This window comes from Nicotiana sylvestris, chromosome 11 (genome assembly GCF_000393655.2).
Source record: "Nicotiana sylvestris chromosome 11, ASM39365v2, whole genome shotgun sequence".
In the NCBI taxonomy this organism is placed as follows: Eukaryota; Viridiplantae; Streptophyta; class Magnoliopsida; order Solanales; family Solanaceae; genus Nicotiana; species Nicotiana sylvestris.
The window spans coordinates 157467389-157611567 of NC_091067.1; the positions used below are offsets into that span (position 1 = coordinate 157467389).

The window sequence follows — 144179 nt, forward strand, 5'->3', positions numbered from 1 at the left end:
AATCACGGGTACATTGATTGTGACGTGGTTCGAGATGCGTGTCCATGATGTCGCAAAATTCCTTTTAAAAATAAAAATGAGACGAGCCTCGCCAAACAAAAGGGACAAATTGCGGGGCCCTCATAAAATATATGTATTAAATACTCAAAATCCGGGACAGGCCGTTTAGCAAATTTTACGGTCTTCCCCAAAATAACAATACGTTAGTCACTTTAGGCGCGTCTTAATAATTTATTCTCCTTAATTCGGGTGCACATTTATGTGACCCAAATCCAAATCTCAACCGAGTCGAGATATGTCAATAACCACGGGTGCATTGATGTAACGTGGTTCGAGATATATTTTCACGACGTTGCAAGTCCTATAAAATAGCAGTGAATAATAAAAGCGGTTAAAAGTTAAAATTTGCACATAAGTTCATATTTGTATAAAATCAGATAATCAAGCCGAATATAACAGTTGAGCGACCGTGCTAGAACCACGGAACTCGGGAATGCCTAACACCTTCTCCCGGGTTAACAGAATTCCTTATCCGGATTTCTGGTACGCAGACTGTAATATGGAGTCATTCTTTTCCTCGATTCGGGATTAAAATTGGTGACTTGGGACACCCTAAATCTCCCAAGTGGCGACTCTGAAATAATCCTGTTTCGATTGTCCTTTAATTGGAAAAAACTCCCTTGCACCCTTGCGGGTGCGGAAAAAGGAGGTGTGACAGCTCTGGCGACTCTGCTGGGGATCGAACCCAGAATCTCTGGTTCAGGGTTCAAGAATTCGAGCTTAAAATAACTGTTATAGTTGGCTTTATTTATTATCTGATTTTTACATGATATATGCTTAATGTGCTAAGTGATGCTTTTACCGCTTTAATATTATCTGAATTGTGTATATAAAACTGTTGCGAAACCCTTCTCCTTTCTAAGTCTTCTAAATTAATGGTGTACACGTGCGCGTGACCCACCTTTCTGTTAAAAGTCATACCAAATAAGACGAAGTTGGGACAAGTAACTAGGCCAGGTAGACTTTCGTGCTCCCGGTACGTTGCCCCCGCTTCGGCTCAAACTGTCCGTTTGGGTAAGCCAGGTTTAGAATAATATGCCTCAGGTTTTTACCTAGAATAACTCAACAATGTACCGGATCCCTAGTAGGAACGTATATTTGCATCATGTACATCTGACCTTGGAGACTCAACACAGGGGTTGGGTCTGTCTAGGACAGGTAAACCCGAAATAAAAAGACCATCCTGATGCATCCTACTTGCTACCTGTGCACTCATTTGCCTCGAACATGCTTGTTGACCAGCTTAAATGAAATCATGGTGAGAACTGAGGAATAAAATGGGTTGTTTTTTTAAAAAAAAAATTAAAAAAAAATAGTTTTAAATCTTGAAATAATGGTATTTAATCTTGAAAGGTATTTAATCTTGAAAATAGTTTGAAAAATTCCCAAAATAGTTTTAAATCTTGAAAATAGTTTTAACTGAAAATAATTTTTTTAGTGCATATTTTCAAAATGAGTCTTGACTTTATTAAATTAAATTTCAGATACAAAATTAGCACCACTCAAAACCCCCCATCCACGAATACAGAAGAGTTTCTATTTCAGCTTCAAATGTGGTGGTGTGAATTAGGCGCAGATGGTCAAAAATGGGTCGTCAAGCATTTGGGAAATCTCACGGATATTATGAAAGTTAAACCCCATGATGATCTGATTGCGGCATTAGTAACTTTTTGGGACCCTGTTCACAATGTCTTTCGTTTCTCTGACTTCGAGCTCACTCCTACATTAGAGGAGATAGCTGGATATGTTGGTTTTGACGGAAGTTTAAGGAATCAAAGCCTGATATTCACAAAGGCTCCCTCGGTACATCGATTCTTCGGTCTTCTGAACATCAGCAGTCAAATCAGGAAAAGCAATGTCATCAATGGATGTTGTTCTTTCAACTTTTTGTATTCAAGGTTCGGAAAGTCAGATGGGTTCGAAATTCATGAGAAAGGCCTTACTAATAAGCAAAACAAAGACACTTGGCAGATGCACCGTCGATTTGCTTTCATGGTGGTTTTTCTAGGAATCATGGTCTTCCCAAACAAAGAGCGAACAATCGATATTCGCACCGCAAAAGCTGTGCAAATCCTCACCACCAAAGAAAACCACACCCTTGTCCCCATCATTCTCTCAGACATTTATCGGGCTTTGACTTTATGTAAAGCAGGAGCGAAAGTCTTCGAAGGATGCAAAATTTTGTTGCAAATGTGGGTGATGGAACATCTCCAACAACAGCCCAAGATCATACAGTATGGGCCAAGCAACGATAATCGCATCGAGGGTTATGAGGAAAGAGTAAAAAATTATCAGGGTTCCAGAAGGGATAGAAGCATGGGTATCTCATCTAAGGGCTTTAACGGCAAATCAAATTGAATGGACTTTGGGATGGCTCCCGATGAGGGAAGTGATACACATGTCAACCTCAAATAGTTATCTGCTACTATTGGGATTGAGAAGCATCCAGCCGTATGCGCCACTAAGAGTCCTAAGACAACTAGGGAGATATCAAGTAGTTCCTGATGATGAAGATTTGAGTATGCAAGTAATCGAATTACACCCAGAAGCCACTATTCCTGAGGCTCTACTTCAGCAGATGTGGAATGGATGCCGATACTTGAAAAGTGATACTCAAGTCCCGGACACTACAAAGGGTGAGATAAATCCTGGATATGCATGGTGGTTCGAGAAACGGTCTCGCGTAGATGATGTACCAGAACCTAAGCTAAGAAGGCCAACCAAAAGACCCCATATTCAAAACTTTAATGATAAAATCCAAGAGCGGTTGATCTGGGGAGAAAAAGAAAAGGGGTACAAAGCAACTATCCACGCCCTAAAGGAAAATCTAAGGAACCTCAGTCTGGAGAAAGATTTGCAAGCACAAGAAGCTGAAGGCGAGAAGAAGAGTCTAGCTTGTGAGAATGAAAGTCTTCATGCTCGATTTCTGAGAATGAAAAAGGCTTCTGAAACGCCAATGAGGAATTGGAAGGATCAAAAAACCATCGCCAATCTTTTTGAAAAAATGCAAGATTATGATTCCGTTCTTGCTGCAAATGAAAGGGCGTTAAGCAGAGCAAAAGAAAGGATCCAACAATTAAACGAAGAAGCCAGATCTGATAAGGAACGCCAAGATAGGAAATCCAAGAAAGACAGGGCACAATTTAAGAAGGAAAAAGACCATTGGATACGATCAGAAGACCAACTTCGTGCACAACTCGAAGAGGCAAGAAGGTACAACAGAGAGCATCAACAAGCGGACATTGACAAAGAAAGAGCGCATGCAAGACTAGAGAAGGCCAGGCTCCGAGCTCTATTAGAGTCAGCCCTAGATCGTGAAGACCGTATCAGAGATATAGCCACCACTCGCCAGCAGCAATTGCAGAATCAAGGCCAACATCTCCAAGATTTCAGGGCACAGATCCACGACCTGGCGGTCTACACCTCTCAAAGTTATGTAAACTGCCAATGAAAGGTTTACAGAGCATGCACCCACTTTTGCCCGTCATCTAGCGATGGAGTTGGAAAGGATGTATCGTACGCTGGGAGGTCATCCAGGTCAAGCCCCGCCTTGAGCAAATGATCTAATAATTTACAACACAAGTGGAAAGTGGGGCACGTTGTGAGATGTTAAGAATTGTATCTTTTTATTTCGATTTAAATGTGTGTATTTCAAGACATTTTCTTACAAAGTTTTCAAATGTAATGTTTGTTCATCTTTTTATAAATGAAAATGTTAGCCTCATGGCAGAACTACGCCAAGTCTGATTCGCGCGGGGACGTGATACGTAGGCAATCCCCATAAGATTCGACCGCTCTTAATAAAAAAAAGAAAAAGAAAATACAAAAATAAAATAAAATAACAGAAAAGGGGACAAATGAGCAAACCGGGATGACGCATGTTGTTCGAAGCAAAGCATGTAGAAACGGTTAACTGCCTAGGAGCATTGCATCCTCTATGTGTTATGATCAAATCTGTTAAACTCTAACGCTAACAAAGTTTGTTGTTGTCTGATCCAGACAAGTTAGTTGTTAAAGAACTCTGGCAACACACTCCTATCAAACCAGATCCAAAGGACCGATAGCAACAAGCATGACTACTTCAGAGAATAGTAATGAGGAAGAGAGGCCGATGAGCCAGTTGTTAAAAGAAGCGATGGAAAAGATTGAAAGGATGGGACTAGAGATGAATGCAATGCAGCTAGCCATAGCCAAAACACAAAAGAGCCCTGAAACACTGGGACACATGCCAGAATACCCTCACTCCGGCCCTTCCACAAGCCGCCCAAATCCCCTTTATCATCAAGAAAGAAGCCCTCATGATTCCCAAGCTCCACCACCCCATCAACCTCTCCCAACACCCAATATTCCCATTTTTGTGGGACCAACATCAGCCCCTTTGCAAAGGACGACCAGTGAGCCATTGTTTCAGGCTCACGATACGCAATACTATCCCCCCGAGCCTACGTTTCATGCCCCCGAGCCACAGGCTTACAATCCACACTTGGAAGTGCCGGCAGAGATTGAAAAGCCGGTTAAATCCCCTGAACAGGATGAGGTATTGAGAAAGTTCAAAAGCCTGGAGCAGTCCTTCAGGAACTTGCACGGACTGGGCAACCAAGTCAGCGTGGCATACAAAGATCTATGCCCTTTCCCAGACGTCCAACTCCCGGCTGGGTTCAAGATGCCTAAGTTTGATTTATATGAAGGGCACGGTGATCCCATGGCACATTTGCGGGGATTCTGTAGCAAAATGAGAGGGGCAGGCGGCAAGGATGAGCTGCTGATAGCTTATTTCGGCCAAAGTCTGAGCGGATCTGCACTAGAATGGTATACCAGGCAGGATTCCAGCAGGTGGTACACGTGGGATGATCTGGCGCAGGCTTTTGCAGGTCATTTCCAGTACAATCTCGAGATAGTCCCTGACCGTCTCACATTATTGAGAACTGGGAAGAAACCCGGGGAAAGTTTTCGCGAGTTCGGGTTCCGCTGGAGAGAACAAGCAGCTAGAGTCGATCCTCCCATGAGAGAGGGAGAGATGGTGGACTATTTCTTGCAAACATTGGATCCAACCTACTTTGGTCACTTGGTGACAACAGTTGGAAAATCTTTCAACGAGGTGGTCAAGATAGGGGTCATGATAGAAGAGGGTCTGAGGTCTGACAAAATCTTGAACTACTCGGCACTCAAGGCCACAACCCAGGCTATTCAGAGCGGCACGGGAGGTGTGCTGAGAAGAAAGAAAGAAGAGGTTGTCACGATCGAGGCAGACAGTTGGTCCAGGGCTGGCAAGCCACACTACAACAAACCCAGACCTCACAGGTCCAACTACCCATACAACCCACCACAAAATTTCTATCCACCTCGAGAACCATATTGTTCCATACACCAGGCCCAGGCATACACTCCGCCTCCGGTTTGCCTGCAATGGCGCGCGCCGGCTCCCCAGAACATATATGCACCACCACAAAACACCTATCCTCTACCGAGGGCGTATAGAAACCCTTCAGGGGCAGGCTCTCGGGGAAATCCAGATGCTAGGAATGACAGGTTGCGGAAACAGAGAACTTTCACGGAGTTGGGAGAAACCTACATCGCTTTGTTCCACAAGCTGAGGCAATTGGGTTTGGTTAGTCTTGTCCAGACTCGAGAACCAAATCCCCCACCTCAGAATTTGGATCGATCAATAAGTTGTGAATACTACTCAGGGATGCTCGGGCATGATACCGAGAAGTGTTGAAAATTGAGGCATGCCATACAGGATCTTATTGACACCAATAAGATCGAGGTCCAGACACAGGAGGCTCCTAACATCAACCAAAACCCACTGCCAGCACACCACGAGACTCACATGATTGAGTTGGTGTATGAGGGTGGAGAGTTGAGAAAACCCTCACAAACAGTGATGATGATCCAGGCCGCCCCGAAAGAAGTCTCAACCAGTGGAGGAACAAGGGTACAGTTGCAGGGAGAAGGCGTCAAACCAATAGTGATATTGGGAAAGAGCTCGTCCGCCATAACAAGCAAACCCGAGCCAAACAAGTTGGTAATATCAGGGATTCCGCCCGCACCTGCAGTTGTGTTGAATGGGGCATATAGAGAACTGGTCACCATAAAGCCTGTAGTCCAGCTGCCGATGATTGATAGCAAGGCGGTGCCTTGGAAATATGAAAAGACGGTGGTGATGTACAAAGGAAAACAGGTGGAAGAAGTCAGTTGTGAAGTGTAAGGGCTGACTCGATCAGGTCGTTGTTTTGCTCCAGTGGAGCTAAGAAGAACCAACCCGGCTGCAACCAAGAAACCTGTGTCCGAAGAAGAGGCTGAGGAGTTCCCGAGGAAGATGAAAGTGCAGGACTTCTCCGTGGTCGAACAGCTGAGAAAAACACCGGCCCAGATCTCACTGCTATCATTGCTGATTCATTTTGAGGAGCATCGGCGGGCCCTAATGAAGATATTAAACGAAGCTCATGTACCCAATGAGATTTCTGTAAACTACCTAGAAACCATTGCCAACAAGATTTTCGAGGTGAACAGGGTAACACTCTCAGATGATGATCTGCCGGTGGAAGGTACGGAGCATAATAAAGCTCTATACCTAGCTGTCAAATGTGAAGACTCGGTGGTAACTCGAGTATTGATAGATAACGGCTCAAGTGCCAATATTTGTCCACTATCTACCCTGAGCCAGTTAAAGATCGACCACGGAAGAATCCACAAGAACAACATCTGTGTCCGAGGGTTCGACGGAAACGGAACAGCCACTGTGGGGGATGTTGTACTTGAATTGACCATCGGTCCAGTCCTGTTTACCATGGAGTTCCAGGTGTTAGATGCCACAGTATCTTATAACCTTCTGTTGGGACGACCGTGGATTCATGCAGCCAAAGCAGTGCCCTCCACCCTACATCAGATGGTAAAGTTCGAGTGGGAAAGACAAGAGGTCGTGCTACACGGCGAGGACCCGGCGTGCACCATGGGTGGCGCCATTGTACCTTTCATAGAGACCACTGACGACAAAGGTCCTTGGGTCTACCAGATTTTCGATACAGGGTCGGCCAACAAAATCTCTGAAGGAGAGATCATCCTGCACCCTAGGATAGTTGCCGCAACAGTCATGATGATCTCAGAAATGCTGGGTAATGGATTTGTACCGGGAAAAGGCCTGGGAATCGAGCTGCAGGGGATTGTCCAACCTGTCACCTTGCCTAAAAATCTGGAAACTTTCGGGTTGGGGTTCAAACCAACCACAGCAGATAGGAAGCAAGCGCGAAAAATGAAGAAGAAGGTTTGGTTTCTGCCTAAACCGGTGCCACGTCTCTCAAAGTCTTTTGTCAAAGCAAGTGCCAAGGGGTCACCGGTCCCAAAGATTCTAGGACCATTGATCGGTATAAATGAGGACCTGAATCAGAGTTTTGAGAGGCTATTCGCTGATGTCAGTGTGGTAGAAGCTGGAGAAGGTTCCAGCAGAACAGAGATACAGTTTGTGGGGCCTGAGGCCAAGACCAACAATTGGACAGTTACTCCTCTTCCTGTCCGAGGGGAGTCTTGGTAGTAGGCTTTGATTTATGTTTTGTTTGTTTGTTTGTTCGGATTATTCCAGGGTGTAATCCAAATTTTACTTTTGTTTTGTAAAAGTGTGAACCCTTTTATCCCGCAAGTTTAATAAAGTTCTCTTCTTTTGCCCATTTTAATTTTGTTTTGTTCTTTTTTTTCTTTCTGAACAGTTCTTTTTTTACTGGTTCTAATGACATGGCATGCACAGCGGATCTTCGACCTAGTCTAATAAATCAATCTGAATCCGACTCAATGATGCAAGAGGTCGTTTACGACGATGAATTTGAATATGACGAAGATAAGGCCTTCGAAGAGATAAACCGAGAACTGTGCCAATTTGAAGAGAAACCCAAGCCTAACCTAAATGACACCGAGGCTGTGAATCTAGGAGACGCTGATAACGTCCAAGAGACCAAAATTAGCATCCACATTGAGCCGAATGTCAGAGAAGAATTGATCAAAACCCTCATGGAATTCAAAGATGTTTTTGCATGGTCATATGACGATATGCCTGGATTAAGCACCAATTTAGTGGTTCACAAATTGCCCACTGACCCGGCATACCCTCCGGTCAAGCAAAAGCTAAGGAAGTTTAAAACAGAAATGAGTGTAAAGATCAAAGAAGAGGTGATTAAGCAGTTGCAGGCGAAGGTCATTCGGGTCACTCGATATCCCGAGTGGTTGGCTAATGTGGTACCAGTCCCAAAGAAGGATGGGAAAATCAGGGTGTGCGTCGACTACCGCAACCTCAACAAAGCAAGTCCCAAGGACAATTTTCCATTGCCCAACATCTATATCTTGATCGATAATTGCGCTGGGCGCGAGATCGGATCCTTTGTAGATTGCTATGCGGGTTATCATCAGATCCTAATGGACGAGGAGGATGCGGAAAAGACAACGTTTATTACGCCATGGGGAACCTACTGCTATCGGGTAATGCCGTTCGGATTGAAGAACGCCGGGGCAACGTACATGCGAGCAATGACTGTTGTGTTTCATGACATGATACACAAAGAAATCGAGGTATACGTCGATGATGTGATCATAAAGTCTTGGCGTCAGGAGAACCATGTAGCAGACCTAAGGAGATTTTTCCAAAGACTCCGAAGGTATGATATCAAGCTCAACCCGGCCAAATGCGCATTCGGGGTTCCATCAGGAAAGCTGCTAGGATTCATCGTCAGTCGACGGGGGATTGAGTTAGACCCATCCAAAATTGAATCCATCCGAGATTTGCCACCGCCAAGGAACAAAACAGAGGTAATGAGTTTGCTGGGTAGACTCAATTACATCAGCAGGTTCATCGCTCAACTCACAGCAACTTGTGAGCCCATATTTCGGCTGCTGAGAAAGGATGCTGCGGTAGGTTGGACGGCAGAGTGTCAGGAGGCTTTCGACCAAATCAAAGGGTATCTGTCTAATCCACCCGTATTGGTCCCGCCGAAGCCTGGGAAGCCCTTAATTCTTTACCTAACGGTCTTGGAAAATTCATTTGGTTGTGTATTGGGGCAACATGATGACACAGGAAGGAAGGAGCAGGCCATCTACTATCTTAGCAAGAAATTCACAGTACATGAGGTCAAGTACACTCAACTCGAGAAAACATGTTGCGCCCTAACTTGGGTAGCTCAGAAGTTGAAACACTACCTGTCTTCGTATACTACTTATCTCATATCCCGTTTGGACCCATTGAAGTATATCTTTCAGAAACCTATGCCCACGGGAAGGTTGGCAAAATGGCAAATTCTGCTCACAGAGTTTGATATCGTCTATGTAACGAGGACAGCCATGAAAGCCCAGGCGCTGGCCGACCATTTGGCAGAGAATCCCGTTGATGAAAAGTACGAGCCCTTAAGAACGTACTTTCCCGACGAAGAGGTAATGCATACAAATGAGATGGAATTAACTGAGGAACCGGGTTGGAAGCTTTTCTTCGACGGAGCTGCAAATGCAAAAGGGGTTGGAATAGGAGCAGTACTCATTTCTGAAACAGGACGCCATTATCCTGTTACGGCTCAACTACGCTTCTATTGCACCAATAATATGGCCGAGTATGAAGCTTGCATTCTGGGTCTGCGCTTGGCTGCTGACATGGATGTCCAAGACGTCTTGGTCTTGGGAGACTCGGACCTCTTGGTACATCAAATTCAGGGTGAATGGGAAACGCGAGATCTAAAGCTCATACCATATCGACAATGCTTACATGATCTGAGCAAGCGATTTCAATCGGTGAAGTTCAAACATATCCCGAGAGTTCACAATGAGGTTGTGGATGCCTTGGCCACCTTAGCATCAATGCTGCACCACCCTGACAAAATGTATGTTGATCCTCTACACATCCAGGTCCGTGATCAGCACGCTTATTGCAACACCGTAGAAGAGGAACCAGATGGCGAACCCTGGTTTCATGATATCAACGAATACCTCAGAATGGGGACATATCCAGAACAGGCCACTGGAGACCAAAAAGAGCCCTTCGGCGTTTGTCGAATGGTTTCTTCCTCAGCGGAGGAGTGTTGTACAAAAGAACCCCAGATTTGGGATTGTTGAGATGCATAGATGCCGGTCAAGCCACAACGGTTATGGCAGAGGTACATGCTGGAGTTTGTGGGCCACACATGAGCGGATATGTATTGGCAAGAAAGATCCTTCGAACAGGGTGTTATTGGCTCACCATGGAACGCGACTGTATCACTTTCGTGAGGAAATGCCATCTGTGCCAGATACATGGAGATCTGATCCATTCTCCGCCAACAGAGTTACATACGATGTCAGCACCCTGGCCGTTTGTGGCATGGGGCATGGATGTCATTGGACCTATTGAGCCGGCAGCATCCAACGGTCACAGGTTCGGGATCCCAAAAGTAATCATCACGGATAACGGTGCGAATCTTAATAGCAGCCTGATGAGAGAGGTATGCCAACAATTCAAGATTACACACCGCAATTCCACCCCATATCGTCCCAAGGCGAATGGAGCGGTCGAAGCAGCCAATAAGAATATCAAGAAGATACTGCGAAAGATGGTGGAAGGGTCCAGACAATGGCACGAGAGATTACCCTTTGCTTTGTTGGGTTACCGCACTACCGTCCGAACTTCCATAGGTACAACTACTTATTTGTTGGTGTACGGAACTGAGGCTGTAATACCAGTGGAGGTCGAAATTCCGTCCCTTCGGATTGTCGCTGAAGCCGAGATTGATGATGATGAATGGGTCAAAGCTCGATTGGAACAGTTGAGTTTGATAGACGAAAAAAGATTGGCAGCAGTATGCCATGGTCAGCTGTATCAGAAGAGAATGGCGAGAACATATAATAAGAAGGTGCGCCCCAGGAAGTTTGAAGTAGGGCAGCAGGTATTGAAGAAGATCCTCCCACATCAGGTCGAGGCAAAAGGCAAATTCGCCCCAAATTGGCAAGGGCCTTATATCGTGACCAGAGTATTGTCCAATGGTGCTTTGTGTTTGACAGATATCGAGGGGAGATGTGTCGACATGGCTATCAATTCTGATGCAGTCAAGAGATATTATGCGTAATTTCTTTAATTATGGCAATTTTTGGTTCGTTTGTTTGTATCTGGTATTTATTGGATAATGAGATGACGGAGGCAATCCTTTCTTCTATCCAAACACTTTTAACCCTTGCTTCCCCCTTTTGAGCCTTAAGTTATTCTTTCATACCCCTCTTTTGGAATCACTAATGGAAAAGACATGAAAAAAAATGAAAAAAAAAAGAAAAGAAAAGAAAAAGAAAAAAATGAAAAGAAGGAGAAAGAAAAGAAAAGAAGGAGAAAGAAAAGAAGATAAAATCATAAGAAATACAAAACCGTGGGAACTATGTTTGACCTGATTCCTCAAAGAGGATACGTAGGCGCCTCACGGCTCGGTCATAGTGTGCATAATAGGCCCAGTGTGCGTAACGCACGTAGCTCAACATAAATGTAAAAAAAATAAAATTCCCCAAGCAAGAAAACTGGGGCAGAGGTTATGTTTTAAGTTCCGACAAAGGTTTGATTCCAAAAGTTGTAGCAGATCACCCGTCGAAATTATTTCGTTTTTGATAAGCCTTTCTTCTAGCCCCACACCAAAAACAACATCGACGTCCAAAATACCTCCCGATCAATATCCAAGAGATGCCAAGTCAGGCAAATAAAGCCGAGAATAATGCACCGATCCCCAGCAAAAAAGAGGATCATAAGACTGGGAATGAATTGATGGTCAAAGGAATCGCCAGAAGAGAGGGTCGTATCGACAACACCCCGATTCCTCGATGAAGAAATAAAATGAGAGAGACTTATCGGTGAAAACCTTCACAGGCACCGAAAGGCGACATAAGATGAGAGATATAAAATGAGAGAGTCTTATTGGTGAAAACCTTCACAGGCACCATAAGGCGCTGGGAGCTGAGAGAAAAGAGAGAGTCTCATTAGTGAAAATCCCTCGAAGGGCACTATGAGACGACAAGACAGATCAACAAAAAAGCGACCACATTCGCAACGAAATGGACACTCATTTATCATCCCCAGCAAGTCAGACCATCGGGCAAATCGATTGATACAACTAGACTGGGTCGGGAATCTATGGTGCACGTCATGATCACGGGGACCAGTCATGTCCTCCAGATAAGTTCTTCTGAATTTCTTCTCCCACCAAATAATTGGTTCAGAAAGATTTTCTCCTTTTTCTACCTTTTATTTCTCTTCCTAAAATTTGTCTTGAAAAGGATTTTTCAAAGCTTACTACCAGAGACCGAAGGGGGATTCATCCAATGCAGGATAACCCCAACAGTCCTAAAGGCTGGCCCCAGGCAATGCAATGTTGTGCCCCGCGGTTTTGGAGGAAGTAAACTCCTAAAGGGAGTGGTTTCGGGAGTAAGAGCAGACTCCCATAGCATGTACTGTAAAGAGAAAGCAGAAAAGGGGATAAATTGAAAACCAATCCCCAGCAGGCCGAATACCCCCAGCAAGCAATTTTGTCCACCAACCAATTATGGAGGCATAGAGCAAGAAAAGGGGAAGAGAGAAAAATCATCCGCCAGAAAGGCACCTCCTCCCACCACGATTAAAACTAACTAAATTCTTTTGTCTGCTGCAGGAAAACGAAGGATTGATAATGGCAGCAAGACGCAACGCCAGGGAAATCACCAAAAAACCGGGGCAGAAAATTTTATGCCAATTGTCAAAAAATTTCTCGGAAGAACGGGGAAACTATTGGAATACATTTAAGTTCTAGGTCGCCCACCAGTAAAATGCGGGAATATATTTAAGTTCTAGGTCGCCCACCAGTAAAATGCGGGAATACATTTAAGTTCTAGGTCGCCCACCAGTAAAATGCGGGAATACATTTAAGTTCTAGGTCGCCCACCAGTAAAATGCGGGAATACATTTAAGTTCTAGGTCGCCCACCAGTAAAATGCGGGAATACTTTTAAGTTCTAGGTCGCCCACCAGTAAAATGCGGGAATACATTTAAGTTCTAGGTCGCCCACCAGTAAAATGCGGGAATACATTCAAGTTTTAGGTCGCCCACCAGTAAAATGCGGGAATACATTTAAGTTCTAGGTCGTCCACCAGTAAAATGCGGGAATACTTTAAGTTCTAGGTCGCCCACCAGTATAATGCGTGAATACATTTAAGTTCTAGGTCGCCCACCAGTATAATGCGGGAATACATTTAAGTTCTAGGTCGCCCACCAGTATAATGCGGGAATACATTTAAGTTCTAGGTCGCCCACCAGTATAATGCGGGAATACTTTAAGTTCTAGGTCGCCCACCAGTATAATGCGGGAATACTTTTAAGTTCTAGGTCGCCCACCAGTATAATGCGGGAATACATTTAAGTTCTAGGTCGCCCACCAGTATAATGCGGGAATACATTTAAGTTCTAGGTCGCCCACCAGTAAAATGCGGGAATACATTTAAGTTCTAGGTCGCCCACCAGTAAAATGCGGGAATACATTTAAGTTCTAGGTCGCCCACCAGTAAAATGCGGGAATACTTTTAAGTTCTAGGTCGCCCACCAGTAAAATGCGGGAATACATTTAAGTTCTAGGTCGTCCACCAGTAAAATGCGGGAATACTTTAAGTTCTAGGTCGCCCACCAGTATAATGCGTGAATACATTTAAGTTCTAGGTCGCCCACCAGTATAATGCGGGAATACATTTAAGTTCTAGGTCGCCCACCAGTATAATGCGGGAATACATTTAAGTTCTAGGTCGTCCACCAGTAAAATGCGGGAATACTTTAAGTTCTAGGTCGCCCACCAGTATAATGCGTGAATACATTTAAGTTCTAGGTCGCCCACCAGTATAATGCGGGAATACATTTAAGTTCTAGGTCGCCCACCAGTAAAATGCGGGAATACATTTAAGTTCTAGGTCGTCCACCAGTAAAATGCGGGAATACTTTAAGTTCTAGGTCCCCCACCAGTAAAACGCGGGAATACTTTTAAGTTCTAAGTCGTCCACCAGTAAAATGCGGGAATACATTTAGGTTCTAGGTCGCCCACCAGTAAAATGCGGGAATACATTTAAGTTCTAGGTCGCCCACCAGTAAAATGCGGGAATACATTTAAGTTCTAGGTCGCCCACCAGTAAAATGCGGGAATACATTCAAGTTCTAGGTCGCCCACCAGTAAAATGCGGGAATACATTTAAGTTCTAGGTCGCCCACCAGTAAAATGCGGGAATACATTTAAGTTCTAGGTCCCCCACCAGTAAAACGCGGGAATACTTTTAAGTTCTAAGTCGCCCACCAGTAAAATGCGGGAATACATTTAGGTTCTAGGTCGCCCACCAGTAAAATGCGGGAATACATTTAAGTTCTAGGTCGCCCACCAGTAAAATGCGGGAATACATTTAAGTTCTAGGTCGCCCACCAGTAAAATGCGGGAATACTTTTATGTTCTAGGTCGCCCACCAGTAAAATGCGGGAATACTTTTAAGTTCTAGGTCGCCCACCAGTAAAATGCGGGAATACATTTAAGTTCTAGGTCGCCCACCAGTAAAATGCGGGAATACATTTAAGTTCTAGGTCGCCCACCAGTAAAATGCGGGAATACATTTAAGTTCTAGGTCGCCCACCAGTAAAATGCGGGAATACATTTAAGTTCTAGGTCGCCCACCAGTAAAATGCGGGAATACATTTAAGTTCTAGGTCGCCCACCAGTAAAATACGGGAATACATTTAAGTTCTAGGTCGCCCACCAGTAAAATGCGGGAATACATTTAAGTTCTAGGTCGCCCACCAGTAAAATGCGGGAATACATTTAAGTTCTAGGTTGCCCACCAGTAAAATGCGGGAATACTTTTAAGTTCTAGGTCGCCCACCAGTAAAATGCGGGAATACTTTTAAGTTCTAGGTCGCCCACCTGTAAAATGCAGGAATACATTTAAGTTCTAGGTCGCCCACCAGTAAAATGCGGGAATACATTTAAGTTCTAGGTTGCCCACCAGTAAAATGCGGGAATACTTTTAAGATCTAGGTTGCCCACCAGTAAAATGCGGGCATGCATTTCATAATTTTGCATTTAAGCAACTTTTGGTTTTATATTACAGATTTTTGGAATCAGTAACCCCACCTGGAAGAAGAAGGTTACAACAGAGATCCCCCGGCAGGAAACAATAAAATCCCCAGCACCAAGAAGCAGAAGGCTGCAAAGGCAAGCGCGCGATTCAAAAGGAAGAAGGAACGCGTCTCAAAAGAAACAGTTTGGGAACGTTATAGCATGGCCAACATAACAATTTTGATGAGGAAAGCTATACCACTGAAGAAACCATTGAAAGGCTTAAAGAAGAGGGCCATGTTCCCAGCAGATCTAGCGGAGTGATGAAAACTGGCATTCAGAAAAGGCGAAGGACCAGTATCATCCCCTGAGTTCACAAAATAAAGGCATCGGAGGAAAGCACTAGCCGACAAGAAAGCAAGGCAACAAGAACAAGTTGAAGATAGATGAGATCTCATGATCCATACTCTAGCTTAGCTTCTTGTTTTTCCTTTCAGAAAATGTAACAAGGAGATAGGTGAGCGGTAGCATCCTACGGCAGCATGCAACAGCGCACAGCAGCAGCTAACACTACAGTCACGCGGTAGTCCCAGCTACCAAAATTTTCCGAACTACATTGACCTGATTCCTGTTCAGCCCAGGATATGTAGGAAACCTCTGAAGCAAAGGTTCGGTCAAACCTTTTTCAAAAAAAATGCTTCACACGAAGTATTCGCACGGGCAAAAATCGCTCGCTTTATCTTTGCGCGAAAACCCTTCGTTTCTTCGTGCAAAGAGGGGCAGTTGTAAGCACGTGATTTTTGCTTCACGAACAATCACTCCAAAAGAAAACAAAAATAGTGACCAGTGACCTCGCTGTACAAATTTTCATTTTTTCATGACATGTACTACTAGTCATTTGTGGTTCGTCCCATTTTTGCATTTTTTATCTTATCAGTCAAAATACAAGGTATGTCTGTCATAGTAATCAAACCGTAATTCGGTCGTTGAAAGAAAATTCAAAAATATATATGCATTGTTCATTCTAGGTTGTGATTTAACCTACTTAAATATTTTTATATGTGTGTGATAATTGTTTTAAAGTGTTGCATTGTTGTTTGTTTTAATTTCATTTTTTTTATTTATTTCATTTTTGTTTTAAAATTAGAAAGAAAAAAAAACAAAAGAAAAGAGTGATGAAAATCGGTTTGGGCCCAAAAATGAAACAAAAATAGGCCCAAAACCGGCACTCAAGTCCAGTCCAAATCCGGCCTGCCCAAACATTGATTCAAACGACGCCGTATCAACGTCTTTATTGGAGCCGTTGATCTGACTCAAACAAACGGTCCTGATCAGGTTGATCACTTCAACTCAACGACGCCGTTTCAGTCAAATTAATCTGAACCGTCCAACCCTTAGATCCAACGAACCCAGGCATTCCCCCTAAACCCGTCCAATTTTGACCCGATCCAGCCTTACCCGGTCTCACCCACTATCAAACCCAAAACGACACCGTCTTCCCTAAGTGAATAGATCCTGGACATAGATCTCATCTGATCCAACGGCCAGGATCTAAACCCTTAGATCGTATATAAGCTTTCTATCGTACCCCACGCCCCCTATCCGAACCCCCCTCCACTCATCGTCTTCACCAAACACTGAAACCCCCCAAACCCTAGCAGCCGCCCTGATTTCCCTTTCACCAGAACCCGGTGGCATGAACGTCGATGACCACCTTCTGAACACCCTAGGACCACCTCACTGTCCTGAACATGGATCCGTTACCCCTAGCCTCGAATCACCTTCCTTCGTCTCAAATCTTCATTTGAAGATTCGAGTCGAACTCTGACCTACACCAAACCTCACCATCTTCACACTAGACAGTCCCTGAACCTCCCTCGTGACCAAACCATGTTTGGTTTGGTCCGAATCTGACCAGGGAAACACGAATCCCAGATCTGCTGTTTCAAACCCTAGGGTTCTTCGTGCCTGTTCCGTGCATGTTCCGTGCCTGTTCCGTGCCTATTTAAACCAAGAGTTTATGGTCTAATGGACCTTAATCGAAGTGTTTCTCAAAACACTTCGATTAAGGGTTCCTCGTGCCTGTTTCGTGCCTGTTCCGTGCCTGTTTAAACCAAGAGTTTATGGTCTAATGGACCTTAATCGAAGTGTTTCTCAAAACACTTCGATTAAGGGTTCCTCGTGCCTGTTCCGTGCCTGTTCCGTGCCTGTTTAAACCAAGAGTTTATGGTCTAATGGACCTTAATCGAAGGGTTTCTCATTTGAGAGACACTTCGATTAAAATCCGTTAAACTTTGAGAAGGGTCTGTTCAAACACAAGTTGATTTTCCTGATTTTTTCTTTCAAAGATTTTAAGGTAAGTTTGTATTCTCTTCTTCATTCCAGTTCGTGTGTGTGTTAAAGGTCTATTCGTATGGCCAAACATCTTGTTCAAATTGTGTTTTGAATTTTACCAACTGTTTTCTCACACCTTGCCTGGACCTCTGTTATTTGATCAAATGTTTCCTCATTCACTGATGATGCGTGTGTATGTGAACTGCATAACTTACTGAATTGAAACTGTTTGAGTAATCAATCCCCAAGTTAACCTCTGTATTGACATGTGCAATCTGACCCTTTGCTGATACTGTTTGATTCTAACCCTTGGCTTTGATTGTGTATGTTGTAATCAGTATAGTCGATTCGATACATGTCGTTAAATAGTTTTAGCTGTTTGAATGGTAACAGCTTGATTTGTCTCATTGAACATTGCTTGAATCAAAATTGAAGATCGACTATAGCTATTTACAATTGATGTATTTGAATCAGAAATATAAAGGGATTGATTTTGTTTAGTTGCAGTTAGAATTGGAGGGCATGTGCACTTGTGCACAACATGTGCATAAAGCCCTTTTGGATTAAAATAGTCTGACAGCACATGCTGTCAGATTATATTCTTGCTGCCCATGGCCTGTTTTAGTTTAATAAATGTTAAAAGGGGGCTGTCAGGGATGTCATGGGAGTCTGTTTATTTAAAATAGCTGAGTGGAAAAAAACAGCAGGGAGGGGGAATTTTGAGTTGTCACACAGATTGTAAAGTGCTGAATTCAGGCTATAAAAGAGGCAGACCTTCCATTGAGAAAAAGGGGATTTTTTGGAGAGATTTTTGGAGCCGGTGGAAAGGATTTTCTTAAAGGCTGGACATTTTTAGTCTTCAGGAAAAAAAAACAAGAAACATAAAGTCTCAGAATATCGTAACCAAACACTGTCTGAAAATTACATAAGAGTTCATGTTGGTCTAGCTTTTTTGGCCGATTGATGTTGGTTGCCTGTTGAGCTGTTTGTGATTGTTGAATTGTTGGTGTGGTTACACTGAATACTCTGTTGTTTCTGTTGGTTCATTACTCTGTTTCTGGGATTGTTTGTTTGTGGCTCGACTGCTCGTGAGCTCCATCATTGTTGGCTGGTTGTTGTTGCTGTGTTGTTGCTGTGTATCTGCTGTTGCTGTGTTTGTTGCATACTACTCAGCTGATCATTCCTTTCTTCTTTTGCTTGGCTATACCAGGTACACGATTAGAACATTGTCAATGTAACTTGAAGGTTGAGCATGAATACAAAAGAGAAGATCTGAAGATTTATTTTTATATAGACTGTTATGTTAAACCTCATGCAATGCATGATAGTTTGCAGTGTTGTTTGGATACTGAAGATAGTTTGCATGCCTAGTAGATATCAATTGTAGGGTAATTAAACGTTAGTTTGTATATGCAGGCTGGTAGATAAAAGTATTCCCAATGCAGTAGGTTGAATCTTAGATTTGGTTTAATTGTGTGGTATATTCTGTAATGTATGCCAAGCATGAAAACTGTACATTATTAGCTAAGCTCTTTCTCTTCTGATAAATTGTCTCATATAACTGGTAAACCACACGTTAAGACAAAGAACACAAAGCTTGCAATCTCAACCTCATGAAGGTCGAGCCCAGGTCAAAACAGACCAAGCAGGCCCGCATCGAACAAACAGTGGCCCAGGTCTGGCTCATCCCGCATGAGCTGGATTTGGGCCCGTAATGTTCAATCAGCTGTCCGTGTGCGTAATCACGTTTACTTATTCTGTAAAAGCATTTTGAATCCTGCTATAAATAAGCCTATAAGCATGTAATTAACTAGGACTATTTCTGTTTTCTATTAGTAGAGACAAACGCGACAAGAAACGTAGTTGTTATAGGATATCCTTTTAAAATAAGGACGAGATGAGCCTCGACAAAAATAAAGAAAAACGCACAAATTGTGGGGCCCTCGTTAAATGTATATATTGAAGCATTCGGTCCCCAAGGTGGGTCGTTTAGCGAATCTCACGACCCTCCCGGAATAATAACGCGATAGCCTCTTTAAGCGCGTATTTAATAATTTTACCTTCTTAAATTCGGGTGCACATTTTATGTGACTCAAATCCAAATCTCGACGGATTCGAGATGTGTCTCTAATCACGGGTACATTGATTGTGACGTGGTCTGAGATGTATTTCCATGACATTGCAAATTCTTTTTAATAATGAATGAGACGAGCCTCGACAAACAAAAAATGCACAAGCTGCGGGGCCCTCTAAATGTATATATTAAAATACTTAGAATTCGAGGACAGGCCGTTTAGCGAATTTTACGGCCTTCCCCAAAATAACAAGACGCTAGTTGCTTTAGGCGCGCCTTTAATAATTTATTTTCCTTAACTCGGGTGCACATTTATGTGACCCAAATCCAAATCTCAACCGAGTCGAGATATGCCAAACAACTACGGGTGCATTGATGTAACGTGGTTCGAGATATGTTTCCACGACGTTGCAATTCTCGTAAAATAATAACAATAAGTAAGAAAGCGGTAAAAAGATAAAATTTTGCACATAAGTTCATATTTGTATAAAATCAGATAATCAAGCCGAATATAACAGTTGAGCGACCGTGCTAGAACCACGGAACTCGGGAATGCCTAACACCTTCTCCCGGGTTAACAGAATTCCTTATCCGGATTTCTGGTACGCAGACTGTAATATGGAGTCATTCTTTTCCTCGATTCGGGATTAAAATTGGTGACTTGGGACACCCTAAATCTCCCAAGTGGCGACTCTGAAATAATCCTGTTTCGATTGTCCTTTAATTGGAAAAAACTCCCTTGCACCCTTGCGGGTGCGGAAAAAGGAGGTGTGACAATTGGTAACGTCGTAAAAGAAACGTAGTGTAGGGAGAATCATTAAAATTCCCAAACATAGAGAGTTAGCCTCTCATACCTCAATTTCGCTCCTTAGTGCTACTACAATAATCCACAATACTAAGAACCTTCAATCTACAATAGCAATATCCAACGGAACCAATATTAGTAACAAATTCCATAACTTAAGTCATTTAGGCATATTATCAAATACCTTGTAGGTATAAATCTCTACATCCCATCACCATATAATTAGTTCATCCAACTACCATCATTCATCAACAAATTATCCCACCATCATGATGAACCAATTTATAACTTCCAACATCACATATATGACCATCTATCCACACCCAACCAACAAAATTCTATCAATTAATCATCTTTCAATCTCTACAATAGTTATGTAATTAAATAGGAAACTTATGGCTTCCAATCACTATACCAAGAGTTTCAATAATTATTCATACTCATATTCCCTTAATAAATTCATACATGTAAGTCTAAGAGTGTAATTCATACTCATATTCCCTTAATAAATTCATACATGTAAGTCTAAGGGTGTAGGATTACCTTTTTGGAAGAAATCTTGCAAAACCCTCCTTTGAGTTCTTGAAGAAATCTCTTGAAGATCTAAGTATTTTATGTGAAGATTTCATCAATACTAGTATAGAAATTGTGAAATTTCACACCAAGATAATGGGAATTGCTTACCTTGAAGATGGGAGGGGTTGGAGGTCTTGAGAGAGTAGAGGAAAACCCTAAAAGTCGTCCAAAAGAAATGGGGAAAATAAATCCCGAAATTGTGTTTATAAGCCCAGATTTTGAATGCGGACGTGGATGCTTCGCATCCCGGCAGTCCTCCGCTCAGGAGATCGGATGCTACGCGGATGCTATGGCAGCACTTCACTGCCAGCCCCTCTTTTCGGATGCGGCCTCGGATGCTTCGCATCCGCACACTCCTCCGCCAGCCTTTGATAATTTTGTCATAACTTCTTATAGGAAAGTCCAAATGATAAATGGTTTGAAGAGTTAGAAACTAGACTCAAAGGCCTTTCATTTGATAGGTTGTGCATCACCTAAAGCCATATATATATGTAGGTATGCTCGTCCAAAGTGTGGTCTTGTGCGTACTCATTTGGAATTTTAGTCTTTCATGTAGTTTTCCAACTTGGCTTAGACTTAGGTCTCTCCTTGGATCCTAAATCACTTATGATATACCTCGTACACTTATTATCATAATCAATTGATAATCATCACATTAATACTCATTTAATGTATCCACAACTGATTCAAATTTACGGGGTGTTGCACTATACAAATATGAATGACCTTTACGTGGTCTTATTTCCAGGAAACTGATTTTAAAGAATGGAAGCTGGTGGTTCAGGAAATAGTTAAGTTTCTAAAAGCTGACTCAACATTTATGAATACCAGGCCATTGAGATATAGTGTCGTATTGGATCTTCATCCAGATTGCCTACCACACGTTGTTGAAGCAAAGAGAAAGCTAATATTACGAGATACTCTACTGTGCAGCTACCATCCCAAAGAGGTGAGTCTTTCTTCCCTTGGCATGTCTATCTTCTATTCCAATTGGAAGTGACTGGGTTTATTGTGCAGCTTACTAATGAACTTGATTGTCCTATTTTCATCTTGATCAACTGTATTAATATTTGCTCATCTTCTCTTTCAATGCAGTGATCAGGTTAAATAGTCAGAGCTGACTCTTGACACTTTTCGAATGCTACAATGTATGGAGTGGGAACCTAGTAGGTCATTTTATCAGACGGGTGGGATTCCTCCAAGTGGGGCTGGAACTGGTATTGGCCAGAATGGAGCACCCGGACCTAGTCGAGTTAATTATTCACAAGATATATCTGATCCTACTCTGCCTTCTAACCCTCGCAAGACCATCCTCTATCGCCCGTCTGTTACAATTTTTTTAGCAGTGAGTAGTTGCATTTACCTAGTATTTGTTCAGGATTTATGTTTATCGAAAAAGCAAATTGTAGATTCTGTGCTCTCACCTGACATTGATCAATATACTCTTATGACTTCACTGAGCTTCATTGAAACTAAAATTTTATTGTCTATCACATCTTCAATATCATATCAGTACAATCTGAATTAACTTGGTGGATGTGAAAGCTTGAACTTGAGACATAGTTATTGTTGTTGTAATGTGAAAGCCTGAAACTTGTTTTGGCACAAATGTGAGATGGGAAAGGTAACTGCTTACTTTTTAGGAAATTAGTTTTACTTTCGTGGTAGCATATTGTCATGACCCGCGACATCATCATGCCACGTAGGTGTCACTTGGCATATATTTTTTCCATATTGAAATATTACATAAGTTAGGGACAAGATCTTGGTGGAATATTCTAGAACTATGGAGAATCTCCTAGGGAAAAGCTTTAGATATTTATGCACTTGTAGGAAGGTTCTAGAGAAATATAGAGGTTTCCCTAGGAAGACCCTACACTACTAGAAATCCGGTAAAAAATGACCACAAAAAGCGACCAAAGTTAGTCGCTTATAGGCCTAAAAGCGACCAAAAAACGACCAAACATGCCTGGTCGCCATATTGCTGGTCCCTTTATTTTAGGGACCATAGTTGGTCGCTAATTAGCGACCAACTTTGGTCTCTAAAGTAAAAGGACCAAATATTCCGGGTAAAGACTATTGCGACCAACTTTGGTCGCTTTATTATTTTAATAATATAATTTTGGCGACCAAAGTTGGTCTCTAAATGTATAATACGTTATTTATTTATTTATTATTAATCATAAAATAGCGACCAACATTGGTCTCTAATCCAAATATTATATTTTAAAATCTGGAAAATAGAGACCAAGATTGGTCGCCTTTTTATTAATCTTTTTAATTTTTTTTAAAAATAAGCGACCAGAGTTGGTCGCTAACTTCAAGAAATAATTTTTTTTTAATTATAAGCGACCAACTTTGGTCGCTATATTTCCAGAAATTTTTTTTTTTTAAATGGAATAGCGACCAAAGTTGGTCGCTTTTTTTGGTATATTTTTGGCAGAAAATGCCTGTATTGGCAGCTACACCACCTGTCAGCTTACCAAAAATCCTAAATAGGCATTTTATGCCAACAACAACATTAAAACTAACAAACTATAAAGTTCAATAGAAGTAATACATTAAGCTAAACAAACTAAGTTAATTGCTATTACAAGTCCATTCGAAAACCGATTGTATTTGTCTAGTTGAAAGTGTATAAAAGTCAAGGATTGTTTTGTACATCATTATCATCACCGTCTGATGAACTGTCATCACTAAGACGGTATCCATAAGGGTGTACTTGTCTAGGATGAAAAGAGCGATCACGGGGAGGACGTGAGGAATGGGCACGGGGAAGGCGAGCCTCTGGCGATGAGTCACGAGACCGGGGAATCGGAAAACTGCTTGAAGCTAGGAGAGATTTGATCTGCTCTTGCATGCCAATGTACTGAGCATCTCTAATCTTTTCTCTCTCCTTGGCGGCTTCTAGCTCGGATGTGAGCTTTGTCACAGTCTCCCGCATAGAGGGGAGGCTCTCCCCATCAAGTTGCTCGGCTTGCGAGGAAGTCCCTATTCCTTGCATTCCACACTTATAGCGATGGAATTTCTTAGTAGGAAGCCCGTATACCTTCCCCTATTTTGGACCCCCAGCAGCCTGCATCCAGATTCTTTCAACATCCTCGTCGGCAAGTTGGATTGGGTCGCCCGACTCACTAGGTGGCTGACTGCGTATGAATTCCTCCACTTCAGCTGTGAAGCGACCCTATAAGAAAAATTACATTGAATTAGTATTTCAAAATTCATATAAAAGTAAATCAAAATACTTAATGAAAAGTGAAAACTTACATGTACAGTCGAGGCTCGGCCCTCAACTCACCTTTCTTGATCCGTCTCTTTCTTCTTCTTTACAATATGAGTCTCCTTGAATAGCTCATCTTGGTTCATCGGACGCCCCAACTTCTTCTCCTGAAAACTCATAAATTTTAGTTAATAAACAGAATAGATATACTTTGAAAATTAAAATAAATTAAGCAATTACGAACCATTCTTCTCTTTATTGTCCCTAGGCTGATCGCACCTCCAGTGTGCAAGGATCCTCCCTTCTCAGATGCACGAGCTTTCTTTCCTTTTTCGCTCTTCTCTAAGAACTCTACGGTAAGTCATTGCCTTTGCAAATCCTCCCATAAATTCTGAAGCAACCAGCCAGGCTTCTGGTTCAACTTTCTAGCTTTGGAGAAACAATGCGACAACTGCTTGCGAGCTTTGAGATGAAAATTTGCAGCCACATCCGCGCTATAGTGGTGTTCCCATACACACTTGCTCTGTATTTCAAAAGTTAAGTATTATATGGAAATATCATAAATTCTATTTTTTTTATTAACATAAATTCTATATTCGATATATACTTAGCTTTTGTTAGCTAATAATTATTCAAAAGTTAAGTGCATTAACTGCTTATAATATAGTATATAGTATAATAGTGCATTAGCTAATATATGTATATATATAAGCTTTTATCGAATATATATAAAGGTTATATTCGATATAATATTAACTAATGCACTAATACTTAGTGCATAGTGCACTAATACTTAGTGCATAGTATAGTGTAAGTATATATATAGATGGAAATATCATAAATATAAATAATTGTACTGCTTAAAAGAACATTTATACCTTAAAGGCATTGAAAATTTGCTCCTTCAGCGTGAATGGGAAATCACTCCAAGACGCATAAGGGCCATCATAAAGCTTTCTGGTGGCTTTGGTGATAATCCTTGTAGTAATATTACTAGGGATGAACCTGCAATTTAATAAAAAAAATACATTAATATCTTAGTAAAACTGTACAAAACAATAAACGTAAAAATAACAAATAACTCTTACCCATCACCCTCAGGGACTATGATGATCCTGCCATACTGATCATAATGCACCTCCTCGTCATCATCAGCATCACCGTCTGAAGCATGTATATCAGAGGCATGTGTGGAAGGTATAGGGGGTCAGAGCTAGTATCTCGCAGGCGAAGGCCTGAAATAGGTGGAGTTTCAGATGAAGATGGCTGCGAGCCCTGTGACTGCGGCATAGCTGTATGGCCCGCAAGTGGACGTGACACTGATAGTTGTGACCCGAGTGGCTATGACACTGATGCCTGTGATCCATGTGGATGTGACATGGATCGATGCGATCCATGCGATGCAGATGGCTGCGATCCACGTGGTCATGCGGCAGCTGGACTGTATGTCGGACGTACAGTCCTATGGCCCTGTTACTAAAGACCTGGTGTCTGCACGAAGGTGTAAGGCTGGTGATGCTGTGGCAGCTCAGGATAGCCCTGGGGTGGAGGCAAAGTCATAGGCATAGGCATAGGCATCTCTGAAGAGGCTGGAAAAGATGGAGGATTATCTTCTACCCTCCTCTTTGGTTTCTTAGCCTTTTATCGACCCTTGCCTGTTCACTGCATAATATAATATATATTTAGATTGAAACATATAAAGAAACTAGCTATAAACGAGAGTTATTAAAGAAACCAACTTTTTAAAGCTCATCGACGTATATTTCCTCGTCTGAGAATTCTTCTTCCTCACTAGTTTGAGCTTCATCAGTTGATTCGTCTTCCTTGTTTTCTATAATTCTTACTTCATTTATATCAACTTCTTCCAATATGTATTCAGGATGTTCCAAATCATTTTCTAAAACTTCGTCCACTATTTGGTCAACACTGGAGATATCGTTTTGATATGCAACATCTAACACATTCTCGACTTCCACCCTACCCACAGGCTTAGTTTTTATTACAACCCACCAATCGGACTTATTCCGGCGCAATGGATAAGGAGCATAATATACTTGCCTAACATTATGTGCAAGTATGAAAGGATCATAGCGATCATACTCCCTCGTATGATTAACCTCAATTATGTTGTATTGATTGTGTACTCTTGTACCTCTTGTTGGATGTGGGTCAAACCACTTGCATCTAAAGAGTATCAATTTCTTATATGGCCAACCTGTATATTCTAGTTCTATTATTTCTTTGAGCACACCATAATAATCAATATCTCCATCTTGGTTGCCATCGCCACCTTGAACCCACACCCAACTGTTGTTGCTATGTTTATTTTTAGAGCAATCCTCTCTATGAAACTTATAACCATTCACAACGTACTTAGACATTGTTGTGACCTCAACCCCAGGTCCCCAAAATATATCTTTCAAAAATTGATTTACACCATTATTTGGATCATTTACCTACATATTGTTAAAAATATTTATAAGTTAGCATAACTTTCAAATATTGTTTACCTACATAGTGTTAGAATATTTTAAGGAGAAACTTACAAATTGTTTGAACCACGTATCAAATCTCATATATACAGCATCATGGCCAAATTGACCCACGAAGTGACTGTGACACATCAAATATTTTTAGTAGTTGCATTGAGATGTAATCATAGTAATTTTTATATTTTGATAACCACTAAATCAATACTTACTTGAGAAATGGTACAACTTCTGGACAATTTAGCAACACGTGAAGTGTAGCTGACTTGAACTCTATATCACTCAAACTTCTCTTTCTAACATCCTTAGAACATCTGTCTGGTTGATTGAATATGGACATAGGCGGATATAATAGATCATTCCTAAGGTCGACCGTGTGCATGTTGGGCCTATTCCTAGCACATGGCACATTACTCTCAAAATAATAAGAACAAAAATGAGCAGTTTCCTTTGCAAGATAAGCTTCGTCTATAGATCCTTCAATCCTATTCCTCTGCTTAATAAATTGTTTGCATTTGCCAATTGTCCTACATAATTTCAGGTTAGCCAAGAACATTCAAATAAAACAGAAAATTACATCAAATATATAATATTACCTCTCAAAGGGATACATCCATCTGCATTGAACAGGCCCTCCAAGTCGTGCCTCGTATACAAGGTGGATTGGAAGGTGTTCCATCACATCAAAAAACTCACATGGAAATATATTTTCCATCTTAGAAGAAGTTACACGAATGTTCTGATCCATCCAGTGTAGGTTTTCTTCCCTTAATGTGGAAGAACACAAGTCTTTGAAAAACAAACTAATCTCTGTGATGGGTTTCCAGATTCTTTCAGGCAAACCACAAAATGCAATAGGCACTAAGGTCTCCATGAAAACATGACAGTCATGACTTTTCAAATGGCTCAACTTCCCTACCTTCATATCAACTTTTTCCCCAAAATTCGACGCATAACCCTCATGCATCTTCAATTTCGTTACCCAATCACAAATCTGCCGTCTTTCCTCCAAAGTGAATGTGTAACTTGCTTTGGGATTGAATATCTTACCATTGTTTGTTGTCTGCAAGTGTAATTCAGGCCGCCTACAATATTCTTGTAAGTCCATTCTAGCCTTCGGGTTATCCTTTGTCTTACTTTTAACATCCATCACTGTGTTGAACAAATTGTCAAAATAATTCTTCTCAATATGCATGACATCAAGGTTGTGACGGAGAAGATTATCCTTCCAATAAGGCAACTCCCAAAATATACTCTGTTTGGTCCAATTATGAGTAACACCGTATCCGGGGAATCTATAAGGTGGAGCTTCAGTAATTTTACTGAAGTTCTGGACCCTCTCCCAAATTTCCTCACCTGAAAGTATCGGAGGTGGATAATCATATTCCATTTTATTCTTTTTGAATGCATTTTTCATCCTTCTAAACTCATGACCCTCAGGCAAGAATTGACGATGACAATCAAACCATGATTGCTTTCGGCCATGTTTCAAAGTAAACGCTTTACTATTTTCCATGCAGTAAGGACAAGCTAGCTTCCCAGCAGTCATCCACCCAGACAACATTCCATATGCAGGAAAATCGTTAATTGTCCATATTAAATTAGCACGCAAATTGAAATTATGCTTGGTTGATATGTTATATGTTTCAACACCATCGTACCACAATTGTTTTAGCTCTTCAATCAAAGGTTGAAAATATACATCTATCAAACTTTTCGGATTACGTGGACCGGGGATAATACAATTTAAGAATATATATGGACTAGTCATGCACAACTCGGGTGGTAGATTATAAGGTGTAAGAAAGACAGGCCAACATGAATACGGTGTCGCAGATACAGAAAAAGGCGTGAAGCCATCCGCACACAAACCTAACCGAATGTTCCTTGGCTCACTAGCAAAATCTGGATATGTCCTATCAAAGTATTTCCAAGCTTCTCCATCTGAAGGATGACACATAACACCAGGTGGTCTTCTATTTTCAAAGTGCCATCTCATATGAGGAGCAGAACTCATCGACGCATATAACCTCTTTAGCCTAGGTATAAGAGGTAAATAATGCATCGCCTTGATAGCGACCATCTTGCCGTTGGAAAGCCTCTTGAAACGAGGCTTTTCGCAAAATTTACAACTGCTTAAATTTGCATCATCTTTATAATATAACATGCAACCATCTTCACAACAATCAATTCTTATTGATGAAAGTCCTAACTTAGAAACTAATCTCTTTGCCTTATAGGAATCACCAGGAAATTCGATATCGGAGTCAACTAGTTCACGCATAAGGTCAATGACAGAGTCCATGGCTCCTTGAGAAATATTCCAATCAGATTTGATACTTAGTAATCTAACTGCAACAGACAACTCAGAGTGCGGACTTCCTTTACGTAGTGGATGACTAGCTTCCTCTAACTGTTCATAAAAATATTTTGCTTCATCATTAGGAGTTTGTTCAACATTTTCATTGGGCTCACCCCCTAAGTGCATTCCAAAAGCATCTGCAACCATATCATGAATTCTGGAATCACGATTTGTATTCTCCACCGACTTACTACTTTCACCAATAACCATGTTATGAAATATCCCATGGCTACCATCGATCTCTCTATGATTAGTCCACACAAAGTAATTCGCTATAAACCCCTTACTATAAAGATGAACCTTAACTTCCTCCGATTTTCCAAACCTCATACAGTCGCACCTAACACAAGGGCACCTAATTACTCCTTCATTTATGTATGGCGGAAGTGACATTGCATGTCTAATAAAGTCATCAACCCCTTCTACAAAATCCTCTTGCAATCCCCGCCGATTAGGATAATTCCTATTGTAATGTTCCATCTATATAAATAAAGCAAGAACAAATTATAAAAGTCCAATTCATATCCTAATCTTTTTTAGTTAACTAAAAGTCCAATTCATATCCTAAAAGTCCAATATGACCTTAAGTTCATAATTAATACATTAATAAACTCCTCCCTTTAATTCTTTTTTTCTTATTTTATAAAAGTATAATGCATAGTTTAAAGCATGAATTTAGGTACTCTTATTTAGGTATTGCTCCTCTTCTAAGACAATGAATTATTTCTTTTCACAATTGAACTCAATATAAATTAATACAAGAACTAACAGATTATAATTTCTACCTTAAATTCATAAATCTAATGTACTTCAAACCAAAAACCCTAATACTAAATAGACAAAAACTCTAAAAAATTACATAAAATTATATAGCAAAAATTAAAAATTAAAAAGCTAATAAGGTAGATTACTAACCTTGGTAGATTAAAAGGAGGATTAAAAAGCAGTGGTGGCAAGGGGCGGGGGACAGCAGCTCTGGCGACAGTGGTGGGGCGGACAACGGCTCCGGCGACAGGTTTAGCAGCGGCTCCGGTGTGGTGGCGCGCGGTCACAGTGGTGGCAAGGGGTGGGGGGATTGATTTGTGTAAGGGAAATAGAGAAGAGGGGAGAATATGTTGAGAGAGAGTTTGGGAAAATTTTGGGGAGAAAATAAGAGATTGGGAGGGGAAACCCGATTTTTACTCCTGGATTTAAAAATAGCGACCAACTTTGGTCGCTAATTTGGTAGCTATATAAGTATTGACTGTTTGACCAAAATAGCGACCAAGGTTGGTCGCTATTTTACAAAAAAATGAATTTACTTTTTTTTTCTATTTTGATATTATATATATATATATATAATTTAATTTTTTTTCTATATAGAATATAGCTTTTTTATATATATATATATATATATATACTTATACTATACTCTGCACTAAGTATTAGTGTATTAGCTAATATTATATCGAATATAGCTTATATATATAATATATATATACTTACACTATACTTTTGTAATACAAGGGATAAGCTATATTCGATATAATATTAGTTAATGCACTTATACTTAGTATAGTGTAAGTACACTATACTATGCACTAAGTATAAGTGCATTAGCTAATATTATATCGAATATAGCTTATATATATAATATAATATATATACTTACACTATACTATGCACTAAGTATGAGTGCATTAGCTAATATTATATCAAATATAGCTTATATATATAATATATATACTTACACTATACTATGCACTAAGTATCAGTGTATTAGCTAATATTATATCGAATATTACTTTTATATATATAATATATATACTTACACTATACTATGCACTAAGTATCAGTGCATTAGCTAATATTATATCGAATATAGCTTTTATATATATATATATATATATATATATATATATATATATATATATATATATACTTACACTATACTATGCACTAAGTATCAGTGCATTAGCTAATGCAGTGATACTTAGTGCATAGTATAGTATAAGTATATATATTATATATATATATAGCTTAAATTGAATTAAATCCTAAATTCTACTATATACATATCGAATATAGCTTATATATATATATATATATATACATACATACTTACACTATACTTTTGTAATACAAGGGATGAATAGTACTACGAATCGTGCGTGTGTGTCTATATATATATATATATACGCATATACTTATACTATACTATGCACTAAGTATCGGTGCATTAGCTAATATTCGATATAATATTAGCTAATGCACTCATACTTAGTGCATAGTATAATGTATATATATATATATATATATATATATATATATATATATATATATATATATATAAGCTATATTCGATATAATATTAGCTAATGCACTCATACTTAGTGCATAGTATAGTGTAAGTATATATATTATATATATATAAGCTATATTCGATATAATATTAGCTAATGCACTCATACTTAGTGCATAGTATACTGTAAGTATATATATATATATATATATAGACACACACGCACGCTTCGTAGTACTATTCATCCCTTGTATTACAAAAGTATTAACGGCTAACATTTATATTATTTAGATAGTAAATATAAAAGTGATTTTTAATTTTGACCATTGTTGACCTGAATAGAGACCAACTTTGGTCGCTAATTATACATGAATTTAATTTAGCTACCAAAGTTGGTCGCCAAATTTAAATAAGATTTATTTATATTTTATATAATATTTAAATTAATAATATAATTGTTAAACATTAGAACTGGGCCCCATATTAGCGACCAAAGTTGGTCTCCATTCCGTTAAGCGACCAACTTTGGTCGCTAAGTTTGAATTATATTTGTTTATATTTTATAAAAAATTTTAAATAAAAATATATTTATTAAAATTTTATAACTGGGTCCCATTTTGGCTACCAAAGTTGGTCGCTATCTTCTGACCCTTTTGATTGGCGACCAACGTTGGTCGCTATTTTAAATTATATATATTTATATTTTATAATTTTTTTAAAATAATAATATAATTATTAAAATTTTGTAGGTGAGTCCCACTTTAGCGACCAACATTGGTCGCTAATATCAGTATACCTTTGACCAAGCAAGTCTGACCAGTCCAGTCAACAGTTTGACTAAATTAGCGACCAGTCTCTTGTGTTCTTTCTACCATTATCTTAGCAATTTTAAGTATAGAAAGGCTGACTTGGTATAGCAAGAACGTTGTGCAAGATCGTGAGCAAGTTATCAAGTGTCACACGTGTACTTAGTTAACGGCTAAGGACGTGACAATATGCTCTATTAAAATCACACAGAGCTTTATTGCAACTAAAATTATTTGCACTAGGTCGAAGTTATTGAATATCCTTTTAGCGTCTTCTATAAAGCTGGCCTCCCTTGGATATGGATATTTTTAGCTCCTGGATTATCTGTATCTTCCTCGTCATTCTCTTTACCTATTCTTCCTTAAATTAACTTTGCCATTTGTTGGCAGGTTTTGGCGACAATCTGCGAGGAGCTATCTCATGATGGAGTTCTTTTACTATATTTATCTGCTGCAGGTAGTAGAAGGTGTAAAGCTCTTATATGTTGACTGAGTTATTCTTTTAAAACTAAATTTTTCAACTTAAACTGATCCTGTTAACAATTTAAATTTCGTGACAGAAAGGTCTCAGAACTTTTTTTCTTCTCCATCCCATGGTGCAGGAAGGAGCTTTATGTCTCGTGCTGTTGACGTAGAAGCCACCTCTACATCTTCGCTGAACTCTGATAATGAAAATGCAAATACCACTTCTACCAGGGAGGATTGCTTAAGTGAGCAGTGTAGTTGCGTACAGAGGCGGATCCAGAATTTTGACAGGATGGGTGCACTATTAAGAAGGGATGGGTCCATGGTATAAATTCTACATGTTCAACCTTTAGGTCTTACTATTGCGCACCCTTTGCACATTCGAATTATAAGTTCAAAATTAAAATTTAAAAAAAAATATATTTTTCTTGCATCTATATCTCTTATCCCGTTGAAAATATCGGGATCAGTCAAACCCATTGATTATATACTACATCATACAATTTTACTAGTTTTAATATACATATTTTGTTTAATCATATAAGATTTTACGGTGACAAAAGAAGAATAAGAATTTTAATGTGTGAAAATTTTGAAAGAATAAATCAACAAAAAAAGAAATAAAAGAAAAAAATACTTCATTAATATGCAAAAAATAATACCAGACATATTATCTCCCGTGGGCGTCTAGTTCTAGGGAAAAAAAAAAGAAAAAAACAACGAGATTGATATAAGATTTGACCTTACAACCTCACTTAGAGAGATAGACTCAGTAACTATCACATTATATAATACTTTGAATATGGGTGCGCACACACATATATTTAAGTATTTTTCGAAAAAATATAACATTACTGTACCTGATTTAGAGAGGGGAGCATGGGTTCACGTGCCCAATGAAAGCCCACCTAAATACGCCCCTGCTTGCGTATACATTGGTTCTCGTGGAACTGGAGGTATTGAACACTTTCTCCATTATGTAAATACAATTATCCAACCACAAACAGCTTTGAGGCGAAAAACAATTCTGTATTCATTCTCTCATTGATGTATCAGCTGGTAGAATAGCATATAGGTCTTGTCACATTGTGTATATATGACTCTAAAAGCATTTTCATATTTTCAGAGGAAAGTGATTTGACTAACACTAAGAGCTAATCGTTTCAAGTTATAAACTAGTGAGTAGAGTATTGTTCAGTAAGAATTACCAAATAAAGTGATTATATTATATGTTGTTGGAGATATTGAATAATGGTATTTTGACTAAAAACCAATTAAAAAGAAACTAAGGACTATAAAAATGAGGATTTCATGTAAAGATAATTGAAGGCAAAAATAAGTGTTGCAAAGATTTGGATAGTGTAACACTATGAGCTGTAACGTTAGGGGATTGACTTCACCTATACCTTCTATTAGAGGGTTTTTTCATCAATAAGTATTGCAAGTAAAATATCAACTTGATTTCACGATGAATTAATGTTAGTAGCCATGCCTTTAAAAGAGAAAGCTCAAAAAATTGGCAAAGTCGATAGTGGAGTTTGTGGGGTCGGGCGTGCCATATTAAAAAATTGGATTTCTTAATTGATATTTTTTCACGACATGTGGACTCAAAAGTTGATGGCAGCACCAATTCTTCTCATCTAACTAGTTGAAGCAAATCTGTTACACTCCATTTCTGTCACCTGGCTGGTATTTTGTTTTTACCCTCACATTACATATGCCGATCGATATCTCTTCTACGAATAACACAAAAAGTTATCTTAACCATTTCTTTTTCTGAATTGAAATTAATATGTCATCTTTTGGCTGTACAAAACTAATTCTGAAACTTTATTTTCCTTTTTAGGTGTGAATGGGATTTATCCATGTGACTTGTTGCCATTCACTAGAAGACCGCTTTTTCTGATCATTGACAGTGACGACAGTAAAGTATTCACGGTATGCATCCTGATGATCGCATGTTAATATAGGGACTAACACAGGAAGATACTTGCGTTGCAGATTTTAAACAATCACAAAATACAAATAACCTACAAGGGTTTGGTTGGACTTAAATTTATCGGCATTTAAAACTGTTGAAATGTCAGATCTAAGTTCATGATTTAAAGCTTATGAACTATTTTATGGTCTGAAATGGCCTCTTTTCCGATGTTTTGTGCATGTTTCAAGAGAATTTCTGGGAGAGGCAAAACTCTCTAACATAATTCAACGATTTTCCAACATCAGCTAACAAAATAACTAGTTTGCATGTCATCACTGTGACGACCCGGGCGCTCCAGCAGCACCAGCTCAGGCACCAGCTGTGCCCATTGTGTTTCCGGGTCTTCAGGAGGCCTTGACTCAGATCTTATCAGTTGCACTAGCCTAGCTCAGGCGGTTTCAGCCACTACAGCCGCAGCTACTTCTCAGGCCGGGGGAGGCAATCAGACTCCCGCCGCTCACACACCTGAGCAAGTCGTGCAGGGACTTCAGACGCCGGGGGCACATCCAGCCCAGCTGGTTGCAGCTGCTCAGGACTATGTAGTTCCTGCCATGCCAGAGGATGAGCAGCGTAGAATAGAGAGGTTTGGTAGGCTTCAGCCTCCGACCTTCAGTGGTGCAGAGGGCGAGGATGCCCAGGACTTATTGGATAAGTGTCAGAGGATGCTTCGTACAGCGGGTATTCTGGAGACCAGCGGGGTCGCTATCACTAGTTATCAGTTTTCTGGAGCTGCCTTCACTTGATGGGAGGCTTTTGAGAGGCGTAGGCCCGTTTGTGCAGCACCCCTTACTTGGCAGCAGTTCTTCATTCTCTTTCTGGAGAAGTATGTGTTGCAGTACCGTAGAGAGGAGCTGCGTAGGGAGTTTGAGTGGTTGCGTCAGGGAGAGATGACTGTGACGCAGTATGAGATGAGGTTCTCCGAGTTAGCTCGTCATGCTATTTGGTTGGTTCCGACAGATAAAGAGAGGATTAGGAGGTTTGTTGATGGCCTCATTTATCAGCTTCGTATTCTCATGACCAGGGAGAGGGTGATTGGTGCCACCTTTGAGGAGATTATAGACATTGCTCGGGAGATTGAGTCTGTTTGACGCCAGGAGCGCGCGGAGAGGGAGGCCAAGAGGCCTCGAGGATCTGGTAGTTACAGTGGTACTTCTTCGAGAGGTCAGTTTCAGCATGGCAGAGGTCGTCCATTCAGTCATGCTCAGCCAGCTCACCCAGGTTATCGTGGGGTGTCATCGGGTCACGGTTCTCACAGTTCTCATTAGGGACAGTCATCACTTAGTGCCTTTCCAGCTCAGAGTTCGTCCCGTGCTCCATCGGTTCAGGGCTCTTCTATGCCAGGTGCATCTGCTAGTCACTCCAGTGTAAGGGGTTCCCTTCAATCCCCTTCTCCAGCACCTGGGAGTTGTTATGAGTATGGTGAGATGGGTCATATGTAGAGGCAGTGCCCTCGTCGTCTTGCGAGTTCTTCTCAGCAGAGGGGTCGGTCATCGGCTTCAACGCGAGTTACTTCACCACCACCCGCCCAACCAGCTAGGGGTGGAGGTCAGTCGGCTAGGGGTCGCCCCAGAGGGGGAGGTCGATCAGGTAGCGGTCAAGCCCATTTCTATGCACTTCTAAGTAGACCCGATGCTATTGCTTCAGATGCTGTTATTACAGGTATTGTTTCAGTCTACCACAGAGATGCCTCTGTATTATTTGATCCTGGTTCCACCTTTTCTTATGTGTCATCATACTTTGCTCGTTATTTGGGTACGCCCCGTGAGTTTCTTACTTCACATGTTCATGTATCTACCCCGATGGGCGATAATGTTGTTGTAGACCGTATGTACCGGTCGTGTGTGGTGACTATTGGGGGTCTGGAGACCCATATGGATCTTTTATTATTGTGTATGGTGGATTTCGATGTCATTTTGGGCATGGATTGGCTATCTTCATGTTGTGCTATTCTGGATTGTCATGCCAAGACAGTCATATTGGCTATACCGGGTGTGCCATGGATTGAGTGACGAGGTATGACTGATTATGTTCTCAGTAGAGTGATCTCATTCTTGAAAGCCCAACATATGGTTGGGAAGGGTTGTCTTTCGTACCTAGCCTTTGTGAGGGATGTCGGTGCTGAGACTCCTAGTATTGATTCTGTTCCAGTTGTGAGGGATTTTCCCGAGGTGTTTCTTGCAGATCTGTCGGGCATGCCACCGGACAGGGATATTGATTTTAGTACTGACCTAGTGCCGGGCACTCAGCCCATTTCTATTCTGCCGTATCGTATGTCACCAGCGGAGTTAAAAAAATTAAAGGAGTAGCTTCAGGAACTCCTTTAAAAGGGGTTCATTCAGCCTAGTGTGTCACCGTGGGGTGCACAGGTTCTATTTGTGAAGAAGAAGGATGGCACTATGAGGATGTGCATTGATTATAGGCAATTGAACAAGGTAACAATTAAGAACAAGTATCATTTGCCTCGCATTGATGATTTATTCGACCAACTTCAGGGAGCGAGAGTGTTCTCCAAGATTGATCTTCGTTCAGGTTATCACCAGTTGAAGATCAGGGACTCGAATATTCTTAAGAAAACTTTCAGGACCCGATATGGTCATTATGAGTTCTTGGTGATGTCTTTTGGGCTGACCAATTCCCCATCAACATTCATGCATTTGATGAACAGCGTGTTTCGGCCTTATCTTGACTCGTTTGTCATAGTCTTCATTGTTGATATTCTGGTGTATTCGCGTAGTCAGGAGGAGCACGCGGAGCATTTGAGAGTTGTGTTGCAGAGATTGAGAGAGGAGAAGCTTTATGCAAAATTATCCAAGTGTGAGTTTTGGCTCAGTTCAGTGGCTTTCTTGGGGCACGTGGTGTCCAATGAGGGTATTCAGGTTGATTCGAAGAAGATAGAGGCGGTTCAGAGTTGGCCCAGACCGTCCTCAGCCACAGAGATTCACAACTTTCTTAGTTTAGCGGGTTATTATCGCTGTTTTGTTCAGGGATTCTCATCTATCGCATCGCCCTTGACCAAGTTGACTCAGAAGGGTGCTTCATTTGTATGGTCAGACGAGTGTGAGGAGAGCTTTCAGAAGCTCAAGACAGCTTTGACCACAGCTCCAGTGTTAGTTTTTTCATCAGCTTCAGGTTCATATACCGTGTATTGTGATGCTTCGAGAGTTGGTATTGGTTGTGTATTGATGCATGAGGGTAGAGTTATTGCTTATGCTTCTCGATAGTTGAAGCCCCATGAGAAGAACTACCCGGTTCATGCTTTGGAGTTAGTTGCCATAGTTCACGTATTGAAGATTTGGAGACATTACCTGTACGGTGTGTCTTGTGAGGTGTTCACTGATCATCATAGCCTCCAGCACTTGTTCAAGCAGAAGGATCTTAATTTGAGGCAGTGGAGATGGTTAGAGTTGCTAAGATTTTGATATTACTATATTGTACCATCCGGGGAAGGCCAATGTGGTGGCCGATGCTTTGAGACGAAAGGCAGTGAGTATGGAGAGTTTGGCATATATTCCAGTTGGGGAGAGACCTCTTGCGGTTGATTTTCAGGCCTTGGCCAATCGGTTCGTGAGATTAGATATTTCGGAGCCTAGACGGGTATTGGCTTGTATGGTTTCTCGGTCTTTCTTATATGATCGCATCAGAGAGTGCCAGTATGATGATCCGCATTTGCTTATCCTTAAGGACAGAGTTCAGCACGATGATGCCAGAGATGTGACCATTGGTGATGATGGGGTGTTGAGGATGCAGGGCCGGATTTGTGTGCCTAATGTGGATGGGCTTCGGGAGTTGATTCTGGAGGAGGCTCATAGCTCGCGTTATTCCATTTATCCGGGTGCCACGAAGATGTATCAGGATTTGAGGTAACACTATTGGTAGCAGAGAATGAAGAAAGACATTGTGGGATTTGTAGCTCGGTGTCTCAATTGCCAGCAGGTGAAATATGAGCATCAGAGACCGGGTGGCTTGCTTCAGTGGATGGATATTCCAGAGTGGAAGTGGGAGAGGATCACTATGGACTTTATAGTTGGACTTCCACGGACTTTGAAGAAGTTCGATCCTATTTGGGTGATCGTGGATCAGCTGACCAAGTCCGCGCACTTCATTCCTGTGTGTACTACCTATTCTTTATAGCGGTTGGCAGAGATCTATATCCGGGAGATTGTTCGTTTGCATGGTATCCTAGTTTCCATCATTTCAGATAGGGGCACTCAGTTTACTTCGCATTTTTGGAGGTCTGTGCTGCGAGAGTTGGGTACTCAAGTTGAGTTGAGCACAGGTTTTCACTCTCAGATGGACGGGCAGTCCGAGCGCACTATTCAGATATTGGAGGACATGTTGCATGCTTGTGTCATTGATTTTGGAGGGTCATGGGATCAGTTTCTACCACTTGCAGAGTTTGCTTATAACAACAGCTACTAGTCGAGTATTTAGATGGCTCCATATGAGGCTTTGTATGGGAGGCGGTATAGATCTCTAGTTGGTTGATTCGAGCCGGGTGAGGCTAGGTTATTGGGTATTTGTCTCATGTTCTGGATTTCAGAATGGTTTAGTTGTATGATGATTTGACCTATGATGTGGAGCCAGTAGCTATTTTGGGTCATCATGTTCGAAAGTTGAGGTCAAAGGATATAGCTTCAGTGAAAGTGCAGTGGATAGGTCAGCCCATGGAGGAGGCTACCTGGGAGACTGAGCGGGAGATGCGGAGCAGATATCCTCACCTGTTTGAGGCTTCAAGTATGTTTCTTGACTCGTTAGAGGATGAACGTTTGTTTAAGTTGGGGAGGATGTGACGACCCGGCTATTCGTCTCATGAGTTACCGCCCTGTTTCCCCCATTTTTGCTTCTTTATGCCTTGTTTGTCCGTGTTATGTGGTATCAGATTGGTCAGATCGAATCCAGAATGATTTTGGTAAGGTTTGAGACACTTAGTCTCTTTTGAGGAAGCTTAAGTTGGAAAAGTCAATCAGATATTGACTTATGTGTTAGAGGGCTCGGATGTGAGTTCCGATGGTTCGGTTAGCTTTGGGAGGTGATTTGAGACTTAGAAGCGTGATCGGAATGAGTTTTGGAGGTTCGGAGTAGATTTAGGCTTGAATTGGCGAAAGTGAATTTTTGGCGACTTCCGGTTGGTGGGTGAGATTTTGATATAGGGGTCGGAATGGAATTTCGAGAGTTGTAGTAGTTCCGTTGTGTCATTTGGGATGTGTGTGCAAAATTTCATGTCAATCGGACGTGGTTTGGTTAGGTTTTTTATCAAAAGCGGAATTCGGAAGATTTTGGAAACTTAGGCTTGAATCCGATGTGTTTTGGTTGATTTGATGTTGTTTGAGGTGTTTTGAAGATTGGTACAAGTTTGAATAAGGTGTTGGATATGTTGGTGCTTTTGGTTGAGGTCCCGGGGGCCTCGAGGTAATTTCGGATAGTTGACGGGGAGTTTGAGGAATTGTTGCAGCTGCAGATTTTGCTGCTTCTGGTATTTTCGCACCTGCAGATTGGGGACCGCAGGTGCGACAGCGCATGTGCGGGAGATTGGTCGCAGAAGCAAAAAGGGGCTTGAAGAGCAGGGACCACAGAAGCGGTTAAGAGTGCCGCATCTACGAAGTCGCAGATGCGGACAATGGGGAGTTAAGTGATTTCCGCAGAAACTGATGAAGAACCGCAAATGCGGTACCGCAGAAGCGGTAAATAGGACTGCAAATGCGAAAATGCCTGGGCAGAAGGTATAAATTGTGTCCTTCGTGATTTTGAGCTATTTTCACCATTTCTAATTCGGCTTGGGAGCTTTTTGGACGATTTTGAAGGGGGATTTTAAGGGAACTTCATTGAGGTAAGGAATTTGGACCTAAAACTCATTCCTATGCTATTATTTCACGGATTAGAGCTATGATTAATGGAATTTAAGGGCTAAAATTGGGGAAACTAGGGCTTGGAAACTTAGACCTTTGCTTGAGGATTTGAAGGACCATTTGAGGTCGGATTTCAGAACTTTTGATATGTATGAACTCGTGGGGAGATAAGGAATCTATTGATGTAAAAATTATCGAATTCCGAGATGTGGGCCCGGGGGTAAGGTTTTGCTAATTTCGGAATTTATGTTGTAGATTGATTATTTTCGCTTGGGCTTCGTTCCCTTAGCATATTTTGACACCGTGATTCTAATTTTGGATAGATTCGACGCGAATGGAGGCCGATTCGAGGGGCAAAGGTGTCGCGAGCTAGAGATTTGTCCGGCTTGAGGTGAGTAATAATTGTAACTGATGTTCTGAGGGTATGAAACCCCGGATTGCACATCGTTGTGCTATATTGAAGTGACGCACACGCTAGATGACGAGCGTGGGGTCGTGCACTATTGGGGATTGTGACTTAGTCCGTCCCAAATGACTATTTTATTGCGTATTTGACTAGAAACTATTTGCTATCATCATGCTTGGGGCTGAATGCCATATTTGGGCTTCGTGCCAACTATTTGAACCCTTAGGAGGATTTTATTGATATTTCCTCACTGTCTTGACTTTATACTTGAACTCAGTCATGCTATATTTCACTATTTTCATAACTCAGCCATGTTTACTCTGTTTTAATATATCAAATGATATTTCAAATAATATTTTGGGCTGAGCATCATGTTTTACTGTTGTCCGAGTGGCTTATGTAATTTTGATTGAGTAAGGCCGAGGGCCTGTGCTGTGAGGATACTTTTGGGTCGGGCTGCACGCCGCAACGGTGATACACAAATTATGATTATAAGGCCGAAGGCCTGAGATATGTACGCCACGAGGTGGCTTGTTGATATGAGGTCGAGAGCCTAGTGGTGACGCCACGAGATGGCTTGATATTGCACTTGGGTCGTAAGTGACCCCTCCAGGAGTCTGCACACCATCAGTGAGCGCGGGTACCCATTGTGATGTGAGATTAAGCCCGAGGGGCGGATTTGTTGATACTGTGCCCGAGGGGCGAACCTTTATGTGCTTATCTTTTCTTAATTGTCTGTCAATTGCCTACTTAATTGTTGAAAAAGGCTTTTCATACAGTTAAATTTGAGTTAAAGGATTTTTACCTATCTTTCACTGGTTTACTGTTTTAAATGATTTTACTGCTTCATTATAACATGCCTTGTGCCTTACGTGATTTCCTGCTTTCAGTATTTATTTATGATTATTACTCACTGAGTTGGAGTACTCACTTTACTCTCTGCACCCTGTATGTAGATTCAGGCGTATCTAGTCCCGCTCCCAAATGCTAATCATTTCCAGCTTAGGCGGATCCGAGGAGTCTCTAGGTAGCTGTTGGCGTTCACAGCCCAGAGCTCTTCCCTATCTTATTTCTTCATGTTATTAGTTTTTGTATTAAACTCTGTAGTTTGATTTGGAGTATTCCGGATTGTTTAGATGCTCATGACTAGTGACACCCCAGTATCAGGCTATGTTGGGTTATTTTCCGTGAATTATGCTATTAACTGCTTAAACCTTGGTTTATTTGATCATGCTTAAACTATTTCTTATTGCTTAACTGTTAAATACTGAAATGGGTAGTGTCGACTGTAAGCATGTGATTTTTGACCCTCCCCGAGAATTTTCACATTTTTAGCGTGAATATGTGAAATTGGGTCTAGTATAGCTATTTTAACTATTTTACTTTATTTCGTTGCAAAAAGAAAAAAATCACAAAATATATATATAAATTTTAGTTTATGTATTTCTCATAAACTTGAAAAATACAAAAATTGTACTTTATTTTGGTACTTTATATAAATTCGAAAATTACAAAAAATATAATTCTATTAATATTCTATAGTCATTTTAACTTTGAAAAATACAAAAAAAAAATTGCTTCATATTTTATCTTAATGTTTAAAAAAACGAAAATTACAAAGATAGTTTTATTAATATTTTGTAGCTATTTTAAATCTTGAAAAAATATTTAAAAAAAAGATATAGTTTTGTTTGAATACTAGTCTTATTTTTGGTAGTTATTTTGCTTGCATAGGACTAGTTAAGCAACGTGTTCCAATTTCTCGGGTCCGGGCAAAAGAATAATATTCGGGTTCAAACTACCCGGTTTTAGGCCTAATTTCGGACCTAACCCATAATAAACCGTGTCCAGAACACATGGGGAACCCCACCACGCGTGGAGGACATAAGTCTCGAACCCCACCACGCGTGGGACTCATTTTTCTGGGCAAACCCATACAAATGCACGGATGAAACATTTGGAAAAGGGGGACTTTTGAATTTTTTGAAAAAGAGGTACTGTACATCTTCTTCTTCAAAAGAAGAAGAAGAAACCCTACTTCCCCCGCGTCAAAACCCACCGGCAACGACCCTCCTCCTCCTGTCCAAACAGCCCCCTCCATCACCCGAACAACGCCCAGCTCCTCCGAACGACCACCATCGTAGTTACCATCTCCGCCATCGTCGACCACCACCCCTACTGTCGCAACCAAAACCCTACACCAAACAGACCCTCCCGTCGACCCTTCCAGCTTTTCCGACGTCACTCACCGGCGACCACCTGCTGTCCACCATTGCTGCTGCACCACACTGCCCAAACGACCTCATATCAAACTATCATCCCCACCAGTCCAAAAGCTACCATGAGCAGCCCCTCCCGTCGTCACTGCCCAAGGTGACCATCCAGTCGCACCCCTACGTCCAAACGACTGCCTGCAACGTCCAGCCATGAACGACCCTTCCCCCCTTGCCATGGCTGACCGAAAAACACACACACACACACCAGCTGAAGCTTAACTGAAAACGTACGAAAAGGTAGCCCAGAAGTTCTGTCCGGGGTGAGGTCCGTTGAGGTCGTCAAGGTCCGGTACGTCGAGTTTGTTGTCCGAGGTTTCGTCGCAGGTCCAGGCATCGGACGATAATATCAAGTAGGTCATCTCTGTCCGCGTCCTTCATATTTACTGTTTAGTAACATGTACATGTGTTTTCTTGAAATACAATCCTAGTTCATGCGAATAGTATGCAAATGAGCGAGACATATCCATATGATGTTTGCAAATTGCTATATCTTGTTAATTAACTCCGTATGATATCGAAATTTGGTCGTGAACGTATTTCCTTTGTTTCGTCATGTTAAGTAGTTATTCGGCATTTTGTTTCTCCATGTTCAGATTATTGTTATCTAAATGTTTGTCTTAATGGTCGTTTGTACATGTAGTAGTAATGTTAAAATCATAGTAGTAATTTAATCCCGCAAAAAATACTCGTTTCATCAAATAAGTTTAATCTACAACCCATGACCCCGCAAAGTAGCCAAGAAATGTAGTCATTTTAGCCTTGTCCTTTTTCTAAAAAAAAAAGAAAAAAGAATAAATAAATAAATAAAAATGAGACGAGCCTCGCCAAAAAATACAAGCTGCGGGGCCCTCTAAATGTATATATTAAATACTTAGATTCCGGGACGGGCCGTTAGCAAATTTAACGGCCCTACCCAAAATAATAATGCGCTAGTTGCTTTAGGCGCGCCTTTAATAATTTAATTTTCCTAAACTCGGGTGCACATTTATGTGACCCAAATCTAAATCTCAACGGACTCGAAATGTGTCTCTAATCACGGGTATATTGATTATGGCGTGGCCCGAGATGCATTTCCATGACGTTGCAAATCCCTTTAAAAAATAAGAACGAGATGAGTCTCGCCAAATAAAAACACGAATTACGGGGCCCTCAGTAAATACTTGTTTAAAATTACTTAGAATTCAGGAGGGTCGTTTAGCGAATTTCACAGCCTCCGCAAAATAATAACGCGATAGTCTCTTTAGGCGCGTGTTTAATAATTTATTTTCTTAAGCTCGGGTGTGCATTTCATGCGACCCAAATCCAAATCTCAAAACATCAAATAAAATGCGTTCCGGATTGTGGGTGCATTTCATGTGACGCAGTCCAAAGACGTGTTTTAAGCGATGTTCACATTCTTGTAAAAACAATAATAATAAAGCGGTTAAAAGTTAAAATTTGCACATAAGTTCATACTTGTATAAAATCAGATAATCAAGCCGAATATAACAATTGAGCGACCGTGCTAGAACCACGGAACTCGGGAATGCCTAACACCTTCTCCCGGGTTAACAGAATTCCTTATCCGGATTTCTGGTACGCAGACTATAATATAGAGTCATTATTTTCCTCGATTCGGGATTAAAATTGGTGACTTGGGACACCCTAAATCTCCCAAGTGGCGACTCTGAAATAAATAAGCAAATCCCGTTTTGATTGTCCTTTAATTGGAAAAAACTCCCCCTGCGCCCCCGCGGGTGCAGAAAAAGGAGGTGTGACAGCTCTGGCGACTCTGCTGGGGATTTCTATCCAAAACCACTGGTTCAGGGTTAGAAATTCGAGCTTAGATAAATTGTTATATTTGGTTTTATCTGATTTTTACATGTTTGAGCCTATTGTGCTAAATGTTGCTTTTACCGCTTTGATATTATTTGAACTGTATATAAACTGTGCCGAAACCCTTTCCTTCTTACCTCCGGGGAGAAGCTCGCTGGTCGAGGCTCCCTATTCTGTTAGTGTCAATACCCGAAATAAGAAAGAGGACGGATAAGTTACGAAGCCGGACGGCCTTTTGGTTCCCGGTAAGTTGCCCCCTCCTCGACTCGAGTTGTCCGCTCGGGTACACTATCTAGAACCCCGACCCAGGTTATGAACTTAGAATAACTCAGCTTCATGCCGGATCCCTAGTAGGAACGTTTATTTGCATCATGTGCATTTGGCTTAGGGGACTCAACACAGGGGTTGGGTCCGTCTAGGACAAGCAACTTGAAAATAATAGACCATCTTTGGCATCCTATGTGCTACATGTTGTATTTAGTCAAGGGCGAATGGGTCATTTGGTCATTTCCAGCATGGTGTTATTTTAATCAAAGCATGAGGAACATTTGTGGAATCCAAGGAGCCTTGGAATTCCCTATGTCCCCCACGCTTCATTTTTGGGAAAAACACCTAGGGAACATTTGTGGAATCCAAGAAGTCTTGGAATTCTCTATGTCCCCCACGCTTCATTTTTGGGAAAAGCACATGGGGAACATTTGCGGAATCCAAGAAGTCTTGAAATTCCCTATGTCCCCCATGCCACATTTTTGAAAATATAATAAATATAAAAAATAAAATATATATGTATATATATAAAAAAAACATTGAAAATTCGAAAAAAAAGATTGTGTATGTTTTCATCATCATCCACAAATTAGAAAATAGTGAAAAATAGGAGAAAATAACAGTGTAGAGATATAACTACTTATTGTTAGAAAAAAAAATGTCCAAGTAGTGTCGAAACTCTGCCGAAATTTTGAGGATATAAAATAAAAAAAATATATGTCTTATTAGTTTGTTTTATTAAAGCAAAGGAAAAGTAGAAAAAATAATCATTGTTTTGTCTTATTGTTTTTCTTTTTTTTAAAAAAAAAACATTAATAGAAAAGAAAATAGTTTGTCTTGCCATAAAAATGAAAAAAGAGTCTTTTTTCTAAAATTTGTGTTATTTATTTGTTTATGAAAATGACAAAATTAAAATAATCCAAAAATATTTTCTCCATTATTGACTTCTTTAGGAAGTCTTTCTAATTGTTTTCAAAAAATAATATAATATATAAAAGCAAATTTTGAGAAACATTTCTTTTATTAAAAGCAAATTTCCGAAAAAATATTTTCTTCTTCTTCTTTAGAATAAAGAAAAAAAAAGAGCAAATGAAAGTTCAAAAATATATCTTAGAAGTGTTTCTTGTAAAAAGAAAATCAATCAAAAAATGCTTCCTTTCTTCTTTTAAAGTAGTTCTTTTGCCCGAACTACGCGGGTTTGATTCTCACCGGATGTGAGATACGTAGGCAACCCTCATCGGGTCCAACCCCACCATTTTGCTAAAAAGCCAAAAATAAATAAATAACAAAAATATATGTCAAATTTTGGTGATGCTGTTTTGTCATAAATAGCCGAATGTTCCCGAAAGGGACGCCGGAAGGCTGACTTTGTACAAACAGCCACTTTTGGGTCATTTTTAAGACTTGGTCCAGTTGACCCCCACAACCTAAAAATCTTCGTCTCCGAGACGTCGAAAGGCCGTGTTTGCAATATTGAGTTTTCTAAATTTGAAAAAAAACGATAAAAAGAGTCATAAATAAGCCAGGTGATTCTGCTTTGTCATAAATAGCCGAATGTTCCCGAAAGGGACGCCGGAAGGTTGACTTTGCATAAATAGCCACCTTTGGGTCATGTTTAGGATTGTTGGTTTAGTTGACCCACACAGCCTCTTAAACCTTCGTCCCCGAGGCGCTAAAAGGGCTGTGTTTGCAACACCAGGCTTTATTGCAATTTGAAAAAAAAAAATAAAGAGTCAGCGGTTAGGTGAATACCGTTTGAATTTTTAGTCAAAAATAAGTCGAGCCAGCTTCGGCCGCGTCTTAAACCGTTCTTGCCGAAATAGCCTTAGAGTATCTTTTAGTTGTCGAAAGGTTATTTTCGTAAAAGAATGGACAAGTTTGTAAAGTGTCGAAATAATCCTCCCCGGCCTCAAAATTCATGTGAAATTTGGAAGGGGCCACATTTGCAAAAAATAACCATTTGGTTGCATTTGTCGAACAGAGAAAGGGAGCTGGAATTTTGTTTTTGAGTCTACCAATCTTTTGATTAGAACATGCGGGTTGTTTGATTTTCAAGTTTGTGGGTAATCTTTAAATCCTTGAAACCCAGTTTGTTTTAAATTTAAAAAGAAAAAGGTTTAGTATTATTTATCTTTCAGCGGTCCGAACTACGCAAGGTCTGATTCATGCGGGGTCATGATACGTAGGCAATCTCCATAAGATTCGACCACAGCAAAAAAAAATGAAAAAAAAAAAAGCAAAATGAAAAAGCAAAAAAAAGAGAACGGAAAAAGAGAAAGGAAAAAAAAAACATCAAAAAAAAAGAGAAAAAGAAAAGATGTTGTCAATAATGAGGACCGACTTAGTCCATTCTAACCTGTTTGTTTTGCAAATAAGTTAAGGTGGTTGGTTTGTGGTAAGACGGACAATGACACCCGGAATCCTTTACTTGACCTCATGATGCACACTTTGCGGGGATCAGGCCTGATGACAGAAGCATTCGAGTCCTATTGGGAACTTGTTGATTAAGGATAATGATATTGAAGTCATTGCAATACTAATGCAAAGCTCAGTGGCTACGATGCCACGTTTGATAAAATGGAAGGACGCTCCGTTCCTTGGTTAACAAGAGAGAAGCAGTTGGTGGCTTATTTTGTTGTCATTTCTGTTGTTCGGATTATTAAGGTTGTAATGTGGATTTTGTCCTGTGTCAAACCTTCTTATCTTTTCCTTTTGTCATATCAGTTTGTTTAAGTTTTGTCCAGGTTGTTTAGGATTTTTATTCCGGTTTGTTTTTATTCTTTCAAACCATTTCACCGGTACTCTAATACAAAATCCGGTCTTCTATTTATTTTCAGTCATCTTTTGTTTAGTCCTTTTATCATTTTGTGATTCCATGTCGATTCTAGGGACATGATATGCGCACACACTTTGGGCCTAGTCTTTAAAGTTAATCATAAAACCCTGGAAAGGCGATCAGACCATTTAAAGAAAATAAGGACGGTTTGAGATTATTCAGAGCTCGAGTCATGTGGAACTGGGGCAAGTTAAGCACAAAGAAAACCGTTAAAAGCAAGATTCGCCAAATTGGCATGAGGGTCGGTCATGATAATGAGAGTGTCGCCCAACGGTGCTTTAGAAATGACAAAGGAAAAATCAAATGTTGAATATAATTGCCGAGTCAAGCACCATCAGAAGAGACTATAAATTTAAATTGTGTTGTTTGCACTTGGCATGTTTGAAGACTGGAATGACGAAGGCATTTTGTTCTGCTACCTAAACACTTTATCCTTCGTTACCCCTTTTGAGCCTTACTTACTTTTCTTTCATACCCCTCGTTCGGAATCAGTAGCAACGACTAGAAGATGCGAACATGGAAGATAAAAAAAAAAAAAAAGAAGCAAAACAACAACAACAAAAAAAAGCAAGAAGAAAAAAGGCAAAAGAGAAAAAAGGAAAGATAAGAAATGAGTGAAAAGAAAGTCACAAGGAAAAAAGAGGAATTGGAAACTACGTTTGACCTGATTCCTCAAAGAGGATACGTAGGCGCTTCACGGCTCGGTCATAGTTTTGAAAAATGAAAAAAAAACAATTAAGATATCCCCAAGCAAGAAACTGGGGCAGAGGTTGCGGTCGTTGTAAATAAATCTAATTCCGAAGGTTGTAACTAATAACCCAAAATTAATGCATTTTTGAGCCTTTTATACCTTTTCTTTCTAGCCTATCCAAAACCCACATTACGGTCCAAAGAAAGACCTTCTGATCAGTTTTCAAAAATGCCAAGTCAGACAAATGAAGAGTCTTACCGGCGAACATAACATTCTGTTCCACAGCAGAAAGGACTCTAATCTCCAACAGAAAGAGTCATACCAGCAACACTCCAAATCCCCAGCTAGAGAGAGATATAAAACGAGATAGTCTTATTGGTGAAAGCCTTCACAGGCACCATAAGGCGATGAAAGCTGAGAGAAAAATCCAAAAATGAGAGAGACTTGATAGTGAAAACCCTTCGAGCACTACAAGTCGAATAAGATTGAGAATCAGAGGGGGAATCGCCAATTGAAGATCTTGAAAGATGATTAACGGTAAAGGATAGGCCACATACGCATGTCATGGCCATTAGAGCCGGTATCTGCATTTGATAGGTTTTTATTTATAGTTTCTTTTGTTAAAGAGTCATCTTTTTCCTTTGTCCTTTTATTCTGTCCCCTTTTATCTATCTCCTTTCATAGAAAATTCCCCAATAGAGTCAGTTTGATCAGAACAAGTGTGAATTGACTTCAAAATAGGCCATCAGCTTTCCAAAATGAGATCTGACTAGTACATCCAAGTGGTATAGTCAGCAGGGAACAAACGCGAGGCCAGTGTCAAAAAGATATCCCCAGCAAAAGGGAATTGACAGAAGGATTGACAAGTGTCAAGAGGGATACCCTTGCCAAAATCAAAGGTTATAAACCTCAAGGCCAAAGCCCGTGGGCAAATCAAGGAGAGCAATGAGCATGATTTGGGAAATTCATACTAGACTAAAAGGTCGGGGAAATGCCAGTTTCCGAGCTATGCCACAAAAGAAGAGGGATATCCCCAGCAGGAAGGGATTATCCCCAACAAATAATATCATCCCAACCAGTTGTTGAACGCAGAGCAAGGAAGGAGAAAGGGAAAGCCATCCCAGTAGGAGTATCACAACCAACCACCATGTTTTAAACTAACAAATTTTGTTTGATTTGAAACAGGTAAAGGAAATGGCATTGATGCAGAAACGCATGCCACAAGGGATATTATCAAACTGGGGCAGAAAATTTTCCTTCCATTTAGAAAATTTTCTGGAAGTCAGGTACCCCCAGCTGATAACATTTTACCCCCAACAGGTAAGTAAATCATCCGCCCTCAAATAGGATATGTCGGGTTCATCCGCCCTCAAATAGGATATGTTGGGTTCATCCGCCCTCAAATAGGATATGTCGGGTTCATCCGCCCTCAAATAGGATATGTTGGGTTCATCCGCCCTCAAATAGGATATGTTGGGTTCATCCGCCCTCAAATAGGATATGTCGGGTTCATCCGCCCTCAAATAGGATATGTTGGGTTCATCCGCCCTCAAATAGGATATGTCGGGTTCATCCGCCCTCAAATAGGATCTGTCGGGTTCATCCGCCCTCAAATAGGATATGTCGGGTTCATCCGCCCTCAAATAGGATATGTCGGGTTCATCCGCCCTCAAATAGGATATGTCGGGTTCATCCGCCCTCAAATAGGATCTGTCGGGTTCGTCCGCCCTCAAATAGGATCTGTCGGGTCCGTCCGCCCTCAAATAGGATCTGTCGGGTTCATCCGCCCTCAAATAGGATATGTCGGGTTCATCCTCCCTCAAATAGGATATGTCGGGTTCATCCGCCCTCAAATAGGATATGTCGGGTTCATCCGCCCTCAAATAGGATATGTCGGGTTCATCCGCCCTCAAATAGGATATGTCGGGTTCATCCGCCCTCAAATAGGATATGTCGGGTTCATCCGCCCTCAAATAGGATATGTCGGGTTCATCCGCCCTCAAATAGGATCTGTCGGGTTCATCCGCCCTCAAATAGGATATGTCGGGTTCATCCTCCCTCAAATAGGATATGTCGGGTTCATCCGCCCTCAAATAGGATATGTCGGGTTCATCCGCCCTCAAATAGGATATGTCGGGTTCATCCGCCCTCAAATAGGATATGTCGGGTTCATCCGCCCTCAAATAGGATATGTCGGGTTCATCCGCCCTCAAATAGGATATGTCGGGTTCATCCGCCCTCAAATAGGATATGTCGGGTTCATCCGCCCTCAAAATAGGATATGTCGGGTTCATCCGCCCTCGAATAGGATATGTTGGGTTCATCCGCCCTCAAATAGGATATGTTGGGTTCATCCGCCCTCAAATAGGATCTGTCGGGTTCATCCGCCCTCAAATAGGATCTGTCGGGTTCATCCGCCCTCAAATAGGATCTGTCGGGTTCATCCGCCCTCAAATAGGATATGTTGGGTTCATCCGCCCTCAAATAGGATATGTTGGGTTCATCCGCCCTCAAATAGGATATGTCGGGTTCATCCGCCCTCAAATAGGATTCTGTCGGGTTCATCCGCCCTCAAATAGGATCTGTTGGGTTCATCCGCCCTCAAATAGGATATGTTGGGTTCATCCGCCCTCAAATAGGATATGTTGGGTTCATCCGCCCTCAAATAGGATATGTTGGGTTCATCCGCCCTCAAATAGGATATGTTGGGTTCATCCGCCCTCAAATAGGATATGTCGGGTTCATCCGCCCTCAAATAGGATATGTTGGGTTCATCCGCCCTCAAATAGGATATGTTGGTTTCAGTCTTTACTTTTAAGTGTTGAAGTTGGGAGCCTGCCCAGATAACAGAGGCAGACATTTAGTCTTTTTACTTTTAAGTGTTGAAGTTGGGAGCCCGCCCAGATAACAGAGGCATACATTTAGTCTTTTTACTTTTAGGTGTTGAAATTGGGAGCCCGCCCTTAATAACAGAGGAATACATTCAGTCTCTACTTTTAAGTGTTGAAGTTGGGAGCCCGCCCAGATAACAGAGGCATACATTCAGTCTTTTTATTTCAAGTGTTGAAATTGGGAGCCCGCCCATAATAACAGAGGCATACATTCAGTCTTTACTTTTAAGTGTTGAAATTGGGAGCCCGCCCATAATAACAGAGGAATACATTCAGTCTTTACTTTTAAGTGTTGAAGTTGGGAGCCCGCCCATAATAACAGAGGAATACATTCAGTCTTTACGTTTCAAGTATTGAAGTTGGGAGCCCGCCCAGATAAGAGAGGCATACAAGTCCATTTTTACCCATAGGAGACGCATTTCCTCCTAAGTCTAGTTTTACCTATAGGAGACGCATTTCCTCCTAAGTTTACTTTTGCCAATAGGAGACGCATTTCCTCCTAAGTTCAGTTCTACCAATAGGAGACGCACTTCCTAAGTTCAGTTCTACCAATAGGAGACGCACTTCCTAAGTTTATTGTCACCAATAGGAGACGCACTTCCTAAAGTTCAGTTTTACCATAGGAGACGCACTTCCCAAGCTCAGTTGTACCAACAGGAGACGCACATCCTAAGATCAGTTTCACCAATAGGAGACGCACTTCCTAAAAAAATAATTTCACCAATAGGAGACGCACTTCCTAAGGAGACGCACTTCCTAAGATAAGTTTCACCATAGGAGACGCACTTCCTAAGTTAGTTTCACCAACAGGAGACGCACTTCCTAAGCAAGTTTCACCAGTAGGAGACGCACTTCCTAAGTAAGTTTCACCAGTAGGAGACGCACTTCCTAAGCAAGTTTTACCAGTAGGAGACGCACTTCCTAAGATAAGTTTCACCAGTAGGAGATGCACTTCCTAAGTTCAGTTTCACCAATAGGAGACGCACTTCCTAAAAATATTTCACCGATAGGAGACGCACTTCCTAAGTTCAGTTTTACCATAGGAGACGCACTTCCTAAGTTCAGTTTCACCAACAGGAGACGCACTTCCTAAGCAAGTTTTTACCAGTAGGAGACGCACTTCCTAAGAATAGTTCACCAATAGGAGACGCACTTCCTAAAGTTTAGTTTCACCAGTAGGAGACGCACTTCCTAAGTTCAGTTTCACCAACAGGAGACGCACTTCCTAAGCAAGTTTTTACCAGTGGGAGACGCACTTCCTAAGAATAGTTCACCAATAGGAGACGCACTTCCTAAAGTTTAGTTTCACCAGTAGGAGACGCACTTCCTAAGTCAGTTTTCACCAACAGGAGACGCACTTCCTAAGCAAGTTTTTACCAGTAGGAGACGCACTTCCTAAGAATAGTTCACCAATAGGAGACGCACTTCCTAAAGTTTAGTTTCACCAGTAGGAGACGCACTTCCTAAGTCAGTTTCACCAACAGGAGACGCACTTCCTAAGGAGACGCACATCCTAAGATAAGATTCACCAAGAGGAGACGCACATCCTAAGTTTAGCTTCACCAATAGGAGACGCACTTCCTAAGGAGACGCACTTCCTAAGCAAGTTTCACCAATAGGAGACGCACTTCCTAAGCAAGTTTCACCAATAGGAGACGCACTTCCTAAGTTAATTTCACCGATAGGAGACGCACTTCCTAAAGTTTATTTCACCAATAGGAGACGCACTTCCTAAGTTCAGTTTCACCAATAGGAGACGCACTTCCTAAGAATAGTTTCACCCAGTAGGAGACGCACTTCCTAAGAACAGTTTTTCCCAATAGGAGACGCACTTCCTAAGTTTATTGTACCCACAGGAGACGCACTTCCTAAATCCATTGTACCAGTAGAAGACGCACTTCCTAAAAAGTTTTACCATAGGAGACGCACTTCGTGAGGAGAAGCACTTCCTAAGCAAGTTTTACCAGTAGGAGACGCACTTCCTAAGACAAGTTTTACCAGTAGGAGACGCACTTCCTAAGACAAGTTTCACCAGTAGGAGACGCACTTCCTAAGTTGATTTCACCAATAGGAGACGCACTTCCTAAGTTAAGTTTTACCAATAGGAGACGCACTTCCTAGATCCATTGTACCAATAGGAGACGCACTTCCTAAGAATAGTTTCACCCAGTAGGAGACGCACTTCCTAAGAACAGTTATCCCCAATAGGAGACGCACTTCCTAAGTTTATTGTACCCAATAGGAGACGCAAATAGTGACAAATGACTCCGCTGTACAATTTTTCGTTTGGTCGTGACGCGTGTTGTCAGTCACTGGTGGTTCGGTCCATGTTACATTTGATGCTATCAATCAAAAATACAAAGTATGTCTGTCCTGGTAATCAAACCGTAACTCGGTCGTTAAAAGAAAATTCAAAATATATGTGCATCGTTCGTTCTAGGTTTCTAGTTAACTTACTTAAATATTTTTGTGATAATTGTGTTAAAATGTTACATTGTTGTTGGTTTTAATTTCATTGTTTTATTATTGTTATTTCATTTTTGTTTAAAAGAAAAAATAAAATAAAAATATAATAGAGAACAAAAGAGTGAATGAAAATCGGGTCAGGCCCAGGAAATAAAACAAAAAAAATGGGCCCAAACCAGCACAAGTCCGGTCCAAACTAGGCCTGTCCAAGTACGAACCCAAACGACGTCGTTTCAGGGACGGTTGATCTGAGCCATTCATTTCCATTGATCCGATGGCCTTTATTGGCCCTCATGACCCGACCCATTCCCATTTTTGACCGACCCCCCTACTTAACCAAACGGCACCGTATGGTTAAGCTTCCCCAATCCTGGCCATCAATTGTGATCAATCCAACGGCCAGGATTGAATCAGCCTCCCCGTATATAAGCCTTCTATCATACCCCACGCCCCTATTCGAACCCCCCTCCACTCATCGTCTTCACCCAAACACTGAAGCCCCCCAAACCCTAGCAGCCGCCCTAGCTTCCCTTTCACCAGAACCCGGCGGCACGAACGCCGGTGACCACCTCCTGAACACCCTAAAACCCCCTCACTCTCCTGAACATGGATCTGTTACCCCTAGCCTCGAATCACCTTCCCTCGTCTCGAATCTTCATTTGAAGATTCGAGTCAAACCCGGACCTATACCAAACCACCCCATCTTCATACCAGACACTCCTCGGACCCTCCTCGTGACCAAACCAGACTTGGTTTGGTCCGAATCTACCCACAACTCCTAAAAAACCAGATCTGAAAATCCAGACCTTAGAACACATGCACCTGGGGAATCCGGCCGGTCTTGAAAGGGATTTGAGGTTTAATGGATCTTAACCAAGGTGTTCTCATGTGAGAACACCCTGGTTAAAATTTGTTCGGCCTCAAATGGTCAAAGTTGAGTCTGATTTAGGTCTGTTTGGTTTAAACATTGTTCGGTAAGTTTTCCTTTCCCTTTGTTTAGTTCTAATTAAGTTGTCAGCATGTTTCGTTGTGTTTGTTTGTTCTTTTGTTATTTTTCTGATTTCTTCCGTCCTTGTAAAGACCTTTTATTTGGTCGATTGTCTTCTGTGTATGTTTTGAACGTATTCTGTGTTATACATGTTCGATTAGATTAGTCGACGCATAAATAGTTCATATAGGTTCCCAATAATTGAACAAAAGTTGTTTGATGCCTGTAGGTCCCTGTATGTGTTTGTTTATTTGAACGACTGATTATTACCTGTTATAATTAGTATAGTCGACTCGATAAACGTCGTCGATTAGTTTTCTATAACTAATGGATCGAATGAGCTAATAATGTCACATGACTAATTGAACCTTGTCACTGACTGAATGCCCAGCATTGTCTGAAATAAGTTTGTTTGCATTGCAAAAATGACTGAAAAGGTTCAGTCCAGGGTAGTCCTGAATTTGAACTTTCATGAGTTCAAAATACCGTGATGATGCAATGGGCAGGGCAGTAATAATCAAGGTTAAGCAGGGGTATTCTGGGGTGTTAAAAAGAATAGAAGTAATTAGTTTTAGTGAGCTGACAAATGGGGTACTGAATTAGGATTAAATTAATGCCAATGGGGGACCAGACCTAAGAGTATGAGAATTAATTGAATACTTAACTAAACCCATAACCCTTGATTAGAGTAATGAGACAGGGCATGGGGGCTGATTAAGGATTTCGAGAAAGATGCCTTTAGGCATGGGGAGTTAAGGGGTATGGGCAGATTGCAACTGGCAGGATCCAGGCAGCTTGACTGCACTGGATTGTTGGCTTATAAATAGGCCATTTGAGAACTTAAAAGGGGCTGAAAAATTTTTAGTCTAAAGAGAGGTCTTGTGAGTTTAAAGAAAAAGACTGAAAACATAAGTTAATTTCCAGTAAACACTGTAACCAAACACTATCTGAAAAGTTGTATAAGAGTTCATATTGGTCAAGCTGTCTCGGCCAAGTTCTGTGGTTTGCATTGACTGAGCTGCTTGTGATTGTTGAACTGTTGGTGTTGCTGCATTGAATACTCTGTTATTGCTGTTGTTTCATCACTCTTTCCTGGGATTGCTCATTTGGTGCTCGACTATTTGCTGGTTTTCTTTGTTCTGGGAAATATTGCTGGTTGTCTGTGGGCTGTGGAAAACATTTGTGGTTGTTGGATTGTTGCTGTGTTATTGTTGTTTATCTGCTGTTGTTGTATTTGCTGCATACCACTCAGCTGACAATTCTCCTTCTTCTTCTGCTTTGCTATACCTCTCAGCTGACAATTCTCCTTCTTCTTCTGCTTTGCTATACCAGGTACGCGATTAACAGTGCCAATGTAACTTGAGAGTTTAAGCATGAATATAAAAGAGAAGAGCTGAAGTTGTTTATTTCGTACATAGACTGTTATATTGAACCTCATTTAATGTATAATAGTTTACATTCTTGTTTAGATACTGAAGGTAGCCTGTGTGCCCAGTAGATATCAATATATGGTGATTGAATGTTAGTTTGTATATGTAGGCTGATAGATAAAAGGGTCCCCAATGCAGTAGGTTGTATCTTAGGTTTTATAGGGTTAGCATGTCCTTAAATACATAGAACTATCCATGTTAGTTAATTTTGTGTCCTTTTGATAAATTGTCCCCCTATAATTGGCAAACCATTGCCTTAAAATAAACGGCGCAAGCCTGCACTTCTCAACCTCACGAAGGTCGATCCCGGATCAAACGAACCCAGCAGGCTTTCATCAGAAAGGCATCGGCCCAGGTCCAGCCGATACTGTGTGGGCTCGGTTTGGGCCCACAATGCTCGATTAGCTGCCCATGTGCATGGCCATGTTTTCTTATTCCGCAAAGGCACTCGGAATTCCGTTATAATAACCTGCAAGCATGTAATTGAGTAGGGTCATTTTTATTCTCAACTAATGGAGACAAATGCGACAAGAAACGTAGTTGCTATAGGATATCCTTTTAAAATAAAAACGAGATGAGCCTCGACAAATAAAAATGCACAAGCTACGGGGCCCTCGCTAAATGTATATTATCGAAGCATTCAGTTTTCCAGGATGGGTCGTTTAGCAAACCTCACGGCCCTCCCAGAATAATAACGCGATAGCCTCTTTAAGCGCGTATTTAATAATTTTACCTTCTTAAAATCGGGTGCGCATTTATGTGACCCAAATCCAAATCTCGACGGATTCGAAATGTATTTCTAATCACGGGTACATTGATTGTGACGTGGTTCGAGATGCATGTCCATGACGTCGCAAATTCCTTTTAAAAGTAGAACGAGACGAGCCTCGTCAAACAAAAATGTACACAGCTGCGGGGCCCTCTAACTGTATATATATTAAAACACTTAGAATTCGGGACAGGCCGTTTAGCGAATTTTTCGGCCTTCCCCAAAACAACAATACGCTAGTTGCTTTAGGCGCGTCTTAATAATTTATTCTCCTTAATTCGGGTGCACATTTATGTGACCCAAATCCAAATCTCAACCGAGTCGAGATATGTCAACAACCACGGGTGCATTGATGTAACGTGGTTCGAGATATGTTTTCACGACGTTGCAAGTCTTATAAAATAACAGTAAATGATAAAAGCGGTTAAAAGTTAAATTTTGCACATAAGTTCACACTTGTATAAAATCAGATAATCAAGCCGAATATAACAATTGAGCGACCGTGCTAGAACCACGGAACTCGGGAATGCCTAACACCTTCTCCCGGGTTAACAGAATTCCTTATCCGGATTTCTGGTACGCGGACTGTAATATAGAGTCATTATTTTCCTCGATTCGGGATTAAAATTGGTGACTTGGGACACCCTAAATCTCCCAAGTGGCGACTCTGAAATAATTAAACCAATCCCGTTTCGATTGTCCTTTAATTGGAAAAAACTCCCTTATACCCTCTCGGGTGCGGAAAAAGGAGGTGTGACAGCTCTGGCGACTCTGCTGGGGACTTATCTTCGACCCAGAACCACTGGTTCAGGGTTAAGAATTCGAGCTTAAAATAATTGTTATTATTTGGCTTTATTTATTATCTGATTTTTACATGTTTGAGCCTAATGTGCTAAATGCTGCTTTTACCGCTTTGATATTATTTGGACTGTATATAAACTGTGCCGAAACCCTTCTCTTCTTACCTCCGGGGAGAAGCTCGCTGGTCGAGACTCCCTATTCTGTTAGTGTCAATACCCGAAATAAGAAAGAGGACGGATAAGTTACGAAGCCGGACGGCCTTTTGGTTCCCGGTAAGTTGCCCCCTCCTCGACTCGAGTTGTCCGCTCGGGTACACTGTCTAGAACACCGACCCAGGTTTTTGAACATAGAATAACGTGACTTCATGCCGGATCCCTAGTAGGAACGCTTATTTGCATCACGTTGCATTTGACTTAGGGGACTCAACACAGGGGTTGGGTCCGTCTAGGACTAGCAACCTGATATGAAAGGACCATCCTAATGCATCCTATTTGTTTACCGTGCATTTATTTGTCTCGAGCCCGCATGCTGACCGGTGTTTGAATAATGTGAAATTGGAAAAAAAAAAAGGGCATAGCGGTTAAGGAGCTAATTGTTTATTTTTGGAAAAAGCCAATGCCAAAATACTGTCAAAACTCTGCCGAAATTTTGAGAAAATGAAAAGAAAACGTCTTATTAGTTTTGTTTTATTAAAAGCAAAGGAAAAATAGAAAAAAAAGGGGTCGTTGTTCTGTTTTGTTTTTCAAAAATATATAGTTTGTCTTGTCACAAAAATAAAGATGAAAAAGAGTCTTATTTTTTTATTTTTTTTAAAAAAAAATGTTTTTTTATTATTTTTATGAAAATCCGAGTAATATATATATATATATATATATATGTCTTTATTTGTTGCAAAAATATTTGTCTTGCCAAAAGGTCTTGAAAAGTTTTTAGACCCCTAATTCTCAAAAAAGTTTGTTTTATTGTCTAAAAAATATATGTCTAAATAAAGTTTTATTTTATTCACTTGGCATAATCACCCTAATAAATGTGCAGGATGAGCACGATACAAAACGAACCTTTTTCAGTAATGACCAAGATCCCGTTTAAGTTGCGGTTATGGTGGAACGACTTAGGAAAAGAAGGGCAAGACAAAGTAAGGAAATATCTGAAAGGTCTCCCGGACCTACTAAACGTTCAGCCTCGGGGTGATATCATCAGATCATTGGTCACTTGTTGGGATTCCGCACACAACGTGTTCCATTTTTCGGACTTCGAGCTCACCCCGACGTTGGAAGAAATAGCAGGGTACATCGGAAGTGATGAAGCCCCTTTTAGGTTCAAATACTTGATTGCACCTAGAGCTGTCACGGTACACCGGTTTCTGGATTTCCTAAAAATACCTCGAACGTTCCACCATCCAGATCTTGCCAAAGGATTCTGCAGTCTCCACCTCATATATGCTAGATACGGCCACGTGGGCGGGTTCAATAAGCCGGATTTCAAACTATGCAGTAGAGGCAACCGACAAAAGTGGGACGAACACAGGCTAGTGGCTTTTATGACAGCCTTTCTGGGTCTTATAGTGTTCCCTAGGAAAGATGGAAACATTGATCTAAAGATAACCGGGGTCGTCAATACTTTGCTTACCCAAGATAAAAGTACTCTGGCGCCTATGATTATGGCTGACATTTTCCGGGCTCTCACTGCTTGTCGAGCCAGGGGCGACTTTTTCGAAGGATGTAACCTACTGTTGCAAATGTGGATGACCGATCATTTATGCCATCGCTCCTCACTTTTGGGTTATGGTTCGCCAGAAAAAACTTGTATTGGAGAATTCTACACGAGAATCAAAGGGCTCAATTTACCTGAGGGAGTCACATCAAGGACCTCATTTCTCCGAACTCTCACTGCCAGCCAAATCCAATGGACGCTCGGATGGTCACCTATTGAGGAAATCATATACATGCCGGCAACCCGGCCTCACTTTCTGTTGATGGGACTGAAAAGTATCCAACCCTATGCACCGTATCGGGTTTTGAGGCAACTTGGGAGGTACCAAGTGGTACCGAAAGATGAAGATTTGAGTACCCAAGTGATTGAAATCAGTCCGAACGGTCATTTCCCTGAAGAAGAAGTTCGCCAAATCTGGAGTGAATGCCAACATCTGACAGCAAACACTTGTGTGATTGATACGGCAAAAGGGGAAGTCGCCCCAGGATATCACGCTTGGTTTAGAGGTATCCTGTCCTACGAAAGACCGGCTAAGAGACCGCATCTCAAAGATTTCGTAGAATCATCCCAAGGGCAATGGAACTGGTTAGCAAAAGAGAAGGGTAATCGGGCAGAGATTGGTGATTTGAAGCTGCAAATGGACAGTCTGAAATTCGATAACAGCGTACAAATCGCGGCGGATCGAAGCGAAAAGAATAGATTGATCCAAGAAAATGAAGAACTTAAGACCCAAATCCAAAAATTGAGATTGTCTCTTGATGAGCAGCCTAGAAGTCGATCAGACCAGCGGTTGATAAAGGGTTTGAAAAGAGAGATCACGGAATGGCGAGACGGGTTAGAAGAATCCGAAAAGGTCATGGCAGAGTTCAAGGCACAGTGGGGAACAAGAGTAGATAAGCATCGCCGATGCTTGAACCAATTGAAACGTGACCACGAGAAGACTGTTGCCGAAATAAAGAGGGAGATGGCTACACTTGAGTTTAAAGCAGTTAAGCAGGCCAGGGATTTCCAATTGGAGAGTAGATACTGTTACGACTTGTTGGCCCAAATGAAGACAGAAGTGCGGCAGCTGAAGAATCAGCATATACAGGACTCACAGGTATTCAAGACGTGTAGCGATCAGATAAGACACCTACTCGTAGAGAAGAAACAAACCAGAGATAAGATCAGGGACATTGCCCATGCCATCATCAGACGGTGTCGGCGGTGTGAGAACATGACCTGCGTTACCGTTCTCTCAGCAGTGATGGGTTAATACAAACAGACCATGCACGAGTTGGAGCAGCTCGAAAGGGATCTCGCACCTAGACCCGCGAAAAGGCCGAATGATGCCTCGCGGGTCCCTAAGTTGGAAAATTAACCTTTGGTCGAGTCTTGTTTATTTAGGCTTTGATGTTTTCCCATATGTTGTTTTCTATTTTCCTTCAATCAAATAGGGTCAAAGAACCGTGGAGTCTGTATTGTTGCTATTCCTTGTTTGAAGTAATTTGTAATGGCAAATTTTAAGAATGAATTTAATGATTTCACAAGAATTTTGTATTTCTTTACTTTAAGGCAGAACTACGCCTGGTCTGATTCACGCGGGGACGTGATACGTAGGCAATCCCCATAAGATTCGACCGCTTTTAATAAAGAAAGAAAAGAAAGTACATAATAAAATAAAATACAGGGTTTCCCAAAATACTTTAAAAAAGGGACGAATGAGCAAACCGGGATGACGCATGTTGTTTAAAGCAAAGCATGTAGGAACGGTTAACTGCATAGGTGCATTGCATCCTCTATGTGTTATGGTCAAATCTGTTAAACTCTAACGCTAACAAAGTTTGTTGTTGTCTGATACCAGACAAGTTAGTTGTTAAAGAACTCTGGCAACACACTCATACCAAACCAGATCCAAAGGACCGGTAGCAACAAGCATGACTACTTCAGAGAATAGTAATGAGGAGGAAAGGCCAATGAGCCAGTTGCTAAAAGAAGCGATGGAAAAGATTGAAAGGATGGGACTAGAGATGAATGCAATGCAGCTAGCCCTAGCCAAAACACAAAAGAGCCCTGAAACACTGGGACACATGCCAGAATACCCTCACTCTGGCCCTTCCACGAGCCGCCCAAATCCCTTTTATCATCAAGAAAGAAGCCCTCATGATTCCCAAGCTCCACCACCCCGTCAGCCTCTCCCAACACCCAATATTCCCATTTTTGTGGGACCAATATCAGCCCCTTTGCAAAGAACGACCAGTGAGCCATTGTTTCAGGCTCACGATACACAATACTACCCCCCGAGCCTACATTTCATGCCCCCGAACCACAGGCTTACAATCCACATTTGGAAGTGCCGGCAGAGGTTGAGAAGCCGGTTAAGGCCCCTGAATAGGATGAAGTATTGAGAAAGTTCAAAAGCCTGGAGCAGTCCTTCAGGAACTTGCACGGATTGGGCAATCAAGTCAGCATAGCATACAAAGATCTGTGCCCTTTCCCAGACGTCCAACTCCCGGCTGGGTTCAAGATGCCTAAGTTTGATTTATATGAAGGGCACGGTGATCCCATGGCACATTTGCGGGGATTCTGTAGCAAAATGAGAGGGGCAGGCGGCAAGGATGAGCTGCTGATAGCTTATTTCGGCCAAAGTCTGAGCGGATCTGCACTAGAATGGTATACCAGGCAGGATTCCAGCAGGTGGTACACGTGGGATGATCTGGCGCAGGCTTTTGCAGGTCATTTCCAGTACAATCTCGAGATAGTCCCTGACCGTCTCACATTATTGAGAACTGGGAAGAAACCCGGGGAAAGTTTTCGCGAGTTCGGGTTCCGCTGGAGAGAACAAGCAGCTAGAGTCGATCCTCCCATGAGAGAGGGAGAGATGGTGGACTATTTTTTGCAGACATTGGATCCAACCTACTTTGGTCACTTGGTGACAACGGTTGGAAAATCTTTCAACGAGGTGGTCAAGATAGGGGTCATGATAGAAGAGGGTCTGAGATCTGACAAAATCTTGAACTATTCGGCACTCAAGGCCACAACCCAGGCTATTCAAAGCGGCACGGGAGGTGCGTTGAGAAGAAAGAAAGAAGAGGTTGCCACGATCGAGGCAGGAAGCTGGTCTAGGGCTAGCAGGTCGCACTACAACCAACCCAGACCTCACAGGTCAGAGTACCCATACAACCCACCACAAAATTTCTATCCACCTCGAGAACCACATTGTTCCGTACACCAAGCCCAAGCATACACTCAGCCTCCGGTTCGCCCACAATGGCGCGCGCCGGCTCCCCAGAACATATATGCACCACCACAAAACACCTATCCTCCACCGAGGGCGTATAGAAACCCTTCAGGGGCAGGCTTCCGGGGAAATCCAGATGCTAGGAATGACAGGTTGCGGAAGCAGAGAACTTTCACGGAGTTGGGAGAAACCTACACCGCTTTGTTCCACAAGCTGAGGCAATTGGGTTTGGTTAGTCCTGTCCAGACTCGAGAACCAAATCCCCCACCTCAGAACTTGGATCGATCAATCAGTTGTGAATACTGTTCAGGGATGCTCGGGCATGATACCGAGAAGTGCTGGAAATTAAGGCATGCCATACAGGATCTTATTGACACCAATAAGATCGAGGTCCAGACACCGGAGGCTCCTAACATCAACCAAAACCCACTGCCAGTGCACCACGAAACTCACATGATTGAGTTGGTGTGTGAGGGAGGAGAATTGAGAAAACCCTCACAAACAGTGATGATGATCCAAGCCGCCCCGAAAGAAGTCTCAACCAGTGGAGGAACGAGTGTACAGTCGCAGGGAGAAGGCGTCAAGCCGGTAGTGATATTGGGAAAGAGCCCGTCCGCCATAACAAGCAAACCCGAGCCAAGCAAGTTGGTAATACCAGGGATCCCGCCCACACCGGCGGTCGTGTTGAAAGGGGTATGTAGAGAACGGGTGACCATAAAGCCTGTGGTCCAGCTGCCGATGATTGACAGCAGGGCTGTGCCTTGGAAATATGAAAAGGCGGTGGTGATGTACAAAGGAAAACAGGTGGAAGAAGTCAGTTGTGAAGCACAAGGGTTGACTCGATCAGGTCGATGTTTTGCCCCGGTAGAGCTAAGAAGAACCAACCCAGTTGCCACCAAGAAACCTGTGTTCGAAGAAGAGGCTGAAGAGTTCCTGAGGAAGATGAAAGTACAAGACTATTCTGTGGTCGAACAGCTGAGAAAAACACCGGCCCAGATCTCACTGTTGTCATTACTGATCCATTCTGAGGAGCATCGTCGGGCCCTGTTGAAGATATTGAACGAAGCTCATGTACCCAGTGAGATTTCTGTAAACCACCTGGAAACCATTGCCAGCAAGATTTTCGAGGTGAACAGGGTAACATTCTCAGATGATGACCTGCCGGTGGAAGGTACGGAGCATAATAAAGCTCTATACCTAGCTGTCAAATGTGAAGACTCGGTGGTAACTCGAGTATTGGTGGATAACGGCTCAAGCGCCAATATTTGCCCACTATCTACCTTGAACCAGTTAAAGATCAACCACGGAAGGATCCACAAGAACAATATCTGTGTCCGAGGGTTTGACGGAAACGGGACAGCCACTGTAGGGGATGTTGTACTTGAACTGACCATTGGTCCAGTCCTGTTTACCATGGAATTCCAGGTGTTAGATGCCACAGTATCTTACAACATGCTGTTGGGACGACCCTGGATTCATGCAGCCAAAGCGGTGCCTTCCACCCTACATCAGATGGTGAAGTTCGAGTGGGAAAGACAAGAGGTCGTGTTACACGGCGAGGATACAACGTGCACCATGGGCGGAACCATTGTACCTTTCATAGAGACCGCTGATGACAAAGGTCCTTGGGTCTACCAGATTTTCGATACAGGGTCGGCCAACAAAATTTCTGAAGGAGAAATCATCCCGCACCCTAGGGTAGCTGCCGCAACAGTCATGATGGTCTCAGAAATGCTGGGTAATGGATTTGTGCCGGGAAAAGGCCTGGGAGTCGAGCTTCAAGGGATTGTCCAACCTGTCTCCCTTCCTAAAAATCTGGAAACTTTCGGATTGGGGTTCAAACCAACCGCAGCAGATAGGAAGCAAGCGCGAAAAATGAAGAAGAGGGTCTGGTTTCTGCCTAAACCAGTGCCACGCCTCTCAAGGTCTTTTGTCAAAGCAAGTGCCAAGGGATCACCGGTCCCAAAGATTCTAGGACCTTTGATCGGTATAAATGAAGACCTGAATCAGAGTTTTGAGAAGCTATTCGTGGATGTCAGTATGGTGGAAGCTGGAGAAGGTTCCAGCAGAGCAGAGATACAGTTTGTGGGGCCTGAGGCCAAGACCAACAATTGGACAGTTACTCCTCTTCCTGTCCGAGGGGAGTCTTGGTAGTAGGCTTTGATTTATGTTTTGTGTGTTTTGTTTTGTCCGGATTATTCAAGGGTGTAATCCAAATTTTACTTTCGTTTTTGTAAAAGTGTGAACCCTTTTATCCCGCAAGTTTAATAAAGTTCTTTTCTTTTGTCCCATTTTAATTTTGTTTTGTTCTTTTTCTTTCTGAACAGTTCTCTTTTTACTGGTTCTAATGACATGGCATGCACAGCGGATCTTCGACCTAGTCTAATAAATCAATCTGAATCCGACTCAATGATGCAAGAGGTCGTTTGTGATGATGAATCTGAATGTGACGAAGGTGAAGCCTTCGAAGAGATAAACCGAGAACTGTGCCAATTTGAAGAGAAACCCAAGCCTAACCTAAATGACACTGAGGCTGTGAATCTAGGAGACGCTGATAACGTCCAAGAGACCAAAATTAGCATCCACATTGAGCCGAATGTCAGGGAAGAATTGGTCAAAACCCTCGTGGAATTCAAAGATGTTTTTGCATGGTCATATGATGATATGCCTGGTTTGAGCACCAATTTAGTGGTTCACAAATTGCCCACTGACCCGGCATACCCTCCGGTCAAGCAAAAACTAAGGAAATTTAAAACAGAAATGAGTGTAAAGATCAAAGAAGAAGTGATTAAGCAGTTGCAAGCGAAGGTCATTCGGGTCACTCGATATCCCGAGTGGTTGGCCAATGTGGTACCAGTCCCAAAGAAGGATGGAAAAATCAGGGTGTGCGTCGACTACCGCAACCTCAACAAAGCAAGTCCCAAGGACAATTTTCCATTGCCCAACATCCATATCTTGATCGATAATTGCGCTGGGCGCGAGATCGGATCCTTTGTAGATTGCTATGCGGGTTATCATCAGATCCTAATGGACGAGGAGGATGCTGAGAAGACAGCGTTTATTACGCCATGGGGAACCTACTGCTATCGGGTAATGCCGTTCGGGTTAAAGAACGCCGGGGCAACGTACATGCGAGCAATGACTGCCGTGTTTCATGACATGATACACAAAGAAATCGAGGTGTACGTCGATGATGTGATCATCAAATCTTGGCGTCAGGAGGACCATGTGGCAGACCTAAGGAGATTTTTCCAAAGACTCCGAAGGTATGATATCAAGCTTAACCCGGCCAAATGCGCATTCGGGGTTCCATCAGGAAAGTTGCTAGGATTCATCGTCAGTCGACGGGGGATTGAGTTAGACCCATCCAAAATTGAATCCATCCGAGATTTGCCACCGCCAAGGAACAAAACAGAGGTAATGAGTTTGCTGGGTAGACTCAATTACATCAGCAGGTTCATCGCTCAACTCACAGCAACTTGTGAGCCCATATTTCGGCTGCTGAGAAAGGATGTTGCGGTAGGTTGGACGGCAGAGTGTCAGGAGGCTTTCGACCAAATCAAAGGGTATCTGTCTAATCCACGCGGATTGGTCCCGCCTAAGCCCGGAAAGCCCCTAATTCTTTACCTGACGGTCTTGGAAAATTCATTTGGTTGTGTGTTGGGGCAACATGATGACACAGGAAGGAAGGAGCAAGCCATCTACTATCTTAGCAAGAAATTCACAGTACATGAGGTCAAGTACACTCAACTCGAGAAAACATGTTGCGCCCTAACTTGGGTAGCTCAGAAGTTGAAACACTACCTGTCTTCGTATACTACTTATCTCATATCCCGCTTGGACCCATTGAAGTATATCTTTCAGAAACCTATGCCCACGGGAAGGTTGGCAAAATGGCAAATTCTGCTCACAGAGTTTGATATCGTCTATGTAACGAGGACGGCCATGAAAGCCCAGGCGCTGGCAGACCATTTGGCAGAGAATCCCGTTGATGAAAAATACGAGCCCTTAAGAACGTATTTTCCTGACGAAGAGGTAATGCATACAAATGAGTTGGAATTGCCTGAGGAACCGGGTTGGAAGCTTTTCTTCGATGGAGCTGCAAACGCGAAAGGGGTTGGAATAGGAGCAGTACTCATTTCTGAAACAGGACGGCATTATCCTGTTACGGCTCAACTACGCTTCTATTGCACCAACAATATGGCCGAGTATGAGGCTTGCATTCTGGGTCTGCGCTTGGCTGCTGACATGGATGTCCAAGACGTCTTGGTCTTGGGAGACTCGGACCTCTTGGTACATCAAATTCAGGGTGAATGGGAAACACGAGATCTAAAACTCATACCATACCGACAATGCTTGCATGATCTGAGCAAGCAATTTCGATCGGTGAAGTTCAAACACATCCCGAGAGTTCACAATGAGGTTGCGGATGCCTTGGCCACCTTAGCATCAATGTTGCACCACCCTGACAAAATGTATGTTGATCCTCTACACATCCAGGTCCGCGATCAGCACGCCTACTGCAATGCCATAGAAGAAGAAGCAGATGGCGAACCCTGGTTTCATGATATCAAGGAATACCTCAGAATGGGGATATATCCAGAACATGCCTCTAGAGACCAAAAAAGAGCCCTTCGGCGTTTGTCGAATGGTTTCTTCCTCAGTGGAGGAGTATTGTACAAAAGAACCCCGGATTTGGGATTGTTGAGATGCATAGATGCCAGTCAAGCAACGACGGTTATGGCAGAGGTACATGCTGGAGTTTGTGGGCCACACATGAGCGGATATGTATTGGCAAGAAAGATCCTTCGAACAGGGTGTTATTGGCTCACCATGGAACACGACTGTATCACTTTCGTGAGGAAATGCCATCAGTGCCAGATACATGGAGATTTGATTCATTCTCCGCCAACAGAGTTACATACGATGTCAGCACCCTGGCCATTTGTGGCATGGGGCATGGATGTCATTGGGCCCATCGAGCCGTCAGCATCCAACGGTCATAGGTTCATTCTAGTGACCATTGATTACTTCACCAAATGGGTTGAGGCTAAAACCTTCAAATCGGTAACCAAAAAGGCAGTGGTGGACTTTGTTCATTCCCATATCATCTGCAGATTTGGGATCCCAAAAGTGATCATCACGGATAACGGTGCGAATCTTAATAGCAGCTTGATGAGAGAGGTATGCCAACAATTCAAGATTACACACCGCAATTCCACCCCATATCGTCCCAAGGCGAATGGAGCAGTCGAAGCAGCCAATAAGAATATCAAGAAGATACTGCGAAAAATGGTGGAGGGGTCCAGACAATGGCACGAGAGATTACCCTTTGCTTTGTTGGGTTACCGCACTACCGTCCGAACTTCCATAGGCACAACTCCTTATTTGTTGGTGTACGGAACTGAGGCCGTAATACCAGCGGAGGTCGAAATTTCGTCCCTCCGAATTGTCGCTGAAGCCGGGATTAATGATGATGAATGGGTCAAAGCTCGATTGGAACAATTGAGCTTGATAGATGAGAAAAGATTGGCAGCAGTGTGCCACGGTCAGCTGTACCAGAAGAGAATGGCAAGAACATATAATAAGAAGGTGCGCCCCATGAAGTTTGAAGTAGGGCAGCAGGTATTAAAAAAGATCCTCCCACATCAGGTCGAGGCAAAAGGCAAATTCGCCCCAAATTGGCAAGGGCCTTATATCGTGACCAGAGTATTATCCAACGGTGCTTTGTGTTTGACAGATGTCGAAGGTAGATGTGTCGACATGGCTATCAATTCAGATGCGGTCAAGAGATATTATGCGTAATTTCTTTAATTATGGCAATTTTTGGTTTATTTGTTTGTATTTGGCATTTATTGGATAATGAGATGACAGAGGCAATTCTTTCTTCTATCCAAACACTTTTTACCCTTGCTTCCCCCTTTGAGCTTTAAGTTATTCTTTCATACCCCTCTTTTGGAATCACTAATGGAAAAGACATGAAAAAAAAAGAGAGAAAGAAAAAGAAAAGAAAAAGAAAATGAAAAGAAGGAAAGGAAAAAAAGAAGATAAAATCATAAGGAATACAAAACCGTGGGAACTACGTTTGACCTGATTCCTCAAAGAGGATACGTAGGCGCCTCACGGCTCGGTCATAGTATGCATCATAGTGAATATAGGATGCATAATGTACATAGTGTGCATAATAGGCACAGTGTGCGTAACGCACATAGCGCAACATAAGTGTAAAAAATAAATTCCCCAAGCAAGAAAACTGGGGCAGAGGTTATGTTTTAAGTTCCAACAAAGGTTTGATTCCAAAAGTTGTAGCACATCACCCATCAAATTATTTTCATTTTTATAGCCTTTCTTTAACCCCACACCAAAACCAACATCAACGTCCAAAAGACCTCCCGATCAATGTTCAAGAGATGTCGAGTCAGGCAAATGAGGCCGAGAATAATACACCGATCCCCAGCAAAGAAGAGGATCGTAAGACTGGGAATGAATTGATGGTCAAAGGAATCTCCAGAAGAGAGGGTCGTATCTACAACGCCCCGATTCCTCGAAAGAAATAAAATGAGAGAGTCTTATCGGTGAAAACCTTCACAGGCACCGAGAGGCGATGTAAGATGAGGGATATGAAATGAGAGAGTCTTATTGGTGAAAACCTTCACAGGCACCATAAGGCGCCGGGAGATGAGAGAAAAGAGAGAGTCTCATTAGTGAAAACCCCTCGAAGGGCACTATGGGGCGGCAAGACAGGTCAACAAAAACGACCACATTTGCAAAGAAACGGACAATCGTTTATCATCCCCAGCAAGTCAGACCATCGGGCAAATCGATTGATACAAATAGACTGGGTCGGGAATCTATGGTGCACATCATGATCACGGGGACCAGTCATACCCTCCAGATAAGTTCTTTTGAGTTTCTTCTCCCACCAAAATATTGGTTCAGAAAGATCTTCTCCTTTTTCTACCTTTTACTTCTTTTCCTAAAATGTGTCTTGAAAGGATTTTTCAAAGCTTACTACCAGAAACCGGAGGGGAATTCATCCAATGCGGGATAATACAAACAGTCCTAAAGGCCGATCCCAGGCCATGCAGTGATCGTGCCCGGCAATTTTGGAGGAAGTCAGCTCATAAAGGGAGTGGTTTCGGGAGTTAAAAACAGACTCCCACAGCATGTGCTTAAAGAGAAAGAAGAAAAGGGGATTAATTGAAAGTCAATCCCCAGCAGGCTAGAGACCCCCAGCAGGCAACTCTGCCCATTAATCAATTATGGGGACATAGAGCAAGAAAAGGGGAAACGAGAAAAATCGTTCGCCGGAAAGGCACCCTCTACCACCACGATTAAAACTGACTAAATCCTTTTGTCTGCTGCAGGAGAACAAAGAATTGATAATGGCAGCAAGACGCAACGCCAGGGAAACCACCAAAAACCGGGGCAGAAAATTTTCTGCCGATTATCGAAAATTTTCTCGGAAGAACGGGGAAACAATTTCAATACATTTTAAGTTCTAGGTCGCCCACCAGTATAATGCGGGAATACATTTTAAGTTCTAGGTCGCCCACCAGTATAATGCGGGAATACATTTTAAGTTCTAGGTCGCCCACCAGTATAATGCGGGAATACATTTTAAGTTCTAGGTCGCCCACCAGTATAATGCGGGAATACATTTAAGTTCTAGGTCGCCCACCAGTATAATGCGGGAATACATTTTAAGTTCTAGGTCGCCCACCAGTATAATGCGGGAATACATTTTAAGTTCTAGGTCGCCCACCAGTATAATACGGGAATACATTTTAAGTTCTAGGTCGCCCACCAGTATAATGCGGGAATACATTTAAGTTCTAGGTCGCCCACCAGTATAATGCGGGAATACATTTAAGTTCTAGGTCGCCCACCAGTATAATGCGGGAATACATTTAAGTTCTAGGTCGCCCACCAGTATAATGCGGGAATAAATTTAAGTTCTAGGTCGCCCACCAGTATAATGCGGGAATACATTTAAGTTCTAGGTCGCCCACCAGTATAATGCGGGAATACTTTTAAGTTCTAGGTCGCCCACCAGTATAATGCGGGAATACGTTTAAGTTCTAGGTCGCCCACCAGTATAATGCGGGAATACATTTTAAGTTCTAGGTCGCCCACCAGTATAATGCGGGAATACATTTTAAGTTCTAGGTCGCCCACCAGTATAATGCGGGAATACTTTTAAGTTCTAGGTCGCCCACCAGTATAATGCGGGAATACGTTTAAGTTCTAGGTCGCCCACCAGTATAATGCGGGAATACATTTTAAGTTCTAGGTCGCCCACCAGTATAATGCGGGAATACATTTTAAGTTCTAGGTCGCCCACCAGTATAATGCTGCAATACATTTAAGTTCTAGGTCGCCCACCAGTATAATGCGGGAATACATTTTAAGTTCTAGGTCGCCCACCAGTATAATGCGGGAATACATTTTAAGTTCTAGGTCGCCCACCAGTATAATGCGGGAATACATTTTAAGTTCTAGGTCGCCCACCAGTATAATGCGGGAATACATTTTAAGTTCTAGGTCGCCCACCAGTATAATGCGGGAATACATTTTAAGTTCTAGGTCGCCCACCAGTATAATGCGGGAATACATTTAAGTTCTAGGTCGCCCACCAGTATAATGCGGGAATACATTTTAAGTTCTAGGTCGCCCACCAGTATAATGCGGGAATACATTTAAGTTCTAGGTCGCCCACCAGTATAATGCGGGAATACATTTTAAGTTCTAGGTCGCCCACCAGTATAATGCGGGAATACATTTAAGTTCTAGGTCGCCCACCAGTATAATGCGGGAATACATTTTAAGTTCTAGGTCGCCCACCAGTATAATGCGGGAATACATTTAAGTTCTAGGTCGCCCACCAGTATAATGCGGGAATACATTTTAAGTTCTAGGTCGCCCACCAGTATAATGCGGGAATACATTTAAGTTCTAGGTCGCCCACCAGTATAATGCGGGAATACATTTAAGTTCTAGGTCGCCCACCAGTATAATGCGGGAATACATTTAAGTTCTAGGTCGCCCACCAGTATAATGCGTGAATACATTTAAGTTCTAGGTCGCCCACCAGTATAATGCGGGAATACATTTAAGTTCTAGGTCGCCCACCAGTATAATGCGGGAATACATTTAAGTTCTAGGTCGCCCACCAGTATAATGCGGGAATACGTTTAAGTTCTAGGTCGCCCACCAGTATAATGCGGGAATACATTTTAAGTTCTAGGTCGCCCACCAGTATAATGCGGGAATACATTTTAAGTTCTAGGTTCGCCCACCAGTATAATGCGGGAATACATTTTAAGTTCTAGGTCGCCCACCAGTATAATGCGGGAATACATTTTAAGTTCTAGGTCGCCCACCAGTATAATGCGGGAATACATTTAAGTTCTAGGTCGCCCACCAGTATAATGCGGGAATACATTTTAAGTTCTAGGTCACCCACCAGTATAATGCGGGAATACATTTAAGTTCTAGGTCGCCCACCATTATAATGCGGGAATACACTTAAGCTCTAGATCTTGGAATCAGTAACCCCACCTGAAGACGAAAGGTTACAACAGAGATTCCCCCAAGCAGGAAACAGTAAAATCCCCCAGCACCAAGAAGCGGAAGGCTGCAAAGGCAAGCGTGCGATGCGAAAGGAAGAAGGAACGCTTCTCAGAAGAAGCAGTTTGGAAACGTTATAGCATGCCCAACATAACAATTTTGATGAAAAAAGCCATAGCACCGAGGAAACAATTGAAAGGCTTGAAGAAGAGGGCATGTTCCCAGCAAGTCAAGCAAAGTGATGAAAACTGGCATTCAGAAAGGGCGAAGGACCAGCATCATCTCCCAAGTCCACAAAATAAGAGCATCAGAGGAAAGCGTTAGCCGACAAGAAAGCAAGGCAACAAGAACAAGTTAAAGATGGATGAGATCTCATGATCCTTAGTCTAGCTTAGCTTCTTGTTTTTCCTTTTAGAACAATGTAACAAGGAGATCGGTGAGCGGTAGCATCCTACAGCAGCATGCAACAGCGCACAACAGCAGCAAGCACTACAATCACACGGTAGTCCCAGCTACCAAAATTTCCCGAACTACATCGACCTGATTCCTGTTCAGCCCAGGATATGTAGGAAACCTCTGAAGCAAAGGTTCGGTCAAATCTTTTTCAAAAAATGCTTCACACGGAGTACTCAGACGAGCAAGAATCACCCGCTTTATCTTTGCGCGAAAACCCTTTGTGTCTTCGTGCAAAGAGGGGCAGTTGTAAGCACGTGATTTTTGCTTCATGGACAATTGCTCCAAAAGAAATCAAAAATAGTGACAAATGACTCCGCTGTACAATTTTTCGTTTGGTCGTGACGCGTGTTGTCAGTCATTGGTGGTTCGGTCCATGTTACATTTGATGCTATCAATCAAAAATACAAAGTATGTCTGTCCTGGTAATCAAACCGTAACTCGGTCGTTAAAAGAAAATTCAAAATATATGTGCATCGTTCGTTCTAGGTTTCTAGTTAACTTACTTAAATATTTTTGTGATAATTGTGTTAAAATGTTACATTGTTGTTGGTTTTAATTTCATTGTTTTATTATTGTTATTTCATTTTTGTTTTAAAAGAAAAAATAAAATAAAAATATAATAGAGAACAAAAGAGTGAATGCAAATCGGTTCAGGCCCAGGAAATAAAACAAAAAAAATGGGCCCAAACCAGCACAAGTCCGGTCCAAACTAGGCCTGTCCAAGTACGAACCCAAACGACGTCGTTTCAGGGACGGTTGATCTGAGCCATTCATTTCCATTGATCCGATGGCCTTTATTGGCCCTCATGACCCGACCCATTCCCATTTTTGACCGACCCCTCTACTTAACCAAACGGCACCGTATGGTTAAGCTTCCCCAATCCTGGCCATCAATTGTGATCAATCCAACGGCCAGGATTGAATCAGCCTCCCCGTATATAAGCCTTCTATCATACCCCACGCCCCTATTCGAACCCCCCTCCACTCATCGTCTTCACCCAAACACTGAAGCCCCCCAAACCCTAGCAGCCGCCCTAGCTTCCCTTTCACCAGAACCCGGCGGCACGAACGCCGGTGACCACCTCCTGAACACCCTAAGACCCCCTCACTCTCCTGAACATGGATCTGTTACCCCCTAGCCTCGAATCACCTTCCCTCGTCTCGAATCTTCATTTGAAGATTCGAGTCGAACCCGGACCTATACCAAACCACCCCATCTTCATACCAGACACTCCCCGGACCCTCCTCGTGACCAAACCAGACTTGGTTTGGTCCGAATCTACCCACAACTCCTAAAAAACCAGATCTGAAAATCCAGACCTTAGAACACATGCACCTGGGGAATCCGGCCGGTCTTGAAAGGGGTTTGAGGTTTAATGGATCTTAACCAAGGTGTTCTCATGTGAGAACACCCTGGTTAAAATTTGTTCGGCCTCAAATGGTCAAAGTTGAGTCTGATTTAGGTCTGTTTGGTTTAAACATTGTTCGGTAAGTTTTCCTTTCCCTTTGTTTAGTTCTAATTAAGTTGTCAGCATGTTTCGTTGTGTTTGTTTGTTCTTTTGTTATTTTTCTGATTTCTTCCGTCCTTGTAAAGACCTTTTATTTGGTCGATTGTCTTCTGTGTATGTTTTGAACGTATTCTGTGATATACATGTTCGATTAGATTAGTCGACGCATAAATAGTTCATATAGGTTCCCAATAATTGAACAAAAGTTGTTTGATGCCTGTAGGTCCCTGTATGTGTTTGTTTATTTGAACGACTGATTATTACCTGTTATAATTAGTATAGTCGACTCGATAAACGTCGTCGATTAGTTTTCTATAACTAATGGATCGAATGAGCTAATAATGTCACATGACTAATTGAACCTTGTCACTGACTGAATGCCCAGCATTGTCTGAAATAAGTTTGTTTGCATTGCAAAAATGACTGAAAAGGTTCAGTCCAGGGTAGTCCTGAATTTGAACTTTCATGAGTTCAAAATACCCTGATGATGCAATGGGCAGGGCAGTAATAATCAAGGTTAAGCAGGGGTATTCTGGGGTGTTAAAAAAAACAGAAGTAATTAGTTTAAGTGAGCTGACAAATGGGGTACTGAATTAGGATTAAATTAATGCCAATGGGGGACCAGACCTAAGAGTATGGGAATTAATTGAATACTTAACTAAACCCATAACCCTTGATTAGAGTAATGAGACAGGGCATGGGGGCTGATTAAGGATTTCGAGAAAGATGCCTTTAGGCATGGGGAGTTAAGGGGTATGGGCAGATTGCAACTGGCAGGATCCAGGCAGCTTGACTGCACTGGATTGTTGGCTTATAAATAGGCCATTTGAGAACTTAAAAGGGGCTGAAAAATTTTTAGTCTAAAGAGAGGTCTTGTGAGTTTAAAGAAAAAGACTGAAAACATAAGTTAATTTCCAGTAAACACTGTAACCAAACACTATCTGAAAAGTTGTATAAGAGTTCATATTGGTCAAGCTGTCTCGGCCAAGTTCTGTGGTTTGCATTGACTGAGCTGCTTGTGATTGTTGAACTGTTGGTGTTGCTGCATTGAATACTCTGTTATTGCTGTTGTTTCATCACTCTTTCCTGGGATTGCTCATTTGGTGCTCGACTATTTGCTGGTTTTCTTTGTTCTGGGAAATATTGCTGGTTGTCTGTGGGCTGTGGAAAACATTTGTGGTTGTTGGATTGTTGCTGTGTTATTGTTGTTTATCTGCTGTTGCTGTATTTGTTGCATACCACTCAGCTGACAATTCTCCTTCTTCTTCTGCTTTGCTATACCAGCTGACAATTCTCCTTCTTCTTCTGCTTTGCTATACCAGGTACGCGATTAACAGTGCCAATGTAACTTGAGAGTTTAAGCATGAATATAAAAGAGAAGAGCTGAAGTTGTTTATTTCGTACATAGACTGTTATATTGAACCTCATTTAATGTATAATAGTTTACATTCTTGTTTAGATACTGAAGGTAGCCTGTGTGCCCAGTAGATATCAATATATGGTGATTGAATGTTAGTTTGTATATGTAGGCTGATAGATAAAAGGGTCCCCAATGCAGTAGGTTGTATCTTAGGTTTTATAGGGTTAGCATGTCCTTAAATACATAGAACTATCCATGTTAGTTAATTTTGTGTCCTTTTGATAAATTGTCCCCCTATAATTGGCAAACCATTGCCTTAAAATAAACGGCGCAAGCCTGCACTTCTCAACCTCACGAAGGTCGATCCCGGATCAAACGAACCCAGCAGGCTTTCATCAGAAAGGCATCGGCCCAGGTCCAGCCGATACTGTGTGGGCTCGGTTTGGGCCCACAATGCTCGATTAGCTGCCCATGTGCATGGCCATGTTTTCTTATTCCGCAAAGGCACTCGGAATTCCGTTATAATAACCTGCAAGCATGTAATTGAGTAGGGTCATTTTTATTCTCAACTAATGGAGACAAATGCGACAAGAAACGTAGTTGCTATAGGATATCCTTTTAAAATAAAAACGAGATGAGCCTCGACAAATAAAAACGCACAAGCTACGGGGCCCTCGCTAAATGTATATTATCGAAGCATTCAGTTTTCCAGGATGGGTCGTTTAGCAAACCTCACGGCCCTCCCAGAATAATAACGCGATAGCCTCTTTAAGCGCGTATTTAATAATTTTACCTTCTTAAAATCGGGTGCGCATTTATGTGACCCAAATCCAAATCTCGACGGATTCGAAATGTATTTCTAATCACGGGTACATTGATTATGACGTGGTTCGAGATGCATGTCCATGACGTCGCAAATTCCTTTTAAAAGTAGAACGAGACGAGCCTCGTCAAACAAAAATGTACACAGCTGCGGGGCCCTCTAACTGTATATATATTAAAACACTTAGAATTCGGGACAGGCCGTTTAGCGAATTTTTCGGCCTTCCCCAAAACAACAATACGCTAGTTGCTTTAGGCGCGTCTTAATAATTTATTCTCCTTAATTCGGGTGCACATTTATGTGACCCAAATCCAAATCTCAACCGAGTCGAGATATGTCAACAACCACGGGTGCATTGATGTAACGTGGTTCGAGATATGTTTTCACAACGTTGCAATTCTTGATAAAAACAGTAAATGATAAAAGCGGTTAAAAGTTAAATTTTGCACATAAGTTCACACTTGTATAAAATCAGATAATCAAGCCGAATATAACAGTTGAGCGACCGTGCTAGAACCACGGAACTCGGGAATGCCTAACACCTTCTCCCGGGTTAACAGAATTCCTTATCCGGATTTCTGGTACGCAGACTGTAATATGGAGTCATTCTTTTCCTCGATTCGGGATTAAAATTGGTGACTTGGGACACCCTAAATCTCCCAAGTGGCGACTCTGAAATAATTAAACCAATCCCGTTTCGATTGTCCTTTAATTAGGAGACGCACTTCCTAAGAACAGTTATCCCCAATAGGAGACGCACTTCCTAAGTTTATTGTACCCATAGGAGACGCACTTCCTAAGTTTATTGTACCCACAGGAGACGCACTTCCTCAAAGTTTAGTTTTGCCCATAGGAGACACACTTCCTAAGTTTACTTTTACCCCATAGGAGACGCACTTCCTAAAATATTTTCATTCATAAGAGACGCACTTCCTAGTTCACAATCATTAAGGTTTCACCCATAGGAGACGCACTTCCTAAGACTATTTTATTTTAGGAGACACACTTCCTAGTCTGGTTCACTCAGGTTATACTTTTGCTTTAGGGGACGCACTCCCGAGTTTGGCTTTTTAGATTATATTTTATTTCAGGAGACGCACTTCCGGAATTGAGATTTCACCCCTAGGAGATGCACTTCCTAGTTTGATTCATTTTAAGTTCGACCATAGGAGACACAATTCCTAGTCCAGTTTTTTGAAGTTTACCCGTAGGAGACGCACTTCCTAATCGAGATTTTATTCATAGGAGACGCACTTCCTAGTTCTAGTCACTGAAGTTTTCACCCTTAGGAGACGCACTTCCTAGTTTAGCTCATTCCGATTCAACCATAGAAGACACACTTTCTAGTTTGAGTCATTGAGGTTTTTATTTTAGCAGACACATTTGCTAGCAAGAGTTTTGGTTTTACTCATAGGAGATGCACATCCTAGCCTAGTCTTTAGTTTACTCTCATCATTGCATCAGTAGTGTAAGTGAGTTACGATTTTGCTAACGACTCACAAATCTTCCCAGTTCAAACTGGTTAGGAAATTTTGTTTGTTTTGTTTGTTTTGATTTTTAGGGACCCGCCTGTAGAACGGAGTTTGTTGCGTGTCGAAGATAGAAGAAGTCAGGAGTCCGCCTGTAGAACGGAGAAACATTTTTCAAAATCAAGCAGTGACCCACTGGAAAGCAGAAGGATTACAACAGAAATCCCCAGCATTCAATCCAAGTTAGAAGCTCGCCTCAAGAACGCGAATCAATAGTCTGGGATGATCAACAGAAGCTGGTCACAAAAACAAAAAAACAAAAAAACAAGAAAAAAAAAAAAAAAAAAAGAAGAAGAAAGAGAAGAGCCCAAAATACGGAAGTGGAGAACAAATGTGGTATGCTCAAGAACTAGCACCTACAACTAACAAGTATCAAGGTTCAGATCCAAAGTCTGTATGAAGCACCATTCAAGACTCAAGACCAAGTTTCAGAAGACTTAAGAGATAGGAATCTTTGTAACTAGTAGCTGATAGGCTTAGTTAGTCTTTTTCAGTTTTCATTTTTGTTGTAATGACAGGACCGCGGACCGGAACCTCAACGGAACGGCACCTCGATCGGCTCTCCACCTCGGTACAACTTCACTATATTTCTCATATCCCGAACTACACGTGGCCTGATTCCTATATAACCAAGGATATGTAGGCAGCTCAGATACCAGGGCTCGGTCACATTCCCTCCCTTTCCTTAAGTGTAGTCCGTCCAAGTAATGGTCGGGTCAAAAACACGTCTAGTCGTTCTTTGTCGGAAAACTCTTCGTGTTTCCAGTCAAAGAGGGGCAGCTGTAAGCACGTGATTTTTGACCCTCCCCGAGAATTTTCACATTTTTAGCGTGAATATGTGAAATTGGGTCTAGTATAGCTATTTTAACTATTTTACTTTATTTCGTTGCAAAAAGAAAAAAAATCACAAAATATATATATAAATTTTAGTTTATGTATTTCTCATAAACTTGAAAAATACAAAAATTGTACTTTATTTTGGTACTTTATATAAATTCGAAAATTACAAAAAATATAATTCTATTAATATTCTATAGTCATTTTAACTTTGAAAAATACAAAAAAAAATATTGCTTCATATTTTATCTTAATGTTTAAAAAAAACGAAAATTACAAAGATAGTTTTATTAATATTTTGTAGCTATTTTAAATCTTGAAAAAATATTTAAAAAAAAGATATAGTTTTGTTTGAATACTAGTCTTATTTTTGGTAGTTATTTTGCTTGCATAGGACTAGTTAAGCAACGTGTTCCTATTTCTCGGGTCCGGGCAAAAGAATAATATTCGGGTTCAAACTACCCGGTTTTAGGCCTAATTTCGGACCTAACCCATAATAAACCGTGTCCAGGACACATGGGGAACCCCACCACGCGCGGGGGACATAAGTCTCGAACCCCACCACGCGTGGGGCTCATTTTTCTGGGCAAACCCATACAGATGCACAGATGAAACATTTGGAAAAGGGGGACTTTTGAATTTTTTGAAAAAGAGGTACTGTACATCTTCTTCTTCAAAAGAAGAAGAAGAAACCCTACTTCCCCCGCATCAAAACCCACCGGCAACGACCCTCCTCCTCCTGTCCAAACAGCCCCCTCCATCACCCGAACAACGCCCAGCTCCTCCGAACGACCACCATCGTCATTACCATCTCCGCCATCGTCGACCATCACCCCTACTGTCGCAACCAAAACCCTACACCAAACAGACCCTCCCGTCGACCCTTCCAGCTTTTCCGACGTCACTCACCGGCGACCACCTGCTGTTCACCATTGCTGCTGCACCACACTGCCCAAACGACCTCATATCAAACTATCATCCCCACCAGTCCAAAAGCTACCATGAGCAGCCCCTCTCGTCGTCACTGCCCAAGGTGACCATCCAGTCGCACCCCTACGTCCAAATGACTGCCTGCAACGTCCAGCCATGAACGACCCTTCCCCCCCTTGCCATGGCTGACTGAAAAACACACACACACATACCAGCTGAAGCTTAACTGAAAACGTACGAAAAGGTAGCCCAGAAGTTCTGTCCGGGGTGAGGTCCGTTGAGGTCGTCGAGGTCCGGTACGTCGAGTTTGTTGTCCGAGGTTTCGTCGCAGGTCTAGGCATCGGACGATAATATCAAGTAGGTTATCTCTGTCCGCGTCCTTCATATTTGCTGTTTAGTAACATGTACATGTGTTTTCTTGAAATACAATCCTAGTTCATGCGAATAGTATGCAAATGAGCGAGACATATCCATATGATGTTTGCAAATTGCTATATCTTGTTAATTAACTCCGTATGATATCGAAATTTGGTCGTGAACGTATTTCCTTTGTTTCGTCATGTTAAGTAGTTATTCGGCATTTTGTTTCTCCATGTTCAGATTATTGTTATCTAAATGTTTGTCTTAATGGTCGTTCGTACATGTAGTAGTAATGTTAAAATCATAGTAGTAATTTAATCCCGCGAAAAATACTCGTTTCATCAAATAAGTTTAATCTACAACCCATGACCCCGCAAAGTAGCCAAGAAATGTAGTCATTTTAGCCTTGTCCTTTTTCTAAAAAAAAAAGAATAAATAAATAAATAAAAATGAGACGAGCCTCGCCAAAAAATACAAGCTGCGGGGCCCTCTAAATGTATATATTAAATACTTAGATTCCGGGACGGGCCGTTAGCAAATTTCACGGCCCTACCCAAAATAATAATGCGCTAGTTGCTTTAGGCGCGCCTTTAATAATTTAATTTTCCTAAACTCGGGTGCACATTTATGTGACCCAAATCTAAATCTCAACGGACTCGAAATGTGTCTCTAATCACGGGTATATTGATTATGGCGTGGCCCGAGATGCATTTCCATGACGTTGCAAATCCCTTTAAAAAATAAGAATGAGATGAGTCTCGCCGAATAAAAACACGAATTGCGGGGCCCTCAGTAAATACTTGTTTAAAATTACCTTGAATTCAGGAGGGTCGTTTAGCGAATTTCACGGCCTCCGCAAAATAATAACGCGATAGTCTCTTTAGGCGCGTGTTTAATAATTTATTTTCTTAAGCTCGGGTGTGCATTTCATGCGACCCAAATCCAAATCTCAAAACATCAAATAAAATGCGTTCCGGATTGTGGGTGCATTTCATGTGACACAGTCCAAAGACGTGTTTTAAGCGATGTTCACATTCTTGTAAAAACAATAATAATAAAGCGGTTAAAAGTTAAAATTTGCACATAAGTTCATACTTGTATAAAATCAGATAATCAAGCCGAATATAACAATTGAGCGACCGTGCTAGAACCACGGAACTCGGGAATGCCTAACACCTTCTCCCGGGTTAACAGAATTCCTTATCCGGATTTCTGGTACGCAGACTATAATATAGAGTCATTATTTTCCTCGATTCGGGATTAAAATTGGTGACTTGGGACACCCTAAATCTCCCAAGTGGCGACTCTGAAATAAATAAGCAAATCCCGTTTCGATTGTCCTTTAATTGGAAAAAACTCCCCCTGCGCCCCCGCGGGTGCGGAAAAAGGAGGTGTGACATCGGCTGGCCTTGTCTTCACGAGAGGCGTCATCATGATCGGGTCCAGATTTAGGGTCGTGACAATCACAATAGCTTGTTTGGTGTTACAATAAAACTTAATGTATGATTTTGGGTGCCTTGAGGTAGTTAGGTGGTGTTTGGTTTGCAGATACGCAGCTCCCCTGCATAAAATAGAGGAGGGGCTCCATTTGGGTGCATACTTCCAATATGGAATTTAAGACAACCATGATTGACAATTGTTAAATGTGCTACATAGGGTTCCCAGGGATTTGGTACAATGGCAAAGGTAGTATAGTGCAGGATGTATGGTCAGCACACTTCACGATTTCAAAACCTGGTTGTTGCAAGTGAACAAGATTGTTTAAGTAGAGAAGGGTAAGAGTCCATTATCCCTGAATTTTGAAGTTGAAACAGCGGATTTCGGTCACTAAAAGAAAGTATTAGGTGGATTATTAGTAGTGGTTTGGCAGACATAAGCAGACTGGTGAGAGAATATTTTGAAACTTTCTTTGGTTGCAAGAGAATCATTACACTGGAATATCTACTGCAGCTTGTATTCAGATAACCGGGCTACATAGGCTTTTCGAAATATGATATAATCCAGGAGTGACTATGATGTATTATTCTGCATTTGCTACTGGGTAAGTTTCCTTAAGTTTTTGTTTCTTGATTTATGCTATTATCTTTGTGCCCCTCAACATCATGGAGTTTAAACTATGATACCTTAATCTTCGTAGTTATCGTATTTTTTAACTTAATTTCCAGGGGTCAATTGTTTTGTTGTTAATACATTTTGCTCAACCAAAATCGTCAGCTGAATGGTGTTCTAGAAGCCCTATCTATGTGTGAAATAGACTACAAATTTTGATGATGTTATATAGTATCAGTCTTGATCTCTGATAGTATATTAGAGTTTCTCCTAGTGTCATTTCAAGCTAGGACAATATTTAGGTTGCACTTTTCTTTTTTCCAGCATGCTTTCTTTTGCAAAACATACTTCATCAGCTCATTCTGTTGTCTTAGTGGGAGCTATCTCATTGTTTCTTGATATCCCTGTATGCTTTCGAGTAGATAAGTCTGAAGTAATTAAGATGCAACAGAAAACATATGTGGGAAATCCTGGAAGTTAACGTAAATGTCTAAGAATACTGGTTTTTAGTTTAATGTTGATCATTGGTTAAATTATTTAGGGAATGAGCCTTTTGCTTTTATTCATTCCAGTCGCATGAATAATATTTCTTTTGTTGAGGTCGCACGAATAATATTATTTTTGCATGAATGTGAATAGGCTTTAAGTGGGTCAGAGAAGGGAGAACCAGTTGACAATGCTACTCTCTCCCACAATTTCACTGCCTATATCTGCTATGGATTCTCGTCAGCCAAGTGGAAGCTCATTCACCGGCTTTATTACAGTTCCTTTACAAGCTTTTATTTTGATGCTTGGTTTCACAGCTTCCGACATTGACGTGGTGTGTTAGCTTAAACTTCAACTTCATCTTATCTGTTCTTTCATACATGCTTGATTTTCTCAAGTATGTATTCTTGCTTTCAGGATATGTATGGTAAGGCTGAGAAACTTCTTTCTTCATCATTAAATTAGTCAACTTATCCGCGCTTTGCGCTGTCAAATACATGAAATTATGAAATGCTTAATCTTCTTCGTAAATATATTTGAGATAAGAGAATAAAATTTTCATGCATATACATAAAGCAATTAATTGCAAAAATTGATTAAATCACAAACATAAATATTTTTCCCTCGTGCTCCAACACTTTTTATATTACTAATTTCACTTTAACAACATTCGTTATATGAATAGAAATAAAATATAGTTGTATTAAAATTACAACGATTTATACTTTCATACAAAAGTACAACAAAATTGTGTTTGTGTATCAACTTTAAAAATATACATAAAAAAAAAAAAACCACCGTCAGCAAACATTACAACAATATGCACTTTAAATACAAAAGTACATAGTAACAAAATTGTATTTGTGCATTAATTTTAGAAATATTATACATATATAAATAAAAAAAAAGGATCTGACAATCCGCAAATATTTAGGTAGCAAACTATTTTAACTGCCGATGAATCTTAATATCTCTCCCTGTGTAGTATGGCATACTCGAAGTAGGTACTGAAAAAATTTATCCTCAACATGAGTCTTGCTTATGTCAAAGAAATTTGAAGATGAGTGCCGAAATTTTGGTCAATATTCTGCAATTCAAATTCATAAAGCTCATCTTAATCTTGCTATCATGGCATTTCAATAAAACTTCTTGCATGATCTTCAAAATTTCAGAAAGATTTTTTTTATTTTAAAAAAATAGTAATATTCATAAGATTTACCTGAATTGAGAACTTTGAATATATTAATGCATTCATCAAGATCCGCTTTAGCGCCACATACCTTCCTTGGACATAGCATCAAAACAAGCTTCCGCTAAAAGAAACTCTATTAATTCTTGAATAGACTATAGTTTTCTCACCAAATTTTGATTTATGTTTCTTGATCTAGCTAGTGAATTTATATAGGCATATATGAGAGAATACAAAATGGTGCCATAAATTAACACATTAAATAATATTTGAGAGTTATGGACATAATCAACAAAATTTAGTAATGGAATATAGGGAAGGGGAAGTTTGAAAGAGCATAAATGCATATTAAGATGTTTAATAAAGACACAATCATAGGAGGAAAAAGTTGACTTTGTATTTAAAGAATTAATTTTGGACTATTAATTAAAAATAAGATATATAAAAAATGAGGAAGCAAAGCCCAAAAAAAAGAGAGAAAAAAGATAAATGAGTTTCTTGGCCAAGGTCATCTTCTTTTTTCCTTCAATACATTCATAAACTAATTTTGCCTAATAAATTTACTCGTGATAATAGTCATAAATTTTTATTTATATATAAGACATATATGCAAAAACAAATTACAAAGATATGTATAAGAAAAAAATATATAGAAAACAAAGACACAAAAATAGAATGAGATAATTATAGTTTTATAATGTCAGAATACATTTAGAATGTCTAACGCAAGACCTCTTACCTAACTTTCTTGTTTAAATGTTCTACATAAAAATTTGCCTGCACTTTGTGGTTGCATGAAGAATTAAAGTATGACTAAATGATTAGTCTCATAATTTTTATATAAAAAAAAAATTATATGAAACAACTAAGACACAAAAATAACTCAACATGATTGCAGGTGAGAGAAACGATTAGGAATAAAGAGAGGCTAATTAAATGGATTAAAAGGTGCAACTTTTGTTTTTTTTTTGCAATTAAAACATGGTATTTGCTTATTTAACAATGATAGTGAGAAACCCAATAAACTGGAAAATTTGGACGTTAATTGGTGTCTTTTGTAACTGAAATAAATACTATAATGAGATGTAATAAATAGGATAGAGAATGATCAATTTCCAATTACTAAATAATTTTAACAAAAAATGAAAAGAATAAAAGGGAAAAGTCAAAAAAAGGATAAATAGGATCTTGGCCAGAGAGTTGTCTAAGTCACTTTTTTATTTTATCTTTATATATATATATATATATATATATATATAGATGAGAAGGGTTTGTTACTGGCAGCATCAGACAATCTTAATCCTGTTTGGTCTCAAACTCTTGGAGATCCATTTTTACGGAGGCTCATTTTAAGGTCGGTTGCTACTCTTCCCCAACATTTTCTTCAGTATTCATGTGATTAATCAAGTTTGAAGTAACCCTCGACTGCTTGAATATGGGAGCTTGAATATGTTTTCAGATTAGAAATCCATAGATGGCTATCACAGTCCAATAAACGTTCCAAATCAGTTTCAAATCTTGATTTTAATGTAAGAACAGTAGATTAAAGATGATCTCCGTTGAAGTACCCTGTGTGCATCCATAGGCTACTTGTTGGCAGTAGTTGATTTAACATCGGAACATGTATAAGGGCAAAATCTATTACTCCACTTGGAGAAACTGATGAATCACTCGTACATCAAATTTTATGTTCCAAAAATGTTGGTTCAGAGCATCAGTTAAGTTGATTTGAACTTGTATTTCTTTCGGTTTTTTGGGGGTGAGTGTTGGGGTTAGATGTGAACTCTTTTTTATTTTGATTAAGTGTTTACTGTTGTATCTCAAAAATGTGACAAGGACATGGTCATTTGAGGTGTCGTGTGGGAACGTAGAAAAATCTGGTGTTACTGTCAGAAATAACACCAGATATTTCTGTGGGTAGGAAGGCTAGTTGCATAGAAAGCTGAAGTTTGCAGTAGAAGGGAGGAAACAAAACTGTTCGCGGATAGGCATTTGTGTGTAGATAGTAAAAAGGTATAAAGCATATAGCAGATACAAAATACAGAGGTAGTCATATTCCCTACATATAATTCGCAGTCTTGCTAGGTACATATGGGGGTTACGTTGAGTAAACCTGGTAGGCTAGTATTCTAATTTTTATCTCTCAAAGGAGTTATACGCATATACTTTTCTGTTGCTTACGGAAACATAACTTTGAGTCCATAACGAAACAATTGAATGGAAAAAACACTCCGGATAATGCAGATTCATATTCTGTCGGGCGGCGCTGGCACTCTACGCTCCAACCTTCAACAAGATAGAATTTCTCCCTGAATGCATCCCTTGCCTTCCAGATGCTGTCTTGCCAACAAGTGCTGCCTGTCAAAGGACTATGTTGCAACTTGCTGATATCTTTGGTGCAACTAGCAAGTTCAATTTTTCGAAAGAGACGGTGCTTTCCGATGACAGAAGCCAGGAGAACTGAAGTTGGTTACTGATTTTGTCAATTCTGGTAGCTCTGTAAATTTGATTTGAATATGAAGAGGCTTCTTTATTCTGTACTTCTTCTTTTTATTTCATGTTTGGCTGTTAATGTTATTTTGAGTTCTGTAGGTTGATATATTTGTCCTATTAGTCATATCTGATTCTTCTGAAGTCTGAACAATGCCCCTCCAACGTTTTCAGTTCAATTCATTCCTCAAATGTTTTTAAGTGCAAGCAACTTGCGCCACACTGTGTATTGGTTAAACTCTATTTTGTACATCAAACTAGTGGCTTTTCTCTTTATGTTCCATCTGTTAATGAGAAAATCATGTAAATAACGATTTATCTCTTCTTGGACTTGCTTCAGAAGCCAGCTGGGAGAGTGTTGGTTAATTGTTTAATAGTTTCATGCTTGGTTTCAGATCCATGCTTTGTTTGCGAAGGAGAGGAAAGAATGTAAAGTAAGAGAAAATTGTACTTTACATTTCTCGATAAGCAAAATGTAAGTATCGAATTGAGCCAAAGATTGAGCACTATGGTTGCATGGTGAATCTTCTTGGACGAGCTGGACAGTTAGAAGAAGCTTATGAATTTGTCAAAAGTATGAAGATTGATTGCGATCCTATTTTATGGGGAACATTACTGACTGCTTGTAGGATTCAGGGGAACATAAGGCTCGCAGAGAAAATTATGGAGTTCCTGGTGCAACAGGATCTTGCTACTTCAGGAACTTATGTTCTGCTATCCAATATATATGCTGCTGCTGCTGATTGGGATGGTGTGGCAAAGGTCAGGGCATTGATGAAGAGTAGCGGGGTAGACAAGGAACCTGGTTGTAGCTCCATTGAGGTCAATAATAAAGTGCACGAGTTCCTTGCCGGTGACATGAAGCATCTCAAAAGCAAAGAAATTTACAGAATGCTGGAGGAGATGAACAAGTGGCTCGAGGCTCATGGTTACATGCCACAGACTGATGTAGTCTTGCATAATCTTGGGGAAGTTGAGAAGCAGAAATCGCTTGTTGTTCATAGTGAAAGGCTAGCCATTGCTTGTGGGCTAATTAGTACTCAGCCAGGAACTACAATCAAGATTGTCAAGAATCTCCGTGTTTGTCCAGATTGCCATGCTGTCACCAAGCTTGTATCAAAAATCACAGGACGCAAGATCATAGTGAGGGACCGGAATCGCTTTCATCATTTTGTGGAGGGTTCATGTTCTTGTGGTGATTTCTGGTATAACTATTACCTAATGCTAACAAACAGGCAGGCTTCCATATATAGCTTTTTTTGGTACATTTTTTGGCTGTTTTGGATAGAAATTTCACTTTTCAATTTTCTGGAAGTTATTGGCTTCCGTTTGTATTGTACTAACATTTTTAGAAGAAATGGGAACAAAAGGAGCATATTAATAGGGAGAAGCTGAAATCATTTTTTGGCATTCATGTATTTCAATCTTTATGATAGGGAATTCTTCCATACTTTCTCGCTAGTGCATTCTAACTCATTTTAGTTTGAAAACGGTCGTAATTAGGGGTGCTTATCGGGCGGATTGGGCAGATAATTATGCTTAACGGTTCGGCTTATCGGTTATCGGATTATAAATATTGTGATCCGCTAGCCATCCAAAAAGATAACAGACGGATTTGTATTGAATTAACAATTATCGGGAGGTTATCAGGCGGTTTAACGGATAAATCAAATAAAAATTTTTTTGAACAATATTAATTTATTGCTACATGATAGAATTTATTAACACTTAATAATTTGTATTTGATTGTCGAATGAATAAAAAAAAAGTATTTCCACCTATAAATTAAGGCTATTATGCTACATAACAAAGCTCCTAATCTATACTATATTAAAAGCACGAAGGGCCTTAGCGAAATGTTGTTCTTCTTTTTATCCTTTAAAAATAGATTTCACGTCGGAATTGTAATTTAATTATTATTTCCTAATATTAAGAACTTTAAAAACAACTAGAATTTCTTTCTTTGTTTGTTGCAAATCCTAATATTTAGAAATTGAAAAAATAACTAAACTTACCTTATAAATTTCTTTTCCTTAGTTGAATTGTGTAACGACTCGACTAGTCGTTTCGCTTTTTAGAACTCCGTTCCTCTAAATAAGACTTCCCGCGCTTGCTTTAACTAATTTACGACTTGCGGGGATGGTTGGTTCAGGATTTGGAAGAGTTTGGGTTGAAATAGGCACACTTGATTCCCTAAGATTTCTTAAAAGGCTAAGTTTGTCTTTGGTCAACATTTTTAGTAAACGAACCAGGACTGGTATTTTGACGGTCCCGAAGGGTCCGTAGGAAAATATGGGACCTGGGCGTATGCCCGGAATCGAATTCCGAGGTCCCTAGCCCGAGTAATGAATTTTTGTTAAAAATTGTTTAAACTGAAATTCCAAGGATTTAAAGAATTTAATAATGTTTGATCATGATAGTATCGGGCCCGTATGTTGGTTCCAGATCCCGGTACAGGTCCAATATAATATTTAAGTCTTGTCTGTAAAATTTGGTAAGAAACGGGACTGATTTGACGTGATTCGGACGTCCGGTTGTAAAAATAGGAATTTGAGTGTTCTTAAGGATTTCATGCGTTTTGGAGTTGAATTCATAGTTTTAGATGTTATTTCGGCGATTCGATCGCTCGAGCAAGTTTGTACAAGGTTGTTGGACTTGTGTGGGTATTCGGAATGGAGCTCCGAGGGCTCGTGTGAGTTTCGGGCATGGGTTGGGGTGAAAAACACCCCCGTTTTCTGGTGTTTTTGTGAAAGGTTGCAGGTCTCGCAAATGCGAGGTATTGTTCGCAATTGTGGATCTCGCATTTGCGAGGAAACCATCGTATTTGCGATGAAGGCAGGCGGTGGGCAGTCGTCGCATTTGCGACCCCAGGATCGCAATTGCGATCAAAGCAGAAGGAGGGTCAGTTCGCAATTGCGAAGCTTTTGTCGCAATTGCGAAGCTTTTGTCGCAATTGCGAGTTCGCATTTGCGAACCTGATGTCGTAAATGCGACATCAGAGGCCTGGACACAACTTTTAAAAATGGGACTTAGGCCATTTATTTCATTTTATCTCTACAGTTGGGCGATTTGGGAGCTTTCAAATAGGGGATTTCAACATAGCATTGTGAGGTAAGTTATTTCTACTTAATGTGAGTTTAATACTTGGGTTTTGGGTAGATTAACACATAAAAATTAGTGAAAAATCATGGGATTAGAGCAAAACCTAAGGTTTTGATAAAACTTAGATTTTACTACGAAATTTGTTATGGAAAGAAATAGAAATCATATATTATTGATCCTTAGGTTATAAAGAACAACTTTTTTCGAAAAATTTTGGAATCCGGACACATGGGTTCGAGGTCAAATTTTAGGAAACTTATGATTAAGGTTGGAAAATTACTTTAGTAATTATAATGCGAACTCTTGAGCTTGTATTGACTAGTTCCTACCTCGTTTAATTAGTTTTGGATCGTTCGGCTCCAAATTGAGGGTTTGAGCACGTTCTTGATATTAGAAGTACGCTTTGGAGCGAGGTGAGTCTCCTATCTAACCTTGTAAGAGGGAATTGTCCCCATATGTATAATAATTGAATAATTTGCCACTAAATGTGGGGGCTATGTACGCATTAGGTGACGAGAGTCCGTGTGTAGCCACTATTATGCTTAAGTCCGGGTAGTCTAGGACCCAAAAGCATGTTGTATGTGATATTCTTGTGACTTTATGGTTAATTTGGATTGCTTAAACCATGTTGAATGTGGTGAATGAAATTAATACGAGAAACATCACTTTCTTGATCTTTTAAAGAGGAGTTGACATTTCTGTGGGTAATTGCTCCCCTGATATATTCTTGTTTGTCTGTTTGTTGTTCTTAATTACATTTGACCGCGTCACTTGTATGATTCATGAGTGGGGTAATAGATGCATCTATGGTTCGCGCCGTTCGACCCTCCAACAGTGCACACTTTACTTTTATGTTGGATCGGGTCGTACGACCTCGACACTACTTGAGTATGCTTCTCGCTCGGTATATTGTTGTGGATTGAACTTGTTTATATGCCCTGAAATATAAATGGCTAACTGTGATATTATCTAGGAAAGGACCTGTTACTTCTTGCTATAAGTTGTTATTCATTTGTGCTATCCATGCTTAGTATAACGCCTTCTCATATTATTTGACCCTAGTAAGTGTCAAGTCGACCTCTCGTCTCTACTTCTTCGAGATTAGACATGATACTTACTAGGTACATAATGTTTATGTACTCATACTATACTTCTGTACTTAATTGTACATGATCTTAGGCAGGTACATCTGGTTACCAGGCTGGTGCATACTCTTGATCCGACCCGAGATTCCACGGTGAGCTGCTCCTTTCCTACGTCGTTCAGCAGCCCGATGGAGTCTTTCTTTACTTTTGGTTGTCTATTATATTTCAGACAGTAGGATAGATTTATTCTTTTGTATATTCTACTAGATGCCCACATACTTGTGACACCAGGTCTTGGCACATACACTAGTAGACTATTTTATGTTGGGATTGTATGACTATTATGGTACGATGTTAATTATTGCTTATTTTAAATTCAAACTTAGAGATTCTGGTAACTATTTTGTAAAAAGTAAAACTGGAACTTATTAGTATTTCTGTGTTGGCTTGCCTGACAACGGTGTTGGGCGCCATCACGACCTGAGGTAAAATTGGGTCGTGACGACATGGTATAAGAGCACTAGGTTCATATAGGTCTCACGAGTCATGGGCAAACCTAGTAGAGTCTTGCGGATTGGTACGGAGACGTCTGTATTTATCTTTGAGAGGCTATAGGGTGTTAGGAAGCTACTCTTTCTTCATTCCCTATCGTGCAGTGGTTAGTACACTAAATTTCCCCTCTTTTATTCTCTCACAGATGGTGAGGATGCGCACAACAGCTATTCCAGACCTAGGAGGAGCTGCTCCCCCCGTTGCTAGAAGCCGAGGTAGAGGCCGGGGGAGGGCATCGGCCCGAGGTAGGGGATGAGGGCGTCCCAGAGCTATCCCAGTAGCACCACCCCGACGTACTTCATGACAGCACCGAGATTTCAGGAGGTCATGGGCCGTATGCTACGGTTCATGGACACCATGACTCAGGCTGGGTTATTTCCAGCGGATCCAGCTACATCACAGGCAGGAGGGGGAGCACGGACTCCTACTGCTCAGGCTCCTGGACATGCAGCTGTAGTGTATCAGACTCAGGGTGCACTACCCACGTATGGGGCTCAGCTAGTTGCTGCAGTGGTGCCCGATCCCAAACCAGCTGCGGATGGTAGCCCACAGAAGTTGTTAGATAGATGGACTAGACTTCACCCTCCTGTCTTCGGGGGTGAGCGTCATGAGGATTCCCAGGACTTCATTGATAGGTGTAGGGATAGACTGCACAACATAAGGATATAGGAGTCGCATGGGATCAACTTTACTACTTTCCAGCTGAAGGGCAGGGTCCGTAGGTGGTGGTAGTCGTATGTTCTTGGTAGACCAGCAGGTTTTCCTCCTATCACTTGGGGTCAGTTCACACAGTTATTCCTCGACAGGTAATCCCACCCTCTGAGAGGGAAGAGCTACAGTACCAGTTTGATCAGCTGGAGCAGGGTCAGATGTCCGTGATCGACTATGAGGTGAGGTTTTCTGAGTTATACCGCCATACACTGATGATACTTCCTACTGATGCAAAGAAGGTGCGGAGGTTTGTTGCAGGGTTGCATTCTGGCCAACATGGCCCGAGAGGTGGAGATGGGGACTATATATCAGCTAGTGGTGGAGATTGCTCGGAGGATTGAGGGTTATCGTCTGAGAGGTAGAGAGCAGGCGCAGTAGGACAAGAGGGCCCGATTCTCCGGAGAGTTCAGAGGTGCCCGGGCTAGGGGCATAGGTCAGTTTGGGAGGGGCCAGCCTAGTAGGCCCCCATATTCAGCACCACCACCTACTCGAGGTGCTCCAGCGCGCCCCTATTTCAACGATATCCCAGAGAGTTCCTACCATCCGCCAGCTATTCAGGGTTCTTCTAGTGAACATTCATGTCCTCAGAGTTCTTCTGGTTCCTATTCCAGTGCTATGCCAGAGAGTTCATACAGTCCTCCAGCCATTCCGAGTTCCTCCGGTGGGTATTCAGGACATTAGGGTCAGGCTTCCGGACAGCAGGTTGTGTTGTTGAGAGGTTGCTACAAGTGTAGAGATCCAGGTCATATGAAGAGGACATGCCCCAGGCTTCGGGGCAAGGTAGTACAGTAGGGTTAGTAGCCTATGATTTTAGCACCGGTTGCCCAGCCGCCTAGAGGAGGGGGACAGAGTGGTAGAGGTCGTCCTAGAGGTGGAGGCCAGATAGGGAGAGGTCAGCCAGCTACTGCTCAGTCTGGTGGAGGCCAGCTAGTCGGCGCTCCAGCTAGATTCTTTGCCCTTTCGGCCAGACCAGATGCATTGGCCTCAGAAATCACAGGTATTATATCCATCTGCGGTAGAGATGCTTCGGTATTATTTGATCCAGGGTCCACCTATTCATATGTATCATCTCTGTTTTCTCGTTTTCTGGTTATTGCTCCTGAGCCTTGTGAAAAGATGCCAAAGATGAAGAGGTAAAACATCTCAAGGTAGATCTTCTGATTCTTCATTGCATGTCCATGTGAATTCTCAATTATTTTACGCATCATATTAGAACCAGGATGGACCAACCGGTCATGCCAAATAATAAAATTGTCTTGATTAGTAAACTTCTCGTTTACTATGGCATGTGTTTCAATCCTGCTAATACTTGTGTAGTATAAGCCGGAGGAAAGAGCAGGTAACATTTCAAGCACATATTTCTTACCGGACATTATTGTAGTAATATAAAGATATTTAATCTTTTCATCATTTGTAGTCTCAATATGATAGCCATTTTGGCGAATATCTTTGAAACTTAATAAGTTTCTTTGAGATTTACTACAATATAGTGCTTCATCAATAGCCAAATTTGTTCCTCCTGGTAGTAATAAATTGGCTCTTCCAGAACCTTCAATTAATCTTGTACTACCGGATATTGTATTAACATTCGCTTCTTTCATTACCAAATAAGAGAAATATCTCTTATCTTTTAAAATAGTGTGTGTTGTAGCACTATCCAGAAGACATATATCATCTTTATTAATCTTGAGTCCAACTGAAGACTGGGGAATTTTCATATTCTTCATAAAAAAAACAAATAATACATCATAAGAAATATGAAAGACAAGCGGAAAAAAAACATTAAGAAATACATTAGGAATGTAGAAACTAGCAACACATGATGCATTAGGAAAATACACTCAAGAAAAATAAACTAGTTGCAAACATAAAAATAACAACTTTTATAGCTTCATTCTCCAGTAAGATGATTAGTTCTTCAGTCAATATCCTCAAAGAAGTCTCCAACTTCTAAATGAGTAATATTTGTTAGGCCTTCAAAATCATCATCTTTATATGCAAGATGTGCCTTAGAATCATATTTATTTGAGGGACCTGCTTCATCATCATTATTTTGAAAGGTCAAGTGTGCCTCCACATTATTTTCTTTTTTCTTGAGGGAGGCTTGATAAAGTTTGACAAAATGTTCTGGCGTACGACAAATGCGTGCCCAATGACCTCTCATACCACATCGGTGACACATACTAGCTTTACCTTTTGAATGATTAATTTGAGAACCCTTATTGTTCTCCAATTTATTTCCACCATAATGACGATAATTGTTTCGCCCCCTGCCACATCCACGTTTACGACCATGTCCACGACCATGGTAATTATTTTGTTTTCTTTCAAACTTATCATACGTTGCTACAACATTCACTTCCGGAAATGGAGCTGACCCAGTGGGACGAGCTTCATGATTTTTTATTAATAGAGTATTCTTCTGCTCAGCCACAAGTAGGCATGTGATTAACTCAAAATATTTCTTAAAACCTTTTTCATGGTATTGTTGTTGTAGCACCACATTTGAAGCGTGAAAAGTAGAAAATATTTTTTCCAATAAGTCCTCATCTGTGATAGTGTCTCTACATAATTTTAATAGAGAACTTACTTTAAAGATAACAGAATTATACTCACTTACGATTTTAAAGTCTTGCAACCTTAAATGTATCCACTCATACCAAGCTTTCGGTAATACCGTAAGTTTTAGGTGGTCATATCGATCCTTCAAATTAATCTATAATTCAAGCGGATCTTTTACGGTTAAATATTCAGTTTTTAACCCTTCATGTAGTTGATGACGAAGGAAAATCATGTCCTTCGCTTTATCCTGATTTGATGCTTCATTTCCTTGTATAATAGTATTTCCAAGACCTTTAGCGTCAAGGTGAATTTCAGCATCAAGAACCCATGATAAATAGTTCCTTCTGGTGATGTCAAGTGCCACAAATTCAAGTTTTGATAAATTTGACATAGTGAAAACTATCATAAAAGATGAATAAGTTAGAGAAATAATTATAATAATAAATAATTAATGAAAACAAAACGATTAAGGTAAAAGAAATGAAAATAGAGCTATATCATGTTAACAATCTACTATTTCATTTTATTCTTGCCATAAAGTAGAAATTACATACTTGTTTCATTTCACTTTATATTATTGATATATATGTGTTAATAGAATTGAACGTGACTAACATTATTTATATGTTCCAATAATTCTCCCACTTACTCTAACATAGAGGTTGTAAGCACGTGATTTTTGACCCTCCCCGAGAATTTTCACATTTTTAGCATGAATATGTGAAATTGGGTCTAGTATAGCTATTTTAACCTTTTACTTTATTTCGTTGCAAAAAGAAAATTTCAAAAAAAATACATATATAAATTTTAGTTTATGTATCTCTCATAAACTTGAAAAAATACAAAAATTGCACTTTATTTTGGTATTTTATATAATTTCGAAAATTACAAAAAAAATATAGTTCTATTAAGGTTTTATAGTCATTTTTTAACTTTGAAAAATACAAAAATATTACCTCATATTTTATCTTAATATTTAAAAACGAAAATTACAAAAAAATAGTTTTATTAATATTTTGTAGCTATTTTAAACCTTGAAAAATATTTAAAAAGATATAGTTTTGTTTAAATACTAGTCTTATTTTTGGTAGTTATTTTGCTTACATAGGACTAGTTAAACAACGTGTTCCTATTTCTCGGGTCCGGGCAAAAGAATAATATTCGGGTTTAAACTACCCGGTTTTAGGCCTAATTTTCGGACCTAGCCCATAATAAACAGTGTCCAGAACACATGGGGAACCCCACCACGCGTGGGGGACATATGCCTCGAACCCCACCACGCGTGGGGCTCATTTTCATGGGCAAAGCATTACAAAACACGGACAGACTTTGAGGGATGGGGGGACTTTTTAAAAAATGGGAAAAAGGGGTACTGTTCCCTTTTCTTCTTCATAAAGAAGAAAGAAAGGAACAGAAGGGGACGACGGACTTTAGGAGATTTTTGGAAAACATATACTACTGTTCACGCTTCTTCTTCAAACGGAGAAGAAGCAAAAAAACCTACTGTGAAAGGAGGACCCCGTCACCTTCCCCACACCCTCACGACCACAAACTCCATTCCCCACTTCCTTCTCGCCGGAAACAACCACTCCCCGTCACCACCAAACAGACCCCAAACCATCTACAAACCTCCCAACTGCTCTTCGACTACTGTTCTTCCGTCTTCCTCCTGGAGCAAAACCCAGAAAAACCTACTGCCCCCCCCCCCAGCGTCGAGAACCCACGAGGACCCTCATCCTCGCAGCGTCCAAACCAAACGACCTTCCCCGGCAGCCCCATCATCGTCAAACACCACCCTAACACCACCACAAACAGATTTCTCCACCTCCAGTCGCACCCCCCCCCCAACGTTCGAAGCCCAGCAACCTTTCGTCACCACACCCCCGACGCCATAACGTGAAACCTCCACTTCCTCACGTCAAACCATCCTCGCACCCCGTCGTCACTGCACAAACGACCCACCATTGTTGCTGCGTCGTCACTGCACAAACGACACTCCATAGCTCCTCCTTCTTCGCATCCAAACGACCCCTTCCTGTTGCATTTCTTGCGCCAACCTGCTGCGTCGAAAATTCAGCAGCAGCTAACCTCTCGAAAAATCCGGCAGCAGCAACAGTTTTTCGGCCAAGCTTTCTATTTCATCGAGGTCGTCTTTGGTTCGTCGAGGTCCGGTACGTCGAGGCGCTGTCCGAGGTTCTGTCGTTGTTCTTCGTTCAGAAAGGTCCGGCTTAAGTTCCGTCGGAATCGTGTTTGTCGCTCTGAGTTGGTCGAGGTGCTAAGGTTAGTAAACCTCGATGTATTAGATAAATAAACTTACGTTGAATGTTTGAGATGCAATATAAAAATTGGTATGGAAATTTTCTGCCTATGTTTCATTGTCTGCATTTTGGTTCATTCTCATGTTATGTTATTCTTATTTATTTGATGACGTTTAATTAAGTTTGACTAGTTGTTCTATGACACAAGTTTGACGTTAATTTGTTCGTCCTTTACTTCGCTTAGTTCATTCAAAAAAATTATTATTAGTACATGTTATTACTAATCCCGAAATACTCATTCGCTAAAACTCTTTTATTAAACCTCTAACAAGTTATGAGATTTTAGTTGTAAAGAAGCTGTAAGGTTTAGTATGGTTAAAAGCGTAAAAATGGCATCCCTTTAAAAATAAAAAAAATAAAATAATAAATAAATAATAATAATAAAAAAAAAATGAGACGAGCCTCGCCAAATGAAAGGGACAAATTGCGGGGCCCTCACAAAGTATATGTATTAAATACTTAGATTCCGGGATGGGTCGTTTAGCAAATTTCACGGCCCTACCCCAAAATAATAATGCGCTAGTTGCTTTAGGCGCGCCTTTAATAATGTTATCTCCCTAAACTCGGGTGCACATTTATGTGACCCAAATCCAAATCTCAACGGAGTCGAAATATGTCTCTAGTCACGGGCGCATTGATTGTGGCGTGGCCCGAGATGCATTTCCATGACGTTGCAAATTCTTTAAAAAATAAGAATGAGATGAGCCTCGCCGAATAAAAATACAAATTGCGGGGCCCTCAGTAAATACTTGTTTAAAATTACTTAGAATTCAGGAGGGTCGTTTAGCGAATTTCGCGGCCTCCGCAAAATAATAACGCGATAGTCTCTTTAGGCGCGTGTTTAATAATTTACTTTCTTAAGCTCGGGTGTGCATTTCATGCGACCCAAATCCAAATCCTAAAACATCAAATAAAATATGTTTCGGATTGTGGGTGCATTTCATGTGACACAGTCCAAAGATATATTTTAAGCGATGTTCACATTCTTATAAAAACAATAATAATAAAGCGGTTAAAAGATAAATTTGCACATAAGTTCATATTGTATTAAAAATCAGATAAATAAGCCAAATATAACAGTTGAGCGACCGTGCTAGAACCACGGAACTCGGGAATGCCTAACACCTTCTCCCGGGTTAACAGAATTCCTTATCTAGATTTCTGGTACGCAGACTGTAATATAGAGTCATTCTTTTCCTCGATTCGGGATTAAAATTGGTGACTTGGGACACCCTAAATCTCCCAAGTGGCGACTCTGAAATAAATAAACCAATCCCGTTTCGGTTGTCCTTTAATTGGAAAAACTCCCCTGCGCCCCTCGGGTGCGGAAAAAGGAGGTGTGACAGCTCTGGCGACTCTGCTGGGGACGAAACACCCAGAACCACTGGTTCAGGGTTAAGAATTCGAGCTTAGAATAATTGTTATTATTTGGCTTTATTTATTATCTGATTATTACATGTTTTGAGCCTAATGTGCTAAATGCTGCTTTTACCGCTTTGATATTATTTGAACTGTATATAAACTGTGCCGAAACCTTTCTCTTCTTACCTCCGGGGATGTGCTTACTGGTTGAGACTCCCTATTCTGTTAGTGTCATACCCTAAATAAAAGAGGCTCGGAAAGTTTCTAAGCCGGCTGGCCTTTTGGTTCCCGGAAAGGAGCTCCTTCCTCAGCTCGAGTTGTCCGCTCGGGTACACTGTCTAGAACACCGACCCAGGTTTTTTGAACCTAGTATAACAAAGCCACATGCCGGATCCCTAGTAGGAACGTTTATTTGCATCATGTGCATTTGACTTAGGGGACTCAACACAGGGGTTGGGTCCGTCTAGGACAAGCAACCTGAAAATAATAGACAATCTTTCGGCATCCTATGTGCTACATGTTGTATTTAGTCAAGGGCGTATGGGTCATTGGGTCATTTCCAGCATGATGTTATTTTAATCAAAGCATGGGGAACATTTGTGGAATCCAAGAAGCCTTGGAATTCCCTATGTCCCCCACGCTTGCTTTTTGGGAAAACACATGGGGAACATTTGTGGAATCCAAGAAGTCTTGGAATTCCCATATGTCCCCCACGCTTCATATGTTGGGAAAAGCGCATGGGGAGCATTTGCGGAATCCAAGAAGTCTTGGAAATCGTTATGTCTCCCATGCCACATTTTTGAAAGAAATAATAAATATAATAAAAAAAAATTACAAATAAAACAAAGCATGAAAATTCAAAAAGATTTTGTATGTTTTCATTATTTTCCACAGATTAAAAATAAATCGTGAAAAAGAGGAGAAAATAACAGCATAGAAGTCCGAGTAGAGTCGAAACTCTGCCGAAATTTTAAAAATGAAAAAATGTCTTGTTAGTTTGTTATATTAAAAGCAAAGGAAAAATAAAAAAAAATCACCATTGTTCTGTCTGTTTTTTAAAAAAATATTAAAGAAAATAGTTTGTTTTGCCATTAAATGAAAATGAAAAAGAGTTTTTTTTTTTTAAAATGTTTTATTTTATTTTATTTTGTTTGTCTACGAAAATGCCAGAAATAAAAATAAAAAGAGTTTTATTATTTGTTCCAAAAATAAGTATATATATAATCCAAAAAAAAAATCAAAAGAAAGTTCAAAATTCAAAAAGATAAAATAGATAAATAAAAATCCGAAAATATTTTGATTCTTCTTTAGAAAATTCAGAAAAAAAAAACATTTTAGAAGCATTTCTTTTATTAAAGGTAAAATTCCAAAAAATATTTTCTTCTTCTTCTTTAGAATAAAAAAAAAGCAAATGAAATTCAAAAATATATCTTAGAAGTGTTTCTTTTAAAAAGAAAATCAATCAAAAATAAAAAAATATACTTCCTTTCTTCTTTTAAAGTAGTTCTTTCAAATTCAAAAAAAAGTTAGTTCATCTACTTATCCTTGATTGACCGAACTACGCGGGTTTGATTCTCACCGGATGTGAGATACGTAGGCAACCCTCATCGGGTCCAACCCCACCTTCTCAAAAAAGAAGGAATGTTTTATGTTTTTCGTTAATTTGTTTGTTTGTTATGAATGAAAAATAATAGTCTATTTGATTGTTGTGAAAAAAGAATAATAATAATAAAAAAAATACAAATGGAAAAGGGTCTTCTCAAAAATAGCTTATTTACCCGAACTACGCGGGTTTGATTCTCACCGGGTGTGAGATACGTAGGCAACCCTCATCGTCCAACCCCACCTTTTGCTAAAAAGCCAAAAACAAATAAATAAATAAAAAAAAACATGTCAAAATTTTAATTTTGTCATAAAGAAGTCGGGTGACGCTGTTTTATCAAGACATAGCCGAATGTTCCCGAAAGGGACGCCGGAAGGCTGACTTTGCATAAACAGCCACTTTTGGGTCATTTTTAAGACTTGGTCCAGTTGACCCCCACAGCCTAAAAATCTTCGTCCCCGAGACGTTGAAAGGCCGTGTTTGCAATATTGACTTTTCTAATTTGAAAAACGATAAAAAGAGTTATAAATAAGTCAGGTGATGCTGTTTTGTCATAAATAGCCGAATGTTCCCGAAAGGGACGCCGGAAGGCTGACTTGGCATAAACAGCCACCTTTGGGTCATTTTGAGATATGGACCCACACAGCCTTAAAAGCTTCGTCCCCGAGACGTCGAAAGGCCGTGTTTGCAATACAAGGTTTTTATTATAATTTGAAAAAAAAAAACAAAGAGTCAACGGTCGGGTGAATGCCGTTTGGATGTTTAATCAAAAAAAAATATATGAAAAAATAGGATAAGCCGAGCCAGTTTCGGCCACGTCTTAAACCGTTCTTGCCGAAGTAGCCTTAGAGTATCTGTCAGTTGTCGAAAGGTTATTTTCGTAAAAGAACGGACAAGTTTGTAAAAGTGTCATAAAATAATCCTCCCCGGCCTCAAAATTCATGTGAAATTTGGAAGGGGCCACATTGGCAAAAATAACCATTTGGTTGCATTTGTCGAACAGAGAAAGGGAGTTAGCCTTTTGTTTTTGAGTTTATAAATCTTTTGATTAAAATAGGCGGGTTGTTTGATTTTCAAGTCGGTAGGTCATCTTTAAACCTTTGAAACCCAGTTTGTTTTAATATGAAAAGTGAAAAGAAAAATGTTCATTATTGTTTATCTTTTATTGGTCCGAACTACGCAAGGTCTGATTCATGCGGGGTCATGATACGTAGGCAATCTCCATAAGATTCGACCACAACAAAAAAAAAATGAAATGAAAAAAGAAATGAAAAAAGAAAATGAAAAAGAGAATGAAAAAAGAATGAAAAAAAATGAAAAAGAAAAAGCGAAAGAAAAAAAAAACATCGAAAAAAAGAAAAAAAAAAAGATGTTGTTAATAATGAGGACCGACTGAGTCCATTCTAACCTGTTTGTTTTGCAAAAAAGTTAAGGTGGTTGGTTTGTGGTAAGCCGGACAATGACACCCAAAATCCTTTACTTGCACCTCATGATGCACACTCTGCGGGGATCAGGCCTGATGACGGAAGCATTCGAGCCCTATTGGGAACTTGTTGACTAAGGGTAATGATATGGAAGTCGGCAATGGTCATTGCAATACTAATACAAAGCTCAGTGGCTACGATGCCAAGTTTGATAAAATGGGAGGACGCTCCGTTCCTTGGTTAGCAAGAGAGAAGTTGTTGGTGGTTTATTTTGTTGTCATTTCTGTTGTTCGGATTATTCTTAGGGTTGTAATCCGAGCATTGTCTTGTGTCAAACTTTCTTATCTTTCCAGTTTGAGTTAGGATTTTATTCTGGTTGTTTTGTTTGTTTTTTTTATTTCAACCATTTCGCCGGTAGTCTAATGCAAAATCCGGTCTTTGATTATTCCCAGTCATCTTTCTGTTTAGTCATTTTATCATTTTTGTTCAATGCCGATTCTAGGGACATGACATGCGCACCCAGTTTGGGCCTAACCTTAAAAGTTAATCATAGAACCCTGTAAAGGCGATCCGACCATTTAAAGAAAATAAGGACGATTTGAGATTATTCAGAGCCCGAGTCATGTGGAACTGGGGCAAGTTAAGCACAAAGAAAACCGTTGAAAGCAAGGTTCGCCAAATTGGCATGAAGGTCGGTCATGATAATGAGAGTGTCGCCCAACGGTGCTTAGAAATGACAAAGGAAAAATAAAATGTTTAACATAATTGTCAAGTCCAGCACCATCAGAAGAGACTACAAATTTAAAGTGTGTTGTTTGCACTTGGCATGTTTTGAAGACTGGAATGACGAAGGCATTTTGTTCTGCTACCCAAACACTTTATCCTTCGTTAGCCCTTTGAGCCTTATTTATTTTCTTTCATACCCCTCGTTCGGAATTAGTAGCAACGAATAAAATACGCAAGCATGGCGGGTAAGAGAAAAGAAAGAAAAGAAAACAACAAAATGGAAAAAGAAGAATAAAAGAAAAAGAGAGAAAGAAAAAAACGACAAAAAGAAAGGAGAAATGAGAAAAGAAAAGAGAAAAGAAAAGAAAAGTGATAAAAAAAAAAACAACAAAAGAAAGTCGGAATGAAAAGAGGAATTGGGAACTACGTTTGACCTGATTCCTCAAAGAGGATACGTAGGCGCTTCACGGCTCGGTCATAGTTTTGAAAAATGAAAAAAAAATCAATTAAAATATCCCCAAGCAAGAAACTGGGGCAAAAGTTGCGTTTGTTGTAAATAAATCTAATTCCGAAGGTTGTAACTAATAACCCAAAATTAATGCATTTTTGAGCCTTTTATACCCTTTCTTTCTAGCCCTATCCAAAACCCACATTACGGTCCAAAGAAAGACCTTCTGACCAGTCTTCAAAAGATGCCAAGTCAGACAAATGAAGAGTCTTACCGGCGAACATAACATTCTGTTCCACAGCAGAAAGGACTCTAATCTCCAGCAGAAAGAGTCATACCGGCGACACTCCAAATCCCCAGCTGGAAAGTGATACAAATGAGAGAGTCTTATCGGTGAAAACCTTCACAGGCACCATAAGGCGATGAAAGCTGAGAGAAAACCAAAATGAGAGAGACTTGATAGTGAAAACCCTTCGGGCACTACAAGTCGAATAAGATTGAGAATCAGAGGGGGAATCGCCAATGGAAGATCTTAAAAGATGATTGACGGCAGAGGATAGGCCCCATATGCATGTCATGGCCATTAGAGTCAGTATCTGCATTTGATAGGGTTTTATTTATAGTTTCTTTTGTAAAAAAAAGTCATCGTTTCCTTTGTCTTTTATTTTGTTTCCCTTTTATCTTTTTCCTTTCATAGAAAAATCCCCAATAGAGTCTGTCTGGTCAGAACAAGTATGAAATGACTTCAAATAGGCCATCAGCTTTCCAAAATGAGATCTGACTAGTACATCCAAGTGGTATAGTCAGCAGGGAACAAACGCGAGGCCAGTGTCAAAAAGATATCCCCAGCAAAAGGGAATTGACAGAAGGATTGACAAGCGTCAAGAGGGATACCGTTGCCTTTATCAAAAGTTATAAACCTCAAGGCCAAGGCCCATGAACAAAGCAAGGAAAGGAGAGCATGATTTGGCGAAATCCATACTAGACTAAAAGGTCGGGGAAAATGCCAGTTTCCAAGCTATGCCACAAAAGAAGAGGGATATCCCCCAGGAGGAAGGGATTATCCCCAGCACATAATATCATCCCCAACAAGTTGTGCAACGCAAAGCAAGGAAGGAAAAAGGAAAAGCCATCCCGTTGGGAGTATCACAACCAACCACCATGTTTTAAACTAACAATTTTGTTTGATTTGAAACAGGTAAGGGAAATGACATTGAGGCAGAAACGCATGCCACGAGGGATATTATCAAACTGGGGCAGAAAATTTTCCTTCCATTTAGAAAATTTTCTGGAAGTCAGGTACCCCCAGCTGATAACATTTTACCCCCAACAGGTAAGTAAATCAAGGGAGGTAGTCTTTGAAGGAAGAAGCTATGCAAAAACAAAACAAAAAAGGAATAAAAAAAAAGAATAATAATAAAAATTTGGGGAAGGTAGAAAAGGAAAATTCATCCCAATCCCCAGCAAGTATTCGAGGTAAGACATTTTCAAGTCTTAAAGATATTTCGGGTTCATCCGCCCTCAAATAGGATCTGTTGGGTTTATCCGCCCTCGAATAGGATATGTTGGGTTCATCCGCCCTCAAATAGGATATGTCGGGTTCATCCGCCCTCAAATAGGATCTGTCGGGTTCATCCGCCCTCAAATAGGATATGTTGGGTTCATCCGCCCTCAAATAGGATCTGTCGGGTTCATCCGCCCTCAAATAGGATATGTTGGGTTCATCCGCCCTCAAATAGGATATGTCGGGTTCATCCGCCCTCAAATAGGATATGTTGGGTTCATCCGCCCTCAAATAGGATATGTTGGGTTCATCCGCCCTCAAATAGGATATGTTGGGTTCATCCGCCCTCAAATAGGATATGTCGGGTTTTTCCGCCCTCAAATAGGATATGTCGGGTTTTTTTCGCCCTCGAATAGGATATTTTGGGTTCATCTGCCCTCGAATAGGATATGTTGGGTTCATCCGCCCTCGAATAGGATATGTCGGGTTCGTCCGCCCTCAAATAGGATCTTATTTTCAAAGTTATTGTTAAAGACAGGCGCCCACCTGAATAACGAGAGGAATACATTTTGTCTTTTCATTTATGTTCTAGGTCACCCACCAGTATAATGCGGGAATACATTTTAAGTTCTAGGTCGCCCACCAGTATAATGCGGGAATACATTTTAAGTTCTAGGTCACCCACCAGTAAAATGCGGGAATACATTTTAAGTTCTAGGTCGCCCACCAGTATAATGCGGGAATACATTTTAAGTTCTAGGTCGCCCACCAGTATAATGCGGGCATATCATTTTTCATATCTTTACAACAGGCGCCCACCTGAATAACGAGAGGAATACATTTCTGTCTTTTCATTTTTTGTTCTGGGTCACCCACCAGTATAATGCGGGAATACATTTCTGTCTTTTCATTTCTGTTCTAGGTCACCCACCAGTATAATACGGGCATATCATTTTTCATATCTTTACAACCAGGCGCCCACCTGTATAACGAGAGGAATACATTTCAGTATTTAAATTTCATACCAGGCGCCCACCTGTATAACGAGAGGAATACTTTTATGTCTTAGTTTAAACAGGCGCCCACCTGAATAACGAGAGGAATACATTTTTGTCTTTTCATTTCTGTTCTAGGTCACCCACCAGTATAATGCGGGAATACATTTCTGTCTTTTCATTTCTGTTCTAGGTCACCCACCAGTATAATGCGGGCATATCATTTTTCATATCTTTACAACCAGGCGCCCACCTGTATAACGAGAGGAATACAATTCAGTCTTTACTTTCAAGTGTTGAAATTGGGAGCCCGCCCAGATAACAGAGGCATAAATTCAGTCTTTTTATTTTTAAGTGTCGAAGTTGGGAGCCCGCCCAGATAATAGAGGCATACTTTCAGTCTTTTATTTTTTAAGTGTTGAAATTGGGAGCCCGCCCAGATAATAGAGGCATACATTCAGTCTTTTATTTTAAGTGTTGAAATTGGGAGCCCGCCCAGATAACAGAGGCATACATTCAGTCTTTTTATTTTTTAAGTGTTGAAATTGGGAGCCCGCCCAGATAACAGAGGCATACATTCAGTTTTTACTTTCAAGTGTTGAAATTGGGAGCCCGCCCATAATAACAGAGGAATACATTCAGTCTTTTATTTTAAGTGTTGAAATTGGGAGCCCGCCCAGATAACAGAGGCATACATTCAGTCTTTTTATTTTTTAAGTGTTGAAATTGGGAGCCCGCCCAGATAACAGAGGCATACATTCAGTTTTTACTTTCAAGTGTTGAAATTGGGAGCCCGCCCATAATAACAGAGGAATACATTCAGTCTTTAATTTTAAGTGTTGAAATTGGGAGCCCGCCCAGATAACAGAGGCATACATTCAGTTTTTTTATTTTATTTCAGGTGTTGAAATTGGGAGCCCGCCCAGATAACAGAGGCATACATTCCACGTCTTTACCCATAGGAGACGCACTTCCTAAGAAAGTTTCACCAGTAGGAGACGCACTTCCTAAGCAAGTTTCACCAGTAGGAGACGCACTTCCTAAGCAAGTTTCACCAGTAGGAGACACACTTCCTAAGCAAGTTTTATCAGTAGGAGACGCACTTCCTAAGATAAGTTTCACCCAATAGGAGACGCACTTCCTAAGCAAGTTTCATCAATAGGAGACGCACTTTCTAAGTCAGTTTCACCGTAGGAGACGCACTTCCTAAAGCAAGTTTCACCAATAGGAGACGCACTTCCTAAGCAAGTTTCACCATAGGAGACGCACTTCCTAAAGTTCAGTTTCACCATAGGAGACGCACTTCCTAAAGTTCAGTTTCACCATAGGAGACGCACTTCCTAAGTTCAGTTTCACCATAGGAGACGTACATCCTAAGTTCATTTCACCCATAGGAGACGCACTTCCTAAGTTTAGTTTTACCAATAGGAGACGCACTTCCTAAGTTCAGTTTTACCATTAGGAGACGCACTTCCTAAGAATAGGTTCACCAATAGGAGACGCACTTCCTAAGCAAGTTTCACCAATAGGAGACGCACTTCCTAAGCAAGTTTCACCAATAGGAGACGCACTTCCTAAGTTAATTCCACCGATAGGAGACGCACTTCCTAAGTTTATTTCACCAATAGGAGACGCACTTCCTAGGTTCAGTTTCACCAATAGGAGACGCACTTCCTAAGCAAGTTTCACCAATAGGAGACGCACTTCCTAAGTTAATTCCACCGATAGGAGACGCACTTCCTAAGTTTATTTCACCAATAGGAGACGCACTTCCTAGGTTCAGTTTCACCAATAGGAGACACACTTCCTAAGCAAGTTTTACCCAGTAGGAGACGCACTTCCTAAGAACAGTTTTCCCAATAGGAGACGCACTTCCTAAGCAAGCTTCACCAGTAGGAGACGCACTTCCTAATTTGATTCATTTTAAGTTCGACCATAGGAGACACCATTCCTAGTCCAGTTTTTTGAAGTTTACCCGTAGGAGACGCACTTCCTAGTCGAGATTTTATTCATAGGAGACGCACTTCCTAGTTCTAGTCACTGAAGTTTTCACCCTTAGGAGACACACTTCCTAGTTTAGCTCATTCCGATTCAACCATAGAAGACACACTTTCTAGTTTGAGTCATTGAGGTTTCTATTTTAGCAGACACATTTGCTAGCAAGAGTTTTGGTTTTACTCAGAGGAGATGCACATCCTAGCCTAGTCTTTAGTTTACTCTCATCATTGAATCAGTAGTGTAAATGAGTTACAATTTTGCTAACGACTCACAAATCTTCCCAGTACAAACTGGGTTAGAAAATTTTGTTTGTTTTGTTTGTTTTGATTGTCAGGGACCCGCCTGTAGAACAGAGGTTGTTGCGTGTCGAAGATAGAAGAAGTCAGGAGTCCGCCTGTAGAACGGAGAAGCATGTTTCAAGATCAAGCAGTGACCCACTGGAAAGCAGAAGGTTACAACAAAAATCCCCAGCACTCAATCCAAGATAGAAGCAACAAGAAGCTCGCCCCAAGAATGCAAGTCAACAGTCTGGGATGATCAACAGAAGCTGGTCACCAAAAAACAAAAAAAAACAAGAAGAAAAAAAAAAAAAAAGAAAAAAAAGAAAAAGAACCCAAATTACGGAAGTGGAGAACAAATGTGGTCTGCTCAAGAACTAGCACCTACAACTAGCAAGTATCAAGGTTCAGATCCAAAGTCTGCATGAAGCACCATTCAAGACTCAAGACCAAGTTTCAGAAGACTTAAGAGATAGGAATCCTTGTAACTAGTAGCTGATAGGCTTAGTTAGTCTTTTTCAGTTTTCATTTTTGTTGTAATGACAGGACCGCAGACCGGAACCTCAACGGAACGGCACCTCGATCGGCTCTTCACCTCGGTACACTCTACCATCTCTCTCATTCCCGAACTACACGTGGCCTGATTCCTGTATAACCAAGGATATGTAGGCAGCTCAGATACCAGGGCTCGGTCACAATCCCTCCCTTTCCTTAAGTGTAGTCCGTCCAAGTAATGGTCGGGTCAAAAACACGTCTAGTCGTTCTTTGTCGGAAAACTCTTCGTGTTTCCAGTCAAAGAGGGGCAGCTGTAAGCACGTGATTTTTGACCCTCCCCGAGAATTTTCACATTTTTAGCATGAATATGTGAAATTGGGTCTAGTATAGCTATTTTAACCTTTTACTTTATTTCGTTGCAAAAAGAAAATTTCAAAAAAAATACATATATAAATTTTAGTTTATGTATCTCTCATAAACTTGAAAAAATACAAAAATTGCACTTTATTTTGGTATTTTATATAATTTCGAAAATTACAAAAAAAATATAGTTCTATTAAGGTTTTATAGTCATTTTTTAACTTTGAAAAATACAAAAATATTACCTCATATTTTATCTTAATATTTAAAAACGAAAATTACAAAAAAATAGTTTTATTAATATTTTGTAGCTATTTTAAACCTTGAAAAATATTTAAAAAGATATAGTTTTGTTTAAATACTAGTCTTATTTTTGGTAGTTATTTTGCTTACATAGGACTAGTTAAACAACGTGTTCCTATTTCTCGGGTCCGGGCAAAAGAATAATATTCGGGTTTAAACTACCCGGTTTTAGGCCTAATTTTCGGACCTAGCCCATAATAAACAGTGTCCAGAACACATGGGGAACCCCACCACGCGTGGGGGACATATGCCTCGAACCCCACCACGCGTGGGGCTCATTTTCATGGGCAAAGCATTACAAAACACGGACAGACTTTGAGGGATGGGGGGACTTTTTAAAAAATGGGAAAAAGGGGTACTGTTCCCTTTTCTTCTTCATAAAGAAGAAAGAAAGGAACAGAAGGGGACGACGGACTTTAGGAGATTTTTGGAAAACATATACTACTGTTCACGCTTCTTCTTCAAACGGAGAAGAAGCAAAAACCCTACTGTGAAAGGAGGACCCCGTCACCTTCCCCACACCCTCACGACCACAAACTCCATTCCCCACTTCCTTCTCGCCGGAAACAACCACTCCCCGTCACCACCAAACAGACCCCAAACCATCTACAAACCTCCCAGCTGCTCTTCGACTACTGTTCCTCCGTCTTCCTCCTGGAGCAAAACCCAGAAAAACCTACTGCCCCCCCCAGCGTCGAGAACCCACGAGGACCCTCATCCTCGCAGCGTCCAAACCAAACGACCTTCCCCGGCAGCCCCATCATCGTCAAACACCACCCTAACACCACCACAAACAGATTTCTCCACCTCCAGTCGCACCCCCCCCCCCCAACGTTCGAAGCCCAGCAACCTTTCGTCACCACACCCCCGACGCCATAACGTGAAACCTCCACTTCCTCACGTCAAACCATCCTCGCACCCCGTCGTCACTGCACAAACGACCCACCATTGTTGCTGCGTCGTCACTGCACAAACGATACTCCATAGCTCCTCCTTCTTCGCATCCAAATGACCCCTTCCTGTTGCATTTCTTGCGCCAACCTGCTGCGTCGAAAATCCAGCAGCAGCTAACCTCTCGAAAAATCCGGCAGCAACAACAGTTTTTCGGCCAAGCTTTCTATTCCGGTGAGGTTGTTTTGTTCGTCGAGGTCCGGTACGTCGAGGCGCTGTCCGAGGTTCCGTCGTTGTTCTTCGTTCAGAAAGGTCCGGCTTAAGTTCCGTCGGAATCGTGTTTGTCGCTCTGAGTTGGTCGAGGTGCTAAGGTTAGTAAACCTCGATGTATTAGATAAATAAACTTACGTTGAATGTTTGAGATGCAATATAAAAATTGGTATGGAAATTTTCTGCCTATGTTTCATTGTCTGCATTTTGGTTCATTCTCATGTTATGTTATTCTTATTTATTTGATGACGTTTAATTAAGTTTGACTAGTTGTTCTATGACACAAGTTTGACGTTAATTTGTTCGTCCTTTACTTCGCTTAGTTCATTCAAAAAAATTATTATTAGTACATGTTATTACTAATCCCGAAATACTCATTCGCTAAAACTCTTTTATTAAACCTCTAACAAGTTATGAGATTTTAGTTGTAAAGAAGCTGTAAGGTTTAGTATGGTTAAAAGCATAAAAATGGCATCCCTTTAAAAATAAAAAAAAATAAAAATAAATAAATAAATAATAATAATAAAAAAAAATGAGACGAGCCTCGCCAAATGAAAGGGACAAATTGCGGGGCCCTCACAAAGTATATGTATTAAATACTTAGATTCCGGGATGGGTCGTTTAGCAAATTTCACGGCCCTACCCCAAAATAATAATGCGCTAGTTGTTTTAGGCGCGCCTTTAATAATGTTATCTCCCTAAGCTCGGGTGCACATTTATGTGACCCAAATCCAAATCTCAACGGAGTCGAAATATGTCTCTAGTCACGGGCGCATTGATTGTGGCGTGGCCCGAGATGCATTTCCATGACGTTGCAAATTCTTTAAAAAATAAGAATGAGATGAGCCTCGCCGAATAAAAATACAAATTGCGGGGCCCTCAGTAAATACTTGTTTAAAATTACTTAGAATTCAGGAGGGTCGTTTAGCGAATTTCGCGGCCTCCGCAAAATAATAACGCGATAGTCTCTTTAGGCGCGTGTTTAATAATTTACTTTCTTAAGCTCGGGTGTGCATTTCATGCGACCCAAATCCAAATCCTAAAACATCAAATAAAATATGTTTCGGATTGTGGGTGCATTTCATGTGACACAGTCCAAAGATATATTTTAAGCGATGTTCACATTCTTATAAAAACAATAATAATAAAGCGGTTAAAAGATAAATTTGCACATAAGTTCATATTGTATTAAAAATCAGATAAATAAGCCAAATATAACAGTTGAGCGACCGTGCTAGAACCACGGAACTCGGGAATGCCTAACACCTTCTCCCGGGTTAACAGAATTCCTTATCTAGATTTCTGGTACGCAGACTGTAATATAGAGTCATTCTTTTCCTCGATTCGGGATTAAAATTGGTGACTTGGGACACCCTAAATCTCCCAAGTGGCGACTCTGAAATAAATAAACCAATCCCGTTTCGGTTGTCCTTTAATTGGAAAAACTCCCCTGCGCCCCTCGGGTGCGGAAAAAGGAGGTGTGACAGAGGTCACTGACATTACTTTTTCTTTCATGAATCAAGTACCCTCACACAACAAAAGAGAGTAGTTCCACACACAATACAATTTAAGAACAATTAGGAACTCAAGATAGAAAGAATTCTCTCACTCTCAGAAATAACATTCATATGCCACAAAAGATGCACCATAGGCTTGCCCGTAGTGTATTACTCTACTAATCGAGCTCATTCAATCTAAGATCAAGTAGGACTTTATGCGGTTGTAATGTAGGCAGTCGGTCGGGTAGTATACATTTAGATATAATAGTGACTATACCTCCCTAAGCACTTTAATATATACACTTTAACATTTAAAATCCATACTTATGTCAAACCATAACTCCACCTTCACATCAATATATATTGACTCATCACTTCTTTAAGCACAATTATATCAAGAGTCACCACTATCACGTATTTTCACAACAATACAACTATCTTTTTTTTCTTTTTCAATTCAAGTGGCTCTTACTTTTTTTCAAAACACTGCACCTTTCTCCTTATTTCATTAGTTCCACTGAAAAGAAAAACCAACCACCCCACATTTTAACTTTTGCAAATTTCATAACAATTCAAGTGCTCATGAGAGGTGAAAAGGTTCAAATAGGTGGTCAATTCAAACAAATGGGTAAGGCTTGTAATGTGGTTGCCAAAGAAACAGGATTACAAGCTCAAAGGGGTTAACTATGATACATAGCAATTAGGCGGGTAAAATATATATATGTCTCAGCAAAGAAATGTCTATATCACTTCCAAGACTGGGCAAAACTACTATTTCGCTTTGCAAACATACGGGGCAAGTTCTAGACATAAAATGCAATGCACAAAATAACACAAAACCTTACACACACATGACGCATAACTCACTTAGGATTGGACTCATCAAGACACTCTAGTCAAAGAAGTTAAGCAAAGTTAAGATCATACAATTCAAGGTACTTATACAAGAGTCAAAAATTGAGCCTAAGCGTCACCACCAAAGTACTCACTATTGTCAAGGCCTGACAAAGTTAAAAGATATTGCTTCAATTCAATTATAAGTATAAGTTTTCCTAGTTCTAAAAAAAATAAAAACTAACTATACCCGGTTCAAACAAAACCCTTGGAAAAGAACCGCTGCCTAAAGAAAAACCAAGGCGGAATTACTACACTACCTACAAAGAAAATCTTTTTTGGCCTTTTTCTTTAGACTTAAATCCCTCAAGAAAATTGTCTAGGAGATCCATCGTCGGGAAAAGTCTAATTTTTCTAAAAAATTTTTACAAAAACCTACTACACTAAGAGCGAGTACTACAACTAAGCTAAGATAGCATAGAATCTCACCCAAACAATCTCCTCACCCCACACTTAAAATTGTGCAATGTCCTCAATGCACACTGAAAATAACAATAGGGTAAAAGAGACTCCCTGATAGACCAAAGGCCGAAGCATTAGCAGCTCACGGGATACTCAGACTTCTCCCAGGTATGATCCCTTGTGCGGGTACCTCACACTCAGTTTCAAACACATGCTCGCTTTTGCACTCGTCTATTGTCTTTGACCCCATACTGCTACTGGTACAAAACACAAAAATAACACTACAAATATAACACAATAAAAAATAAAAAATATAAATAAAAAATAGAATTGGGTTGCCTCCTAACAAGCGCCTTATTTAACGTCTTGGCACGACGCCATCACTTTCATCATTTTTCCTTCCACCTTTAGGATATAAATTGCGCCCCCAATTTTGCATCAATTTTTCTGTCTCGTTCCTGGGGCGGTGGTGTAAAAATAAAGGAACCAAGTAACAGATATTGCATCTTGCACTTCTTGGCCTTTAAGTGAGAAATGCAGTTTTGTCTCCTTGGTGTGGCAAATTCCAGAATATAAACACTTTGTTCCTCATCCATTGACTCCTCCATATGCTCGACTGGATCAATTCACATATCACCAACCAAACACAATGTTGAAAAATGGTTAGAATGAGGTGCAACATGCTCCAAATCCAAAATTGCATCATTTTTGACATCCTAAATTTTGCACTCTTCGTCAACCTTGGTATCATGAATAATATTTTGGTCGAATAGTTGAAGTTCCTCTTTCTGCTCCTCAAGCTGGCCAGTATCCACAAAAATTGGTTGTAGGGCATCAGATGCCTCAACCTTTTTATTCAATTGATCATGCAGGTCATGGATATCTAAGCCAAATTGGTCTATCTCTTGCCTGAGTTCAGTTCTTTCGTCTATCAGATGTTCTCTCATATTTGAAAGACCATCAAGGAGAAACTCATGAGATTTTATCAGTTGAGCTTGTTCCCCTAGCCAAAATTTGCTCACTATATTTGTTTCTTCTAAATTATCTTCTGGTGGTTGCTCTCTTCAGCCATTTCCTCTGCCTCGGTCTTCATTCTCATGATTGTTGTACTAATTCTTCATTGCTCCTATCAAACTCATAAACATTATTAGAAACATCATAATAAGAGCTCTGAGAAGGATACTAAGAATTAGGACAACTATCCCAATGGTCATCTTGACCACCACATATATTACAAATATTCCACTCAAATGATTGAGATTGTGCGCACAACTCGCTCCCGGGAACATTCTAATAATTTTTTCACCAGTGAGGTCCTCCACAATATGGACATGGATCATCATAATAAGAATAACCAATATTCAACCAATTCTCATTCCAAGATTCCATGTCAACAAAGATAATAAAATATTAAACTAAGTTAAAAATAAAAAAAAATAAAAACTTGAATAGGCAAAAAGTAAAAATCCAATCTAATTGGATAGTTAATTTATAAGTCCCCGCCAACGGCACCAAAAACTTGTTGTCCCCAAACGCACACGCAAGTATACGTGGTCGACAAGTAATATAGGATTGTAAGTCCAGATATCGTACCCACAGGAACTTGTGATTAATTATCAACTAAATTAAACAATTAATCTGTTCTAGTGAATCCTAATGTATGAATATTTAACTAAAATTAATCTAAAGTAGCAAACAAGGAGATTAAAGAAAACAACGACAAGCTTAACGACGAATTTAATGTGGCTGAATATTCTAGAGCTATGGGTTAGCTAACAACCCCGTTGAATTTTTCACTTAAATCATCTAATTAATTTATCTAGTTTATTGGTTGCCAGGGTTGATATTGCTCGTAACCTTATACCGAAGTACATCTCGCCTATTCAAGCTAATCTAACGCCTATATTCCTATGGAATTAGAATTAACAAGAACGCATTAATAATTCATGTATAGTAACCAAGCAAGGCGAATAGGTATATTCCTATCCTAACCGCAAATCCCCCCCCCCCCGGAGTTAAGATCTTGCTCTACTCAATATTATATGCAATCTAGAATTCCCTCTCTCGAGTTCAATCCTATATTCATAGATAGTATTCAATTAGTGATCAAGAAATCAAATAATTAAGCGCAAGATTGAATAAATAAACATATATGATAAAATAATAATATCAATTCAAGATTCAAACCACAACGTTCATGTAGCTCCCAAAACTCTAGAATTAATAAACTATGAAACTAAAAAAAGAAAAGAGAAGAAAAACTAGTTAGGAGACTCCTCCAAAGTGTGGTGTGTGTTCCTCCACGGCTAAAGTGTGTCCCTAGGTCTAAGATGTATCAAATGTCCTCAAAATAGCATTTTTATATGTATTTATACCAAGTAGGGTCGGGCCCAAACGAAAACACCCTTTCCTGCGTGAATTAGGACTTGGCTCTGTAGATTTTGTAAAAGCGCGCCGCATAATGCGTCGCACAGTGTGGGGGCGGTAGTGGGAATCTGCCAAAATGCAAAACATGAAAGTTGTATTCCTTTTGAATGGCTTTCCAACGATATATTGTGGAGCCCAAACAGAGTTCTGAGCAAAAAGTTATTTGTATTTTACTAGACAATGCGTCACATGCCCGCTCGATTCTTCGTTTCGTTCTTAACTATTGTCTGTTGATCTCCGAACACGATTCCGGCTTAATTCCTTGGGCTTTTACTCAGACTTCAAAGCTCCAAATCACTTGAGTTCATTCCATAATACCTACATAGATTGGAATCACTCCTACAAGGCATAAATACACATTTAGTGCAAAACACTAGCGATTAAAGCTTAAACTCAATTAAAATGCAGTAAATTAGAGTATAATTAGCGACTAAAATATACAATTATAGCCTATTATCAGTGGGATATATAAGATTCTTTCACCTTAATCAAATGTCTCGATTTCGAGCGAGATAGAAAAAATCTGGATAGAAAATGTTTCCCACCTTAATGGGCCTTACTCGGACGAAACCGAACAAGCAAAGACCACTTTTAGGCCCCCACCAAAACTATTTATATTTGTTAGTCGTAAAAGTAAATTTGTATTTTTTTGTATATAATATATATGAGCGTATTATATACAAATATATATTTCAACTATTATTTGTAGAGCAACTATACGATGTCATTTTTCGAATTCAAATTAGTCAAGGTTTGATTATCTTTGCTATTCGGATAGTTTATATCATACTGTCGTAAGGGTCATACTACTATCTTTAAGCTCTGTCTAATGATTAATGATATCTAAAATTAGTTTAGATTTGTAAATATTTTGGCATAGATTCTTGAATGATCGATAGTATCGCCCGATGTACTAAGCTCCAGCTATGCGCGGGGTTCGGGGAACGACCGGAGCATAAAAGTCTATTGTAGGCAGCCTTACCCTGTATTTCTGTAGGAGGCTGTTTCCATGGCTCGAACCCTTGACCTCCTGGTCACATGGCAGCAACTTTACCAATTATACCAAAGCTCCTCTTCGATCAATATCATCGCCCTAAGTTTTTATATCCACTTATTCAGTATACATGTTGATGGGATATTGCAATTGTTAAATCGAGTAATCAAGAAGCATGACAAGCTAAAAAAGACACCGATTTTATGAAAATAAAAAATTAAAATATTCTTATTATTTAATATAATATCGCGTTTCAAAGATATCAAATTTCAAAAAATCTTCTATATTAATGATGATAGGCTATAATTATGTATTTTAGTCGCTTATTACACTCTAATTTACTGCGCTTTAATTGAGTTTGAACTTTAATCGCTAGTATTTTGCACTAATTGTGTGTTTTATGCCTTGTAGGAGTGATTTCGATCTATGTAGATGTAATAGAATGAATTTAAGTGATTTTGAACTTTGAAGTATGAGTAAAAGCTTAAGGAATTAAGTCGGGATCGTGTTCGGGGATCAACGAATTATAGTTAAGAACGAACGACGAATCGAGTAGGCATATTGTACACTGTTTAGTAAAATGCATATAACTCTTCTCTCAAAAATCCATTTGGGCTCCACAATATATGGCTGGAAAGCTAATTCAAAGGGATAAAACTTTCATGTTTTATGTTTTCCGAAATTCTAAACAGAACAAGGTGAAATGTGCGCGTCAAGGGCGAGGCCGCACAAATGGGGCAGAACACTGGTCAATATGCGCGGCCCATCCGTGAATTGTAAGACCTAAGCAACCTAGAGCTATGATACCAACTTGTCACGATCCGAATTACCCACCGTCGTGACCGTGATAGCACCTAATATTGAACCCGCTAGGCAAGCCAACGTTATTGATTATTCCACCTTTTCACCTTTATCTTTAACAGTTTACCAAATTAATGCAAGCATACAGTGGAATTAGAAATGTGGAAGAACATAATTTAATAGTTTAGCTAATACCAATATGAAATCCATAACAATACTCAACCCAGAACTGGTGTCACAATCTCATGGATTATCTATGAATACTACAAATAGGGTCTGAACAAAGAAAATACATGTCTGTCTCTGAAATAGAAAAGAACAGAAAGAAACAGGATAGAAGGGGACGCCAAGGCCTGCGGATGCCTACAGGACTAGCTCGGGTCTCCACTAGACTGAAGGCAGCAACCTCTAACTTTGGTTTGTATGCTCCAGTACAGGGATCTTCACAAAAAAATGCAGAGTGTAGTATCAGTACAACCGACCTCATGTACTGAGTAAGTGTCAAGCCTAACCTCGGCGAAGTAGTAACGAGGCTAGGACACAACAAACAACATAACCTGCAGTTAAACAATATTTAACAGAATAACCATAATAGAAGCAAATCAAAAGTAACGAGGAGGAGTAACATGCTATGGGGGATACCAACATAAAGAATCATAGAAATAACGGAATGAAACAATTAAGGCACTTGAACCGATAAGAACAAGAAAATCATAACAAACTGGCAATAAATGCACGGCATCACCCTTCGTGCTTTTACTCTCAATCCTAACCATGCAATCAATAATGAAAATGTGCACGGCATCACCCTTCGTGCTTTATCTCTCTTCCTCACCATATAAATATTAGAAATGTGCCCGGCATCACCCTTCGTGCTTTATCTCTCTTCCTTACCATATGCATCAATATCAATGTAAATGTGCACGGCATCACCCTTCGTGCTTTATCACTCTTTCCTCACTATATGCATAAGTATGAATGTTCTCGGCATCACCCTTTGTGCTTTATCACTCTTTCCTCACCCAAACAAAAGTAACAATCAATATCCCGACAAGGGAATCAACAATAAGAATAAATACATCCCGGCAAGGGAATCAACAATAAGAATTAAATACGTCCCGGCAAGGGAATCAGCTATAACCAATCTTGTTCCAACAATTAACTTCACAAATGAACCTCAACTGGAGCCAATGCTCAACAATAGACAAATACTACAAAAAATGACCATAAGTCTTAATCAACATGGGTAATCAACAATTTAGTCATTTATAGTACTTATCAAGAATCACAACGATTACAATTTAAGACTGACGGGCATGCTTGACTCCAACATATAGATACTCGTCACCACACCTATGCGTCGTACACTATATTAGCACATAGCAAATAAGGCACAACACTTATTCCCCCAAGTTATAAGGTTAGACCAAACACTTACCTTGATTCCACGGCCACGAATGAAGCCTCAACTATCGCTTTCCCTTTTGATTCCACTTCCAATTCAATTGTATCTAGCCAATATTAACTTATTAACATCAATAAATTCTAAAGAACTCGTACCCAATGCTTAATTATAGCTTTTCCAATATTTTTCCAGGCTCACTTGGTCAAAACTCGAGGTTCGGACCAAAACCCAAATACCCATTCACTTGGAACTGTTCATGTGTCCACTCTTGTAGGTGACTCTATGGTTGTGATCGGATCTACCGGTCATGTGTGGTCACATTCTGTGGTTTCGATACTAGAGCATATCTTTTGTTGCTTAATATGATCGACTTTGTGGTCATCCTGGGCATGGATTGGTTATCCCCATACCATGCCGTCCTCGATTCCTATGCCAAGACTGTTACATTAGCGATGCCAGGGTTACTAGGGTTGGAGTGGAAAGGTTCCACAGTTGATACATCTAGTCGGGTTATCTCTTTCCTGAAGGCTTGGCATATGGTCGAGAAGGGGTGTTTGGCTTATCTGGCTTATGTTCGGGACACTATCGCAGAGTCTCCGAGGATTGATTCAGTTCCAGTAGTTCGGGAGTTCACTGATGTGTTTCCTTCTGATCTTCCTGGCATGCCACCAGATCGTGATATTGATTTGGCTCCAGGTACCCAGCCTATATCTATTCCACAGTACTGTATGGCTCCGAAAGAGTTGAAGGAGTTGAAGGAGCAGCTTGAGGAGTTGTTGGCAAAGGGGTTCATTAGACCTAGTGTGTCACCTTGGGGTGCACCAATGTTGTTTGTGAAGAAGAAGGATGGCAACATGCGGATGTGCATTGACTACCGTCAGTTGAACAAGGCTACCATCAAGAATGAGTACCCATTGATGTGAATTGATGATTCGTTCGACCAGTTTCAGGGTGCTAGGGTGTTCTCTAAGATTGACTTGAGATCAGGGTACCATCAGTTGAGGATTCGGGACTCAGATATTCCGAAGACTGCTTTCCGTACTAGATATGGTCATTATGAGTTTCTGGTGATGTCCTTTGGCTTGATGATCGAGGCCAACCCTGCACTACTATTGAGTATCAAGAGAAGTCGAAGCAGCTTTTACCCGATTTAGGGTCGGGATCGATTTCCACAGGGAGCTAGAAGTTGGAGTCGGGTGTCTATCTAATTGAGAGTTGTTTATGTGTTCCAAATTACACTTCTTAACATTTTTGGGTTTTTAATTTACTTCTAATTATATAAAACTACAATGCTAAATTAAACTAAAGTAAGCTAAGATTAAACTATTGCGAGTTGTTCAAATGATTAAAAGGCACTAGGGTAGTGACTTTCACCTAGGTGGTCAATTGACGGATACTTGAGTCTAAGGCATGATTGACATATTTGGGGAGTATGATATAATCGTTGCACGATTCTAGCCACTCTACACCTCTCAGTGGTTCGAGTGATTTTGCCCGAATTGACTTTTTCAAGACCAATTGGGTATGCAAATTTACACAAGCAATCAAGGTTCAAGTCGGGTATTACTATCTCTAGGTTAAACCCTTTAATTGGGGCTATCAATCTCTTGAGTACGCCCCAATTCCTTGTTGAACCAATTTCAGAGACTTATGCTCTCTTTCTCAAGAAGAGCCAAAGTCAACTAAACATAAACTAGTGTTTGCAACCACCAATTCAGCAATTAAATGTGAAATTAGCCTAAATATCAAACACCCATAGTCAACCTAGCCCTAAAACACAAGACCCATCAGTTATCCACACTAGGTTTGAGCCACAACCCTAGCTTATGGGTCTAGCTACTCATAATTAGAGAAGAAAATAAAGAAATAGATGAAAAAAACTCATATTAATTAATTGCTAAATTAAACTTGAAGATTCAATGTTGAAATGAAGCTAAAATTACTCAAAATAGCTAAAATATTTGAAGTCACGAGCGCAGCCAGTGTACAAAACTATCTGATGACCTAAAAATGGGAAAAGAGGCTATTTATACTAAGTTGAAAAATCTGGACAAAAATACCCCTGCGGGGCTAGTGCAGACCGCACAAAATCACGTGCGGCCGTACTAAGGCTCTTAACTTGAATATCTATCTTTCTGAACTGGGGCAATGAGGACAACATGAAATCGAGTGCGGCCGCGGTGGCTTCCAGTGCGGTCCGCATGAAATGGAGCGCAGACCGCATAGAGCTTCAATCTCCAAACTGACACTTCTCTGATCCTTGGCTCTGCGGACCGCACTAAATCGAGTGTGGCCGTAGTGACTCCAATGCGGACCGTAGTAAAGCCCATATGGCCGCATTTCCTATTTTGCCTGAGTTGCATACTCTCTAAACCTCACTTGTGCGAACCGCACAGAATGGTGTGCGGCTGCACTAGCCCTGTTTTGCCTGAGCTTTGTCTTGTCTTGATACTTGTGCAAGTTTCACTCCTTTTTGAGCTGATCTTTGACATCTTGTCACCTTGTTGATCAAACCTGCAATCAAGCATAACTTGTGAGCCTTCGGGACTATTTTGCACACATTTCTAGTCAAAACTTAAGCAAGACGGAGTATAAAATGTATCAAAATCCCTAGTTATCAACTCCCCCAAACTTAAGCTTTTGCTTGTACTCAAGCAAACAAAATAAGACCCACCCCTTAAGAGAAAATCCAAAAAATTCAGCTGTCATAAAGTGACCTCATCTAGCATCAATTGGGACTAACAATTGCCCTCAATACAAATGAATCATTAACAACGTTTACCCTTTTAACACCATGGATTAAGTGCGACACAAGAGTATCAAGAGTTGACTCAACTTATCAAAGAAACTCTTTCTATTACTTCGGTCATTATGGAACCCAAACTCACACATCCTCAACTCTCCCTAAGCAAACCTCACATTTAAGATAGTGGAACTTAGAACGAGGTTAATGGAAATTCACTCATCTCTCTCAAGAAAAAGTCACAAGTCCGGCTCTAAGTACCATATGCTTGCCCCTTATGTGAGTCACCACTAATGTAAGCTTCATTCAACTCAAGATCATATAGGGCTTTTGTGGGGACATAGTGAAGGCTTTTGATTCAGGGTAGGAAATGTTTGGTCTAACTAGGTTCCATCTTCCCTAAAGCACTTCTTTTGTTTCATTTGGCACACATTCACTTGACTCTTTGAGTCATTTCACTTCTTTCCAAAAGGTTAGAGAGACACACTGAAAGTCGTGACCTTGAGACTCTTGTGTTGATCGATAATCATCAAGTAGTTTTTTGGGACCAATGTATGCTCAAATATTATCTAAGGTCGTTGTGGGCCCCCGACTCTATGTCTTTAGCAATCCATAACTTGTGTGGTGAGTAATTGCATTGCAAGTCCAAGTCCCGAGCCATTGGTCTAAAACTTGCCCTGAATGTTTGTCGAGGCGAAATAAGTGAACTTTGACTTGAGACATAATTATAGGTTTTCCTTGATCCAAATGATAGCTTGAACACTTCCATAGCCTACCAATGATAAAATCTCTAGTCAACCCTTTTGAGCCTTAGACCTTTTTCCTTCAAGAACCATGATACAAGCCTTTACCCGTTTTAAAAGATACCTTTTCTTGGCATTCGATCTTTCCTTTAGCACATTGCAAAAGTATAAGTTTCGGGGGAGAGACGAGGATTACAACAAAGTGGTAAAAATGTATAAAAATGAAGAAAAAGAAAGGCAATGAAAAAGAAAGAAAAGTAAAAAGACAAAAAGAATGCTCAATGTGTAAGAGAATAAAAGGGGATTCAAGACAAGCAAAGAATGAAAGGTATGGAAAGTTGAGAAAGGAGAAAAGATTTGAAATGGACAAGAAAGAGTGTCATCCTAAATACAACAATTTGTTTTTTGACCATGAGATCAAAGGAAAATGTGCTAGGCCCAAGTGAAGATTTGCTTGAGGCACCCTTACCACTAACTACTAAAAGCAAAAAGAGAAACAAACTCAAACCCTTAAGAAGGTTGTCACGCCATCCATCATTGGGAAGAGCCACCTGGTTCACACAAACTCCACCTTTGGAAAGAATAGTGGCATTAAGAAAACCAAAGGCTTATTGTAAACGTTCAAAACAAGAAGCTACGAACATAAATAAGAAGCTACGGAAAAGAAAAATGCGGAAAGTAAAATGAATATTTACAAGAGGGGATTTAATCGAATATACAATAGAGGGGATGAATATATACAATTTAACATAAACTTTATATATAGACCTAAAATGAAAAGTACAAAAAATGTAATGAAGTACTAAAATTATATACATACCAAAGATGAAAAAAATTATGAAAGCATAAAAACTGTCAAATATATACAATCATCCAACAAATCAATGTAGGGCCTACCCCCTCAAATGAAAGCTGACTTTGTCCTCAATGTCAACTAAACCAAATAAGCACCAAAAATAAAAGGGAAAAGGATATAGAGACTCTATATAGCCCGTCTGTCTGCATGAGATCCTGAGTGGTCCTAGGGTCCTCAATATGCTCGGGAACCTCAGATTGGTTCCCTATAACCTTATGATCTGCTGCTGAGCCTGGACCTGGATGGGCTCCTAGGCTGCATCCTGTGGTTGACTGGAGGAGGTCTCTGGTGGGTCTTCCAACTAGATGACTGCATCATCTACTCGTGGAATCATCCTCTTCCTCTTGGGAGGCCTTTGGGACTGCTTTGGCTGGGGGTGAGTTGCTGGCACAGGGTTCTGTAACAATAAATCCAAAGGTAAATGATTTGCCTTCAACCTGTCAACCTCAACCCTCAACTCATACTACCTCTTCTTCTCCTATTGCACCCTCTCCGGATAATGAAGCTATGGGAAAGGTGGAGTATTCATCCCTACTGCCTTCAGCAGAGCCCTCAGACGACCCAGAAGATACATTTACTGACGCTTGGGCAGCGGGGCAAGATGGAGGAGTATCTCTTAGTCTGTTTCTCTCCGGCCAGTCAGGGATGTACTCTGGGATTGAGTCTGAAGATATATCCCGGGAGGGCTCGTATTCACTCCCAGACTGGTCAATGGCCCTATCAACAACTTTAATGATCTTCCTCATGTTTTTAATGTTTTGTCGGGCTTGAGGAGTCGGTCTTATCATTTTCTGTTTCCCTCCCCGGGAGGATTCACCTCGACCAGCTTGTTTAGAACCCTTGCTTCTTTGTTTCACCATTGTCTGCAAACAACATCCATTAGGCTTGTTAGTATCAGTAGAAGTAATTAAGATCAGAGTTGCAAAAAAGAAAAGGTTGCAAATATTACACAGTGCGGACCGCACAAAATGTAGTGTGGCCACAGAGAGGTCAGTGCAGACCGCACAAAATGCCAATGCGGTCCGCACAGAGGAGGGGTTCAGACTGCCCACTCTTTGAACAATTGCTCCGCAAACCGCATAAAATGGCAATGCGGTCCGTATTGAGGCATCACGGACCGCACAAAATGCAATGCGGCCACGGTCCTCGAAGATCAGGTTTCAGGAAGTTTTCAATGCGGTCCACACAGAATGCCATTGCGGACCGCACAGGGGCACTGCAGATCGCATAATTTTCAATGCGGTCCGCACAGGGCACCAAGAGGCAGCACCAGCCTAGGGTTCGAAGGAATTTGACTTAAGTCCAATTTTATACCTAATAAGGATCCCTAAGTGGTTGCCCAGCGTTTTTAACTACCTAATCCTATCTTAAACAAGAAATTAACTACCCTAACCTAACAAATTGAAAGAAATACGAGAATAACAGAATAATAGACAAGAAAAACAAAAAGTAAAGGAAAAATAACAAAATTAAAACAATTAAAAAGAAGTTAATGTTACCAGATGTGAGAAGAACTGAATATTAACAATTCCAAGCAGTTAATTACGAGAAAGAGGAAATATGAACAGTGATTTTATGAGTTCTGAGAGTCAAGAGATCGAAAAGTGTAAAAGGAGGGCCTCATGTCCTATTTATAGAAAAGGAACTGGGGCCCAGCTTACCAACCCAATGCGGACCGCACAAAATGGCAATGCGGTCCACATTACTCAAAGTCATGAGGTACAAACCAAGGCAGCCACTGCGGTCTGCACTAAATGCAATGCGGCCGTGGTGGTAAACTTTAGAGAGCTATTCATTTCATCCATCATCAATGCGGTTGCACTGATTTTTGTGCCCCCCGCACTGAGTTCTTTGCGGCCGCACACAATGTAGTATGGTCCGCATTGAAAACTTCAGAGAATTGACAATTTTTTCACTATGTCCTGCACTGCATCAACATAAACTTGTAACATCTCACAACCAGTCAGTCCAAAAATAAATCCTATCCTATAATGAAAAATAAAGAAAAAGAAAAAGAAAAATACATGTGTTGCCTCCCAAGAAGCGCCTGATTTAACGTCGCGGCACGACACAGGTTACCATCACATCATTTGAGGTGAAGAAGTGCCACCACGTGGCTGTCATCAAATTTTCCCAAGTAGTGCTTGACCCTATGCCCATTCACTCTGAAAACTTTCCCATTTTTGTTCTTTAGATCAAGTGCACCAAACGGGGTCACACACACCACTTCAAAAGGTCCACTCCATTTTGACTTAAGCTTTCCCGAAAACAGACGTAACCGAGAGTTGAACAAAAGAACCAAATCACCCACTTTAGAATTCCTTGCTACGAGCATATTTATCATGCATGTACTTCATCTTGTCCTTGAACAAGGACGAACTAGTAGGCATGGAATCGGAATTCATCAAGTTCATTAAGCTGCTCCACACGAAGATTTGCTGCAATATCCCATTCAAGATTTAGCTTCCTCAAAGCCCACATGGCCATGTGCTCTAACTCGACCGGTAGATGACAAGCTTTCCCAAACACCAACCGGTACAGAGACATACAAATCAGAGTCTTGTAAGCAGTCTTGTAAGCCCATAGAGCGTCATACAACTTCTTTGACCAATCGGTCCTATTAGCATTGACCGTCTTTGACAATATGCTCTTGATTTCCCTATTGGAGACTTCCACTTGACTAATTGCTTGAGGATGATAGGGGGTAGAAACTTTGTGATTGACGCCATTTTTTGCAAGTAAGGAATCAAAAGCTCTATTACAAAAATGGCACACCCCATCACTTATAATCGCACGAGGAGTGCCAAACCTTGTGAAAATGCTCTTCTTGAGAAATACAACAACACTCCGGGCTTCATTGTTAGGCAAAGCCACGGCTTCAACCCACTTTGAGACATAGTCAACCGCCACAAGAATGTAAGTGTTCCCACAAGAGTTAACAAATGGGCCCATGAAATCAATGCCCCATACATCAAAGATATCCACTTCAAGAATGGTATTGAGAGGCATCTCTTCTCTTTTCGAAATTCCACCCGCTCTTTGGCATTCGTCGCATCTCTTCACAATATCACCCGTATCTTTGAACAACATTGGCCAATAAAACCCACAACTAAGAACTTTTGAGGCGGTCCTCACCCCATCGTGATGACCACCATAGGGTGAGAAGTGGCAAGTCTCTAAGATATTCAATTGTTCCTCCTCCGGGACACACCTTCGAATCACACCATCCGTGCAAATCTTGAACAAGTACAGTTCATCCAATAGAAATCCAAACTATCCCACTTGAGCTTCTTCCTTTGGTTAGAAGAGAGCTCACACGGGATTATACCAGCCACAAGGAAATTAGCAACATCGGCAAACCATGGCATATCATTCATCGACACCAAAAGGAGTTGTTCGTCAGGAAATGAATCATTGGTCTCTAGGCCATCACGAGGCCTCCCCTCCTCCTCCAAGCGGGACAAGTGGTCCGCCACTTGGTTCTCACTACCCTTCCGGTCCACAATCTCCAAATCAAACTCTTGAAGTAACAAGACCCATCGCATCAGTCTAGCTTTGGAATCCGTCTTCGTCATCAAGTACCGGAGTGCAGCATGGTCAGTATGAATAATAACCTTAGCACCTATGTACGACCGAAATTTTTCTATTGCGAACACAATAGCCAAAAGTTCTTTCTGGATCACCGTGTAGTTCACTTGAGCATCATTCATTGTCTTGCTCGCATAGTACACCAGGTGAAACATTTTGTTCACGCTTTGACCCAAAACTACCCCAACCGCAACATCGCCTGCATCACACATGAGCTCAAAGGGTAAGATCAAATTAGGTGCGGTAATGATAGGAGTGGTGGTTATGCTTGAGAAGTTCAAAGGCTTGCATACATTTTTCATCAAACATGAACTTGGCATCTTTTTCCAACAACTTGCACAAGGGATTCACTACCTTCGAAAAGTCTTTGATAAATCTCCGGTAGAACCCTGCATGCCCTAGAAAACTTCGAACTCCCTTGACATATATGGGGGAGGGAGCCTTGAAATCACATCAATTTTTGCTTTGTCTAACTCAATACCATGATTTGAAATTTTATGCCCAAGAACTATGCCCTCTTCCACCATAAAGTGGCATTTCTCCCAATTGAGAACAAGATTAGTTTCTTTACAACGGGCCAAAACTCTATCAAGATTCTTCAAGCATTCATCAAATGAGTCTCCCACAACACTAAAGTCATCCATGAACACCTCCAAAATGTCTTCCACCATATCGGTAAAAATGGCCATCATACACCGCTGAAATGTAGCTGGTGAATTACACAACCCAAAAGGCATCCTAGAAAAGGCAAAAGTGTCATATGGACAAGTGAATGTGGTCTTCTCCTAATCTTCTGGAGCAATCAAGATTTGGTTGTACCTAGAATACCCATCCAAGAAACAATAGAAGGCACACCCAGCAAGTCGGTCTAACATCTGATCAAGAAAAGGCAAAGGAAAGTGATCCTTGCGAGTCACTTTATTCAATTTGTGGTAGTCCATGCATACTATCCAACCGGTGGCGGTTCTAGTAGGAATCAACTCATTTTGTGAATTTGCAACCACAGTCATGCCACCCTTCTTCGTTACACATTGCATCGGTGAAGTCCAAGAGCTATCAGAGATGGGGTACACAACCCCGACATCCAACCACTTGATCACCTCATTTCTCACAACTTCTTGCATTGCCTCATTCAACCTCCTTTGCTGCCCAAGGAAGGCTTTGCATCATCTTCTAGAATAATCTTGTGCATACAGAATGCGGGGCTTATCCCCCGAATATCAGCTAAAGTCTATCCAATTGACTTTTTCCGCTTTTGAAGCACCGCCAATATGGCATCAACCTGCATGTTAGTAAGGAAAGAATAAAGAATAACTGGCAATGTAGAGTTTGAGCCAAAGAACTCATACCAGAGGTGTGGAGGCAGTAGTTTCAATTCCAACACCAGAGGCTTCTCAATTGAAGGTTTAGTTGGTGAAGTCTTTCTATTCTTGAGGTCCAAAGATAATTTCCTAGGCTCATAAGATTAAGAGCCCATTCATATAAAGCATTCGCGCACTCCACTCGGCCCTCATCATCATTGACATCAAGGTTTAACAATACGACCTCCAATGGGTCCTCCACATTGATCATTGCACTGGTGTCATCAATTATTACTGCTTTGACAAGGTCCACAAAAGAGCATACCTCTGTACTGTTGGGCTGCTTCATTGATTTGCAAACATGAAAGACCACTTTTTTATCACCCGCCCGGAAGGTGAGTTCCCCTGCTTCCACATCAACTAAGGCCTTCCCCGTAGCAAGGAAAGGTCTCCCTAAAATGATAGGAACTTCATAATCCACCTCACAATCCAAGATCACAAAGTTAACTGGCAAGATAAATTTGTCCACCTGGACAAACACATCATCAATAATACCCAATGGTCTCGTTATCGTTCTATATGCCATTTGTAATCTCATGGAAGTCGGCCTAGGTTGCTCAATACCCAAAGTTTTGAAAACTGAGTAGGGCATCAAATTGATACTAGCCCCAAGTCACATAGAGCTTTAGCAAAATCCGCACTCCCAATGATGCAAGGAATGGTGAAAGCACCGGGATCTTCAAGCTTCGGGGCCATTGAATGCACTATTGCACTAACTTGGCGAGTCATCTTTATAGTTTCACAATCCATAGACCGCTTCTTTGTTACCAAGTCCTTCATGAATTTAGCATAGCCCGACATTTGTTCAAGAGCCTCCACCAAAGGCACATTGATGGATAAGCTCTTCATCATGTCAATGAACTTTTTAAACTGATTCTCATTTTTATGCTTCGCGAGCCTTTGAGGATAAGGCGGAGGTGGCCTTGGCAAAGGTACCTTGGCTTTAGGTACCACCGGCTCCGGTATGTCTATTATGTGTTCCCTAGACAGGTTCACATCATTTTGAGTTTCCACCTCGACAACTTGAATATCAATCCTCACTTCTTCGTCAACGTTCTCATCAATCACATTTTCAACCAACAAAGGAACTTCATCTTCTTGCAACTCAGCATCATTACTCAAAACTTGCTTTTGTTTAGAGGCATTCACATCACCGCCTCGTCCACTCCTTGTAGTTACTACCATAACATGATTGTTCCCACCCTTCGGGTTCACTACTGTATCACTTGGTAGAGCACCCTTAGGGCATGTATTCAAGGACTGAGAGATTTGGCCTAACTGAACCTCCAAATTTCTGATTGAGGTATTGTGGGAAGCCAACTGCGCATCAGAATCCGCATTCTTCTTCATCATTTGTTCGAACATCATTTCAATTATACCCATATCATTGCTAGAAGAACTAGGACCTTGAGATGGAAATGGGGGTGGATTTTTCGGTTGTTGGTACATTGGGGGCCTTTGAAAGCCTTGTCCCCGGTTTACTTGGTTTCCATTGTTCCATCCACCTTGATTGTTATTACCACCCTAATTGTTGTTATTACCATTCCAACTTCCTTGGTTGTTTTGATTGTTGTTCTGATTGTCTCAGTTGTTGTTTTGGTTGTTATTCCCCCAATTACCATTGCCTTGTTGTTGATTTCCCCAATTGCCTTGGGGTCTCCATTGTTGTTGGTTGGAAGAATTGCCCCTTTGGCCTTGATAATTATTCACATATTGCACCTCTTCATTTTGTTCATCATAACCATCATTTTGAAAGCCACCACAGTCATTGTTAAATTTCTCCGAATTCCCTTGATTTTGTTGCCCTCTTTGTCTTCTTTTGTTGACAAGCATATTTACACCCTCCATGGAATTCACTTGGCGAGGATTTTGAACTTGTTGCAACTGTGTCTTTGCTAGTTGGTTCATCGTGGTTGTCAACTCAGCTATAGCCTGCCCATGATCATGTAACTCCTTGTACAAATGAGTGACCGTGGGGTCACCCAGGGGCACGTTGGCTCTACTTTGCCACACAGAAGAAGTGTCAGCCATCTCATCAAGAATGTCACAAGCCTCATCATAAGACAACTTCATAAAGTTGCCCCCAACAAGTTAGTTCACTATGCATTGGTTTGTTGTATTAATGCCCTAGTAGAAGGTTTGTTGGATCATTGCCTCAGTCATATCATTGTTGGGGCATTATTTCACCATTGTTCTATAACGCTCCCAAATCTCATGCAAAGGTTCCGTAGGCTCTTGCTTGAAGGCTAATATCTCATCTCTCAATGCAGTCATATGCCCCGGTGAGAAAAATTTTGCAATGAACTTGTCCGCCAACTCATCCCAAGTAGTGATGGAATAGTTGGGAAGACGCTCGAGCCAATCCAATGCCTTCCCTCTAAATGAGTATGAGAAGAGTCTCAACCTAAGAGCATCCTCGGACATATTAGTTTGCTTGCTCCCCCAACATGTATCCACAAACCCCTTGAGATGTTTGTAAGCATTTTGATTTGCAGCTCCCATAAAATACCCACGCCGCCCTAGTAAGGTCAACATCACATTGGTTATTTGAAAATTGCCTGCCTAGATTCGGGGTGGGACAATAGCACTTGCATAGCCTTGGTTCGGAAGCACTCTAGGAGCCACTCTTGGAGGTGGCAGAGGAGGGTCTGGAATATTCCCATTAACATTAGCATTGGCCTGGCAGCCTCTACGTTGTCCTTGAGGTACAAGAGGCACCTTATCATCTCCGACATCATCTACTTCCTCCCCCGCAATCATATTTCCAAGAGGGTCATTGGCATTGTTAGCTTCCATTTGGTACCTGAAGTTATGACACACACGAATTAGTAACAAAGAAGAAAAGAAGAACAATACACAAAATTATTTAGATAGATATCCAAAACCGTTAGTTCCACGGCAACGACGCCAAAAAGGTGATCGAGGTCAACCCTGCACTACTATTGAGTAGTGAGAGAGGTCGAAGCAGCTTTTACCCGATTTAGGGTCGGGATCGATTTCCACAGGGAGCTAGAAGTTGGAGTCAGGTGTCTATCTAATTGAGAGTTGTGTATGTGTTCCAAATTACACTTCTTAACATTTTTGGGTTTTTGATTTACTTCTAATTATATAAAACTACAATGCTAAATTAAACTAAAGTAAGCTAAGATTAAACTATTGCGAGTTGTTCAAATGATTAAAAGGCACTAGGGTAGTGACTTTTACCTAGGTGGTCAATTGACGGATACTTGAGTCTAAGGCATGATTGACACATTTGGGGAGTATGATATAACCGTTGCACTATTCTACCCACTCTACACCTCTCGGTGGTTCGAGTGATTTTGCCCGAATTGACTTTCTCAAGACCAATTGGGTATGCAAATTTGCACAAGCAATCAAGGTTCAAGTCGGGTATTACTATCTCTAGGTTTAACCCTTTAATTGGGGCTATCAATCTCTTGGGTACGCCCTAATTCCTTGTTGGACCAATTTCAGAGACTTAGGCTCTCTTTCTCAAGAAGAGCCAAAGTCAACTAAACATAAAGTAGTGTTTGCAACCACCAATTCAGCAATTAAATATGAAATTAGCCCAAATATCAAACACCCATATTAAACCTAGCCCTAAAACACAAGACCCATCAATTACCCACACTAGGGTTGAGCCACAACCCTAGCTTATGGGTCTAGCTACTCATAATTAGAGAAGAAAATAAAGAAATAGATGAAGAAAAACTCATATTAATTAATTGCTAAATTAAACTTGAAGATTCAATGTTGAAATGAAGCTAAAATTACTCAAAATAGCTAAAATATTCAAAGTCACGAGTGCAGTCAGTGTACAAAACTATCTGATGACCTAAAAATGGGAAAAAAAGCTATTTATACTAAGCTAAAAAATCTGGACAAAAATACCCCTGCGGGGCTAGTGCGGACCGCACAAAATTACGTGCGGCCGTACTAAGGCTCTTAATTTGAATATCTATCTTTCTGAACTGGGGCAATGCAGACAACATGAAATCGAGTGCGGCCACGATGGCTTCTAGTGCGGTCCACATGAAATGGAGCGCGGACCGCATTGAGCTTCAATCTCCAAACTGGCACTTCTCTGATCCTTGGCTTTACGGACCGCACTAAATCGAGTGCGGTCACAATGACTCCAATGCGAACCACAGTAAATCCCATGCGGCTGCATTGCCTGTTTTTCCTGAGTTGCATACTCTCTGAACCTCACTTGTACGGACCGCACAAAATGGTGTACAACCGCACTGGCCCTATTTTGCCTGAGCTTTGTCTTGTCTTGATACTTGTGCAAGTTTCACTCCTTTTTGAGCTGATCTTTGATATCTTGCCACCTTGTTGATCAAACCTGCAATCAAGCACAACTTGTGAGCCTTTGGGACTATTTTGTATATATTTCTAATCAAAATTTAAGCAAGAAGGAGTATAAAATGTATCAAAATCCCTAGTTATCACTTGACCAATGCCCTAGCGGTGTTTATGGACTTGATGAACAGGGTGTTTAGACCTTATATTGATTCCTTTGTCATCGTCTTCATTGGCGACATCTTGATATACTCACGTAGCATGGGGGAGCACGAACAACATTTGAGAGTAGTGCTTCAGACCTTGCGAGAGCAGAAGCTATATGCTAAGTTCTCCAAGTGTGAGTTTTGGCTAGAGTCAGCGGCATTCTTGGGGCATATTGTGTTAGGAGAGGGTATTAAGGTGGATCCCAAGAAGATTGAGGCAGTTCAGAGTTTGCCATGTCCTACTTCAGTGACCAAGATCAGGAGTTTCCTGGGGTTAGCAGGTTACTACCGGTGATTCGTGTAGGTCTTTTTATCTATTGCATCACCCCTGACCAGATTGACCTAGAAGGGTGCTTCTTTCCGTTGGTCCAATGATTGTGAGGCGAGCTTTCAGAAGCTCAAGACAACTTTGACTACGACACCAGTTCTTGTGTTGCCTTCCGGTTCAGGGATGTATACAATATATTGTGACGCTTCACGTGTTGGTTTGGGTTGTGTATTGATGTAGGAGGGGCGAGTTATTGCATATGCTTTACGCCAGCTGAAGATTCATGAGAAGAATTATCATGTGCATGATCTAGAGTTGGCGGCGATTGTTCATGCTCTTAAGATATGGAGGCATTATCTGTATGGGGCGTCATGTGAGGTTTATACTGATCATCACAGCTTACAACATTTGTTCAAGCAGAGGGATCTTAATTTGAGGCAGCACATATGGCTTGAGTTACTGAAGGATTATGACATCACCATTCTTTATCATCCGGGCAAGGCAAATGTGGTCGCGGATGCCTTAAGCAGGAAAGCAGAGAGTATGGGTATCTTGGCATTCATTTCAGCAGAGGAGAGGCCACTAGACTTGGACATACAGTCCTTGGCTAACAGACTTGTGAGGTTGGATATTTCAGAGCCCAGCCGAGTCCTTGCGTGTGTTGTTGCTCAGTCTTCATTATTGGGGGAGATTAAGGCCCGTCAGTTTGATGATCCGCATCTGGCAATTCTCAGAGAAATAGTGCTACAGGGTAGTGCAAGAAGGTTTCTATTGGTGAGGATGGTGTCCTGCGACTCAAGGGTCGCCTATGTATTCCTAATGTTGATGGCTTGAGGGAGAGGATTCTAGCAGAGGCACATAGTTCACGGTATTCTATTCACCCAGGTGCTACGAAGATGTATCGTGACTTGAGGCAATATTATTGGTGGCGGAGGATGAAGAAAGACATAGTTGAGTATGTGGCTAGATGCTTGAATTGCCAGCAGGTTAAGTATCAACACCAGAGGCCAGGTGGCCTACTTCAGTAGATGCCTATCCCTGAGTGGAAGTGGGAGCGCATTATTATGGACTTCGTAGGACATTGCAGAAGTTTGAGCAGTGTGGGTCATTGTTGATAGGTTGACCAAGTCAGCACACTTTATTCCGATTGTGACTACGTACACTTCAGAGAGGTTGGCTCAGATTTACATTCAGGAGATAGTTCGGTTGCACGGTGTACCTATTTCCATCATATCAGATAGAGGCCCTCAGTTCACTTCCCATTTATGGAGAGCCGTTCAGAGTGAGTTGGGGATCCGCATGGAGCTTAGTATAATATTCCATCCTCAGACCGACGGACAGTCAGAGCGGACAATTCAGATTTTGGAAGACATGCTTAGAGCATGTGTGATCGACTTTAGAGGATAATGGGATCAGTTCTTGCCCTTGGCAGAGTTTGCTTACAACCACAACTATCAGTCCAACATAGAAATGGCTCCATTTGAGGCTCTATATGGTCGACGATGTCGTTCTCCTATCGGGTGGTTTGAGCCCGGTGAGGCTAAGTTGTACGGTACATATTTGGTGAGAGATGCCTTGGAAAAGGTAAAGTTGATTAAGGAAAGACTTCGCACAGTACAATCCAGACAAAAGAGTTACACGGACCAGAAGGTGCGTGATGTATCATTCATGGTCAGTGAAAAGGTTCTCTTGAAAGTTTCGCCGATGAAGGGTGTCATGAGATTCGGGAAGAAGGACAAGTTGAGCCTAAGATTTATTGGCCCATTTGAGGTGCTGAAGCGAGTTGGGGAGGTGGCATATGAGCTTGCTTTAGCTCCCAACTTATCGGGAGTCCATCCAGTTTTCCATATGTCTATGCTTTGGAGGTACCACGCCGACTGGTCTCATATGTTAGACTTCAGCACTATTCAGCTAGACGAGAGATTGAGCTACGAGGAGGAGCCAGTTGCCATTATTGATAGGTAGGAGCTCCAGTTGAGATCCAAGAGGGTTTCTGTAGTAAAGGTCCAGTGGAGGGGCTAACCAGTCGAGGAGGCAACCTAGGAGTCCGACGAGGACATGCGGAGAAGATATCCACACTTATTCGGCACTTCAGGTATGAATCTAAACCCGTTCGAGGACGAACATTTGTTTAAGAGGTGGAGGAAGTAACTACTCGACTGGTCGTTTCGCTTTTTAGAACCCCGTTCCCCTAAATAAGACTTCTCGTGCTTGCTTTAACTAATTTACGACCTGTGAGGGTGGTTGGTTCGGGATTTGGAAGAGTTTGGGTTGAAATAGGCACACTTGATTCCCTAAGATTTCTTAAAAGGCTAAGTTTGACTTTGGTCAATATTTTTAGTAAAAGGACCCGGACTGGAGTTTTGACGATCCTGGAGGGTCCGTAGGACCTAGGCATATGCCCGGAATCGAATTCCAAGGTTCCTAGCCCGAGTAATGAATTTTTGTTAAAATTGTTTAAACTGAAATTTTAAGGATTTAAAGAATTTAATAATATTTGATCATGATGGTATCGGGCCTGTATATTGGTTCCGGATTCCGGTACAGGTCTAATATAATATTTAAGTCTTGTCTGTGAAATTTGATGAGAAATGGGACTGATTTGACGTGATTTGGACGTCCTGATGTAAAAATAGGAATCTGAGTGTTCTTAAGGATTTCATGCGTTTTGGAGTTGAATTCGCAGTTTTAGATGTTATTTCGGCAATTCGATCGCTCGAGCAAGTTTGTACAAGGTTTTTGGACTTGTGTGGGTGTTCGAAGTGGAGCCCTGAGGGCTCGGGTGAGTTTCAGGCATGGGTTGAGGATGAAAAATGCCCCCGTTTTCTGGTGTTTCTGTGAAAGGTTGACAGGTCTCGCAAATGCGAGTAATTGTTCGCAATTGCGGACCTCGCATTTGCGAGGAAACCATCGCATTTGCTATGAAGACAGTGGTGGTCAGTCATCGCATTTGCGATAATTTCTTCGCAATTGCGAACCTTGCAGGGTCCGCATTTGCGACCCCAGGATCGTATTTGCGATCAAAGCAGGAGGAGGGCCAGTTCGCAATTGCGAAGCTTTTGTCGCAATTGCAAGTTCCCATTTGCAAACCTGATATCAGAGGCCTGGACACAACTTTTAATAATGGGACTTAGGCCATTTATTTCATTTTATCTCTACACTTGGGCGATTTGGGAGCTTTCAAAGAGGGGATATCAACAAAGCATTGTGAGGTAAGTTATTTCTACTTAATGTGAGTTTAATACTTGGGTTTTGCGTAGATTAACACACAAAAATTAGTGAAAAATTATGGGATTAGAGCAAAATCTAGGGTTTTGATAAAACTTAGATTTTACCACAAAATTTGTTATGGAATGAAGTAGAAATCATATATTATTGATTCTTAGGTTATAGAGAACAACTTTCTTTGAAAAATTTCGGAATCCGGACACGTGGGCCCAGAGTCGTATTTTAGGAAACTTATGGTTAAGGTTGAAAAATTACTTTAGTAATTAAAATGCGAATTCTTGAGCTTGTGTTGACTAGTTCCTACCTCGTTTAACTAGTTTTGGATCGTTCGGCTCCAAATTGAGGATTTGAGCACGTTCTTGATATTGGAAGTACGCTTTTGAGCGAGGTGAGTCTCCTATATAACCTTGTAAGAGGGAATTATCCTCATAGGTGTAATAGTTGAATAATTTACCACTAAATGCGGGGGCTACGTACACACTAGGTGACGAGAGTCCGTGCGTAGCCGCTATTATGATTAAGTATGGGTAGTCTAGGACCCAAAAACATGCTTTATGTAATATTTTTGTGAATGGTTAATTTGGATTTCTTAAACCATGTTGAATGAAATTAATACGGGAAACATCACTTTCTTGATCTTTTAAAGAGGAGTTGACATTTTTGTGGGTAATTGCTCCCGTGATATATTCTTGTCTGCCTGTTTGTTGTTCTTAATTATATTTGACCGCGTCACATGTATGATTCGCGAGCGGGGTAATAGATGCATCTATGGTTCGTACCGTTCTACCCTCCGGCAGTGCACACTTTACTTTTATGTTGGATCAGGCCGTACGACCTCGACACTACTTGTGTATGCTTCTTGCTCGGTATATTGATGTGGATTGAACTTGTTTATATGCCCTGAAATGTAAATGGATAATTGTGATATTATCTAGGAAAGGACATGTTACTTCTTGCTATAAGTTGTTATTCATTTGTGCTATCCATGCTTAGTATAACGCCTTCTCATATTATTTAACCCTAGTAAGTGTCAAGTCGACCTCTCGTCTCTATTTCTTCGATATTAGACATGATACTTACGAGGTACGTATTGTTTATGTACTCATACTACACTTCTGTACTTAATTGTACAGGATCTGAGGCAGGTACATCTAGTTACCAGGCTAGTGCATACTCTTGATCCGGTCCGATATTCCACGGTGAGCTGCTCCCTTCTTACGCCGTTTAGCAACCCGATGGAGTCTTTCTTTACTTTTGGCTGTCTATTCTATTTCAGACAGTAGGATAGATTTATTCTTTTGTATATTCTACTACATGCCCACATACTTGTGACACCATGTCTTGGCACACACATTAGTAGACTATTTTATATTGGGATTGTATGACTATTGTGGTACGATGTTAATTATCGCTTGTTTTAAATTCAAACTTAGAGATTCTAGTAACTGTTTTGTAAAAAGTAAAACTGGAACTTATTAATATTTCCGCGTTGGCTTGCCTGACAACGGTGTTGGGCGCCATCACGATCTGAGGTAAAATTGGGTCGTGACAAATTGTGTATCATTATTATAATACACCTTCTTAACCATCCTATATCACGTGAATAAACTATACAATTTTTAGGACTATTTTATGTTAACACGAATCCTTGCTGCTTATTCAAATAGTACTTTGAGTTCAAAATTTTAGATATTTGGAATATATTAAACTTTTGGTTATTAAATACTTTAAACTGTGTAAAAATTATAATATTAATTTAAGACTTTAAAATTAACATTTTCACTTTATCTAAATTTCCTTATTTAAATCCCATTAATCTTAAAGTTGAATTGAATTGTAAGATTCTTTTATTATTCAAATTGTCACCATTTTTTTTTTGCGTCAGATTGCCACACATAAGCTATAATTCAAAAGTAAATATACTCATTATATTTCGAAAAATTAAAAGTAATATCGAATTATTAACATAATTTTCTCTTAAAATTTTAAATGACAAAGTCAATTGATTTTACATTGGACAAAATTATCATTTAATTATTATTCTAATATTTCAAATTTTCAAATCAGCTAGCATTTTGAATTTTAACTTTTTCTTATTTGAACTTTATAAAAAATCATAATATTTAGACTTCAAAATCCACTTAATTTACCATTTCTAAGTGTCCTTATTTAAAGCCAGTTAGTATTAAAGTTGAATTGAATTATACGATTCTTTTATTATCAAAACGTTTAAAATTAAGAATTCGAATTTCCACCATTTTTTGTCATATTCGCACGACTTTGAAGATACTAGAAAATAAGCACACAGAAGCTATAACTCAAAAGTAAAATGCTAATTAATCTTCTATTTTTTTCGTCAACTGTAGTTTTTTCTTGGAATTGTAAATAATATTAAAGTTAATTATTTAGCAACAAATTTGTTAAAGTATTTTCTAATGTGTTATTTTTAAAAGGTAGAACTCTTGAAAAAATATCTTAAAACTCCGTGGGTTGAATGTTCATACTGAAACTAAAAAGTAAGTATGGTAATTTATAAAATTGAACTGATACTATTGTAAAATTAGAACAAAGTTTTAAGATGAATCTATTAAATGATAATTGAAGACTTCTATGAGGCAGAGTTTCTTCGAATTGAGTTAGCTACATATGATCAACATTCATTAATTTCAGGAGCTTATATATTTTTTTAATAATTGAAACATAAACTTTAAATTAATTTTTATTTATATTACTCGTTGAGATAAGGTACATCTTTCATAAATGGACAAAATTATAATTTAAGTGACCTTTCTATTATTTAGAACTTTAAAATTAATTAAAATTTTGCATATTAAATCTTTCGTTATTAAACTCGGTGAGCTATCGTAATATTTAGTAATTTAAAATTGACTAATAGTTTACAATATATAAATTACACTGATTAAATACGACATTTGTGCCATACTCATAAAATCAAGATGCCAACGATTTTATACGTGCATTCAATTGATTTCTTATTAACTTGAAATAAGGGGACATAAAATCACATATTAACTTAAAATTGTTTCAATTCAAAACAATTAAATATAAATTTTAAAAATTCTTATTTTTAATTATACAAACTAATTAACCCATGTCCAGTTAAGCACTCAAAAATTAAATAGCAAATTTAATCGAACTAAACAGTACAAACCTAAGTCTATATTGTTAAAGTGTGGAAATTTATACTAATGTTGATTGGTTTTTTATCATTTAAAAGTATATTTCATATTGAATAAAAATATAATTTATGTATTTTTGTATTTATGACTTTAAAACTAATTAAAATTTTGCTTATTAATTTTTTTTATTTGACCGATGTAAGGAGTTAAAATATTTAGGACTTTAAAATAGATTATATATAACAAAATTTAAATGTCTAAAATGTGTATACACACTCAATGGATTCAATAACTTTTCATAGTATCCTATTAAGTTTTCGTATTTTTAGTAATGTTTTTTCTTTTGCCAATGCATATTTCGACAAAGTTACGTAAATCATAATAATTTTTTTTTAAATTTCAGCAACTAAAACTTCTTTATATGGGCAATATTAAAACACGTGAAAGAAGATAAATTGAGAAAACATAATATTCAATTTTTAAATTTATTTTTTTGACAAATCTTTAGTAATAAAAATATAGCTAATTAGTCTTGCTTGTATCTTTTGGAATGAAGTGGAGAAAAGCTTTAAAAAAAATATTTTTCTCAAAAATTCTTAAATCTTCGAGGGTGATGTGTTTTTACTTAAACTAAAATGGAAGCACATAACTTATAAAATTCAACTGATAAAATTATCAAATTGAAATAACATTTATGTGAATATTTCTTTATTGAGTTAGCTATATATGATCAATATTCATCATTTTTAGATGTTTTCACTTTATTTTATAATTTAAATGTAAATTTAAAAACTATATTTTCTTACAAAAAACTACTCATTGAGATTAAAAACACGCGCAACGCGCGTACACTAAATTTAGTAACTATAGAAAAGATTGAAACTTTATTTCTAAATTATTTTGAATTATTTAGGTACTTTAAAATATGACACGAGTACACCAAGCTTTCATGTTTACATAACATCGCATAATACCAGGTTACATGATTTTGTTTTTCTTTTTAAAAAAAAATTCAATATACTCGACAAAGGAGAAAATGGAATAAAAAGGAATTCCAATGATTTCACTAGCATAGGGGTAAAAGTATAAATATGAAATTTTTTAACGGGTTAACGATTTATCAGATAAGAAAATTGAGTAATCAACCGCTAAACCATTAATCCATTAATTAAAAAATCTCAATCCGTTCACCAACCATTACCTCGATAATCCGATACCAATAAGCTAATAAAATCGATTCGGTTTGGTTAACGGTTACGGGTCGGTTTTGAACTACCCTCGTCGACATATACCGGCTGAAGTTGCAATGATGACCTATAGTTTCTTGTATGTGTCAAACCGATAATAAGGGAGCAAGGTATTTCATATTGATGTTGTTGACCTTCTCAGAGGCAGATCCAAAATTTGAATTTTATGGGTTTAATCTTTAAAAAAATCAGTATTAAACATCACTCCAGTATTACGGTACGGTCCTCGGTATTAGGATTTTGAAATTTTGGTATACCAAAATACCGAATTTTTAAAGACTTTTTTTTAAAATTAGACCTCTGTCCCAGCGCCCCAGCCCACTGCCCACTCCAGCGCCCCAGCCCAACTGCCCAAGCCCCAAGCCCACTGTCTATTCAATTAGGGCATTAGCGTTACTGCATTAGGCACCACTAGCAGTCACGAACAGACTCCGATTTAGGGTTTAGCATTAGCATTCCGATAGTTTCACAAATTCCGGGCAAACGAAGACCAAATACAGAAAGAGATCGGCTGCTAATATACCAGCTCTAAGCCATTGTGCCCTTTCGGAGTAGTCAAAATCTTCTTCAGGTACTTCGTTTTGGTTCTGGTTATCATGTTCTTTAAGAACAGTAAGTTGGATATTGTTTTGAGCAGCCATTAAGAAATTTTTTGAGGAATTGTTTGAGAAACGATGACTTCTTGTTTAGGATTTCTTGTTTATTAACAGATTCTTACTTGGTCGAGTCTATAATGTTCATCCAAAGAGGAATGGCACATATTGTTTATGGAAGCATATTGGGCATTGTCTTGAGCGTCTTCCTGGAATCTGTATTTAAGAATTAAGACTAAGTTGATTCGAGTATTAGTGTGAACTTGAATTGAGGGATGCCCTCTCTGTTTTTGTTGTTTTTGTTGCACTGTGTGTGTTTAATTCGGCTGCTTGTTAGAGTCTGCTGGCTGCTGCTACTGTTAATTATGCTACTGCTACTGTTAATTATGCTACTGTTAAGTGTTAAGTCTGCTACTGTTATTCTGTTAATGCTGCTACTATTGCATATATTTTCTGCCATTTTCAGTGAAAAAATTTGCAGCCTGTTAAGAGTGCAAACTTTTAAAATTTGCAGCTTGTTGCCTTGTTCTGCAATTGATTTGCAGCCTGTCTCGTTGTGTATTAAGGCATTAAGCCACAAGAATTTGAGTTGGCTCCAAATGCCAGCAAATGTCTATAAGTCTATTTACTTCTTTCTGAAGATATGGTTGTTCAATTTCATTGTATTTCTTCATTTCTTGGCTGAACAGTTAGACAGGGCATTGAATCATAGGAGAATTGTCACTCGTTAGTGTTGCTTATTTAGCGAATATTAAACCGAAACCGTACCGAACCAAAATAAGAAATACTGAACCGTACCGAAATACTTTGGTACGGTATTTGGTATACACAATTGATAAACCGAATACCGAACCGAAATACCGAATGCCCATCCCTAGTTCAGGCTTCTCATGGTATTTACAAATGTGTGTGTCGCGGAAACATCTAAAGAGGCATCTAAAAGTTATATAAAAAGATTTAAATATTTATAAGAAAATAAACTATATAGTTTAGTTCATTTTTTCTTGTTCAATATCAAACCAAATTCATGTCGATTTCTATAGCTAATTTGTTTCGATTTTCTTGCTTCAGTTTGGTTTTTTAGTTTTTTTTGAACACCCCTAATCATAACTATACTCAACCAAATCAAATAATTTATTCTTTTACCTTTAAAATTTTATTTAATTACCAAATCAAACTTAAAAAACAAGTATAGCAAGTGAATCAAACCAACAACATTTAAAGTTTTTACAAAGTTTTCTAATGTCACCACTAGTCAAGTCCTATTGATGCTGTAATAACTTCTTTTATCAATAAAATTTGGAAAATCTTATAGAGATGTCCTAAATAAGTCATAATTTACCAACCTATAGTTGTTAATCATAGACTTACCAAAACTAGTCAAATACATATAAAAATTAAAAAACCAAATAAATAGGGTTCTTTCTCTCCAAGAATCACACGCAAAGATTTCCTTTCATATTTTAAAGCGTGATTAGCAACATTAGATGCAAGAAGGAAATGAAATTTCATGGATGATGTAGCAAACAAGTTGAAAAAAAATAAAAAAAAATTATATACAAGATTCATCTAAGCAAAAAGGACCTTTTTCGATGGGTATGATTTAAGTTCCTTGAAAATATATAGACGAGTCAATATACAAAATTTGAGGAAGATTGGAGGTGATTTGGACTGATTTGGTATCAAAATTCTTAGTTAAAATCAAGTTCCAAAAATTCTTCTGTGACACATGTATCAAACATGTATCACGCATGTATCACACACATGTATACATGGATATATATGTGCTACACATTTGATATACATATGTAATACACAAATGATATACAATGTGATACATATATTTTTTTTCCATGTTCATCTTCTAATTTGAATTTTCAATTCAAACCACCTCAAAACTCCACCAAATTACCCAAATTGAGATTCAAACTCCTTAAGATGTACCCAGTCTATTCTAATAACACCCACCCAAAGAAAGCAAAAATTTGACCTCTCTTTTTTGCTACAAATAGCTAATTGACTAATATTGATAATATTTGATTAGCATTAGTAAAATTTATTAAATTGACCAGTTTTCCTAATAATATAAGTTACTTATAAATGGACATAATTGGTAGTTTCCCGTCAAATTTTTACACTACTTGAAGGAGTTGGGCCATAATCTGGTTTTAGAATGGGCCGACAGTTTGCATCTTGTTCAAGTCCATATGTATAGTACACTGCTGCTCAACGTAAACTCTTTCCAAGCCTAGCAATATTCAGACTTCTTCCTCCATAGTGTCCCTCTTCGCCGCCTTCTATTCTCGAAATTTCTTCACTCTGCATCTCAAATTTGAGCTGTATTATTGTGTTGTTTTATCTATTCAATTAGGTTAAGGTTATGTTTTTTTCTTATTCATTTGCTTTTGCTGATGCTGAAGAGTTGAGTGCATATTTAGTTATATTCGTATTCTGAAATTTTGTTAAAAATTTCGGCGAGTGGTTTATTTGGGTATCTGTAAGTGGGTAGGTTTGTCACTTTCTATTTCAGTACATGAATTTAGATGAAATTGGTGCTTAAGATATAATTTGAGTTGATTGATTTGCTCTTTATTTTTGTGGAACTGAAAGTGAAAATAAAAGTTACAACCTTTATGCTTCAAACATTTAGATTTTGAATCTTGTGCAGCATATTGTTTACACTTTTGATGGAAATTTTCTTTTATTGATTTTCTTTTTCTGAATTCCAAAAATTATTGTATTGCATTGGGAAAACCTTGTTAAGCTTCAGTGGCTTTGTTATTGGGTATGATGTTATTGGGTATGAACCAGATCATCTTTCACATGTTTCTTTGTGAGATTTCAATTGTTTAGTCGTTTAATTTTGAACTTGAGAAGTGTTAGGTTTCATTTTAATGTCATGAACTTGCTACAATCCGGTATATTCAAGATTTCTTTTTCCTCTTTAGGGTGATTCGATGTATGAAGAACCTCTAAGGGGTCGTTTGGTAGGAAGTATTAGAAAAAATAATGCAAGCATTAGCTCTGTGCATTACTAATACCTTGTTTGTTATATTTTTTCAACCTTTGTATAACTAATACTTGTATTAGTTATACATTATACTTGGTATTATGCTATGTATAAGCAATGCATAAGAAACCATGACATTAGTAATGCAAGGGTTTTTAATGCTTGCATAAACATGGGGAAAGACCTAATTGCTCCCCTCAAATCCCTAATAAAAGCCTTTCCCCATATTATTAGCAAACAGATTTCCTTAATACGCTTTGGCCATGGAAAAGCACAGTTAATTTTTATCTATAAAGTTAATTTTTATAGCTAAAGTTAAAAATTATGGAGGGTACTTTTGTAAACACCCAATTTTAAAAAAATTATGCAATGCTTTAATACACCAAACCAAACAGTGGATAAAAAATAATCTCAGCATAACTAATGCCAACATTACTAGTACCAACATTACTAATACACTCTATTTAGCACTATTGTTATACCTCCTACCAAACGACCCCTAAATGTAGTTACATGATTATAATTTGCAATGAATTTATCTAAAATCAGATGAGGTGACTGGTACGTCTATCTGGGCAGATTTTAAGATAGTCTCTACATGCTGTAAAAGGTTTCTATTTTCAGCTGTAATGCATGACATACTAGCATATTAAAGGCATAGACTGAAAAAACCGAATGGAATAGTCTAGTGGTAAATTTTGAATTTGAGGCCAAAGAATTTCTCTCCAGTAATTGTGTGTATTTTCATAGTTTTAGGATTTGAAGGACCAAGTAATAAGCTTTTCAATGGAAGATACTTTTGCAATTTTGAATTGCTGATTGATTGGTTTGAGAGAGATCAGTTGGTTGGTGGTTTTTTTGTGTGCATCTGCTCATGCTGTTTTTTGTTTTATTTGATCCAGATTATAAAAAATGGTGCAGTACAACTTTAAGAAGATTACGGTGGTTCCCAATGGGAAGGACTTTGTCGATATCATTCTGTCTCGCACACAGCG

General features: G+C 40.2%; 2 protein-coding genes and 1 pseudogene across 2 annotated transcripts in view; all 3 read left to right on the forward strand.

Annotated features, from left to right (window-relative positions):
• The first annotated feature begins 3016 nt into the window (after nucleotides 1–3016).
• LOC104230684 (uncharacterized) lies at nucleotides 3017–87900 on the forward strand (annotated as a pseudogene).
• Nucleotides 87007–87885, forward strand: LOC104230683 (pentatricopeptide repeat-containing protein ELI1, chloroplastic-like). The gene has a single exon (XM_009783546.2). It carries the CDS (start codon nucleotides 87007–87009, stop codon nucleotides 87883–87885), a length of 879 nt encoding a protein of 292 aa, XP_009781848.1.
• Nucleotides 87901–139998: 52098 nt separating the features above from the next.
• Nucleotides 139999–144179, forward strand: part of LOC104248255 (nucleolar GTP-binding protein 1-like) — a 6836-nt gene continuing 2655 nt past the window's right edge. Inside the window, exons 1-2 of the mRNA XM_009804482.2 lie at nucleotides 139999–140152; nucleotides 144087–144179. The exon at nucleotides 144087–144179 is cut by the window's right edge and continues 1969 nt beyond it. Coding sequence (XP_009802784.1) covers nucleotides 144097–144179 — 83 coding nt within the window. The 5' untranslated portion in view covers nucleotides 139999–140152; nucleotides 144087–144096. The remainder of the gene's footprint in view (nucleotides 140153–144086) is intronic.

What these genes read in the sequence shown, in the direction of transcription:
- LOC104230683 (XM_009783546.2), top strand. Translation starts at nt 87,007, where the DNA reads ATGGTGAATCTTCTTGGACGAGCTGGACAGTTAGAAGAAGCTTATGAA.